The sequence below is a fragment of the Lepisosteus oculatus genome, unplaced genomic scaffold (genome assembly GCF_040954835.1).
Source record: "Lepisosteus oculatus isolate fLepOcu1 unplaced genomic scaffold, fLepOcu1.hap2 HAP2_SCAFFOLD_40, whole genome shotgun sequence".
Lineage (NCBI taxonomy): Eukaryota > Metazoa > Chordata > Actinopteri > Semionotiformes > Lepisosteidae > Lepisosteus > Lepisosteus oculatus.
In genome coordinates this window covers 1753853-1894245 of record NW_027167934.1, presented here as the reverse complement: position 1 = coordinate 1894245, position 140393 = coordinate 1753853, and the positions used below count along the sequence as shown (strand labels likewise).

The 140393-nt window shown below is 47.6% G+C and overlaps 36 non-coding genes and 2 pseudogenes across 36 annotated transcripts; 14 read left to right on the top strand and 24 right to left on the bottom strand.

Annotated features, from left to right (window-relative positions):
- Positions 1 to 5865: 5865 nt before the first annotated feature.
- Positions 5866 to 6007, bottom strand: LOC138228227 (U4 spliceosomal RNA). Its single transcript, XR_011185313.1, has one exon. It is a non-coding gene; the product is annotated as a U4 spliceosomal RNA (small nuclear RNA).
- A 1286-nt stretch (positions 6008 to 7293) lies between these two features.
- Positions 7294 to 7412, top strand: LOC138228391 (5S ribosomal RNA). Its single transcript, XR_011185471.1, has one exon. It is a non-coding gene; the product is annotated as a 5S ribosomal RNA (ribosomal RNA).
- Positions 7413 to 8047: 635 nt separating this feature from the next.
- LOC138228125 (U1 spliceosomal RNA) lies at positions 8048 to 8217 on the bottom strand. Its single transcript, XR_011185220.1, has one exon. It is a non-coding gene; the product is annotated as a U1 spliceosomal RNA (small nuclear RNA).
- Positions 8218 to 16308: 8091 nt separating this feature from the next.
- LOC138228192 (U4 spliceosomal RNA) lies at positions 16309 to 16450 on the top strand. Its single transcript, XR_011185278.1, has one exon. It is a non-coding gene; the product is annotated as a U4 spliceosomal RNA (small nuclear RNA).
- Positions 16451 to 36935: 20485 nt separating this feature from the next.
- On the bottom strand, positions 36936 to 37009 carry trnai-aau (transfer RNA isoleucine (anticodon AAU)). Its single transcript has one exon. It is a non-coding gene; the product is annotated as a tRNA-Ile (tRNA).
- A 3152-nt stretch (positions 37010 to 40161) lies between these two features.
- Positions 40162 to 40243, top strand: trnas-cga (transfer RNA serine (anticodon CGA)). Its single transcript has one exon. It is a non-coding gene; the product is annotated as a tRNA-Ser (tRNA).
- Positions 40244 to 51366: 11123 nt separating this feature from the next.
- Positions 51367 to 51508, bottom strand: LOC138228203 (U4 spliceosomal RNA). Its single transcript, XR_011185289.1, has one exon. It is a non-coding gene; the product is annotated as a U4 spliceosomal RNA (small nuclear RNA).
- Positions 51509 to 55361: 3853 nt separating this feature from the next.
- LOC138228432 (U5 spliceosomal RNA) lies at positions 55362 to 55472 on the bottom strand (annotated as a pseudogene).
- Positions 55473 to 56758: 1286 nt separating this feature from the next.
- trnai-aau (transfer RNA isoleucine (anticodon AAU)) lies at positions 56759 to 56832 on the bottom strand. The gene has a single exon. It is a non-coding gene; the product is annotated as a tRNA-Ile (tRNA).
- Positions 56833 to 57803: 971 nt separating this feature from the next.
- Positions 57804 to 57967, bottom strand: LOC138228116 (U1 spliceosomal RNA). Its single transcript, XR_011185212.1, has one exon. It is a non-coding gene; the product is annotated as a U1 spliceosomal RNA (small nuclear RNA).
- A 1792-nt stretch (positions 57968 to 59759) lies between these two features.
- LOC138228145 (5S ribosomal RNA) lies at positions 59760 to 59878 on the top strand. Its single transcript, XR_011185235.1, has one exon. It is a non-coding gene; the product is annotated as a 5S ribosomal RNA (ribosomal RNA).
- A 636-nt stretch (positions 59879 to 60514) lies between these two features.
- Positions 60515 to 60684, bottom strand: LOC138228142 (U1 spliceosomal RNA). The gene has a single exon (XR_011185233.1). It is a non-coding gene; the product is annotated as a U1 spliceosomal RNA (small nuclear RNA).
- Positions 60685 to 67611: 6927 nt separating this feature from the next.
- On the top strand, positions 67612 to 67730 carry LOC138228134 (5S ribosomal RNA). The gene has a single exon (XR_011185228.1). It is a non-coding gene; the product is annotated as a 5S ribosomal RNA (ribosomal RNA).
- Positions 67731 to 68365: 635 nt separating this feature from the next.
- On the bottom strand, positions 68366 to 68537 carry LOC138228148 (U1 spliceosomal RNA). Its single transcript, XR_011185237.1, has one exon. It is a non-coding gene; the product is annotated as a U1 spliceosomal RNA (small nuclear RNA).
- Positions 68538 to 75477: 6940 nt separating this feature from the next.
- LOC138228324 (5S ribosomal RNA) lies at positions 75478 to 75596 on the top strand. Its single transcript, XR_011185404.1, has one exon. It is a non-coding gene; the product is annotated as a 5S ribosomal RNA (ribosomal RNA).
- A 636-nt stretch (positions 75597 to 76232) lies between these two features.
- On the bottom strand, positions 76233 to 76402 carry LOC138228126 (U1 spliceosomal RNA). The gene has a single exon (XR_011185221.1). It is a non-coding gene; the product is annotated as a U1 spliceosomal RNA (small nuclear RNA).
- A 6941-nt stretch (positions 76403 to 83343) lies between these two features.
- Positions 83344 to 83462, top strand: LOC138228123 (5S ribosomal RNA). The gene has a single exon (XR_011185219.1). It is a non-coding gene; the product is annotated as a 5S ribosomal RNA (ribosomal RNA).
- Positions 83463 to 84097: 635 nt separating this feature from the next.
- On the bottom strand, positions 84098 to 84262 carry LOC138228122 (U1 spliceosomal RNA). Its single transcript, XR_011185218.1, has one exon. It is a non-coding gene; the product is annotated as a U1 spliceosomal RNA (small nuclear RNA).
- A 1809-nt stretch (positions 84263 to 86071) lies between these two features.
- LOC138228290 (5S ribosomal RNA) lies at positions 86072 to 86190 on the top strand. Its single transcript, XR_011185372.1, has one exon. It is a non-coding gene; the product is annotated as a 5S ribosomal RNA (ribosomal RNA).
- A 772-nt stretch (positions 86191 to 86962) lies between these two features.
- On the top strand, positions 86963 to 87036 carry trnat-agu (transfer RNA threonine (anticodon AGU)). The gene has a single exon. It is a non-coding gene; the product is annotated as a tRNA-Thr (tRNA).
- Positions 87037 to 89968: 2932 nt separating this feature from the next.
- Positions 89969 to 90110, bottom strand: LOC138228284 (U4 spliceosomal RNA). Its single transcript, XR_011185370.1, has one exon. It is a non-coding gene; the product is annotated as a U4 spliceosomal RNA (small nuclear RNA).
- Positions 90111 to 91451: 1341 nt separating this feature from the next.
- Positions 91452 to 91593, bottom strand: LOC138228255 (U4 spliceosomal RNA). The gene has a single exon (XR_011185341.1). It is a non-coding gene; the product is annotated as a U4 spliceosomal RNA (small nuclear RNA).
- Positions 91594 to 91823: 230 nt separating this feature from the next.
- LOC138228353 (U5 spliceosomal RNA) lies at positions 91824 to 91940 on the bottom strand. Its single transcript, XR_011185433.1, has one exon. It is a non-coding gene; the product is annotated as a U5 spliceosomal RNA (small nuclear RNA).
- Positions 91941 to 94596: 2656 nt separating this feature from the next.
- On the bottom strand, positions 94597 to 94678 carry trnas-gcu (transfer RNA serine (anticodon GCU)). Its single transcript has one exon. It is a non-coding gene; the product is annotated as a tRNA-Ser (tRNA).
- Positions 94679 to 101477: 6799 nt separating this feature from the next.
- trnav-cac (transfer RNA valine (anticodon CAC)) lies at positions 101478 to 101550 on the bottom strand. The gene has a single exon. It is a non-coding gene; the product is annotated as a tRNA-Val (tRNA).
- Positions 101551 to 102001: 451 nt separating this feature from the next.
- On the bottom strand, positions 102002 to 102073 carry trnae-uuc (transfer RNA glutamic acid (anticodon UUC)). The gene has a single exon. It is a non-coding gene; the product is annotated as a tRNA-Glu (tRNA).
- A 201-nt stretch (positions 102074 to 102274) lies between these two features.
- trnah-gug (transfer RNA histidin (anticodon GUG)) lies at positions 102275 to 102346 on the top strand. Its single transcript has one exon. It is a non-coding gene; the product is annotated as a tRNA-His (tRNA).
- Positions 102347 to 104966: 2620 nt separating this feature from the next.
- Positions 104967 to 105130, top strand: LOC138228093 (U1 spliceosomal RNA). Its single transcript, XR_011185189.1, has one exon. It is a non-coding gene; the product is annotated as a U1 spliceosomal RNA (small nuclear RNA).
- Positions 105131 to 105766: 636 nt separating this feature from the next.
- LOC138228080 (5S ribosomal RNA) lies at positions 105767 to 105885 on the bottom strand (annotated as a pseudogene).
- Positions 105886 to 107191: 1306 nt separating this feature from the next.
- Positions 107192 to 107333, top strand: LOC138228183 (U4 spliceosomal RNA). Its single transcript, XR_011185269.1, has one exon. It is a non-coding gene; the product is annotated as a U4 spliceosomal RNA (small nuclear RNA).
- Positions 107334 to 112738: 5405 nt separating this feature from the next.
- On the bottom strand, positions 112739 to 112809 carry trnag-gcc (transfer RNA glycine (anticodon GCC)). Its single transcript has one exon. It is a non-coding gene; the product is annotated as a tRNA-Gly (tRNA).
- Positions 112810 to 117158: 4349 nt separating this feature from the next.
- Positions 117159 to 117300, bottom strand: LOC138228238 (U4 spliceosomal RNA). The gene has a single exon (XR_011185324.1). It is a non-coding gene; the product is annotated as a U4 spliceosomal RNA (small nuclear RNA).
- A 2245-nt stretch (positions 117301 to 119545) lies between these two features.
- trnag-ucc (transfer RNA glycine (anticodon UCC)) lies at positions 119546 to 119617 on the top strand. Its single transcript has one exon. It is a non-coding gene; the product is annotated as a tRNA-Gly (tRNA).
- Positions 119618 to 127058: 7441 nt separating this feature from the next.
- LOC138228201 (U4 spliceosomal RNA) lies at positions 127059 to 127200 on the bottom strand. The gene has a single exon (XR_011185287.1). It is a non-coding gene; the product is annotated as a U4 spliceosomal RNA (small nuclear RNA).
- Positions 127201 to 127430: 230 nt separating this feature from the next.
- LOC138228352 (U5 spliceosomal RNA) lies at positions 127431 to 127547 on the bottom strand. Its single transcript, XR_011185432.1, has one exon. It is a non-coding gene; the product is annotated as a U5 spliceosomal RNA (small nuclear RNA).
- A 6251-nt stretch (positions 127548 to 133798) lies between these two features.
- On the bottom strand, positions 133799 to 133872 carry trnan-auu (transfer RNA asparagine (anticodon AUU)). Its single transcript has one exon. It is a non-coding gene; the product is annotated as a tRNA-Asn (tRNA).
- A 1170-nt stretch (positions 133873 to 135042) lies between these two features.
- trnar-ucg (transfer RNA arginine (anticodon UCG)) lies at positions 135043 to 135115 on the top strand. Its single transcript has one exon. It is a non-coding gene; the product is annotated as a tRNA-Arg (tRNA).
- Positions 135116 to 136672: 1557 nt separating this feature from the next.
- On the bottom strand, positions 136673 to 136754 carry trnas-uga (transfer RNA serine (anticodon UGA)). Its single transcript has one exon. It is a non-coding gene; the product is annotated as a tRNA-Ser (tRNA).
- Between the last annotated feature and the right edge of the window lie 3639 nt (positions 136755 to 140393).

Genomic DNA, 140393 nt, shown 5'->3' with positions numbered 1-140393 from the left:
GCCTCGCGATCCAGGTAAGATTGTAGCAAGAACGCAGCGGCGGTGGGGCTTGCTGTAGTCGTGGCTGAGTGGTTAAGGCGATGGACTAGAAATCCATTGGGGTCTCCCCGCACAGCTTCCAATCCTGCCGACTACGTTGTCCGCCTTCAGTCGGTGTGTTTCGGCACAAGCAAAGAAGCGCGCCTCTTTGCTGTTCCTGGTGGTTTTAAAACGCCCAATCGCTTGTACCCGCTGCCTTGGAAATAAGTTCTTCAGCGTCCGCAAATGGCATTTTGCAGCTGGAAGCAGATGTCGACGCGTTTTGCACAGAGCACCAAAAAAGCGTCTTTTTTGAAGGCTCAGGCAGTGAGCATTGGTGGTTCAGTGGTAGAATTCTCACCTGCCACGCGGGAGGCTCGGGTTCGATTCCCGGCCAATGCAGTGGCTTTTGCAGCGAGCGGCTCCATCACTTGCATCCCCTTGCAACTCGCAACTGAAAACCCACTGAAGCTAAGCAGGTGTGAGCCAGGTCAGTACCTGGATGAGGATGAGCTACAGGGAAAAACAAAGCTTCCAGCTGGAAGCGGTGTTAATGGTGCCGGCGGGGGGGGGCGCTCACCCTGAGGTCTGTGCGGGTCCCAATGCCCCAATATAGTGACGGAGATGCTGTGTTGTAAAAGGGTGCTGTCTTTTGGATGAGATGTAAAACCGAGGTCACAGCGCTCTGTGGTCATTCAAAATGACCACCAAAACCTTTGACAAAAGCTCTTGGTAATTGATGGTCTTCAATAATGCTTCTCCTTTAGGTACATTTTAAATCAGCTGAAAAATGCTGTGAAATGGGGGGGCACTTCAGGCCAGTGTAGGATTTGGGTTACAAGAACCATGAAACTGCACGAGAAAGCCCGTACACTGAATTACACAGCTTTCTATTCAAAGGAGGACAAAATTCCCTGAGTTTGATTTTTTGCAACACAGAGAGGAGCACTGTCGTGAGGCTGGTTAGCTCAGTTGGTTAGAGTGTGGTGCTAATAACGCCAAGGTCGCGGGTTTGAGCCCCGTACGGGCCAGGTCTAGGTCCAGGTCCCTGTTTGTGAAACAGGCAAATGACTGTCTCAGGGGCCCATTCCTCATTCTCAAGACACATGTATGCAGTATGTACACCGTGCATTGAGCAATAGGGACTGAATACACCACAGGTAAGGTTAGAAGTCATTCTGAGGTGCCACATATGAGGGATACAGCTAGGCATCCAAAATGTAGGGTTTGAGACCCTTCAGGAGTACTGCATCCTTTGAGACAGACCTGTGCATGTTAAACAAATGATCATTTCTTTTGGCATTAGGGACTAAATATACTAAACATATGATGCTAAAATGTTATTTTCACATATATTAATGTAATAAATGATTGCTTATGCTTTATAAACAAATCTAATTAAAATAAAAGCTTAAGTTTTGTATTTATCTTGTACCATAGAACAAGATTTTCTTTGTATTTCAAGCCCACAAAGTGTCCAAATGACGCACTACATGATATAAGGAAGATTATCACATGCATATCGGTATTATCTTTCTTATGAAAATGCATTCCTTTCATTACCTTTTACTTTTTAAAATGAACTCAAATTGAGTATAATGTAATAATTTAAGTAGAATAGATTCTAATAATATAATGATCCAGTGTTTTGCACTACTTCACTGCTTCACTGCTCTATGCCATCTGGAAATAAATCCTCAGACTGCTTACTGCCCTGGGCATGTACCAATAAATTAAAGGAGCACATCTGTTTATCACTGCGTTGAAGCAGGAGACACACAGTCTCTGCAAACACATCCTAGATACAGTGTTCCAGCACCTTTGACCTCATCCAGAACGTATCATTTCTTGAAAGGGATTGCTGTCCGAATGCACATCTGAATCCCAAACAGAATCTCTAGTAAAATACGATCATTTGTGAAACAGGCAAATGACTGTCTCAGGGGCCCATTCCTCATTGTCAGACACATGTATGGAATGCTTTCACCGTGCATTGAGCAATAGGGATTAAAAACACCGCAGGTAAGGTTAGATGTCATGTTCTATGATCATTTCTTTCAGCATTAGGGACTAAATATACTAAACGTATGATGCTAAAATGTTATTTTCACATATATTAATGTAATAAATGATTGCTTATGCTTTATAAACAAATCTAATTAAAATAAAAGCTTACGTTTTGTATTTATCTTGTACCATAGAACATGATTTGCTTTGTATTTCAAGCCCACAAAGTGTCCAAATGTTCTATGATCATTTCTTTCAGCATTAGGGACTAAATATACCAAACGTATGATGCTAAAATCCTGAAAAAAGGATGTGCTCCATCTCGTCAGTAGATTGGATTCCAAAACTGATTTGGGTCAATATACATTACCTTTGAAATTAAAGTACAGTCTACTGTAGGGAACCATCAACTTAGAAAGCATTGGCCTTCCCTGGGGGTCAGGTAGGTGCAAAAGATAAACCTTTATCCTATCTTTATCTTAAGATAAGTGGCCAAGCAGTATTTTTCCAAGTTTCACCAAGCACATCATGTTGCCATAGTAGACAAAGTTCTATAAAATGTTAAATAACTTTTAAAAAAAGCATCTTGGTCTTACAGTACTGTACAAGGTGAATTAAACTGTCCCTGGTAATAAAAAGTAATTAGAAGCATCTCAGAAACTTTATCTCTAGAAACATTAGCTGTTTTATATCATGTAATTTAGTGTGATGTTGTCAGAATTCAAGGACATTATCACACACAGAAATTGGTTCAGTTAAATCTAAAAAACACAGCTAAACATGGGTTTAAATGTAACAGAAGTCTTACCTCTTGTCAAAAGATTTAATTCAAGAAGCGATGTAATAAATTATTGCTTATGCTTTATAAAGAAATCTAATTAAAATAAAAGCTTAAGTTTTGTATTTATCTTGTACCATAGAACATGATTTTCTTTGTATTTGAAGCCCACAAAGTGTCCAAATGATGCACTACATGATATAAGGAAGATTATCACATGCATATCGGTATTATCTTTCTTATGAAAATGCATTCCTTTCATTACCTTTAACTTTTTAAAATGAACTCAAATTGTGTATAATGTAATAATTTAAGTAGAATAGATTCAGGTAGGAAATATAGAGTCATGATGTTTATGGCTGACATCATTTCACATGGGTGAATTTTAAGCTAAGAAATAAAAACATTTACAATGAAGATACCATTGCTTAATTTTAAATGCCTTTAAAAAATAAATACCTCCTGAGAATAATTTGCCACTCCCAGATCCTTGGTAAGGTACTGTTTGAATCCAATCAGGAGAGGAGCATCCAGGGAGTGCTTTCTATAGAGTCCAGCTTGGGCCACTCTCTTCCGGCCTGCTGATACTTTTTAACTACTCAGGGCCTGTAAGGATATAAAACACCGGTTTAAACATTTTATACCTATAAGACAAATTAGAATTTTAGTAAAAAATTGATACATCTGAAAAATAAAAAGTCTTACTGCTGATAGAGTTCTTCAGAGCTCACATCTTCCCCTTCCTTATCCGCTTCTGTTTCAGTTTCTAGAGCAGCCTCTGGCATCTCTTCCTCCTGGACAGCGGCCTCTTGCTCAGGGCCGCTGGAATGCAGGTAGATTCTTTTCAACATGCTTTTACATAATATGTTGTAACAATGATTTCAAAAAGAAACTACAGAAGCCTTACAGATTAAAAATATCTCACCTTGCCAATGTGTCTTCAGGCTTCCCATGTACAAAAAGGCCCAAGGACTCTAGCAGTCTTACAACCACTATCCTGTTTGCCTCACCAGACACGATCTCTATTCTGTGGTAATCCACGATGACCCCGTTCTTCAGGTGATTCATCATGTCCTCCCTCGCCTGTTGAGAGGCCATCCTGATCTTTTCTGCCGTGGCGTGCTTCATACACGCCCTCTTCAAGTGAGCAGGAAGCTGATCAAGAGTATTCAGGCACATCTTGCACACCAGGGGAATCCTCGCGGGTTTCCTTTGAAAATAAATAATACCATCTGTGTATAGAAACAAGCTAAGACTGATTTCTTAAATTATCCTTAATTTTCTCTCTCATAGTTTGAGCATAATGATTTTATTGCATTTATATAAGAATTGCTCATTGCTCCTAAATAAATAATGGTTTCATAAAAAAGTGAACACTTACTTGGTCTCAGTCACAGACTTTCCAATAGAAGCCATTGTGGAGTTCAGCAACTGCAGGTCCTAGAAGTGGGGAAGGAATTTTAAAAGAGAAATTGAATTACAATACAGAAGGAATGGCTGAGGGATCACTGAAATATATATATACAAATTCCAAAGACTGAGTCCATATAGAAACAACTACCTTTCATTTTCAGTATAAGAAAAAAAAACATTATCTTCCAAAGCATCATAAAATTGTCCCTTCTTCCAGACTCTACTTCTCTCTTGTAGTAGTATAGCAGACCTTTCCAGGTGAGCAGATCACAGAGTCTGAAATGATCTTCCTCCATCAAGCAAAGTACCTGAACATGACTCTGTCTTCATAAAAGCGCTCCTGTAATAAAGAAATTAAATCCGAAATCAAGAGGGCAGTTGCCTACTGAAATACAAGAAGTCATCAATTTTAACCTAGCAACACATTAAAGGCTGCATCTATACAAGTACGATTCTAGAAATGCTCACCAGATTACGTTTTAAGAAGGAACTGCGCCTCAGGTTTCGCCGAGATCTTAACTCGGATGGCAGGATTCAGAGTCCGGAGTGTGGACTGATGGCGCACGGAGGGTCCATATACTGTGGATCCCTCAGTGATCTTCCGCGTATTCAAACCGCTAGCGTGTGACTCCCCTGTCCCCGTGACCTCATTGCTCTGCTCTCTCCTCTGTGCAGCTGAGCCCGACTCACGGTAAAATGGAAAAAAATATGCCCTCGACGTGAGATTTATTCTGGAGCGAGCCAGTGTTGCGCATAGCTGCCTTCAAAGCAGTTAACCCAGGTTCGATTCCCGGCCAACGCAGTTGCGAATGTTTTCAAATGCTGTCATGAGCCTTGGATTGTGACTAGCAAAGCGAAGCCTTTTGAAAGAGCTAAAGCACTGCAAAACGGAATTGAAGGAGAACCTTACAGGGGATTCTGAGCAGTGTCTGCATACATGCAGTCAGATAAAGGTGCCGAAAGCTTGAGCTACTCTCAATGTCATGCTGCCCTTCCCCGGAGTAAATCTGTTACATTGAAAGAATGCTTCTGGCAGGTTCAAAAAGGGACCCTTGTTAATTGGAGAAATCAATGATTTCGAATGAATTCTGTATGCGTTAAAAGACAGCTATACACAGAAAACACGCAGGACACTGCTCATGATGTTTCCCGAGCCGAAACACAGTGCGTTTTTCCAAGCCATTTGACAAAGCCCACCCACTGAAAACTGCAGCAGATCGTGTAAAGACGTTCAACTTTGTAACTACTGCACGCACAGGAAGCAGAATAAATTCCTCTTTTCAAACTGTCAAAGGTTTGCTTTGCGAACGCTGCAGGACATCGCACAATCTCTTTTGAATGGGGACAAACGATTTCTTATGGGGCGCAGTAAGTACAGACGTTTAAAATGCTCCACTCATGCCGACGATGCAGCATGAAGAAGCGCAACCTAACGTTTGACAGACAAAAGCCAGGCGCCGCTACGAGCAATATGAAACCAAACTGACAGCACACGGCGTTTCGCGCTGACACAAAAGTAATCTCGACAGACGCCGTTCTCTGCATAAAGCTGAAAGAGCTAAAGAGCGTTTCTGTTGAGACGTAACAAGCTCGTTTCTTTCTACCATGATATCACCGTGACCAAATCTGTCTTTAAACACCTTGCTCAGTCTCTGACGAGACTGTCAAAAATTGCTCTCGCCGATTGTATTGCAAACCGGCGGAAGTGGGGTATTGGGAAAAGTTTTCAACTAGCAATAATCGCGCCTCGGCTAAACCTCACAGGCTACGATACTGCCACTGCGCAAAGCTGACGGTTGCCAGGCAACCGCGGGGATCCTATGGAAATCGTTATCGATCGTCTCATGGCATGTCGTTGCTATAACGCTTCATATTTGTCGTCTTCTTCTTCTTCTAGCTTGAGGTTTTGAAGAATTTCATGACAGACAAGGGCTCCGTTGGGAACAAAGGGCGTTGTGAGAAAACCGTTGCTTATTTTCAGCAGCAGAAATACAACCCTTTAAATACAAGATGACAGAACAATGACGAAGGGCATGCCGGGAGGAACTCATGCACTACAGAGGAAAGGGGGCGGGCACGTACAGTTCACATTCAAGCCACAAGTACTCTTCTTGGATGTTGCACAAACAAATCCTAACGTCTTGAAAGCATTGCAGCATGTTTGTGTCCCACTTCCCGTGGCTGCGGGACGACTGACACGAACGGACAAACACAATCTGTGGCGTTTAGCGTGACATAGTCTTGCAGGCATAGTGCTGTCTCACTGCAATATTATACCGCTGGAGGAAACAGTCCATCTGGCCATGAAACTCATTTGAACGTTTAGCTACAGCAACTAACAATATCATGATTTATTCAGGATGTGTGGAATCAGCACGTCCCGGAGACAGCTTCCGAAATCGTGAGCATTCTCTGGTGGTAGGGGCGTTCAAGATGGCGCTCAGGTGGGAGGTAAAGTTTAGTGGTTGGGGAGTTTTTTTGAGTTTTTCATGACCTGAATGTTAATTTTTGCTTTTTTTGACTACAGAAAAATAAGGACTTAACACTAGTTGTTTAAACTTCAGTTATAATTGAAAGAAAAAAAACCTTTTTAGGTTTAAAAAGTCCGATATGAGTAACACTGGGAAAAGAAAAGAGAGTGCTGGGTCTTCGAAGGAGAACTCTAAGATACCTCAATCGTATATGTATAGCACTACAAAAAAATCGATGGCAACTAAAGGGAAAAGTGAAGCAGCTGCAGGGGCAGCAAGAGGGCGGAGGCGCCGCGCGCCCGGCCGACGTGTTGGACCGGTGCGCTTTACGTGCTGAAATAAACACGCGACAGCCCCGAAATGTTTCCAGAGTGCTGTGCACTGAAGACTTGCCTGGTGCTCCTCCGTGCAGATTGTTTGTCCTCCTCCAGTGCGGGATGAGCCAACACAAGGGAGCGCATTCGCCAACATCCAGGCACGCAATGCGATTTGGAAAGCAGCTCCTTTCCAAAGAGTTGCACACGAACGATCCTTCAGTCCCGCTCGGGGGGCACGGAACCCCCGCCACACACAGCTTCAAGTAGCGAGTCAGGCGCCGGGGCTTTCGCTTATGGCCACACCACCCTGAACATGCCCGATCTCGTCTGATCTCGGAAGCTAAGCAGCGTCGGGCCTGGTTAGTACTTGGATGGGAGACTGCCTGGGAATACCAGGTGCTGTAAGCTTTTGCTCTCCCGGCCAGCAGGGGTCGCCGTTGGTGCCGTAGGCTTTGGGAGGAAAACCTGCAGGATGGAAAGGTGATCTATAGCCTCATCTCTAGAGATGTTTTGTTGCTGTGGCATGTGTGTGACCCATATTCAAAAAAAAAAACCCGTCTGTAAAACGAATATCGAAGCTGCCTCTAAATCTGCAAATGAAGATGAGTCGATAAACCACTCGTTTTTCGTATAACTAGACATATATTCATTTGTTACCGATTTCATTCATTGAGCACGGATACAATAGAGGTACAGCCATTCACTGTTTGACATGTCTGCACTGGTACAGAACCGAGCAATCAGAAAACGGGTGAAACTGTCTTTAGACTCAGCATACAGTACCGAGGCCCCCCATGACCAAATAAAGGCTAACCTCGATAATCAGCCTAAAGAACGCAGACTACAGCAAAACGACTGACTTTGAAAAGGGAATGAACGTCCGGAAGGAGTAGTGGAACTAGCTTGAGATGCTTCTCCGGACCCCTAACTAAAAGCCAGCGAGAACCAGCAGCGGCGTCCACTCCTGTCAACCGGGATCCTTCCGCAGCCACGCAGCTCGTGGTGTCCTAACCCTCCCGTATCTGATTTTGGACCAAGCACATCAGGGGAGAGCGCGAACGCAGTCCCCCACTACCAGAAATTATGCAGTCGAGATTCCCACATTTGGGGAATTCGCAGGGGTCAGCACAGCCGGAGTGCAATGGCCGAGCCTCGCCCTGGGCGAACCGATTTCGATTTTTAAGAACTTTATTTCCTTTTCACAAAAAAATACAGGAAATCACAAATCAGAAAGCTTTACATTAATATACATACTTAAAACAGTATATATGATCACATCTCATTACATTTTGACACGGTAACAGTTACATAGCAACAATTTTCTTTTTTTCTGGTGCAAATCACATTCTTTATTTAAACATGATAATGTTTTTCACAGTTTCTTGAGATACTGTCCAATGCCCTCTATTTCCCACAGATTTTCTGCTTCCTCCCTCCCTTCTCTCCACAGATCTCTGAGGTAATAGTTCTCTCGGGTGATGAACAGGGCCAGGCTACCTGCTGCCTTGACTGGGACCTCGATGCCTTTGAACAGCCCCATGTTCCTCACTCTCCACAGGGCGTCTTTCCCACTGTTCACCACGGCCCAGATCCTGTCAAACACGTCAGGAGGAAGTTTGACAGGAGAGATGCCGTATATGATGAAAGCAGCGGTCAGGGTAAATTGGGGCGAGAGAGCCTGCAACCAATCTTCAAACTGTGCCCAGAAGGCCTTAGCAAAAAAGCAGGACCACAGGAGATGGGTCACAGTCTCCTCCTCGCCGCAGCCCACCCTAACGCAGCGAGGGCTGGGGGTGAGGCCCCTACGGTACAAGAAAGTTCGTACCGGTAAGCACTGGTGGACGACACTCCAGGCTAAATCTCTGTGAATGTTGCACAGAAATTTAGAGGATGTGTGTTTCCACACCTTCCTTGTTTGGGCTGATGTTAAAATGCCCACAGGGGTCTGCCTATTGTTCTGGGGTGCTACGAAATCTTCCAGTTTTTGGACGCTGACATCTCGGAGGGGAATATGGCCAATTGGGTGAGATCTTAGAAAACTTTTAACTGTCCCATAAATTGCAGGGCATGTGTCAGAGAGTGGGACGTCCAGCTTGGGTCTGACACCCCACACTCTGAACACCTCCCTACCTACCCAGAGCCTGGAAAAATAAGTCCAGGTACGCGCTGCAGGTGCTGTTGCAAAGCCTCTCAGCACAGAGGCCAGGAAAATGCACAGCAGCTTCGTAGCAATATCTGGGACAGACTTCCCCCCTGAGGGTAGCGGCCTGTACATTATTTCCCTTCTGAGTCTTTCCTGCTTCCCACCCCATAGAAATTGAAACATCAATCTCCTCAGCACCGCCGCAACACGGTGTGGGATTGGGAAGGTAGAAGCCAGAAAATTCAAGACAGGCAAGAGCTCGGCTTTGATGACCAGCACCTTCCCTGTCATGGTGAGGTCTCGGTCCTTCCATTGCATCAGTTTTTTGTTTAAGATTGGCAATTTGTTCTGCCAATTTACTGTTCCCATCTCTTCTCCAAAATACACCCCCAGGACCTTAATTCTCTTCTCTTGCAGCCTGAGATCATGTCCTTCTTTTGGCTCCCTCCAGTTCTGATAAAAAATCTCACTCTTAGATGTGTTAATTTTTGCGGAGGAAGCCAAAGAGAACCGATCACAGCACTGCAGAGCTCTGCTAATTGAGGCATTGTCAGAGAGGAGCAGGGTGACGTCATCCATGTATAGAGACGTCTTTACCTCTCCTCCCCCACTTCCAGGCACTGGTATCCCATTAATGGCCTGATCCTGGCGCAAGGCACAGGCTAAGGGCTCCATAGCCAAAACGAATAACAAGGGGGATAATGGGCAGCCCTGCCTCACCCCTGAACAGACTTCAAAGGTGCGTGATCTATTGCCATTAACCATGACTCTGCTGTTGCTACCTGTGTACAGCAGGTTAATCCACTTTCTCATGATGGGGCCAAACTTCATTTGCTCAAGTACCGATGTTAAGTACTGCCGGTTTAGGCGGTCAAAGGCCTTTTCTAGGTCTACACCTAAAATGCACAGAGGGAGGGAGCGATCCTCAGAGTACAGACAGACATCCCTCAACAAGGCCAGGTTGTCGCTCATCAGGCGTCCTGCTATCCCACAAGTCTGTTCTTTCCCTACCAGTGAGGCCACTACATTTTGTAGGCGCAGGAAAAGGGCTTTGGACAGGATCTTAGTGTCCACGCCTAACAGGCTGAGGGGTCTCCAGTTCTTTATGTCATTTTTTGCTCCTTTCTTAAACAAGAGAGAGATAGTGCCTTCTCTTAAGGAGTCAGGCAGCAATTCTGTCTTGTAGCTTTCCTCGAATAGGAGCAGTAGCGGATCCTGAAGCAGATCCCAAAAGGTGCAATAAAATTCTTTAGGGAGCCCGTCAGCACCCGGAGTTTTCCCCTTCTGTAAGCTCTCCATAGCCTGTCTCAGCTCTTCTACTGTCAAATCCCTCTCAAGTACTTCCCTATCTTCTTCACTCAAAATGTTTTCTAGCTTTGAGGTAAAAAAATGAATATCTTCATCCTTTACCTCTGTAGAACTGTACAGTCTTGAGTAGAAGGCCTCGGTGCAGGAGAGGATAGCACTCGGCTCTGTTCTCTCTCGTCCCTCCTCATCAACTACACTTTCCATGACAGTCTTGGAGCCTACCACTTTCCTGAAAAAGAAGCGAGTACACTTCTCATTTTCTTCCAAGAACTGCACTCTGCTTCTTAACAGCACTCCTCGACTACTTTCTTCGGCTATGCTCCGGATGTCCTTTTTTAAAAGGGCGATATCCTCGAGCACATCGAAGCCACTGTGCAGCATCGTGTAGAGACGCTGCAGCTGCCTCTGTTTCCTGGCTAGCACTCCTCTCCGTCTGGCAGCAGCCTTCCTTCCCTCAGCCATGAAAAAGGCCTTTGTCCTCACCTTCACCTCCTCCCACCACTCTCCTACTGACCCGTACAGACACTGCAAGGACAGCCACTGTGATAGTTTCTCCTTGTAGCGGGATACTACCCCCTCGTTCTCTAGCAGCTTTGTGTTGAGTTTCCAGAGGCCTGGGCCAAAGACAGTCCCGCCCTGGAGTTCCACTCTACACCCTAAAGCCTGATGATCTGAGAAGAAGACAGGCTGAAGAGTGACCCCAACAACTTTCACTCTCTCTGAGACAAAGCAATAGTCAATTCTGGAGCTGCTATTCCTCCCTGACCATGTATATCCTGCTGTTGTGGGATATATACATCTATATGTGTCTGAGAGTTTAAAGTCTTGAACTAAGTTTTGCAGGGCCAGTGAGCTGGAATCCAATTTTATCGGCGAGCTAGACTGCCTGTCTGTGTGCTCTAAGATACAATTAAAATCCCCTCCCACTATCACGTCTGTGCTGCATAACAATAGGGGGGAGAGTGCCTTGAGTAGCTCCACCCTTCCTCCTACGTCAGTAGGGCAATACACATTGATTAGCCGCAGGTTAACGGTCCCCCATTCCACATCCACACACAGCAACCTGCCATCTATGACCCTCTGAATACTTTTCAATTTGAATGCCCATCCTTTGAAAAGAATGGCCACGCCAGAGGCTCTGTTGTTATTGTCCCCTGACCAAACAGAAGGCCCTTTATCCCACCTATCTTCAAAACTTTTATACCTCTCTTGATAGGCTAAAGCACACTCCTGCAACATCAACACATCTCCCTCTCTCTGCTGGAGGTAATCAAAGACAGACTGGCATTTAACTCTGTCATTGATACCTCTTGTGTTAAGAGAAATTATGTTAAGAGCCATATTACATAAGAAAGTGGAACCAGTCTTTACAAAACACATTTCTCTTCGGTCTCACCTGTTACCTTTTTCTTTTTCTTTTTCTTCTTACCAATTTCCTGCCAGCCATCCTCTGAATGAGCCTTCATCAGGGTGGCAGCAGTAAAAGCGTTCACAGAGTCCATTTCAAGGAAGGGGGTAGAGGGAGGGGTGGAGAGGTTCCAGCTGTCCCCATCGCCATGCTCTCCTTCCTCCTCGCTCGGGGAGAAAACAGAGTCATTTTTTCTTTTCCTCAAGTCCAGCTCCTGGGAGCACTGAGGGGAAAGGGGTGCAGCCGATGCACCAGTCTCCTCTTCCCCCTCACCCACCAGCTGCTGCAGATCCTCCGTGATGGACTGGATGGAGGAGAGGAGGGCATCTGTAGCACTTGCAGAGTCTGAGAAAAGCAGCTCCGCTGAATCCTGGGTATCCTCGCTGGACCCGCTCCACCGGGGGGCCCCACACTGGCCCTCGTTCTGAGGAGCAGGAGTGGGGGAGGGGTCCTCGCTGTTCTCGGGGGTTTTCAAACCCTCGTGCTTGTCTGGTGCAGTCTGCGGTTGTGGGGGCGTAGTGGATTTCTCTTCCACCAGCCCCGGAGCCACAGCAGGACTGATCCTGGCTGGAGGCTGAGAGTCTTTGTCCAACAAGGGTTCTTTGTTTGACTTGTTGTTTGCTTTGGATTTTCGGGCCGGTTTGGCTGAAACAAGCACTGCCTCATCCTTTCTCATTTTGAGTTTATTGGCGTAGGCGTGAGGGCAGTTCTTAAAAACGTGTCCTTCCGAGCCACATAAATTGCACTTTGGCAGCATTGAACAGTCAGAGGCTAAATGTCCCTGTTTGCCACAGGTCTTGCAGCATTTCACAGTGCAGGACGATGCCAGGTGTCCCACAGCACCACAGCGCCGACACACCTTTGGTTGTCCCACATAAAACACATAGCCATTGCAGGCGCCCAGCCGGATTGTAGAGGGCAGGTGCCTTAAGCCTCCATTTACGCTGTCCGGTAGCAAGCGAACCTCGAATTTCCTTGCTCCTGTTTTTATACCATCAACATCTCTAACCTCAGTTCCATGGTGGACGGTGCAGTACTGGTTAAGCCAGGTGTGAATGTCCTCCGTCTTTGCCAGTTCCGAGAACATAACAACATGCACCGTTTTCCTCTCTCTCTGTGTCAGAGGCTGCAAGTTGATCTTCTCAAGTGCAGGAACTTTGCCTCTTTTTGCCTCAAACACATCCACGCATTGTTCAAACAGAGGATAGGTAGCAAATACAACCTCAAATGCTTTCTGACCTGGGAGAGCGAAGATGAAATCCAAGTGCCGAGGTTCAAAGCCAAGTTCCTTCTGTAACACTTTTCTGCTGAACTGCATACGATCCATGAAGAGGTCATCCAAGAGCTCAAAACGTACAGCATTCTTACGGGATCCAAAGGTTGCCATTTCAAAAACCACAAATCGAACACTGCTTCCAACAAAAGAAAAACAATCCAACTACTCCACCTACAGGCTGATCAAGGTATCTCCCCTGCCAGGTAAGTATGAGTTAAACAGGCCCCTGCAAGCGGCCCGCACCCACAGCACAAATCGCGCAGCCTAGGCCACCTCCTCGCCCCGCACGCCACCGCCTCCTGCTGGGCCCACTCTTTCACACACTCACACGCCACACTAACACTCAAAAGTGTGGGCAAAACGAGAAAATGAGCGCGCCGTTTCCTACACATCTGCAGTCGCCGTTGCGGATTCGCAGCATGTCCCGGGATGCAATTCGGCCTCATTTGCATAACTCCAGACCGGCAGATCGCCACGCAAGCTCGCGACGTGCGCCTGCCACACACCGAACAAACCTTTTCAGCAATTTCCAAAAAACGGGCCTGCTCGCCTGCCCACAAGGCTCCGTCTCTTACCTGCTCTCCAGAGCCTGCTGCCTTCTGTGCTTTTCTCTCGGCACCGCTGCAGTGCACACAACTCCTGCAGCGGGAGGGGGGGAGAAAGTTCCCGCGCTCCGCCGCAGGGAAGGCTCGCTCCGTGCGCACACGTCCTTTCGATGCCAGTCCAACAAGTGCTCCGCATTAGCTGCGTCGGGGCTCCGGCGTGTCGCACCTCACCTCACCTCGCACTGCCCCCTCCTTGAATGTCTGCCGCTGGGCATGCCCCGCTCTCCTCCGCCTTATCTTATCGCGTGTGAGCACCGACAATGGCCACAATGCCGGGGAATGGCACCTGTAAAGTGTTAATTGGGGCAAAGGAACAGCCCGTCTCGTCTCGGGGGGGCCGGCTTCAGAGACAATACAGCAAACACAGCGGGGCGGGGGAAGAAGACGACACCACACATGCGGGTACATTCAGCTCCGGCGGGAACAAGACATTTGTCGGTCTTTTCAAGTGCCGAGAGCCGAGCAATCCTTCACTTGTATCGTTTCTCCCCGGTGACTAGATCTGGCCCTGCGACTCTCGACTGGGCTCACCCCCGGGGCAGCCCAGCAGGTGTAAGCCTGGCCGGCACCCGGATGGGAGATTCCACCCCGGAAAAGCTCCGGTTGCTGCTGCTCCTGCAAGAGGTGTGACAGGGACCAGTAGGGAGCGCTCACCCTGCGGGCTGTGTGGCTCTCTTACGCCCCAGCCTCCTGATGGCGACACTCTGCTGCACAAACAGGTGCCGTCCTTCGCGGGAGGCGTCAAACCGAGGTCCCGACCCTCCTTGGCCATTAGGAAACCCCAGGGCGTCTCTCAAAAAGAGACGCCGGGGGTGTCCCTCTGGTGTTAGTGCTCCCCTTTACCCATCAGTCGGGGTCTCCTCCTAATCCCCGTCTCACCTGTAACAATCAATGACGAGGCCCCCCTGTCCGTGAGATTTAGTACTCGCGCAAGAGACCGGGGGCAGAGCGCGAAAGCGGTCCCCCGCCCCCCACAAAGTGGGCGCTCCGGGTTCCCTCTCGGGGCCCTGCAACACAGCGGAAGGGCAGCGAGAAGGAGCCTCTTGCTCTGACGCCGCAAGGCCACAAGAGGGCGGAGGCGCCGCGCGCCCGGCCGACGTGTTGGACCGGTGCGCTTTACGTGCTGAAATAAACACGCGAAAGCCCCGAAATGTTTCCAGAGTGCTGTGCACTGGAGGTTTTTGTCTGGTGAAGACTTGCCTGGTGCTCCTCCGTGCAGATTGTTTGTCCTCCTCCAGTGCGGGACGAGCCAACACAAGGGAGCGCATTCGCCAACATCCAGGCACCTGACTCGCTACTTGAAGCTGTGTGTGGCGGGGGTTCCGTGCCCCCCGAGCGGGACTGAAGGATCGTTCGTGTGCAACTCTTTGGAAAGGAGCTGCTTTCCAAATCGCATTGCGTGCCTGGATGTTGGCGAATGCGCTCCCTTGTGTTGGCTCGTCCCGCACTGGAGGAGGACAAACAATCTGCACGGAGGAGCACCAGGCAAGTCTTCAGTGCACAGCACTCTGGAAACATTTCGGGGCTGTCGCGTGTTTATTTCAGCACGTAAAGCGCACCGGTCCAACACGTCGGCCGGGCGCGCGGCGCCTCCGCCCTCTTGCTGCCCCTGCAGCTGCTTCACTTTTCCCTTTAGTTGCCATCGATTTTTTTGTAGTGCTATACATATACGATTGAGGTATCTTAGAGTTCTCCTTCGAAGACCCAGCACTCTCTTTTCTTTTCCCAGTGTTACTCATATCGGACTTTTTAAACCTAAAAAAAAATCGTTTTTTTTTCTTTCAATTATAACTGAAGTTTAAACAACTAGTGTTAAGTCCTTATTTTTCTGTAGTCAAAAAAAGCAAAAATTAACATTCAGGTCATGAAAAACTCAAAAAAACTCCCCAACCACTAAACTTTACCTCCCACCTGAGCGCCATCTTGAACGCCCCTACCACCAGAGAATGCTCACGATTTCGGAAGCTGTCTCCGGGACGTGCTGATTCCACACATCCTGAATAAATCATGATATTGTTAGTTGCTGTAGCTAGACGTTCAAATGAGTTTCATGGCCAGATGGACTGTTTCCTCCAGCGGTATAATATTGCAGTGAGACAGCACTATGCCTGCAAGACTATGTCACGCTAAACGCCACAGATTGTGTTTGTCCGTTCGTGTCAGTCGTCCCGCAGCCACGGGAAGTGGGACACAAACATGCTGCAATGCTTTCAAGACGTTAGGATTTGTTTGTGCAACATCCAAGAAGAGTACTTGTGGCTTGAATGTGAACTGTACGTGCCCGCCCCCTTTCCTCTGTAGTGCATGAGTTCCTCCCGGCATACCCTTCGTCATTGTTCTGTCATCTTGTATTTAAAGGGTTGTATTTCTGCTGCTGAAAATAAGCAACGGTTTTCTCACAACGCCCTTTGTTCCCAACGGAGCCCTTGTCTGTCATGAAATTCTTCAAGACCTCAAGCTAGAAGAAGGAGAAGACGACAAATATGAAGCGTTACCGCAACGACATGCCATGAGACGATCGATAACGATTTCCATAGGATCCCCGCGGTTGCCTGGCAACCGTCAGCTTTGCGCAGTGGCAGTATCGTAGCCTGTGAGGATTAGCCGAGGCGCGATTATTGCTAGTTGAAAACTTTTCCCAATATCCCGCTTCCGCCGGTTTGCAATACAATCGGCGAAAGCAATTTTTGACAGTCTCGTCAGAGACTGAGCAAGGTGTTTAAAGACAGATTGGGTCATGATGACATCATGGTAGAAAGAAACGAGCTTGTTACGTCTCAACAGAAACGCTCTTTAGCTCTTTCAGCGTTATGCAGAGAACAGCGTCTGTCGAGATCACTTTTGAGTCAGCGCGAAACGCCGTGTGCTGTCAGTTTGATTTCATATTGCTCGTAGCGGCGCCCGGCTTTTTTCTGTCAAACGTTAGGTTGCGTTTCTTCATGCTGCATCGTCGGAGTGAGTGGAGCTTTTTAAACGTCTGTACTTACTGCGCCCCATAAGAAATCGTTTGTCCCCGTTCAAAAGAGATTGTGCGATGTCCTGCAGCGTTCGCAAAGCAAACCTTTGACAGTTTGAAAAGAGGAATTTATTCTGCTTCCTGTGCGTGCAGTAGTTACAAAGTTGAACGTCTTTACACGATCTGCTGCAGTTTTCAGTGGGTGGGCTTTGTCAAATGGCTTGGAAAAACGCACTGTGTTTCGGCTCGGGAAAAATCATGAGCAGTGTCCTGCATGTTTTCTGTGTATATCTGTCCTTTAACGCATACAGAATTCATTCAAAATCATTGATTTCTCCAATTAACAAGGGTCCCTTTTTGAACCTGCCAGAAGCATTCTTTCAATGTAACAGATTTACTCCGGGGAAAGGCAGCATGACATTGAGAGTAGCTCAAGCTTTCAGCACCCGTATCGGACTGCGTGTATGCAGACACCGCTCAGAATCCCCTGTAAGATTCTCCCTCAATTCCGTTTTGCAGTGCTTTAGCTCTTTCAAAAGGCTTCGCTTTGCTAGTCACAATCCAAGGCTCATGACAGCATTTGAAACCAATGGCCGGGAATCGAACCCGGGTCAACTGCTTGGAAGACAGCTATGCTCACCACTATACCACCAACGCACGCCCACAGGCACCCTGCAGGACACCACCAGAGAATGCTCACGATTTTGGAAGCTGTCTCCGGGACGTGCTGATTCCACACATCCTGAATAAATCATGATATTGTTAGTTGCTGTAGCTAGACGTTCAAATGAGTTTCATGGCCAGATGGACTGTTTCCTCTAGCGGTATAGTATTGCAGTGAGACAGCACTATGCCTGCAAGACTATGTCACGCTAAACGCCACAGATTGTGTTTGTCCGTTCGTGTCAGTCGTCCCGCAGCCACGGGAAGTGGGACACAAACATGCTGCAATGCTTTCAAGACGTTAGGATTTGTTTGTGCAACATCCAAGAAGAGTACTTGTGGCTTGAATGTGAACTGTACGTGCCCGCCCCCTTTCCTCTGTAGTGCATGAGTTCCTCCCGGCATGCCCTTCGTCATTGTTCTGTCATCTTGTATTTAAAGGGTTGTATTTCTGCTGCTGAAAATAAGCAACGGTTTTCTCACAACGCCCTTTGTTCCCGACGGAGCCCTTGTCTGTCATGAAATTCTTCAAAACCTCAAGCTAGAAGAAGAAGAAGAAGACGACAAATATGAAGCGTTTCCGCAACGACATGCCATGAGACAATCGATAACGATTTCCATAGGATCCCCGCGGTTGCCTGGCAACCGTCAGCTTTGCGCAGTGGCAGTATCGTAGTGTGAGCCTTTGTGAGCCTGTGAGGCTGGTATCGCTCTAGGTTGAGCCTAGGGGGTTAAGGCCAAGCAGCAGCTGAGCTGGGTGGGATCCGGCAGCAACGTTCTCTCTCTCTGCTCTCTCCTCTCCTCTCCCCTCCCCCTTTCTCTTGCTCTGCCTCCTTGGCCTCTTGGCTGGAAGTGGGTACACGTGGCCTGCCCGCGGTGCTTGCTTTCTTCCTCGAGACTCGGAAGCGCTATCCACTCCCTCTCTCTCTCGCTCTCTCTCTCTCCCTCTTTCTCCGCCTCCTTGGCCTCTTGGCTGGGAGTAGGTACACGTGGCCTGCCCGCGGTTCTTGCTTCCCACCTCGAGACTCAGAAGCACTAACCGCTCCCTCTCTCTCTCGCTCTCTCTGCCTCCTTGGCCTCTTGGCTGGGAGCAGGTACACGTGGCCTGCCCGCGGTGCTTGCTTTCTTCCTTGAGACCCGGAAGCACTTTCCGCTCTCCTCTCTCTCTCTCCTCCTGCGCCTCCACCTAGCTGGGCTTTGCCCACAAGGACAAAGGCCAGGGCTCCCTCGCTGCTCCTTTAGCTCTTTTTTGCTCTCTCTCTTTCCCTCCTTTTTTTTTCCCTCTTTCTCCCTCAGAGATGGCAGACAAGAGGACACTGATCCGGTTCCACTGGACAAAGAAGACAGAGCCGATGCCGACTGCAAAGGCCTTCTTTATGACCTTCCTGCGAGGGATCTTGCAGTTGGTGGCCGGAGATCTCTACTGCCTCCAGGACAACAACGCAGAGAGATACATGGAGGCCTACATGGCTACGGACGCATCGTACGAAAAGGCAACGAGACTGATCAGGGAGAAAGGTAAGCACCCTGGTTTCTCTGATTTCAGGCCGGAGCCTATGAGGAAGACGAATCAGAGGACCATTACGGTTTGCACATACAATCCCTACGTACCAGCGGAACGGGTAACAGCGTACCTAAGGAGGTATGTAACCGTGGTGGGAAAACCGACAGAGGTCAGGGACGAAGGCGTCTGGTACGGCAAACGCCAGTACCGAGTCCTCCTGAAAGAGGACCCAGAAGGCGTCGACGGCTTCCAGCACCCCCCGGCTCGCTTCAACATCGGAGCCGACAGGGGGTACCTCTACTACCCCAGGATGCCGGATTTTTGCAGCAAGTGCAGACAGTCCGGCCACAAGACAAACACATGCGACATCGTCAGATGTCACAACTGCAATGAGGACGGGCACCTGGCAAAAACCTGCCGGGCAGCCAAAAAGTGCGACGGATGCGGCGCCGAGGGACACCTCCTTCGCCAATGCAAGGTAAGCAAACCTTCGTTTGCGCAGGTGGTGGAAGCCGGCAGGCAGAAACCGGTCTCCAGACAAAGGGAGAGGGCTGAGAACAAAGAACCCGCACCTCCCCCGCTGAGAACCGAAACTGCCGAGGCCACACCCCCAGCCGCATCGGTGCCACAAGATGGCCGCCAGGAAGAGGGACAAGATGGCCGACCGGAGGAAGGGCCCTGCATAACTCCCAGCAAAAAGGGAAAGCGAAAGCGGGAGAAGAGACCCAGGGCGGATCCACCTTCGGAAGGACATAAAAAGAGAGTGGTAAGGGAAAACCGTTTCCTCGTCCTAGAGGAAACGGAACTTTCTTCCCTCGAGGCCCAGGAACAACCGGAGGAGGCGCTTCAGGAAATGGAAACCCTCCCCCCCGAGGCCCAGGAAACGGAACCCCCCTCCCCCGAGTCCCACGGACAAAAGGAGGAGGCAGCCCAGGAAGAGGTAACCCCCTCCCCCGAGGCCCAGGGACAACAGGAAGGGGCAGCACAGGAAGTCGGAACCCCCTCCCCCGAGGCCCAGGAACAACAGGTAGAGGCAGCCCAGGAATTGGAGCCCCCCTCCCCCGAGGCCCAGGAGAAATTGGAGGCCCCCGAAACTCCCGGAAAAAGGGAAGAAAGGAGCCTTCCCGAAGCGGTGGCGGAGAGTATCCTCGAGGACGACGAGGATTATTTCGAAGCCGCCCTGGAGCCCGGACTAATGGTAGGGCTGGACCTGTCCAGCATGTTTACTTTTCAGTCCCCAGCGAAACCTGGAGGGAGCCCAGCATATTCCCCCCAGGACCCGAATGAGAGGAGTTACATCTAGGCTAAACAGTGCCAAGATGTAGACTCCCAAGTTTCTACTGTAAGTACAGAGAGGAGGTTTAACTTTCACTAGTTTTAATCATGACTGTGAAACTAACCTTCCTAACAACCAACGTGAGAGGGCTGAGAGACCCGGTGAAAAGACGGGGAGTCTTTCATGATCTGGCCTCAAAGTCTTTCTCAGTTTGTTTCTTACAGGAGGTCCACCTGAAGGATGAAAGCGACAAGCTGACATTCACCAGGGAATGGACGAAGGGAGAATCATGCTGGAGCGTAGGAGGGGTCCACTCTTCCGGAGTGGGAATCCTCCTCCTCAAAAACTGGAGGCCGATCACGATGCTCTGCGTGGACGTAAAGATCCTGTCCAAGCTCCTGACCGGCAGACTGAGAACCGCCCTCCCCCACATCATCCACAGCGACCAGACGTGTGGGGTGGAGGGGCGATCCGTCAGCTGGAACTTCCAGCTGACCAGAGACGCCATCGCCTGGGCCGAGGACCGGAACGTGCCCATGATGGTGGTCAGCCTGGACCAGGAGAAAGCCTTCGACAGAGTGAACCACAGCTATCTGTTCAGGGTGCTGGAACGCTTCGGTTTCGGAGAGAGTTTCAGCCGCTGGATTCAGATTCTGTACTCTGACGTGGGCAGCAGAGTGAACGTGAACGGAAACCTGGGGGATTTCATTCCCCAGGAATCCGGAGTACGACAGGGCTGCCCCCTTTCACCCCTTCTCTATGTTCTCTTCACAGAGCCCTAAGCAGAGGTGGTGAGACGGGACCCCGTCATCGACGGCCTGGAGATACCGGGAGGCGCGGGGGAAACCCTGAAGATCTCCCAGTACGCCGACGACACAACGCTGTTCCTGAGGTCGGACAGGGGGTTGAGGAGGGCCCTGCAGGTCATGGAGCAGTACTCCAGAGCCTCGGGGTCGAAGCTCAACCACCGAAAGAGCAAACTGAAGTTCTTTGGGCCCTGGAAGCACAGGACGACGGCGCCGGAGGGTCTCGAGCTCTGCACGGAGCCCCTCAGAATACTTGGGGTTTCCTTCCAGAGCCGGGACAACGAGACCAACAACTGGACTGAGAGGATCGCCAAGATGAACACGAAGCTGGGTCTATGGAAAACGCGGTCGCTGTCCTACACGGGGAAAGTGATGGTGTTGAAAGCAGACGTCCTGCCGGCTTTGGTTTACCTGGAGGTGGTGTACCCGCTGCCGGCCAGACTCAGACGAGCGCTGCAAGGGATGATCTTCGGCTTCGTCTGGGGCGGCAGGTACGAGTGCATCACGAGGAACCGGATGTGTCAGCCGGTCGAGGAAGGGGGTCGAGATGTCCCACATTTCCCCCTGAAACTCGACTGCATCTTCTTCTGCAACCTCTGTCGGGCGCTGCGGGAGCCCATCGGCCACAAGTACCAGTACTTTGTCAGGCTGTGGCTCTCCATCCCGATGAGGCACTTGGTCCAGTGGTCAAACACTTGGCCCAAGGCAGAGAGGCGACCGGAGCTCTACACCCACGCTGTCAAGTGGAGCAGGAGGTACGAGGCCACGAGACAGCCAGAGCTCTGCACCAACCACAGAGCTCTGTACAAAGAGGTGAGGGGGCATCTGGTCGAAAGAACTGGACAACGAACTGAAGGACCTCAACTGGATGGCCGTACACAAGAGACTGGCTACCAGAGAGGTCCTCTACAGACACTCGATCTCCAGGAATCCGCATTGCCCCCGGGACACGTGTTTCGTCGAGGAGACTCAGGAGCACGTTTTCTGGAGCTGCCCCTTCTCCAAGGCGGTGTGGGGCAGAATGGACAACATAATGCAACTCCTGGAAACGAATGCGGTGCTCAGCTACCAGTACATTCTGCTGGGGCTGGCACCTACCGGACTGGACAGGGGGACGCAGTTCCTGATGTGGCTGCTGCTGTCCCTCACAAAGAAAGGCCTGTGGGACGCGAGGAACAATCTCATCCGGCACAACAACAAGTGGGGAGCGAGGGAGCTGGAAGAGAGGATCCTGGCGGACCTCAGGAGGAGGATGAAGCACGACGTTGCTAAATGGGGTTTCTCCACGGCAAAGGAGCGCTGGAAAGGCCTATGGACCCTGTACAGGGATTAATGGTTTACAGCAAGCGGTAGGGTTTGGAGGGACTCTCATAATAGCGCAAATCCGCCCACCCTTGCAAGGATTGATAACGGACAATCACCGCCGTTCCGCCGATGTTTTAATTTTGTGGAGTGTTATCGTGTGAGATGTTTCCTTTTGAGATGTGTTTTTTTTCGGAATAAAGTATATTTTATAAGAAAAAAAAAAAGATTGTACCATAAAGATTTCCATGGAGAGGACTATGGTTTCCTGCAGGACTATGCCGGTAGGAGGACCAGGTTCCACAACTTCAAGGGGCTGTGTCGAGGTGATCCACAGTACTGTCAGGACCAGCCGTGGCAGTTTTAGGATTCCCATTCTGGAACATAGATGAGGCACATGGTACAGTTCCACTATAATTTTGAATATATTTTCCTAGCATACTAACCACCGTTCGGTTTGCCCTTTCTGCCTGGCCCGAGGATTGAGGGTGGTAGGAGATATGCAACTGGATCTTGACCCCAAGCATATTCCACAGGGTTGCCATTACTGTAGCTGTGAAATGGGTTCCCCGATCCGAGTCCACGGTCAGGGGGAATCCCCATCGACTGAACACATGGTTCACCAACAGCACTGCAGTTGTCTCTGCCGTGTCGTTGGGTGCTGGGAGGCACTCAATCCATTTTGTGAATGCACACGTAACAGTGAGGAAATATTTGTTCCCTCTGGATGACCTCACCAGTGGCCCCACCCAATCCATTTGAAGATTGGACCAGGTGAATGTCATGCCCTTTTTCTGGAGTGGTGCACGGTGCAAGGGCCGTGATGGTTGGAACTGGCTACACGTCAGACACCCCTTTACATACGCGGCGATGTCTTGGCCCATGTGAGGCCAGAATGCCACCTGCTGGATAGTGTCGTATGTAGCCTTGATTCCCCGGTGACCCCCACAGGGTTCGTCATGAGCGTGTTGGATCATGACCCCCCGATGACAGTGGGGAACTACCCACTTTGGGACACCTTGTGCAACTGGTACACAAACCAACAACCCCTTTATAATTTTTAGGTTGTCTTTCACCTCTGCCAGCTCCTTCAGCTCCAGAGACTGGCTCAGCACCTGCTCCGAAAGAGGTTGACGCACTGGGTCAGCGATATGCTGATACATTTGCCCAATTGCTGGGTCCTGTTTCTGCATTTCCGCAAGATCGGTGTTAAAACCCTGTGACCCAAGCACTACAGATTGAGGGTCAGCTCCGACATCCTGTCTAGCCCTGCTTCGGGTGACCGTCTTGACCTCAGCCACGAATTCTGGGGGTAGCCATTCCTGCTGGAACTGCCAGGGTTCACCCTCTAAGGCGCCAGATTTGGCCAACCGGTCGGCCTCATCATTCCCGTCTTTGTCGGGTCCCTTCACCTGGAAGTGTCCCTTCACCTTCCTCCAGTAAACCATCATTCCAGCCTCGGTCGTGAGCTTGTCACTGGCCAGGAACAACTCTTTGTTCTTTACTTCCTTGCCCCGGGCATTTTTCATGCCGTTACCCTTCCAATACGGAACGTGAGACACGAAGCTATGTCGGGCGTAGTTCGAGTCACTACAGATGACAAACTGTTTAAGGCCATGTGTCAGGGCCTGCTGGAGGGTGATCAGCACCCCAGCTACTTCCGCATACTGACTAGTCTTTGGTCCTAGCTTATAGCGGGTCGGCCCACAGGGAGTATTGTCTTGCCAGACTACTCCTACCCCTGCTAGCACCTGCTGTTCGTGGCGAAAAGAGCAACCGTCAACATAGGCCATGGGTAAGCCCTGGCCCACGTTTTCATCGTAGTACCAATGATTGTTCGGTAGCTCAGCAGCGGGAATTGTTTCTGGAGCTTCCATGTCAGTGTCACAGCCATGACACACTTGGCCCAAAGCCAGGCCCTGTCCCAGGTACATTTTCTTGCTCTGTGCATAACGTACCTCTATCTCATAGCCTTGTAGGGGCATCATTCATGCCACAATCCTGCTATTTGACACCCTGCCCGCTTTCAGTCTCTGGCTATACAGGAATGTCACAGGTTGGTGGCAAGTTTCGATGATGATCTTTTGTCCCCCAACATAACTACGGAAGTGTTCTACCGACCAGACCGTAGACAACAGGGCCTTCTCGCAGTCCAAGAACTTTTGCTCCACTGGGCTCAGGGCTCGACTGGCATATGCCACCACCCTTCGCTCTTGGTTATATTCCTGACTCAGAGCAGCCCCAAGGCAGTGCTCTGAGAACCCTGCTTCAAGGTAGAAGACCTTATTTTTGTCAGGGTAGGCCAAGCTCGGCGCACTACCGAGTCTGCGCTTCAGCTCCATCACAGCCTGTTCTGGGGAAGGCCCCCACTCAAAGGGCACGTCTTTCTGCAACAGCTTGTGGAGGGGCCTTGCTATTTCAGCGTAATCCTCAATGAACTGCTGGGAATAATTACATACTCCCAGAAAGCTGCGCAGTTCAGACAGGTTAGTGGGCGACTTCATATTCTGGATAGCTTGGACTCTGCTGGACTGTGGCTGTATGCCTTGGGCTCCAACCAACAGTCCCACGTACTCCACTTGGGTCCTACACCACTGTCCCTTAGCCAGGGACAGTTTGGCCCCTGCACAGGAGAGCTGGGTCAACACATGCCTGATCTCGGCCATGTGTTCTTCCCAGGTCTGACTCCGCATCAGAATATTGTCCACATAGACCAGGTTGCCCCTGGCGGCTGCATCACTCATGGCTTTGTGCAGAAATATGTTGAACTCCGATGGGGAGTTGGAATACCCAAAGGGGCATCGATTCCAGGTGAACTGCCTGTTTCCAAAGGAAAAGGCCAGTTTGTACTGGTCTGTTGGTTCTACCTTAAGGGTCCAGAACGCATTGGCCACATCCACTGTGGTGAAATATTTCGCTGTTGTCACCTTGGCTAACTCTTGATCTAGGTAGATCATTGGCCATCGTGACAAAGGAACCTGTTTATTCAGCTGCCGGTAGTCAATGGTCAGACGCCATTTACCACTGGGTGTCAGCACCGGCCACAGTGGGGAGTTATAAGTGGAGTTACACTCCCTTATGATCTGACGCTCTAGTAGAGCATCCAACGTCTGCTTTATGGACTCGTATGCCGTGAGGGGAATGCGATACTGCCCGACATAGGTTGGGCGGGCACCAGGGGCCGTGGGAATGCGCACTGTGTTCAAATCCGTCACCCCGCAGTCATAGGCGTCCCGTGCAAACACTTCCCGGAAATCCTGGAAATTCTGACGCAGCTGCTGACGCTGGCTTTCCATTTCCAGGGCATCTGCCTTACCAACCTGTTCCTGTACCTGCTCTAGGAACCCCGCTTTTGACGGCATGGCGGTATCCTGGGTCGCACTCTCGGCTGAGTGGTCCATCGGAACACCTGCGTGTACTGTGTACACAACCATCTCATCCTTATCGCTAAGGTCCACCCTGCACACCTCCTGGTTGCAGAATCCCTCTATTGGCATAATTGCAATCATCCGCCGAGGGTAGGTGTAGTACACCTGCTCGGTTCCCCCCTCCCTGGCCAAGGGACCAGGGAGCTGCCCCAGTACTGGGATGGCCAGTTCGAAATCATAGAAACCATTGTCAATTACCAGTCCCATGTCAGTGCGAGCAGGGATTTTGACATCTTGTTTTGCTATGTTCTGCACCAACAGGCAGGTGGCTCGGCCATTCCGTTCCAGTCTGGGGGGTACAACAGACTGCTAGGTTCAGTCTGATAAACTGAGCTGATGGTTGGAAGAAAACCATCTCAGCGTCCATTCTCTGTCCCTTCTTTAGGCGTACCGGAAACCCTGCTGTTGACGCAGGAACGATCAGGTCCGATTCGTTTACTACCTGGTAGGCCTGAGGAATCGTCTGACCTGACCGAATGTTCTCGGGGTCGCCGCTTAGAGAGTGGGCATCTGGGTCCACCCGTGTCCACAGCACACTGTTTACTGTGTCCAGCTGGGCGCCCAGTCGAACCAATAGGTCTGCACCAATACAGACCGAATGGGTCAGCTGAGGTGCTACCTGGAAGTAGTGAGCAAACTTCCTTTTTCCGATGGAGATGGAAGCTACACAGCTTCCTTTGCTTCAAATGGACCTATGAGGTGGGGGTGCCCACCACAGAACCTGTGACTGTGTCACCAGGGTCACCTGACAGCTTCGCGACAGGTCCTCGAACAGACCTTCACTGATTATGGACTTCTCAGAGCTGAGGCTAAGAATTACATCATCAACCTGCACTTCTGCCACCTGGACCCCCTCCCACCACCATGGGGTGGTAGTCCTGGTCCCCCTGAGGTACCAGGGTGCACAGAAAGGACTCCTATTCATTACCGGACAGGGAGATCCACTCTTCTTCAGGGATGAAAAGGGGGTGTGCTTTACCTGGCGGGTCAAGCAGCTGCTCGGAGCACTGCTCCTGTAGTTGGGAGACCGTGGGAGTGCTGGCCTGGGCAGGACTTCCCTGTAGTTTTGGAAAGCAAGAAGAGACATTTATTCTCGTCCAGAGGAACCAGGAGGAACCTCCAACTCAGCTATAGTGTTCAGTGGGCACTGTGTGATCACAGCATAACCACTGAATCCCCCTTTTTGCTGTGCAACAGGCTTAGGGTTTTTGACCTGAACCCACAATTTTCCACGCTGGCAGTCCACCAGAGGCTCCAGCCTGTCAAGCAGGTCTTGGCCAATGAGTAGTGGCTCTGTTTTAAACCTAGAGATGTAAACAGGATGCACCACATTCATTGGCCCGAACCTAAGTGCCACCCACACTCGGTGTGTGATCCTGGCATGATCCTGGGTATAGCTGGAAATATCTATCTTACACGGTTCTACCTTAAGTCTGATGCCTTTTCCTTTCGCTACTCGTTTGAGCTCGCTGAGTAGATCGGCTGACATCAAACTAATTTCAGCCCCAGTGTCAATCAGTGCTTCTCTATCTAAGACGTTTTCAAGAGAAACCTTGATATCAATACGCCTTGCTTTGCCTTTCTGGCTGAGATTCCCTAAGAATTGTTGGAAGCCTGCCTTTTCTTTGACTTCAGGGGCGGGGTCAGCGCCCAACTCAGAGTCACAGCCTTCTTCCAGGCAGGAACCCTCCCACCCAATCAGATAGACTGAGGGAGGGGCTTGGGACGGATCCCCGCCTCCTCCAGTGGTCCCCCTAAGCTCATTCACACTTCCGGCATTCGGTGCGGAAGGTTTACCCTGTCCTGATCTCTCAGGCAGGGCTTGTTCAAGCCTGGCCAGGCGGGCTGCAGTCGACTCCCTTCGTCCAGTCTTATGATAGGCTCTGCCTGAGCCCTTGCCTTCCCCGTAGCGCTCACGGCGGCTCTGACGCTTAGTGCGGTCCTGCCTGCCTATTTTGCGCCGGGCTTAGCGAGCTCAGGAACCTCAGCTGCCTCGAGCTGAGGCGAGTTGTCAACCCTGCTGGCTTTAGTGGCGAACACGGCCGTTTTAGCAGGTTTTCGCTCTGAGAAAGCAGAGACTTCAGCTCCCCAGGCTTTTTGAGCCAACCTTCTAATGTCAGCCATTTTCATCACTTTTGCATCAGTGTGCATCACAATCATTTTCCTGACTGAGGGATGCAGATTAGCAATGAATAAACCTTTGAAATTCACGTTCTCTTCGCAACCCTCTTCATTCCGCCCTGCAAAATAAGTGCGCCTAAGCCTCTGATAATAGTCGCGAGGGGCTTCAGCTTTTTCGTGCTTAATATGGTGCACAGCGGCCACGGCAGCTATGGGATCGATAAAAGCCGAAAATTCTCCTATCATTGCCTGACACAGCTCCTCAAAGCTATTACAGACCTCCGGTCCTTGTCTAGACATCCACTCGTGGACCGCTCGGCTGGTAGTTTTCCTTACTTACATAGCCTTTTCCTGTTCGGACGCTTCGGGCATAAACTGCAAAGTATATCTCAGCTCATCGATGTAGGTCTCCACATTATTCCCTGACACTGACGGGTCAAACCTTTCTACATCTTTGGCTAACTGCCTCAGGGAGTGGAGGTTAATTTTTACGGTTTCTCCGCGGGCAGGGAGACGGCCGTGATCAGGAGCAGGGGGTCTATGCCTGAATTGACTCGCCCTTGCGTTTCGCGCAGGACTCGGCGATCTCCCCCATGCCGATCCGACCACAGACCCTGGCCGGGAGAAACCTCCTCCCGGCGCGCTGGGTGAGCACTCCGGGCTGCTAGGTGGGCTGGCATGCAAGTGGGATCTAGTCTATTTTGCTTCCAGTACGGCAGCATCTGACTCCTTTTGCCTTTCCTGGCTGAGCTCATTTAAACTCTCAATTTCTTTTTCTTTTTCTTTCAAGCTCGCTTCCAGGTCTCTCCTAGCTACCTCAGCCGCAGTTTCTCTAGCAGACAAGTCATCTAATTTACCTAAAACTTCCCTGAGTCAGTCTTCACTTTCCTCATTTTTCACTCTCTTTTCTCTGATTATATCCAACAACTCAACTCGCTCCGCCTTATATCTTTCTAGCGTTCCCTGAAGCTTTTGAAACTTTGTCAGCTCGGACAAAGACAGTTCCAGCTGTTTAGCTAGATTTAAGGTGAAACTCGATAGGACCAGAACTGCGTTCACAGACCCTCCTATGTTAAGCTGGTTCGCTACCTTAGCTACTAAATCTACTTGCAGCTTCTCAATATCATCAAAGTTCAACTTTTCGATACCACTCCAGTAACCAGGATTGTCGTCGCTAGAAATAGTACTTATAAGCGACTCCACTTCAGACATTTTAGCAGCCATTGTCATTACGTCAGAGAAACTTTAAGAGTATTACTTTTTTTTTTCTTTTTCCAAAATACAGTATGGAATCTAGACACCCGAGCAGATGGATTTCCAATCAGCACACGTTACACTAAACGCTAGAAAACAGGGGGATTTCTTTACGCAGTTATCAGCACACCCGGTATTCGCGTATAGAAGCCGCGGTGCTGTGCTGAACTTGAACTCACAGCAACATCAGTTATTCTGTGCGACTGATTCTCATTTCATTCTAAACTCGCCCACCCAGGGACGCCATTAAATGTAATGGTTTGATGGGTTTACTGAGACAATTATTAATTGTAGCAGTAATCACGAGGTTGTTCGTTGGGGCTTTTAGAAAATCAATCGTCAGAACAACTAACAACGCACACACAGGGGTTCAATACACTAGATACATTTATTAATATAAATTGTGCACTAAACATATACTAGTCTGCCTGGATACGAGTGGCAGACCTTACTGTGAGGGTTATCAATATACAAGCTATATAATCCCAAAGAGATGAAAACACAAAGAGATACACAACAGAGAATATATGTCAATATATATCGTTCGGTTACCAAATCGCTAATCAGTGTTATTACCCACTGTTACTCTAAACTCGGAAGTAAATACATTACTCATGAATTAAATTGATAATAACTTGTGTTGAGGTACAATTGAATTCTCGAGACGGAATGTAGAACATGGGGTATACTTATCCACTGTGTATGGATTTGGAATTTCCCGGCACGAACACCAAACCAGCTGACAGGCTCTGTTGCAGCCTCTGTTCCAGCGGTTGTCCAATGGGCGTTGTCCCGGCGTCCTCTGGCTACCGGCCAACCAGTCAAGGTGCAGCTCGAAGTAGGACGGGCGGAGGAATCTGACTGCGGCGCGCAGGGCAGTCGTTGCTCCGAGGGGATCTACCAGCAGTCCGGCTGGCTGGTAGAAAGTCTCTATGCACAGAGTGTGACCGCGAGTCCTCACAAGTCACTCTTGTGCCTGGGAAGAAGCTGGTTCGTTCCCGGTCCAGCACTGCTTCTGAATAAGCTATTCAGGTTGTCGACGAGGGTCCAACTGTAGGGTCCAACTGTCCAACACAAACACAATCTGTGGCGTTTAGCGTGACATAGTCTTGCAGGCATCGTGCTGTCTCACTGCAATACTATACCGCTGGAGGAAACAGTCCATCTGGCCATGAAACTCATTTGAACGTCTAGCTACAGCAACTAACAATATCATGATTTATTCAGGATGTGTGGAATCAGCACGTCCCGGAGACAGCTTCCGAAATCGTGAGCATTCTCTGGTGGTGTCCTGCAGGGTGCCTGTGGGCGTGTGTTGGTGGTATAGTGGTGAGCATAGCTGTCTTCCAAGCAGTTGACCCGGGTTCGATTCCCGGCCATTGGTTTCAAATGCTGTCATGAGCCTTGGATTGTGACTAGCAAAGCGAAGCCTTTTGAAAGAGCTAAAGCACTGCAAAACGGAATTGAAGGAGAATCTTACAGGGGATTCTGAGCGGTGTCTGCATACACGCAGTCCGATACGGGTGCTGAAAGCTTGAGCTGCTCTCAATGTCATGCTGCCTTTCCCCGGAGTAAATCTGTTACATTGAAAGAATGCTTCTCGCAGGTTCAAAAAGGGACCCTTGTTAATTAGAGAAATCAATGATTTCGAATGAATTCTGTATGCGTTAAAGGACAGCTATACACAGAAAACATGCAGGACACTGCTCATGATTTTTCCCGAGCCGAAACACAGTGCGTTTTTCCAAGCCATTTGACAAAGCCCACCCACTGAAAACTGCAGCAGATCGTGTAAAGACGTCCAACTTTGTAACTACTGCACGCACAGGAAGCAGAATAAATTCCTCTTTTCAAACTGTCAAAGGTTTGTTTTGGGAACGCCGCAGGACATCGCACAATCTCTTTTGAAGAGGGACAAACGATTTCTTATGGGGCGCAGTAAGTACTGTTACTGTCACTGCTCGATACCGACGTTGGCCTACTATACCATGTTCAGCCACCGCTAGAAAATGTACGGTTCTAGCACTGGAGCAAACAACAGGAGGGCCAACGTCGAACAGGCACACGTGTCAGACATGGAGAGCGATGAGAAAGGGATTCGAACCAATGCCTGCTGAGCACAATGGATTAGCAGTCCGTCGCCTTAACCACTCAGCCACCTTGTCGACGAAACTGGGCTGTCCGGACATGGGTTGGCGCGCTCCAGATTATCTTTTTCTTTTTTTTCCCTCGTACTCGAGGGTCATTTTCCTGTTCCACATGCGATTTCAACATTTTCCTTGGGAGATGTCAAGCCAGCAAGCCACTGCTGTGGTTCAGTGGCCAGTGTGGAGTTCAGTGGCCCTGTTGTACACAGAAAGTACATTGAGCTCCTTGGACATGAAAAGTTCCAGATAAAAGCCATTTGTCATCCTTTCTCTTGGTGTCGATGTTGCTATTGTATGTAAAGGTGGCAACTTGCTCAGCGAGCAGGCGGAGCACACACCGAATGCAGATGTGTCTGAGTGTTGTGTCCAAGTGGCTGCAAAAGGACAGTGCTCCTGGGGTGCCGTGGCTTAGTTGGTTAAAATGCCTGTCTAGTAAACAGGAGATCCTGGCTTTGAATCCCGGTGGTGCCTTCTTTGTTCTGTCTTCTCAAACAGAACTGGTCCTTACGGACAACCGCCTACGGCTAGACTTGCAAGTATTCATTTCCTGTCTTTAACGCGACTTGTTTTTCTTAAAATGGATGCAACTTGCAAAACATGAAATACAAACCTTGCTAATCAGCGCTAGCGGCTGTCAAAAAAAAAGAAGTCAGCAATGTTTTTTTTTCTTTAACCTTAACCCTGCTAACGGAGAAGAGTTAAACGACCGAGTCTATGCAGCTTAAACGGTGCGCAAGTCGGGTTCTTAGCTGAAAGGGTGGTAAATCACGCTCACCCCAGTCCTTAATCTTTTAAAGAGGATACAAAATTGAACCTAGTCGCCACATCACATGCATCCTGTTCAACGATAAAAAGGTAACATCTATCCTCGCTCCAGAGTAAATCTCACGTTGAGGGCATCTTTTTTTTCACTTTACCGTGAATCGGGCTCGACTGCACAGAGGAGAGAGCAGAGCAATGAGGTCACGGGACAGGGGAGTCACACGCTGGCGGTTTGAATACGCGGAAGATCACTGAGGGATCCACAGTATGTGGACCCTCCGTGCGCCATCAGTCCGCACTCCGGACTCTGAATCCTGCCATCCGAGTTAAGATCTCGGCGGAACCTGAGGCGCAGTTACTTCTTAAAACGTAATCTGGTGAGCATTTCTAGAATCGCACTTGAATAGATGCAGCCTTTAATGTTTTGCTAGGTTAAAATTGATGACTTCTTGTATTTCAGTAGGCAACTGCCCTCTTGATTTTGGATTTAATTTCTTTATTACAGGGGCGCTTTTATGAAGACAGAGTCATGTTCAGGTACTTTGCTTGATGGAGGAAGCTCATTTCGGACTCTGTGATCTGCTCACCTGGAAAGGTCTGCTATACTACTACAAGAGAGAAGTAGAGTCTGGAAGAAGGGACAATTTTATGATGCTTTGGAAGATAATGTTTTTTTTTCTTATACTGAAAATGAAAAGTAGTTGTTTCTTTATGGACTCAGTCTTTGGAATTTGTATATTTATATATTTCAGTGAACCCTCAGCCATTCCTTCTGTATTGTAATTCAATTTCTCTTTTAAAATTCCTTCCCCAATTCTAGGACCTGCAGTTGATGAACTCCACAATGGCTTCTATTTGAAAGTCTGTGACTGAGACCAAGTAAGTGTTCAATTTTTTATGAAACCATTATTTATTTTGGAGCAATGAGCAATTCTTATATAAATGCAATAAAATCATTATGCTCAAACTATGAGAGAGAATTTTAAGGATAATTTTATAAATCAGTCTTAGCTTGTTTCTATACACAGATGGTATTATTTATTTTCAAAGGAAACCCGCGAGGATTCCCCTGGTGTGCAAGATGTGCCTGAATACTTTTGATCAGCTTCCTGCTCAGTTGAAGAGGGCGTGTTTGAAGCACGCCACGGCAGAAGAGATCAGGATGGCCTCTCAACAGGAGAGGGAGGACATGATGAATCACCTGAAGAACGGGGTCATCGTGGATTACCACAGAATAGAGATCAAAGGACACTTTGTGGGCTTGAAATACAAAGAAAATCATGTTCTATGGTACAAGATAAATACAAAACTTAAGCTTTTATTTTAATGAGATTTATTTATAAAGCATAAGCAATCATTTATTACATTAATATATGTGAAAATAACATTTTAGCATCATACGTTTAGTATATTTAGTTCCTAATGCTGAAAGAAATGATCATAGAACATGACATCTAACCTTACCTGCGGTGTTTTTAATCCCTATTGCTCAATGCACGGTGAAAGCATTGCATACATATGTCTGACAATGAGGACAATGGGCCCCTGAGACAGTCATTTACCTGTTTCACAAATGATCGTATTTTACTAGAGATTCTGTTTGTGATTCAGATGTGCATTCGGACAGCAATCCCTTTCAAGAAATGATACGTTCTGGATGAGGTCAAAGGTGCTGGAACATTGTATTTAGGATGTGTTTGCAGAGACTGTGTGTCTCCTGCTTCAACGCAGTGATAAATAGATGTGCTCCTGTAATTCATTGGTACATGCCCAGGGCAGTAAGCAGTCTGAGGATTTATATCCAGATGGCATAGAGCAGTGAAGCAGTGAAGTAGTGCAACACACTGGATCATTATATTATTAGAATCTATTCTACTTACATTATTACATTATACACAATTTGAGTTCATTTTAAAAAGTAAAAGGTAATGAAAGGAATGCATTATCATAAGAAAGATAATACCGATATGCATGTGATAATCATCCTTATATCATGTAGTGCGTCATTTGGACATTTTGTGGGATTGAAATACAAAGAAAATCATGTTCTATGGTACAAGATAAATACAAAACTTAAGCTTTAATTTAAATTAAATTTGTTTATAAAGCATAAGCAATCATTTATTACATTAATATATGTGAAAATAACATTTTAGCATCATATTATTACATACAAGTCTCTAGCTTCAACACAGTGATATATATATATATATGCTCAGTGATTTATTGGTACATGCCCGGGTCAATAATCAGAATGAGGATTTATTTCCAGACGGGCTACAGGTAGTGTTGTGAAATACTTCAACACACTGGATCGCAGATTTAGACCCCCTGCACTCTTACTCCTTAAAAACCAAAGAAATGAAGATATGTAGCAATCACATTGCAACAGGGCTGACAGTGACTTAATGCTTATACTAGTGGACTTCTGGTACCTTTAGGGTACGGTGTTCCCTGAAGGGCTCTCAAACCCCGCATTTCAGATGCCTAGCTGTTTCGCTGATGTGTTGCACCTCAGAATCACTTTTAAACCTTACCTCTGGTATCTTTAATCCCTATTGCTCAACGCATGGTGAAAGTATTGCATAAATGTGTCTGAAAATGAGCAATGGGCACCTGAGAGACTCATTTGCCTGTTTCACAAATGATCATATTTGACTAGAGATTCTGTTTGGGATTCAGTTGTGCATTCTGACAGCAATCGCTTTCAAAAAACGATACATTCTGGATGAGGTCAAGGTGCAGGAACACTGTATTTAGGATGTGTTTGCACTTATTCTGTGTCTCTAGCTTCAACACAGCGATATATGTATATGCTCACTGATTTTTTGGTACATGCCCAGGGCAATAATCATTATGAGGATTTATTTCCTGATGTGCTAGGGGTAGTGTTGTGAAATACTTCAACACACTGGATCGCAGGTTTAAACCGCCTGCACTCTTACTCCTTAAAAACCAACAAATGCAGATATGTAGCAATCATATTGTAGCTGACACTCATTTGCCTGTTTCACAAATGATCATATTTTACTAGAGATTCTGTTTGGGATCCGGATGTGCATTCTGACAGCAATCTCCTTATCGCGGCTTTGCCCTTCTTGCCTCTTTGGACAATATCTCCATCTTGTGGTCGTTATTGGTAATGTCTAGACAACATCTCCATCTTGTGGTCGTTGTTGGTAATATCTTCTTATGCCCTTTTTTATTTTAATTCTCTATTAGTTGATTCTAGAATCTCTACAATGGAGATGAAAACATCAGTTTTATAGCAGACAATATGACATTATTTATAGTCCAATTAGAAACTTATTACCCTGTTTTTAACATAATAACAAATTAAAATTGATTAAAACTAAGTTTGGAACACCAGGGAACATAACAAATGATTTTTAGGAAAACCATGAGGTTCTCTGTGTCCAATGCCTGCAAGGGGAGAAAGCTAGAATCCTTTGATTTTTTCAAAATTTGAAAATAAACATCATATAACAACAGCTTTCATTCCTAGGAGTGAAAAATAACCATTTTTGAAGACATAGTAGTTTCTAAAACACTACAATAAAGTTAAAAACATCAGTTTTATATTACATTATTTTTAGTGAAATTAGTCATTTTTTGCACTATTTTTAATAAAATATCTAATTAAAAGTGATTAAAATTAAGTTTGGAACAACAAGGAACACAAAAAAAAAAGATTTTTAGGAAAACCATGAGGTCCTCTGTGCCCGATGCCTGCAAGGGGAGAAAGCTAGAATCCTAAAAAAAAGTTATCAATTCTAGAGCCTAAGAGGAAAACAAGACAAATGTATATCTCCAAATAATTTTATGTGCTTCAGAAGAGCCCAGGAAAGTTTTTTGCATACATGAAACCACGCCCGTTTGCACATAAGCAGACATGGTTGCACACACGACTGCATGAAAGCACACGTGCATGCGAAGTCATCCTGTTGAGCATTTGAAAAGCCGCACCACGCCGCACTTGAAATAGCTCTTACATTAGTGGTAGACGCAGGAATCACCTTTTTATTTACGCTCTTACCAACGCGATGGAAAGCAAAACAAAGCAAAGCAGAGCAAAACAAAACGAACAAACGAAAACCCTCACGTCCCGCACTTGCATATAACGCCGTTACGTGCCCAAGCGGTATTGTACGTCATCCTAGCACTGCACCCCGGGGCGTACGGTATATGGGAACGAGCACACGCCACGAATCGTCTCGAATCACTCCCTACAGCTGTAAGGCGCCTTGAAGCGTGCACCCCCAACATTCTTCTTTGCGCATCTGTGAAAGGTAAACTCTTGAGCAAACTCTGAACCAGCTCTAAGGAAACTAATCTGATTAGACGTTACTTTGACTCATCTTTTTACTCTCAGTGCTGGATTGCTCAAACTCCAGCTAGGGTTAGGTTTAACATTCCCACGCTACTTAGACACTTTGTTTACGCTCAGTGCTGGATTTTGGGAACTTCAGGACGAGTGGGAATTTTCTCCTATCTGTCAATTCTGTTTTGTTTTGGAGACTCTTGGCTGCCTATATTGTACAGTGCAGCGTGAAGGAAACATTTTCCAAAACTGTGTCAGCTCAAAAGTTGTAAGAAAACCTCTCCAGCTGCTTTACCTCTCTTCATTTTTGTCATTTAATGTGACAATCGATGTATAACTGGAGCCTCACATATGCAAATGGTGAGGCTCCAGTTCGACACCACTTTACAGTATATGACAAAAGCATGGCAGACTGTGCCGGACCAGCTGGTAACTTCCGCTTATTTTGACCATATTAAACATTGGAAATCTTCCCACTTGCATTTGTGACACTTGATTTTGGCTCCACCTAAGACACTCTTAAATCTTCAAACACTTTTCTCTTCTCCCGCAACACTCTTGTCTGTCGGCACTGTGTGGCAGCGTTGCAGGACAACCCATCTCACCACGGAAAGGAACCTAACAGCTTTGGTAAGAGAGGAGAAAAGGACATGGCCCGTACGGGGCTCGAACCCACGACCTTGGCGTTATTAGCACCACGCTCTAACCAACTGAGCTAACCGGCCTCAGGACAGTGCCCCTCTCTGTGCTGCAAAAAATCGAACTCAGGGAATTTCTTTTGTCCTCCTTTGAATAGAAAGCCGTGTAATTCAGTGTACGGGCTTTCTCATGCAGTTTCATGGTTTCACAGCAATATTCAGCTGATTTTAAATGTACCTAAAGGAGAAACATTATTGAAGACCATCAATTACCAAGAGCTTTTGTCAAAGGTTTTGGTGGTCATTTTTAATGACCACAGAGCACTATGACCTCGGTTTTACATCTCATCCAAAAGACAGTGCCCTTTTACAACACAGCTTCTCCGTCACTATATTGGGAGATTGGGACCCGCACAGACCTCAGGGTGAGCGCCTCCCCGCTGGCCCTATTAACACCACTTCCAGCTGGAAGCTTTGTTTTTCCCTGTAGCTCACCCTCATCCAGGTACTGACCTGGCTCACACCTGCTTAGCTTCAGTGGGTTTTCAGTTGCGAGTTGCAAAAGTTGGGATGCAAGTGATGGAGCCGTTCGCTGCAAAAGCCACTGCATTGGCCAGGAATCGAAACCAAGCCTCCTGCGTGGCAGGCGAGAGTTCTAACAATGAACCACCAATGCTCAATGCCTGTACCTTCAAAAAAGACGCTTTTTTGGTGCTGTGTGCAAAAAGCGTCGACATCTACTTCCAGCTGCAAAATGCCATCCGCGGACGCTGTGAATTTATTTATTTAGACACCGCTCAGAATCCCCTGTAAGATTCTCCTTCAATTCCGTTTTGCAGTGCTTTAGCTCTTTCAAAAGGCTTCGCTTTGCTAGTCACAATCCAAGGCTTGTGACAGCATTTGAAAACACTTGCCACTGCGTTGGCCGGGAATCGAACCCGGGTCAATTGCTTGGAAGGTAGCTATGCTCACCACTATACCACCAACACATGCCTGGGGGAGCCCTCCAGGACACCACCAGAGAATGCTCACGATTTCAGAAGCTGTCTCCGGGACGTGCTGATTCCACACATCCTGAATAAATCATGTTATTGTTAGTTGCTGTAGCTAGACGTTCAAATGAGTTTCATGGCCAGATGGACTGTTTCCTCAAGTGGTATAGTATTGCAGTAAGACAGCACGATGCCTGCAAGACTATGTCACGCTAAACGCCCGGGATTGTGTTTGTCCGTTCGTGTCAGTTGTCCTGCAGCCACGGGAAGTGGGACACAAACATGCTGCAATGCTTTCAAGACATTAGGATTTGTTTGTGCAACATCCGAGAAGAGTACTTGTGGCTTGAATGTGACTGAGCAAGGTGTTTAAAGACAGAGACTGAAAACTGTTAAAGGATGAGTCAAAGTAACGTCTAATCGGATTAGTTTCCTTAGAGCTGGTTCAGAGTTTGCTCAAGAGTTTACCTTTCACAGATGCGCAAAGAAGAATGTTGGGGGTGCACGCTTCAAGGCGCCTTACAGCTGTAGGGAGTGATTTCAGACGATTCGTGGCGTGTGCTCATTCCCATATACCGTACACCCCGGGGTGCAGTGCTAGGATGACGTACAATACCGCTTGGGCACGTAACGGCGTTATATGCAAGTGCGGGACGTGAGGGTTTTGCGTTTGTTCGTTTTGTTTTGCTCTGCTTTGCTTTGTTTTGCTTTCCATCGCGTTGGTAAGAGCGTAAATAAAAAGGCGATTCCTGTGTCGACCACTAATGTAAGAGCTATTTCAAGTGCGCCGTGGTGCGGCTTTTCAAATGCTTAACAGGATGATTTTGCATGCACGCGTGCTTTCATGCAGTCGTGTGTGCAACCATGTCTGCTTACGTGCAAACGGGCGTGGTTTCATGTATGCAAAAAACTTTCCTGGGCTCTTCTGAAGCACATAAAATTATTTGGAGATATACATTTCTCTTATTTCCCTCTTAGGCTCTAGAATTGATAACTTTTTTTTCATTTTTGGCATTTTTCATCATTTTCCAGAAAGTGGTTGCAAGCCCGATATCATGCGAAGAAACTTCAGGATTCGGGGATCAGTCAATGGATTTTCTTCAAAGTTGGATTTTTGCACTCTGTGGACACAGAGATGTTGTTCTATAATGTTTTTTTTTTTTCAAATTTAAAAATATCATTTTTTCATGGAGCTTTGAATGGGATGGATTCACCCTCCTTTAGCTAGGACAGAGCTCCAGGAGCCTGGGTAGGATTCTAGCTTTCTCCCCTTGCAGGCACCTGGCACAGAAGACAATATTTTTTTCCTTAAAATCTTTTTTTTTGTGTTCCTTGTTGTTCCAAACTTAATTTTAATCACTTTTAATTAGAGATTTTATTAAAAATAGTGCAATAAATGACTAATTTCACAAAAATTAATGTAATATAAAACGGATGTTTTCAACTTTATTGTAGTGTTTTAGAAACTAATATGTCTTCAAAAATGGTTGTTTTTCACTCCTATGAATGAAAACTGTTGTTATATGATGTTTTTTTTTTCAAATTTTAAATGATCATTTTTTCATGGAGCTTTGAAGGGGATGGATTCACCCTCCTTTAGCCAGGACAGAGCTCCAGGAGCCTGGGTAGGATTCTAGCTTTCTCCCCTTGCAGGCACCTGGCACAGAAGACATCATTTTTTTCCTCTTGCTCAGGGCCGCTGGAATGCAGGTAGATTCTTTTCAACATGCTTTTACATAATATGTTGTAACAATGATTTCAACAAGAAACTACAGAAGCCTTACAGATTAAAAATATCTCACCTTGTGCTCATTTCCCTCTATTCCCCGTGTTGCAGTGGTGGGATGACGTAAATTACTGCTTCGACACGTAACGGCATTATAATCAAGTGCAAGAGCTGAGGGCTTTAGTTTTGTTTCGTTTTCCATGGCGTTCGTAAGCGCGCAAATCAAAGGCAATTCCTGCGTCTAACACGAATGTAAATGCTTTTGAAAGTGCATTGTGGTGCATTTGTGGTTTGTTGATGTTTTTTCTGTCTGCCAAAGTTGCATTTTGACATCTGGACGGGGAGACTTTATCATTTGAACGTGAAGCCAGCCTTAAACCCTCTGAGGCGTGTCTGTCTGCCGGCACGTATTTTGTGAAAGGTATTTTTTTTTTAACGGAGAGCGACTTTGAAAACGTTTCCGCAGCCACCTCGCACTCCGTGTTAGATTATAGGAGGAATGCGGCAGCGGTGAGCTCGCTGTAGTCGTGGCCGAGTGGTTAAGGCGATGGACTCGAAATCCATTGGGGACTCCCCGCGCAGGTTCGAATCCTGCCGACTACGGCGTCTGCCGCACGTCGCTTTGTGCCTGTGCTGAAAAGGTGTAGTGCCGCTTCTCCTTTCCTCGTGCTATAAAAACGCTAAATCGCTTGTCCCCGCTGCCATGGAAATCAATTCTTCAGGTAACCACACACTTTGTGTTCGCACCTCTGGTGCTCTACTTATGCCTTTGAAAACCTAATGAATAAAGCTGAAAGAATCGACACAATATGTAGGTGCTCGTAAAGCACGCAGTAAAGAACTGTTAACAGCAAGGGTTTCAGTGGGTTAACTGAGGAGAAGGCGTGATCGCTAATTGTTGACTTTGTATTTGGTGTTAGAAACACTCTTACTGTGCATGACGTGCAACAAATGTAGCCACAGAAATTGCATCACGCTTTCATGTATGCTATTGCAGACACCAACGTTGCCTAGATAGAAAACCGAAATAGCCGTGGGTTTGCTTGCTGGTCTGAAGGATCTCTCTTCGAATCTCTATCATTTGTCAATGGAAGTAAAAGGCGCTGCAATCTCATACGTTCAGAATCAAACTCGCAGCTGTTGTTCGACTTTATTTCTTGACTAATTACAACTGAGTGTTGCATGAGCAGTTACGTAAACTTGTCTGGTATATTTGAACACAGATGCCGTTCTTCAATTAAAACTAACAGTACATTGTCAGGGACATTCAGTTCTATAAAAACAAGAGACAGACAAGAGAATATTTCTACCTTTCATGTGGAGTACGTGTTGACTTACTGATCGGAATAATTGAAAAGTTCGGGTCATAGCCGATGCAGTGCGTGCTAATAAGAACAACAGCAACGCTGAGCTCTCAGCACCGTACTGAGCCCAGGTGTTTTTCTAAAGCTGTCAGGTGCAGTTCATTTACAGTACGCCCCGTGTCTCAACGGTAGGACGGAGTCAAATACTGCCTCGACACGCAACAGCATTATAATAAACCGCAGGACTTGAGGGCTGTTCTCTTTGAATGTTCCAAGGCATTCGTAAGAGCGTAGGTCAAGGGCCATTCGTGCATCTCCTGTAACTCGAGTAAAAATGCTATTCAAAGTGCAGTGACTGAAATCGTCGTCCACATGTCTCCGTTGTTGATTTATTTCTGTCTAAGAAAGTTCTATTTTCATGTCCGAACGGGGAGACTTTATCATTCCAACTTGAAGCCACCCTTAAGTACTCTGAGGTGTGTGTCTGCTTACACGTATGGCGTAAAAGGTTTCTTAAACGGAGAGCGAACTTGAAAAAAGTTGCCGCCGCCGCCGCCTCGCACTCCCTGTTCGATTGTAGCAAGAAGCCAACAGCTGGCGTATTTACTGTAATCGTGGCCGAGTGGTTAAGGCAACAAATTTGAAATCTGTTTGGGTCTCCCTGCGCAGGTTCAAATTCTGCCGACTACGGTGCTCTCGTGCGTGCATGAAAAAGGACGAGCGCTGTTTTGTTTTCGCTGGGACCTTTAACACTCTAAATCGCCTAGACCCACTGCCTTGGAAATCGATTCTTCAGCACCCACGAGTGACGCTTTGCAGCTGGACGCAGATAACGATGCTTTTCTGCAACGAGCTTTCCAGCTGAATTTTCTCGGCAGCTCCATACTGAACCTGTTCTCCATTGCAACATAGCGGAGGCTCGTCACGTCTATAGCAAGGCTGTGTAGGACCGCATACGCCACAGTGACTTGTACACAGACCACATGAAAGGCAAGCAAAATACACTTTTAAAATTCCAAAGACTCACAAGGTCAGAGGAACAGCGATGACCTGAACAGATCTGTTACAGAAGTCTAGGTTGACCTTTTTAGAGCTGTAATTGCATTTTTGTTTAATAGAAGATCACATCTACTCGCATGTACCAGCACCTTACAGTTTATTGATGTTAATTCTATTTAAGTAATAAGATTGCTAACGATGTTTGACTTTAGCCGGTGTTTTTTAGAACAAATTGCTTACTCTTCTGTAAGGAATACGCAGTACGTGCCTTTATCAGTCATTGCTCACCATACCTGTAACTTTCTTATCTAACTCACTTCCTCAAATGGTGAAGGTCCACAAACATAAATGAAAAAAAGCCTTGTTGTAGATGAGGTGCACAAAAAAGCAGCCCCTGATAGTGTATAACACATTTGTACTATTGCAGAGACACATGTAACATATATATATATTGTATATATATATGAAACAGAAATAGAAACAGAAACAGGAATCGCTTACTCACCTGGAGAATCTCTGTAGGAATATCTAGCATTTATCAATGGAAATAAAAGCTGCTTTAATACAGTGCATGTTCAAACTCAAACCCTCAGCTGCTGTTCTTGTTTGTTTTGGGACAAATTGCAACTGAGCATCGCATGAGCCGTTACGTACCCTTATCTGTTAGGGAATTTCAAGGGAGGAGTTAGGTCAGAATGGGTAGGCTGCAAAACAACAAGTAAAGATTTATTCCAAGATGAAACGTTGTGGCGATTTTCTTATCTTTTCAGCATGGACTAAACTTTTACGTGTTCCTTATATGCTATATATGTATATATTAGCACCAATGTCGTTCTTAAAAACTAACATGAAATTGTCAGGGACATTCAGCTATATACAAAGACGAGACAGACAAAGTAATAATTCTGTATTAACGTGGCCTACATATTGACGCAATGATCGAACTAACTGACATGTTCTGATTCAGATCTCCTGCAGTTCATGCCAATTAGAACAATAGCAATGCTGAGTCCTCCCCACCCTACTGAGCACAAATTCAGCTGCTCTCCAGTTCTGTTCTGCATGTTTTTTCATTGCAATTGAGCTCGGAGCTGGAGATGATCTCCATACAGTTCTGTGTTAACTAGCCCGCACTTGCGTGCTAATTTACGGGTTGTGGCAAATGCTTTTCTATAGTTCATATACATGACGGCAACCTGTTACCGAGGAACCTGAGAGGTTTAAAAGCCTCACGAGCCAGGCAGGACTCAGACCTACAATCTTCTGATCCAAAGTCAGGCGCGTTATCCATTACGCCACTGGCCCATAGAACATGCGCTTGCACTCCACCACAGAGAGCTCTACACTGCTACTAGTAGTACACTTCCCCATCTAAATTTTCACAGCAAGAAACTTGTGTTTCCTACTATTTTTATCAGGTTTAAAATGTCATCTCCTTAAAACAAAAAAAGTGTTGATGTGTCGTGCTGAAATTCCGATTGATTTTGAATTCAAAGAAAAAAGGTTTTCTTCCAAAACACCATGAAATTGTCACATCTTGCAGACAATAGGTGTATTCCATGTTGAAAAGAGAAGAAAGAAAACCATGGAGCCTTTTACAGGTGTGAGGCTTCTTCAGGTGTGAGAAGACCTCACAGCTGAAACGCTGTGTTTCCGTTCTTCTCTTTTCAGCATGCAATAAACCTATTACTTGTTCCTTTGCAGCCGAGGCATGCTGACGTAGCTACCCAGCTGAACATCTTGCAGACTCTACAGTACTTCTCTCCTGTAGAAGTAAAGCAGGGCTTGCTGGGTGAGCTTTTGCTCCGGTAAATTAGGTCACGTGTCATGTTAAATCACTTCTTCTAAACACAACATTTGCTGGTGCTAGCTTTCCCCATGAAAAGAGACATTTCCCTTACAGTACATGACATATCGTTTTTATTCTATCAATATAGAAATTAAACAAAAGAAAAAATGGTGTCGCCAAAGAATGCACAGCTCTGTCGCCTTGGGGAGGTGTCAAGGGCATTGAGCTCCTTGGACATGAAAAGTGCCCGATAAATGCCATTTCTCATCATTTCTCTTGGCGTCAGTTCTGCTATTAAATGGGAAAGAGGCAACGGGCTCAGAGATTATGTTAAGTGCACACCGAGCGCAGATGTGTCCAAGTGTCTGTAAAAGTGCGGTGCTCCCTAGTGGCTTAAAGTGCCTGCCTAGTAAGCAGGCGATCCTGGGTCTGAATACCAGCTGTGCCTCTCTCCGTGTCTTGTTGTGCCAAATGTATCATTTCAGACAAACATGTACAGCTTTGTTCAGTTTAATGCAAGAATTCATTTCCTTTCTGGAATAACTTGTTTTTGAAGAAATCCATACATTTTGTGAAAGATGAAATCCATTTCTTGGTTGTCAGTGAAAAATTATTGCTGGCTACGAGAAGCGCAAACGATTGTTTTCTTTGACCATAAACCTGCAAATGTAGGGAGCACAAAAGACCGTCAGACTCTGTGGTGCAATCGGTTAGTGCATTTGGCTGTTAACTGAACAGTTGGTGGTTCAAGCCCCTCCAGTATGCGTGTCTCAGTTTTTCCAATGTAAACATCATCACCATCGCTAAAGAAGATGGCGCAGAAGGCTCCACAGCCGAAACGTTGTGCTTCTTTTCTTCTCTTTTCAGCATGGAGTAAACCTTTGCTTTATCCTTTGCAGCCTAAGCATGCTGACGCAGCTACCTTTCTCTTAACGCGCCTCAATCATTATTCACCAAAACGATCAGCAGAATAAGTCGCCTTTGTGGTGATGTCACTCCTCTGCTTCACAAATGTCCTTAGTGACGGGCCATTTCTTTCTGCCATTTTTCCGGAGCGGTTATTGATTGCTCCATCATTTCCCTCTTACTTTCCATCACTAGATTGAAAAAAAAAACAGAAACAGGCTGACAGGACGACAATCAAATTGCAAAAACTCATCAAAGCACTCGATAGAGTATTTGAATCCACAAGTAGCTACGAGCAACTTTGTCCTGGCTTGCATGAAAGTCGGAAAATGTCAAAAAGAAAAAGATGGTGGCTTTTTCATATTCGTTCTTTTATTTTTAGTTCGTTGCTTCTTCTGTCCATTGTCCTCCTGCCTGGCTCTTGACCTGTTTGAACGCACACAGTAGACTTTCATGCAGGGGATTTGTCCTGAGCCTCTGTGAAAGACCCACCCACCCCCATAAATAACTGCTCTAGAAACACATGAATGCAAAACTAAACCACAGCTTAAAGAGGAGCTTGTCATGACCGCCAGGCAGTTAAGACCAACTCTTAAGCGATCTAATCAGCACCAGCAGTGGGTGATTATTAACAAACGCCGCCGCACGAGTTAACCCACCTGCACACACTCCACCGTGCGGTACGCAGTGCTATTTTTACCATCTTTACCTGCTTCCCGCTGGTATTGAGTCTACTCCTTGAGAGCTCTACCTGGCGTTTTTTCCATTACCTCGTTTATTCTGGATATTGGACTCCCCTTCTGCCTTTTTGACTTTGGACCTTGCCTCTCACCTCGGACTGTTTGCCACCAGTGTTCTCCCTGGATTACGACTTACCTTACGCCTCTTGACAACGAAACAAAGCAAAGCAGAGCAAAACAAAACGAACAAACGAAAACCCTCACGTCCCGCACTTGCATATAACGCCGTTACGTGCCCAAGCGGTATTGTACGTCATCCTAGCACTGCACCCCGGGGCGTATGGTATATGGGAACGAGCACACGCCACGAATCGTCTCGAATCACTCCCTACAGCTGTAAGGCACCTTGAAGCGTGCGCCCCCAACATTCTTCTTTGCGCATCTGTGAAAGGTAAACTCTTGAGCAAACTCTGAACCAGCTCTAAGGAAACTAATCCGATTAGACGTTACTTTGACTCATCCTTTAAGGGACCCTTGTTAATTGGAGAATCCAATGATTTCGAATGAATTCTGTATGCGTTAAAAGACAGCTATACACAGAAAACATGCAGGACACTTCTCATGATGTTTCCCGAGCCGAAACACAGTGCGTTTTTCCAAGCCATCTGACAAAGCCCGCCCACTGAAAACTGCAGCAGATCGTGTAAAGACGTTCAACTTTGTAACTACTGCACGCACGCACAGGAAGCAGAATAAATTCCTCTTTTCAAACTGTCAAAGGTTTGCTTTGCGAACACTGCAGGACATCGCACAATCGCTTTTGAACGGGGACAAACGATTTCTTATGGGGCGCAGTAAGTACAGACGTTTAAAAAGCTCCACTCATGCCGACGATGCAGCATGAAGAAGCGCAACCTAACGTTTGCATTCCTAGCAAATTCCTTTCATTTTTTTATAAATAAAGACAGTCTTGTTTAACAAATAACACACACAACATTTTACATTGTCAATTCAGTTCAAATCAATGTATTTCTATATAGCGCCTTTCACAACAAGGGCTTCCCAAGGTTCTTAACAATGCAAGTTGTTAAGAGCCTTGTGTCTAATATGCCGCCTCGGTAACGTGCTGTCTCTTTGAGGCAAATGTTTAAATCCTCTGAGTTAAGTGCTGAAGTTATAGTAGTCCTATCAGTATTGTTGCCTCCGATCAACAGATCCTCAGTTTTCTCAGAGTTGAGTAACAAAAAGTTTTCACACATCCAAGTATTTCCTTCATTAATGCATTTAACTAAAGTGATAATAGAAGAGTTGTCGTTTGGTGTAAACAAAATGTTTATTTGAGTGTCATCAGCATATGAATGAAAGTTCATATTATTTTTTCGGATTATCCTACCTAGCAGCAGCATGTAGAGAGAGAGAGCAATATTGGTCCCAGCACTGATCCCTCTGGTACCCCAAATTGAACTGGTGACATTGATGAAGCAGTACAATTATTAGATATTTGAACATAATGAAAACGATGAGTTAAATGTGAAGTAAACCACTTAAGGACGGTTCCAAATAAGCCAACCTCAAACTCAAGCCTGTGTAACAAAACAGAGAGGTCAACCGTGTCAAAGGCAGCTCTAAGATCTAGAAGCACAAGCACTGTTGCATTCCCCGCATCAGTAGCTAAGAGAATATCATTTACGACTCTTGTTAATGCAGTTTCAGAAAGCAGACTGAAATTTCTCAAGTATATTATTTGAATCCAGATACGATTGACGTTGGGCAACAACTATTCTCTCAAGACTTTTAGATTGAAATGGGACCTTTGAGAAAGGCCTGTAGTTGTTAAGAACTTGTGGATCCAAATTTGACTTCTTAAGGAGCGGTCTAACAACCGCTACCTTAAATTGATCAGGTACAACGCCTGACGCAAGCGATGCATTCATCATACTAATTATAGGTCCTGCCAGTCCTTCGAGGGAATCTTTGACTAGCTGAGTGGGGATGGGATCTAGCGAACAGGTGGTTGACTTTGTCTTACGTTTGTGTCCATGAGTCCACCATAAGAAGAAATCTGAACAGGAGTGTTGATCATGCGAGGTCACCACGGAGGAAACCACTGCTCTCCCCCCCAAAAAAACCACCACTGCCCCTCTCAAGTTTGCTAAAGACCACATGGATGTTCCACAGCAACTCCTGGAACAATGTTCTGTGGACAGACGTGACAAAAGTTGAACTTGTTGGTAAATGTGCACAGCGTTATGTTTGGAGATAACAAAACACTGCATACCAACTCCAAAACCTCATCCCACCTGGGAAGCATGGCAGAGGCTGTACGGGTTGCAATCATCGAGGAACCGATGAATTCCAAGATGTATCAGGAAATTCTACAGCAGAATGTCAGGGTGTCTGCCTGTGATCTAAAACTCGAAAGACGCTGGGTCATGCAGCATGACAAAAACAAAGGAGTACATCAACAACAGAGTGGCTGAAACAGAAGAAATTCCGTATTTTGGGATGGCCAAGTAAGAGTCCTGACCCCAATCCCATTGAAGTGCTGTGGCATGATCTGAAGCAGGCCGTTCAGCGCAAGACATCCCAAAAATATACATGAACTGAAACAGTTTTGCATAGAGGAATAGGCCAAAATACCTCCTAACCGCTGCTCAGGTCTGAACAGCCGCTACAGAAAGTGGGGGTTGAGGTTTTTGTCATAAAGGAGGTTCCACTAGCTCCTTAATATAAGGGTTCACGTACTTTTTCCATCAATGACCTTGATTGTTTAAACCATTTGGTCAATAAAGAAACAGCAATGTCAAATGTTGGGCGTGTGTTGTTTGTTAAATCAGACTCTCTTTATTAATTATTATGACTTAGATAAAGATAAGATCACATGTTAGGAGCCATTCATGCAGAAATCCACATCATTCCGAAGGGCTGTTTACACATTTTTTTCTCCCAACTGTATGTGAGAGAAAAGCAGAGACGCTCACTGAGTAAGGTGGGGTTGTAGCTTTGCAAATCACAAGGACATTTGTACACTCAAAATGGGACAGGAGCACCCCAGATGGGACTCGAACCCACAATCCCTGGCTTAGGAGGCCAGTGTCTTAGCCATTAGGCCACTGGGTGGGGTCAATCATGCTGATGAAGAGCCAGTTTAGTTTTTCTTTGCTTTTTCAAAGGGATCCCCAAAATTAGGGAAGTTAGGCAGCAGAAGGTTTACTGTGACCTGAGAAGGACCGGCATCCAATCACGGTGATACACACACGCACGCTCTCACTCATCTGAGCTACACAGCTACCAAGATGGTCTCAAGTGTGCCGAGCTGGTACGGAACATATTGAACTGATCGACAGCGAATTGTCTCTCAAACAGGCTTTTCACCTCTGAGCTCCCTGACTGACAGTGATCAGCTACAGATGCAGCCATTCAAAGTGAGCGGTACAGACACGTACCGCAGGTAAGATGACACGGGGTACCGCGGTGCGTGATTGGTTGACCGACAGGGGCACTCGTGGTCCGTTGGTCTGTCGTAGAAAGACTTACTGTAAACGTCTTTACTGTGCCCGTTGTAGATATTGAATTTTACCACTGAAGGAAAATCTTAGTAGCTGAGCATAAAAAGAATAGGAGCATACTGTAACGCGTGTGAAGGCCATAAACGATATTCATTTTGGAACATAAACATACAGTATATAGCTGGTCTTGGTACTTTAAAGAAAAAAATACACACCAGTATTCCATTTCTCTCTAAACATTGTAAGCTTCGAAGTCTTTAACTAACGTGATACCGGAGTCAACAAGCATACTTTTAGAATTTGATTAAAAGGGAATATAATATGGAATCGCGTATCTAAAGAATTTAATAACGGTATGATTATATCCGTGTACTGCGACAGGGCTGTGTAGGGCTGTTTCGCCTGCCTGTTCATGCGAGCTGTCTTGTAGCTGACTGGTCTAGGTGCGTGACTACCAACTGGCAGGTTGTGTGTTTGAATCCAGCTGGTGTTGGACTTTTTAACAAACATTTCTTCGAAAAAATAGGTAAGCGATATTATGGACAATCAATTGACATTTATATTTCAAAATATCGCAACATGATCGATATTTGCGATATTTTGAACATATCTTCCCTTCTGACAGCGGTTCCTGCTTCTAGTGTGTGTGTGCAACAGAGTAAATTTTTATAGAGAAATGGAGGCTGGACAGTATGCGTTACAATATAAACATTTAAATTGATTAAATCGTGTTGTGATTTAAATCGCAAACGCGTGTTTAATTATGTTTTTTAATCATAATCAGGCTAATGCATTTCTACATTTTCTGTATGAACCAGCTTAGAGGTTCATACAGAAAGACAGCTTGTGTTTAAATTGAGTGTAAGGTAATTTATGCTTCTAAAGTCATGGTCAGCATTTATTATTGTACTGTGCTGTAAACTTTTTCTGTGCCTAGTCACATTATTTTATAGCGTTTTTATTGTGTTATTAAATCCGGTGGCGCTGTGTGTTAGTTTCCTGACTCCCATTATTTAAACTGCGACACTGATCATTCATCTCTAAATAAACTTTATTTTATATAGCGTTTTAAGCGAATAGGTAATTAGATTGCTCATAAACCTAATCGCTTTTTCTACATAAACACAGCGTGATTGCTCTCTGAAAATGCTTTTCCTTAAAGCGATTCTATTGAGGGAGTAGCCCAGCTACCACTTAACACTGTACTTCCTACTTTGAATACCTGTGAGACCGGTTTAATTCGTCACAGCCAGCACTCCGGGAGTTCATATTGCTTGACTAATTTTAAAAACTAAGTTATAAATGCAAACGCTTCCTCGGTGCGCTGCTCTGGTACGCCGGGTCTTACACAGTGCCTGTCGGCAGTAAGCGTTACAATATACATACCCAAAACTGCTTGTACCCATCTGTCATGCAAATAAAACACCTTGAATTGAATTGAATTGAGGGAGAGAGGGGGGTAGTGGGACAGATATACTGTAGACAGACTCAAGGCAAATAAGATACTTATGGGTACGCAGGCATTCACGACAGCAACATACGAAACGTTTGCACGTACTGTATAGTTAAGTTATTACTTGGTTTTCAAAGTGCAACGAAATACAATATTGTTGTTGCTGCTGTTCTGGTTGTTTTTATCCCATAAAGCGTTTTGAGAAGCCACCTTTAAAGGCGATATATACTGTAAAACCGCTGATTCTGCACAGTGTACGAAGTAAATTATTTTCGCAGTAATTAATTTACACGTGTATAATAAATATAGTAAATATAATAAATTAATTACTGCGAAAATAATTTACTTCGTACACTGTGCAGAGTGCCGTATACTCCTAGTTGCAGCACACACGATACATACAGTAAAAAGCCTCAGGCACTGTGTTAGATGTGTTTTCGACGTTATATATGCGTTTATTCATGTCGTCGATTTTACGGTTGCAATTCGACGTTGATTATACGTCGAGGCGACGTATATATACGTATAGCCGTATTATCGCCGTAAATATACGTATATTCGACGAATCAATGCCCACTGGGATGTTTCCCGAGCCGAAACAGTGCGTTTTTCCAAGCCGTTTGACAAAGCCCGCCCACTGAAAACTGCAGCAGATCGTGTAAAGGCGTTCAACTTTGTAACTACTGCACGCACAGGAAGCAGAATAAATTCCTCTTTTCAAACTGTCAAAGGTTTGCTTTGCGAACGCTGCAGGACATCGCACAATCTCTTTTGAACGGGGACAAACGATTTCTTATGGGGCGCAGTAAGTACAGACGTTTAAAAAGCTCCACTCATGCCGACGATGCAGCATGAAGAAGCGCAACCTAACGTTTGACAGACAAAAGCCGGGCGCCGCTACGAGCAATATGAAATCAAACTGACAGCACACGGCGTTTCGCGCTGACTCAAAAGTGATCTCGACAGACGCTGTTCTCTGCATAACGCTGAAAGAGCTAAAGAGCGTTTCTGTGGAGACGTAACAAGCTCGTTTCTTTCTACCATGATGTCACCATGACAAAATCTGTCTTTAAACACCTTGCTCAGTCTCTGACGAGACTGTCAAAAATTGCTTTCGCCGATTGTATTGCAAACCGGTGGAAGCGGGGTATTGGGAAAAGTTTTCAACTAGCAATAATCGCGCCTCGGCTAAACCTCACAGGCTACGATACTGCCACTGCGCAAAGCTGACGGTTGCCAGGCAACCGCGGGGATCCTATGGAAATCGTTATCAATCGTCTCATGGCATGTCATTGCTGTAACGCTTCATATTTGTCGTCTTCTTCTTCTAGCTTGAGGTTTTGAAGAATTTCATGACAGACAAGGGCTCCGTCGGGAACAAAGGGCGTTGTGAGAAAACCATTGCTTATTTTCAGCAGCAGAAATACAACCCTTTAAATACAAGATGACGGAACAATGACGAAGGGCATGCCGGGAGGAACTCATGCACTCATGCTGTAGCATGAGTGGCCGCTTGCAGGGGCCTGTTTAACTCATACTTACCTGGCAGGGGAGATACCTTGATCAGCCTGTAGGTGGAGTAGTTGGATTGTTTTTCTTTTGTTGGAAGAAGTGTTCGATTTGCGGTTTTTGAAATGGCAACCTTTGGATCCCGTAAGAATGCTGTACGTTTTGAGCTCTTGGATGACCTCTTCATGGATCGTATGCAGTTCAGCAGAAAAGTGTTACAGAAGGAACTTGGCTTTGAACCTCGGCACTTGGATTTCATCTTCGCTCTCCCAGGTCAGAAAGCATTTGAGGTTGTATTTGCTACCTATCCTCTGTTTGAACAATGCGTGGATGTGTTTGAGGCAAAAAGAGGCAAAGTTCCTGCACTTGAGAAGATCAACTTGCAGCCTCTGACACAGAGAGAGAGGAAAACGGTGCACGTTGTTATGTTCTCGGAACTGGCAAAGACGGAGGACATTCACACCTGGCTTAACCAGTACTGCACCGTCCACCATGGAACTGAGGTTAGAGATGTTGATGGTATAAAAACAGGAGCAAGGAAATTCGAGGTTCGCTTGCTACCGGACAGCGTAAATGGAGGCTTAAGGCACCTGCCCTCTACAATCCGGCTGGGCGCCTGCAATGGCTATGTGTTTTATGTGGGACAACCAAAGGTGTGTCGGCGCTGTGGTGCTGTGGGACACCTGGCATCGTCCTGCACTGTGAAATGCTGCAAGACCTGTGGCAAACAGGGACATTTAGCCTCTGACTGTTCAATGCTGCCAAAGTGCAATTTATGTGGCTCGGAAGGACACGTTTTTAAGAACTGCCCTCACGCCTACGCCAATAAACTCAAAATGAGAAAGGATGAGGCAGTGCTTGTTTCAGCCAAACCGGCCCGAAAATCCAAAGCAAACAACAAGTCAAACAAAGAACCCTTGTTGGACAAAGACTCTCAGCCTCCAGCCAGGATCAGTCCTGCTGTGGCTCCGGGGCTGGTGGAAGAGAAATCCACTACGCCCCCACAACCGCAGACTGCACCAGACAAGCACGAGGGTTTGAAAACCCCCGAGAACAGCGAGGACCCCTCCCCCACTCCTGCTCCTCAGAACGAGGGCCAGTGTGGGGCCCCCCGGTGGAGCGGGTCCAGCGAGGATACCCAGGATTCAGCGGAGCTGCTTTTCTCAGACTCTGCAAGTGCTACAGATGCCCTCCTCTCCTCCATCCAGTCCATCACGGAGGATCTGCAGCAGCTGGTGGGTGAGGGGGAAGAGGAGACTGGTGCATCGGCTGCACCCCTTTCCCCTCAGTGCTCCCAGGAGCTGGACTTGAGGAAAAGAAAAAATGACTCTGTTTTCTCCCCGAGCGAGGAGGAAGGAGAGCATGGCGATGGGGACAGCTGGAACCTCTCCACCCCTCCCTCTACCCCCTTCCTTGAAATGGACTCTGTGAACGCTTTTACTGCTGCCACCCTGATGAAGGCTCATTCAGAGGATGACTGGCAGGAAATTGGTAAGAAGAAAAAGAAAAAGAAAAAGGTAACAGGTGAGACCGAAGAGAAATGTGTTTTGTAAAGACTGGTTCCACTTTCTTATGTAATATGGCTCTTAACATAATTTCTCTTAACACAAGAGGTATCAATGACAGAGTTAAATGCCAGTCTGTCTTTGATTACCTCCAGCAGAGAGAGGGAGATGTGTTGATGTTGCAGGAGTGTGCTTTAGCCTATCAAGAGAGGTATAAAAGTTTTGAAGATAGGTGGGATAAAGGGCCTTCTGTTTGGTCAGGGGACAATAACAACAGAGCCTCTGGCGTGGCCATTCTTTTCAAAGGATGGGCATTCAAATTGAAAAGTATTCAGAGGGTCATAGATGGCAGGTTGCTGTGTGTGGATGTGGAATGGGGGACCGTTAACCTGCGGCTAATCAATGTGTATTGCCCTACTGACGTAGGAGGAAGGGTGGAGCTACTCAAGGCACTCTCCCCCCTATTGTTATGCAGCACAGACGTGATAGTGGGAGGGGATTTTAATTGTATCTTAGAGCACACAGACAGGCAGTCTAGCTCGCCGATAAAATTGGATTCCAGCTCACTGGCCCTGCAAAACTTAGTTCAAGACTTTAAACTCTCAGACACATATAGATGTATATATCCCACAACAGCAGGATATACATGGTCAGGGAGGAATAGCAGCTCCAGAATTGACTATTGCTTTGTCTCAGAGAGAGTGAAAGTTGTTGGGGTCACTCTTCAGCCTGTCTTCTTCTCAGATCATCAGGCTTTAGGGTGTAGAGTGGAACTCCAGGGCGGGACTGTCTTTGGCCCAGGCCTCTGGAAACTCAACACAAAGCTGCTAGAGAACGAGGGGGTAGTATCCCGCTACAAGGAGAAACTATCACAGTGGCTGTCCTTGCAGTGTCTGTACGGGTCAGTAGGAGAGTGGTGGGAGGAGGTGAAGGTGAGGACAAAGGCCTTTTTCATGGCTGAGGGAAGGAAGGCTGCTGCCAGACGGAGAGGAGTGCTAGCCAGGAAACAGAGGCAGCTGCAGCGTCTCTACACGATGCTGCACAGTGGCTTCGATGTGCTCGAGGATATCGCCCTTTTAAAAAAGGACATCCGGAGCATAGCCGAAGAAAGTAGTCGAGGAGTGCTGTTAAGAAGCAGAGTGCAGTTCTTGGAAGAAAATGAGAAGTGTACTCGCTTCTTTTTCAGGAAAGTGGTAGGCTCCAAGACTGTCATGGAAAGTGTAGTTGATGAGGAGGGACGAGAGAGAACAGAGCCGAGTGCTATCCTCTCCTGCACCGAGGCCTTCTACTCAAGACTGTACAGCTCTACAGCATGAGTGGCATGAGTACCAGCATGAGTGGCCTCTACAGCATGAGGGCAGCAAGAGGGCGGAGGCGCCGCGCGCCCGGCCGACGTGTTGGACCGGTGCGCTTTACGTGCTGAAATAAACACGCGACAGCCCCGAAATGTTTCCAGAGTGCTGTGCACTGAAGACTTGCCTGGTGCTCCTCCGTGCAGATTGTTTGTCCTCCTCCAGTGCGGGACGAGCCAACACAAGGGAGCGCATTCGCCAACATCCAGGCACGCAATGCGATTTGGAAAGCAGCTCCTTTCCAAAGAGTTGCACACGAACGATCCTTCAGTCCCGCTCGGGGGGCACGGAGCCCCCGCCACACACAGCTTCAAGTAGCGAGTCAGGCGCCGGGGCTTTTGCTTACGGCCTCACCACCCTGAACACGCCTGATCTCGGAAGCTAAGCAGGGTCAGGCCTGGTTAGTACTTGGATGGGAGACCAGTGGGGTCCGTTCAGCTCTGGGCTCATTGCCTGCAGCTCTCGGCTTGCGGGCCTGTCCAATCCGTGTGATAACTTGGAAAACACCTGGCCACACTGTGCCAGAAATGGCGCACTCTGGGAAGCCGCTATGCAAAGCGAGGTCCGAAGATCCCCTGCGGCCGGACACTTCCCGCCCCCAAAAGAAGAGAGCGCCAATCAGACAGGTGGAGACCGAGGACTCGCAGAGCAGGCGACCATAATAAGAGCGATTGTGAGCAGTTTTGTTTTCTCTCCTTGACCAGCCCCGCTGCAACCACCCGAAGGCAGGGAAGCACAAAAATTACATGGAACTCATTCATGCTCCTCTCCACGGAAATCTTTAGTAAAAGGCGAAAGATTCTAATAATATAAAGATCCAGTGTGTTGCACTGGCCTGGTCAGCCTGGCCTGGGGGATGGTGCACATAGCACTTTCAGTCCCTGAGGTGTTAATGGCGGAGGTGTTGGAGAGTGGTACCTGTGTGGGATGGGTGGGTGAGTAGCTGTCGGGGGTTGTAGCTTTTCCTTTGCAGCTTGTCCTATACCTTCCTCCTGTAGGCGTCCTTGCTCTCTCTTAACTTCTGTTTTAGCTCCCATCATGTATATGCATTCCTTTCATTACCTTTTAATTTTTAAAATGAACTCAAGTTGTGTATAATGTAATAATTTAAGTAGAATAGATTCTAATAATATAATGATCCAGTGTGTTGCACTACTTCACTGCTTCACTGCTCTATGCCGTCTAGAAATAAATCCTCAGACTGCTTACTGCCCTGGGCATGTACCGATAAATTACAGGAGCACATCTATATATCACTGCGTTGAAGCAGGGGACACACAATCACATCCTAAATACAGTGTTCCAGCACCATTGACCTCATCCAGAACGTATCATTTCCTGAAAGGGATTGCTGTCCGAATGCACATCTGAATCCCAAACAGAATCTCTAGTAAAATATTATCATTTGTGAAACAGGTAAATGACTGTCTCAGGGGCCCATTCTTCATTCTCAAGACACATGTATGCAGTACGTACACCATGCATTGAGCAATAGGGATTAAAGACACCACAGGTAAGGTTAGAAGTCATTCTGACTGTATTCTAAAATATTGGACTCATATTCTTATGATGGCAGACATGATGCTGCGTTTAAAACCGGGGTTAATGGACATTATATGACTGTCAATTCTGTTTTGTTTTGGAGACTATTGGCTGCCTATGTGGTACAGTGCAGCGTGAAGGAAACATTTTCCAAAACTGTGTCAGCTCAAAAGTTGTAAGAAAACCTCTCCAGCTGCTTTAACTCTCTTCATTTTTGTCATTTAATGTGACACTCGATGTTTAACTGGAGCCTCACATATGCAAACGGTTTTGCTCCAGTTCGACACCCAGTTCGACACCACTTTACAGTATCTGACAAAAGCATGGCAGACTGTGCCGGACCAGCAGATAACTTCCGCTTATTTTTACCATATTAAACATTGGAAATCCAACCACTTGCATTTGTGACACTTGATTTTGGCTCCACCTAAAACACTCTTAAGTCTTCAAACACTTTTCTCTTCTCCCGCAACACTCTTGTCTGTCGGCACTATGTGGGAGCGTTGCATGACAACCCCTCTCACCACGGAAAGGAACCTAACAGCTTTGGTAAGAGAGGAGTAAAGGACCTGGCCCGTACGGGGCTCGAACCCATGACCTTGGCGTTATTAGCACCACGCTCTAACCAACTGAGCTAACCGGCCTCATGACAGTGCTCCTCTCTGTGCTGTAAAAAATCGAACTCAGGGAATTTCTTTTGTCCTCCTTTGAATAGAAAGCCGTGTAATTCAGTGTACGGGCTTTCTCGTGCAGTTTCATGGTTCTTGTAACCCAAATCCTACACTGGCCTGAAGTGCCCCCCCATTTCACAGCATTTTTCAGCTGATTTAAAATGTACCTAAAGGAGAAGCATTATTGAAGACCATCAATTACCAAGAGCTTTTGTCAAAGGTTTTGGTGGTCATTTTGAATGACCACAGAGCGCTGTGACCTCGGTTTTACATCTCATCCAAAAGACAGCGCCCTTTTACAACACAGCATCTCCGTCACTATACTGGGGCATTGGGACCCGCACAGACCTCAGGGTGAGCGCCCCCCCGCCGGCACCATTAACACCACTTCCAGCTGGAAGCTTTGTTTTTCCCTGTAGCTCACCCTCATCCGGGTACTGACCTGGCTCACACCTGCTTAGCTTCAGTGGGTTTTCAGTTGCGAGTTGCAAGGGGATGCAAGTGATGGAGCCGCTCGCTGCAAAAGCCACTGCATTGGCCAGGAATCGAACCCGAGCCTCCCGCGTGGCAGGCGAGAATTCTACCACTGAACCACCAATGCTCAGTGCCTGAGCCTTCAAAAAAGACGCTTTTTTGGTGCTCTGTGCAAAAAGCGTCGACATCTGCTTCCAGCTGCAAAATGCCATCCGCGGACGCTGAAGAATTTATTTATTTAGACACCGCTCAGAATCCCCTGTAAGATTCTCCCTCAGTTCCGTTGTGCAGTGCTTTACCTCTTTCAAAAGGCTTCACTTTCCTAGTCACATTCCAAGGCTTATCGAACCCGGGCTCTTTCCTCCAGCGGTATAGTATTGCAGTGAGACCGTGTTGAACCGGGATCCTTCCGCAGCAACGCAGCTCGTGGTGTCCTAACCCTCCCGTATCTGATTTTGGACCAAGCACATCAGGGGAGAGCGCGAACGCAGTCCCCCACTACCAGAAATTATGCAGTCGAGATTCCCACATTTGGGGAATTCGCAGGGGTCAGCACAGCCGGAGTGCAATGGCCGAGCCTCGCCCTGGTTGAATCTCCTTCTTGATCAAGATATCTCCCCTGCCAGGTAAGTATGAGTTGTACAGGCCCCTGCAAGCGGCCCGCACCCACAGCACAAATCGCGCAGCCTAGGCCACCTCCTCGCCCCGCACGCCACCGCCTCCTGCTGGGCCCACTCTTTCGCACACTCACATGCCACACTAACACTCAAAAGTGTGGGCAAAACGAGAAAACGAGCGCGCCGTTTCCTACACATCTGCAGTCGCCGTTGTGCATTCGCAGCATGTCCCGGGATGCAATTCGGCCTCATTTGCATAACTCCAGACCGGCAGATCGCCACGCAAGCTCGCGACGTGCGCCTGCCACACACCGAACAAACCTTTTCAGCAATTTCCAAAAAACGGGCCTGCTCGCCTGCCCACAAGGCTCCGTCTCTTACCTGCTCTCCAGAGCCTGCTGCCTTCTGTGCTTTTCTCTCGGCACCGCTGCAGCGCACACAACTCCTGCAGCGGGAGGGGGGGAGAAAGTTCCCGCACTCCGCCGCAGGGAAGGCTCGCTCCGTGCGCACACGTCCTTTCGATGCCAGTCCAACAAGTGCTCCGCATTAGCTGCGTCGGGGCCTCACCTCACCTCGCACTGCCCCCTCCTTGAATGTCTGCCGCTGGGCATGCCCCGCTCTCCTCCGCCTTATCTTATCGCGTGTGAGCACCGACAATGGCCACAATGCCGGGGAATGGCACCTGTAAAGTGTTAATTGGGGCACAGGAACAGCCCGTCTCGTCTCGGGGGGGCCGGCTTCAGAGACAATACAGCAAACACAGCGGGGCGGGGGAAGAAGACGACACCACACATGCGGGTACATTCAGCTCCGGCGGGAACGAGACATTTGTCGGTCTTTTCAAGTGCCGAGAGCCGAGCAATCCTTCACTTGTATCGTTTCTCCCCGGTGAGTAGATCTGGCCCTGCGACTCTCGACTGGGCTCACCCCCGGGGCAGCCCAGCAGGTGTGAGCCTGGCCGGCACCCGGATGGGAGATTCCACCCCGGAAAAGCTCCGGTTGCTGCTGCTCCTGCAAGAGGTGTGACTGGGACCAGTAGGGAGCGCTCACCCTGCGGGCTGTGTGGCTCTCTTACGCCCCAGCCTCCTGATGGTGACACTCTGCTGCACAAACAGGCGCCGTCCTTCGGGGGAGGCGTCAAACCGAGGTCCCGACCCTCCTTGGCCATTAGGAAACCCCAGGGCGTCTCTCAAAAAGAGACGCCGGGGGTGTCCCTCTGGTGTTAGTGCTCCCCTTTACCCATCAGTCGGGGTCTCCTCCTAATCCCCGTCTCACCTGTAACAATCAATGACGAGGCCCCCCTGTCCGTGAGATTTAGTACTCGCGCAAGAGACCGGGGGCAGAGCGCGAACGCGGTCCCCCGCCCCCCACAAAGTGCGCGCTCCGGGTTCCCTCTCGGGGCCCTGCAACACAGCGGAAGGGCAGCGAGAAGGAGCCTCTTGCTCTGATGCCGCAAGGCCACAAGAGGGCGGAGGCGCCGCGCGCCCGGCCGACGTGTTGGACCGGTGCGCTTTACGTGCTGAATTAAACACGCGAAAGCCCCGAAATGTTTCCAGAGTGCTGTGCACTGGAGGTTTTTGTCTGGTGAAGACTTGCCTGGTGCTCCTCCGTGCAGATTGTTTGTCCTCCTCCAGTGCGGGACGAGTCAACACAAGGGAGCGCATTCGCCAACATCCAGGCACGCAATGCGATTTGGAAAGCAGCTCCTTTCCAAAGAGTGGCACACGAACGATCCTTCAGTCCCGCTCGGGGGGCACGGAACCCCCGCCACACACAGCTTCAAGTAGCGAGTCAGGCGCCGGGGCTTTCGCTTACGGCCACACCACCCTGAACACGCCCGATCTCGTCTGATCTCGGAAGCTAAGCAGCGTCGGGCCTGGTTAGTACTTGGATGGGAGACTGCCTGGGAATACCAGGTGCTGTAAGCTTTTGCTCTCCCGGCCAGCAGGGGTCGCCGTTGGTGCCGTAGGCTTTGGGAGGAAAACCTGCAGGATGGAAAGGTGATCTATAGCCTCATCTCTAGAGATGTTTTGTTGCTGTGGCATGTGTGTGACCCATATTCAAAAAAAAAAACCCGTCTGTAAAACGAATATCGAAGCTGCCTCTAAATCTGCAAATGAAGATGAGTCGATAAACCACTCGTTTTTCGTATAACTAGACATATATTCATTTGTTACCGATTTCATTCATTGAGCACGGATACAATAGAGGTACAGCCATTCACTGTTTGACATGTCTGCACTGGTACAGAACCGAGCAATCAGAAAACGGGTGAAACTGTCTTTAGACTCAGCATACAGTACCGAGGCCCCCCATGACCAAATAAAGGCTAACCTCGATAATCAGCCTAAAGAACGCAGACTACAGCAAAACGACTGACTTTGAAAAGGGAATGAACGTCCGGAAGGAGTAGTGGAACTAGCTTGAGATGCTTCTCCGGACCCCTAACTAAAAGCCAGCGAGAACCAGCAGCGGCGTCCACTCCTGTCGAACCGGGATCCTTCCGCAGCCACGCAGCTCGTGGTGTCCTAACCCTCCCGTATCTGATTTTGGACCAAGCACATCAGGAGAGAGCGCGAACGCAGTCCCCCACTACCAGAAATTATGCAGTCGAGATTCCCACATTTGGGGAATTCGCAGGGGTCAGCACAGCCGGAGTGCAATGGCCGAGCCTCGCCCTGGGTGAACCGATTTCGATTTTTAAGAACTTTATTTTCTTTTCACAAAAAAATACAGGAAATCACAAATCAGAAAGCTTTACATTAATATACATACTTAAAACAGTATATATGATCACATCTCATTACATTTTGACACGGTAACAGTTACATAGCAACAATTTTCTTTTTTTCTGGTGCAAATCACATTCTTTATTTAAACATGATAATGTTTTTCACAGTTTCTTGAGATACTGTCCAATGCCCTCTATTTCCCACAGATTTTCTGCTTCCTCCCTCCCTTCTCTCCACAGATCTCTGAGGTAATAGTTCTCTCGGGTGATGAACAGGGCCAGGCTACCTGCTGCCTTGACTGGGACCTCGATGCCTTTGAACAGCCCCATGTTCCTCACTCTCCACAGGGCGTCTTTCCCACTGTTCACCACGGCCCAGATCCTGTCAAACACGTCAGGGGGAAGTTTGACAGGAGAGATGCCGTATATGATGAAAGCAGCGGTCAGGGTAAATTGGGGCGAGAGAGCCTGCAACCAATCTTCAAACTGTGCCCAGAAGGCCTTAGCAAAAAAGCAGGACCACAGGAGATGGGTCACAGTCTCCTCCTCGCCGCAGCCCACCCTAACGCAGCGAGGGCTGGGGGTGAGGCCCCTACGGTACAAGAAAGTTCGTACCGGTAAGCACTGGTGGACGACACTCCAGGCTAAATCTCTGTGAATGTTGCACAGAAATTTAGAGGATGTGTGTTTCCACACCTTCCTTGTTTGGGCTGATGTTAAAATGCCCACAGGGGTCTGCCTATTGTTCTGGGGTGCTACGAAATCTTCCAGTTTTTGGACGCTGACATCTCGGAGGGGAATATGGCCAATTGGGTGAGATCTTAGAAAACTTTTAACTGTCCCATAAATTGCAGGGCATGTGTCAGAGAGTGGGACGTCCAGCTTGGGTCTGACACCCCACACTCTGAACACCTCCCTACCTACCCAGAGCCTGGAAAAATAAGTCCAGGTACGCGCTGCAGGTGCTGTTGCAAAGCCTCTCAGCACAGAGGCCAGGAAAATGCACAGCAGCTTCGTAGCAATATCTGGGACAGACTTCCCCCCTGAGGGTAGCGGCCTGTACATTATTTCCCTTCTGAGTCTTTCCTGCTTCCCACCCCATAGAAATTGAAACATCAATCTCCTCAGCACCGCCGCAACACGGTGTGGGATTGGGAAGGTAGAAGCCAGAAAATTCAAGACAGGCAAGAGCTCGGCTTTGATGACCAGCACCTTCCCTGTCATGGTGAGGTCTCGGTCCTTCCATTGCATCAGTTTTTTGTTTAAGATTGGCAATTTGTTCTGCCAATTTACTGTTCCCATCTCTTCTCCAAAATACACCCCCAGGACCTTAATTCTCTTCTCTTGCAGCCTGAGATCATGTCCTTCTTTTGGCTCCCTCCAGTTCTGATAAAAAATCTCACTCTTAGATGTGTTAATTTTTGCGGAGGAAGCCAAAGAGAACCGATCACAGCACTGCAGAGCTCTGCTAATTGAGGCATTGTCAGAGAGGAGCAGGGTGACGTCATCCATGTATAGAGATGTCTTTACCTCTCCTCCCCCACTTCCAGGCACTGGTATCCCATTAATGGCCTGATCCTGGCGCAAGGCACAGGCTAAGGGCTCCATAGCCAAAACGAATAACAAGGGGGATAATGGGCAGCCCTGCCTCACCCCTGAACAGACTTCAAAGGTGCGTGATCTATTGCCATTAACCATGACTCTGCTGTTGCTACCTGTGTACAGCAGGTTAATCCACTTTCTCATGATGGGGCCAAACTTCATGTGCTCAAGTACCGATGTTAAGTACTGCCGGTTTAGGCGGTCAAAGGCCTTTTCTAGGTCTACACCTAAAATGCACAGAGGGAGGGAGCGATCCTCAGAGTACAGACAGACATCCCTCAACAAGGCCAGGTTGTCGCTCATCAGGCGTCCTGCTATCCCACAAGTCTGTTCTTTCCCTACCAGTGAGGCCACTACATTTTGTAGGCGCAGGAAAAGGGCTTTGGACAGGATCTTAGTGTCCACGCCTAACAGGCTGAGGGGTCTCCAGTTCTTTATGTCATTTTTTGCTCCTTTCTTAAACAAGAGAGAGATAGTGCCTTCTCTTAAGGAGTCAGGCAGCAATTCTGTCTTGTAGCTTTCCTCGAATAGGAGCAGTAGCGGATCCTGAAGCAGATCCCAAAAGGTGCAATAAAATTCTTTAGGGAGCCCGTCAGCACCCGGAGTTTTCCCCTTCTGTAAGCTCTCCATAGCCTGTCTCAGCTCTTCTACTGTCAAATCCCTCTCAAGTACTTCCCTATCTTCTTCACTCAAAATGTTTTCTAGCTTTGAGGTAAAAAAATGAATATCTTCATCCTTTACCTCTGTAGAGCTGTACAGTCTTGAGTAGAAGGCCTCGGTGCAGGAGAGGATAGCACTCGGCTCTGTTCTCTCTCGTCCCTCCTCATCAACTACACTTTCCATGACAGTCTTGGAGCCTACCACTTTCCTGAAAAAGAAGCGAGTACACTTCTCATTTTCTTCCAAGAACTGCACTCTGCTTCTTAACAGCACTCCTCGACTACTTTCTTCGGCTATGCTCCGGATGTCCTTTTTTAAAAGGGCGATATCCTCGAGCACATCGAAGCCACTGTGCAGCATCGTGTAGAGACGCTGCAGCTGCCTCTGTTTCCTGGCTAGCACTCCTCTCCGTCTGGCAGCAGCCTTCCTTCCCTCAGCCATGAAAAAGGCCTTTGTCCTCACCTTCACCTCCTCCCACCACTCTCCTACTGACCCGTACAGACACTGCAAGGACAGCCACTGTGATAGTTTCTCCTTGTAGCGGGATACTACCCCCTCGTTCTCTAGCAGCTTTGTGTTGAGTTTCCAGAGGCCTGGGCCAAAGACAGTCCCGCCCTGGAGTTCCACTCTACACCCTAAAGCCTGATGATCTGAGAAGAAGACAGGCTGAAGAGTGACCCCAACAACTTTCACTCTCTCTGAGACAAAGCAATAGTCAATTCTGGAGCTGCTATTCCTCCCTGACCATGTATATCCTGCTGTTGTGGGATATATACATCTATATGTGTCTGAGAGTTTAAAGTCTTGAACTAAGTTTTGCAGGGCCAGTGAGCTGGAATCCAATTTTATCGGCGAGCTAGACTGCCTGTCTGTGTGCTCTAAGATACAATTAAAATCCCCTCCCACTATCACGTCTGTGCTGCATAACAATAGGGGGGAGAGTGCCTTGAGTAGCTCCACCCTTCCTCCTACGTCAGTAGGGCAATACACATTGATTAGCCGCAGGTTAACGGTCCCCCATTCCACATCCACACACAGCAACCTGCCATCTATGACCCTCTGAATACTTTTCAATTTGAATGCCCATCCTTTGAAAAGAATGGCCACGCCAGAGGCTCTGTTGTTATTGTCCCCTGACCAAACAGAAGGCCCTTTATCCCACCTATCTTCAAAACTTTTATACCTCTCTTGATAGGCTAAAGCACACTCCTGCAACATCAACACATCTCCCTCTCTCTGCTGGAGGTAATCAAAGACAGACTGGCATTTAACTCTGTCATTGATACCTCTTGTGTTAAGAGAAATTATGTTAAGAGCCATATTACATAAGAAAGTGGAACCAGTCTTTACAAAACACATTTCTCTTCGGTCTCACCTGTTACCTTTTTCTTTTTCTTTTTCTTCTTACCAATTTCCTGCCAGCCATCCTCTGAATGAGCCTTCATCAGGGTGGCAGCAGTAAAAGCGTTCACAGAGTCCATTTCAAGGAAGGGGGTAGAGGGAGGGGTGGAGAGGTTCCAGCTGTCCCCATCGCCATGCTCTCCTTCCTCCTCGCTCGGGGAGAAAACAGAGTCATTTTTTCTTTTCCTCAAGTCCAGCTCCTGGGAGCACTGAGGGGAAAGGGGTGCAGCCGATGCACCAGTCTCCTCTTCCCCCTCACCCACCAGCTGCTGCAGATCCTCCGTGATGGACTGGATGGAGGAGAGGAGGGCATCTGTAGCACTTGCAGAGTCTGAGAAAAGCAGCTCCGCTGAATCCTGGGTATCCTCGCTGGACCCGCTCCACCGGGGGGCCCCACACTGGCCCTCGTTCTGAGGAGCAGGAGTGGGGGAGGGGTCCTCGCTGTTCTCGGGGGTTTTCAAACCCTCGTGCTTGTCTGGTGCAGTCTGCGGTTGTGGGGGCGTAGTGGATTTCTCTTCCACCGGCCCCGGAGCCACAGCAGGACTGATCCTGGCTGGAGGCTGAGAGTCTTTGTCCAACAAGGGTTCTTTGTTTGACTTGTTGTTTGCTTTGGATTTTCGGGCCGGTTTGGCTGAAACAAGCACTGCCTCATCCTTTCTCATTTTGAGTTTATTGGCGTAGGCGTGAGGGCAGTTCTTAAAAACGTGTCCTTCCGAGCCACATAAATTGCACTTTGGCAGCATTGAACAGTCAGAGGCTAAATGTCCCTGTTTGCCACAGGTCTTGCAGCATTTCACAGTGCAGGACGATGCCAGGTGTCCCACAGCACCACAGCGCCGACACACCTTTGGTTGTCCCACATAAAACACATAGCCATTGCAGGCGCCCAGCCGGATTGTAGAGGGCAGGTGCCTTAAGCCTCCATTTACGCTGTCCGGTAGCAAGCGAACCTCGAATTTCCTTGCTCCTGTTTTTATACCATCAACATCTCTAACCTCAGTTCCATGGTGGACGGTGCAGTACTGGTTAAGCCAGGTGTGAATGTCCTCCGTCTTTGCCAGTTCCGAGAACATAACAACATGCACCGTTTTCCTCTCTCTCTGTGTCAGAGGCTGCAAGTTGATCTTCTCAAGTGCAGGAACTTTGCCTCTTTTTGCCTCAAACACATCCACGCATTGTTCAAACAGAGGATAGGTAGCAAATACAACCTCAAATGCTTTCTGACCTGGGAGAGCGAAGATGAAATCCAAGTGCCGAGGTTCAAAGCCAAGTTCCTTCTGTAACACTTTTCTGCTGAACTGCATACGATCCATGAAGAGGTCATCCAAGAGCTCAAAACGTACAGCATTCTTACGGGATCCAAAGGTTGCCATTTCAAAAACCACAAATCAAACACTGCTTCCAACAAAAGAAAAACAATCCAACTACTCCACCTACAGGCTGATCAAGGTATCTCCCCTGCCAGGTAAGTATGAGTTAAACAGGCCCCTGCAAGCGGCCCGCACCCACAGCACAAATCGCGCAGCCTAGGCCACCTCCTCGCCCCGCACGCCACCGCCTCCTGCTGGGCCCACTCTTTCACACACTCACATGCCACACTAACACTCAAAAGTGTGGGCAAAACGAGAAAACGAGCGCGCCGTTTCCTACACATCTGCAGTCGCCGTTGCGCATTCGCAGCATGTCCCGGGATGCAATTCGGCCTCATTTGCATAACTCCAGACCGGCAGATCGCCACACAAGCTCGCGACGTGCGCCTGCCACACACCGAACAAACCTTTTCAGCAATTTCCAAAAAACGGGCCTGCTCGCCTGCCCACAAGGCTCCGTCTCTTACCTGCTCTCCAGAGCCTGCTGCCTTCTGTGCTTTTCTCTCGGCACCGCTGCAGCGCACACAACTCCTGCAGCGGGAGGGGGGGAGAAAGTTCCCGCGCTCCGCCGCAGGGAAGGCTCGCTCCGTACGCACACGTCCTTTCGATGCCAGTCCAACAAGTGCTCCGCATTAGCTGCGTCGGGGCTCCGGCGTGTCGCACCTCACCTCACCTCGCACTGCCCCCTCCTTGAATGTCTGCCGCTGGGCATGCCCCGCTCTCCTCCGCCTTATCTTATCGCGTGTGAGCACCGACAATGGCCACAATGCCGGGGAATGGCACCTGTAAAGTGTTAATTGGGGCACAGGAACAGCCCGTCTCGTCTCGGGGGGGCCGGCTTCAGAGACAATACAGCAAACACAGCGGGGCGGGGGAAGAAGACGACACCACACATGCGGGTACATTCAGCTCCGGTGGGAACGAGACATTTGTCGGTCTTTTCAAGTGCCGAGAGCCGAGCAATCCTTCACTTGTATCGTTTCTCTCCGGTGACTAGATCTGGCCCTGCGACTCTCGACTGGGCTCACCCCCGGGGCAGCCCAGCAGGTGTGAGCCTGGCCGGCACCCGGATGGGAGATTCCACCCCGGAAAAGCTCCGGTTGCTGCTGCTCCTGCAAGAGGTGTGACTGGGACCAGTAGGGAGCGCTCACCCTGCGGGCTGTGTGGCTCTCTTACGCCCCAGCCTCCTGATGGCGACACTCTGCTGCACAAACAGGCGCCGTCCTTCGGGGGAGGCGTCAAACCGAGGTCCCGACCCTCCTTGGCCATTAGGAAACCCCAGGGCGTCTCTCAAAAAGAGACGCCGGGGGTGTCCCTCTGGTGTTAGTGCTCCCCTTTACCCATCAGTCGGGGTCTCCTCCTAATCCCCGTCTCACCTGTAACAATCAATGACGAGGCCCCCCTGTCCGTGAGATTTAGTACTCGCGCAAGAGACCGGGGGCAGAGCGCGAACGCGGTCCCCCGCCCCCCACAAAGTGCGCGCTCCGGGTCCTGCAACACAGCGGAAGGGCAGCGAGAAGGAGCCTCTTGCTCTGACGCCGCAAGGCCACAAGAGGGCGGAGGCGCCGCGCGCCCGGCCGACGTGTTGGACCGGTGCGCTTTACGTGCTGAAATAAACACGCGAAAGCCCCGAAATGTTTCCAGAGTGCTGTGCACTGGAGGTTTTTGTCTGGTGAAGACTTGCCTGGTGCTCCTCCGTGCAGATTGTTTGTCCTCCTCCAGTGCGGGACGAGCCAACACAAGGGAGCGCCTTCGCCAACATCCAGGCACGCAATGCGATTTGGAAAGCAGCTCCTTTCCAAAGAGTTGCACACGAACGATCCTTCAGTCCCGCTCGGGGGGCACGGAAGCCCCGCCACACACAGCTTCAAGTAGCGAGTCAGGCGCCGGGGCTTTCGCTTACGGCCACACCACCCTGAACACGCCCGATCTCGTCTGATCTCGGAAGCTAAGCAGCGTCGGGCCTGGTTAGTACTTGGATGGGAGACTGCCTGGGAATACCAGGTGCTGTAAGCTTTTGCTCTCCCGGCCAGCAGGGGTCGCCGTTGGTGCCGTAGGCTTTGGGAGGAAAACCTGCAGGATGGAAAGGTGATCTATAGCCTCATCTCTAGAGATGTTTTGTTGCTGTGGCATGTGTGTGACCCATATTCAAAAAAAAAACCCGTCTGTAAAACGAATATCGAAGCTGCCTCTAAATCTGCAAATGAAGATGAGTCGATAAACCACTCGTTTTTCGTATAACTAGACATATATTCATTTGTTACCGATTTCATTCATTGAGCACGGATACAATAGAGGTACAGCCATTCACTGTTTGACATGTCTGCACTGGTACAGAACCGAGCAATCAGAAAACGGGTGAAACTGTCTTTAGACTCAGCATACAGTACCGAGGCCCCCCATGACCAAATAAAGGCTAACCTCGATAATCAGCCTAAAGAACGCAGACTACAGCAAAACGACTGACTTTGAAAAGGGAATGAACGTCCGGAAGGAGTAGTGGAACTAGCTTGAGATGCTTCTCCGGACCCCTAACTAAAAGCCAGCGAGAACCAGCAGCGGCGTCCACTCCTGTCGAACCGGGATCCTTCCGCAGCCACGCAGCTCGTGGTGTCCTAACCCTCCCGTATCTGATTTTGGACCAAGCACATCAGGGGAGAGCGCGAACGCAGTCCCCCACTACCAGAAATTATGCAGTCGAGATTCCCACATTTGGGGAATTCGCAGGGGTCAGCACAGCTGGAGTGCAATGGCCGAGCCTCGCCCTGGGTGAACCGATTTTTCGATTTTTAAGAACTTTATTTTCTTTTCACAAAAAAATACAGGAAATCACAAATCAGAAAGCTTTACATTAATATACATACTTAAAACAGTATATATGATCACATCTCATTACATTTTGACACGGTAACAGTTACATAGCAACAATTTTCTTTTTTTCTGGTGCAAATCACATTCTTTACTTAAACATGATAATGTTTTTCACAGTTTCTTGAGATATTGACCTATGCTCTCTATTTCCCACAGATTTTCTGCTTCCTCCCTCCCTTCTCTCCACAGATCTCTGAGGTAATAGTTCTCTCGGGTGATGAACAGGGCCAGGCTACCTGCTGCCTTGACTGGGACCTCGATGCCTTTGAACAGCCCCATGTTCCTCACTCTCCACAGGGCGTCTTTCCCACTGTTCACCACGGCCCAGATCCTGTCAAACACGTCAGGGGGAAGTTTGACAGGAGAGATGCCGTATATGATGAAAGCAGCGGTCAGGGTAAATTGGGGCGAGAGAGCCTGCAACCAATCTTCAAACTGTGCCCAGAAGGCCTTAGCAAAAAAGCAGGACCACAGGAGATGGGTCACAGTCTCCTCCTCGCCGCAGCCCACCCTAACGCAGCGAGGGCTGGGGGTGAGGCCCCTACGGTACAAGAAAGTTCGTACCGGTAAGCACTGGTGGACGACACTCCAGGCTAAATCTCTGTGAATGTTGCACAGAAATTTAGAGGATGTGTGTTTCCACACCTTCCTTGTTTGGGCTAATGTTAAAATGCCCACAGGGGTCTGCCTATTGTTCTGGGGTGCTACGAAATCTTCCAGTTTTTGGACGCTGACATCTCGGAGGGGAATATGGCCAATTGGGTGAGATCTTAGAAAACTTTTAACTGTCCCATAAATTGCAGGGCATGTGTCAGAGAGTGGGACGTCCAGCTTGGGTCTGACACCCCACACTCTGAACACCTCCCTACCTACCCAGAGCCTGGAAAAATAAGTCCAGGTACGCCCTGCAGGTGCTGTTGCAAAGCCTCTCAGCACAGAGGCCAGGAAAATGCACAGCAGCTTCGTAGCAATATCTGGGACAGACTTCCCCCCTGAGGGTAGCGGCCTGTACATTATTTCCCTTCTGAGTCTTTCCTGCTTCCCACCCCATAGAAATTGAAACATCAATCTCCTCAGCACCGCCGCAACACGGTGTGGGATTGGGAAGGTAGAAGCCAGAAAATTCAAGACAGGCAAGAGCTCGGCTTTGATGACCAGCACCTTCCCTGTCATGGTGAGGTCTCGGTCCTTCCATTGCATCAGTTTTTTGTTTAAGATTGGCAATTTGTTCTGCCAATTTACTGTTCCCATCTCTTCTCCAAAATACACCCCCAGGACCTTAATTCTCTTCTCTTGCAGCCTGAGATCATGTCCTTCTTTTGGCTCCCTCCAGTTCTGATAAAAAATCTCACTCTTAGATGTGTTAATTTTTGCGGAGGAAGCCAAAGAGAACCGATCACAGCACTGCAGAGCTCTGCTAATTGAGGCATTGTCAGAGAGGAGCAGGGTGACGTCATCCATGTATAGAGATGTCTTTACCTCTCCTCCCCCACTTCCAGGCACTGGTATCCCATTAATGGCCTGATCCTGGCGCAAGGCACAGGCTAAGGGCTCCATAGCCAAAACGAATAACAAGGGGGATAATGGGCAGCCCTGCCTCACCCCTGAACAGACTTCAAAGGTGCGTGATCTATTGCCATTAACCATGACTCTGCTGTTGCTACCTGTGTACAGCAGGTTAATCCACTTTCTCATGATGGGGCCAAACTTCATGTGCTCAAGTACCGATGTTAAGTACTGCCGGTTTAGGCGGTCAAAGGCCTTTTCTAGGTCTACACCTAAAATGCACAGAGGGAGGGAGCGATCCTCAGAGTACAGACAGACATCCCTCAACAAGGCCAGGTTGTCGCTCATCAGGCGTCCTGCTATCCCACAAGTCTGTTCTTTCCCTACCAGTGAGGCCACTACATTTTGTAGGCGCAGTAAAAGGGCTTTGGACAGGATCTTAGTGTCCACGCCTAACAGGCTGAGGGGTCTCCAGTTCTTTATGTCATTTTTTGCTCCTTTCTTAAACAAGAGAGAGATAGTGCCTTCTCTTAAGGAGTCAGGCAGCAATTCTGTCTTGTAGCTTTCCTCGAATAGGAGCAGTAGCGGATCCTGAAGCAGATCCCAAAAGGTGCAATAAAATTCTTTAGGGAGCCCGTCAGCACCCGGAGTTTTCCCCTTCTGTAAGCTCTCCATAGCCTGTCTCAGCTCTTCTACTGTCAAATCCCTCTCAAGTACTTCCCTATCTTCTTCACTCAAAATGTTTTCTAGCTTTGAGGTAAAAAAATGAATATCTTCATCCTTTACCTCTGTAGAGCTGTACAGTCTTGAGTAGAAGGCCTCGGTGCAGGAGAGGATAGCACTCGGCTCTGTTCTCTCTCGTCCCTCCTCATCAACTACACTTTCCATGACAGTCTTGGAGCCTACCACTTTCCTGAAAAAGAAGCGAGTACACTTCTCATTTTCTTCCAAGAACTGCACTCTGCTTCTTAACAGCACTCCTCGACTACTTTCTTCGGCTATGCTCCGGATGTCCTTTTTTAAAAGGGCGATATCCTCGAGCACATCGAAGCCACTGTGCAGCATCGTGTAGAGACGCTGCAGCTGCCTCTGTTTCCTGGCTAGCACTCCTCTCCGTCTGGCAGCAGCCTTCCTTCCCTCAGCCATGAAAAAGGCCTTTGTCCTCACCTTCACCTCCTCCCACCACTCTCCTACTGACCCGTACAGACACTGCAAGGACAGCCACTGTGATAGTTTCTCCTTGTAGCGGGATACTACCCCCTCGTTCTCTAGCAGCTTTGTGTTGAGTTTCCAGAGGCCTGGGCCAAAGACAGTCCCGCCCTGGAGTTCCACTCTACACCCTAAAGCCTGATGATCTGAGAAGAAGACAGGCTGAAGAGTGACCCCAACAACTTTCACTCTCTCTGAGACAAAGCAATAGTCAATTCTGGAGCTGCTATTCCTCCCTGACCATGTATATCCTGCTGTTGTGGGATATATACATCTATATGTGTCTGAGAGTTTAAAGTCTTGAACTAAGTTTTGCAGGGCCAGTGAGCTGGAATCCAATTTTATCGGCGAGCTAGACTGCCTGTCTGTGTGCTCTAAGATACAATTAAAATCCCCTCCCACTATCACGTCTGTGCTGCATAACAATAGGGGGGAGAGTGCCTTGAGTAGCTCCACCCTTCCTCCTACGTCAGTAGGGCAATACACATTGATTAGCCGCAGGTTAACGGTCCCCCATTCCACATCCACACACAGCAACCTGCCATCTATGACCCTCTGAATACTTTTCAATTTGAATGCCCATCCTTTGAAAAGAATGGCCACGCCAGAGGCTCTGTTGTTATTGTCCCCTGACCAAACAGAAGGCCCTTTATCCCACCTATCTTCAAAACTTTTATACCTCTCTTGATAGGCTAAAGCACACTCCTGCAACATCAACACATCTCCCTCTCTCTGCTGGAGGTAATCAAAGACAGACTGGCATTTAACTCTGTCATTGATACCTCTTGTGTTAAGAGAAATTATGTTAAGAGCCATATTACATAAGAAAGTGGAACCAGTCTTTACAAAACACATTTCTCTTCGGTCTCACCTGTTACCTTTTTCTTTTTCTTTTTCTTCTTACCAATTTCCTGCCAGCCATCCTCTGAATGAGCCTTCATCAGGGTGGCAGCAGTAAAAGCGTTCACAGAGTCCATTTCAAGGAAGGGGGTAGAGGGAGGGGTGGAGAGGTTCCAGCTGTCCCCATCGCCATGCTCTCCTTCCTCCTCGCTCGGGGAGAAAACAGAGTCATTTTTCCTTTTCCTCAAGTCCAGCTCCTGGGAGCACTGAGGGGAAAGGGGTGCAGCCGATGCACCAGTCTCCTCTTCCCCCTCACCCACCAGCTGCTGCAGATCCTCCGTGATGGACTGGATGGAGGAGAGGAGGGCATCTGTAGCACTTGCAGAGTCTGAGAAAAGCAGCTCCGCTGAATCCTGGGTATCGTCGCTGGACCCGCTCCACCGGGGGGCCCCACACTGGCCCTCGTTCTGAGGAGCAGGAGTGGGGGAGGGGTCCTCGCTGTTCTCGGGGGTTTTCAAACCCTCGTGCTTGTCTGGTGCAGTCTGCGGTTGTGGGGGCGTAGTGGATTTCTCTTCCACCAGCCCCGGAGCCACAGCAGGACTGATCCTGGCTGGAGGCTGAGAGTCTTTGTCCAACAAGGGTTCTTTGTTTGACTTGTTGTTTGCTTTGGATTTTCGGGCCGGTTTGGCTGAAACAAGCACTGCCTCATCCTTTCTCATTTTGAGTTTATTGGCGTAGGCGTGAGGGCAGTTCTTAAAAACGTGTCCTTCCGAGCCACATAAATTGCACTTTGGCAGCATTGAACAGTCAGAGGCTAAATGTCCCTGTTTGCCACAGGTCTTGCAGCATTTCACAGTGCAGGACGATGCCAGGTGTCCCACAGCACCACAGCGCCGACACACCTTTGGTTGTCCCACATAAAACACATAGCCATTGCAGGCGCCCAGCCGGATTGTAGAGGGCAGGTGCCTTAAGCCTCCATTTACGCTGTCCGGTAGCAAGCGAACCTCGAATTTCCTTGCTCCTGTTTTTATACCATCAACATCTCTAACCTCAGTTCCATGGTGGACGGTGCAGTACTGGTTAAGCCAGGTGTGAATGTCCTCCGTCTTTGCCAGTTCCGAGAACATAACAACATGCACCGTTTTCCTCTCTCTCTGTGTCAGAGGCTGCAAGTTGATCTTCTCAAGTGCAGGAACTTTGCCTCTTTTTGCCTCAAACACATCCACGCATTGTTCAAACAGAGGATAGGTAGCAAATACAACCTCAAATGCTTTCTGACCTGGGAGAGCGAAGATGAAATCCAAGTGCCGAGGTTCAAAGCCAAGTTCCTTCTGTAACACTTTTCTGCTGAACTGCATACGATCCATGAAGAGGTCATCCAAGAGCTCAAAACGTACAGCATTCTTACGGGATCCAAAGGTTGCCATTTCAAAAACCACAAATCGAACACTGCTTCCAACAAAAGAAAAACAATCCAACTACTCCACCTACAGGCTGATCAAGGTATCTCCCCTGCCAGGTAAGTATGAGTTAAACAGGCCCCTGCAAGCGGCCCGCACCCACAGCACAAATAGCGCAGCCTAGGCCACCTCCTCGCCCCGCACGCCACCGCCTCCTGCTGGGCCCACTCTTTCACACACTCACACGCCACACTAACACTCAAAAGTGTGGGCAAAACGAGAAAATGAGCGCGCCGTTTCCTACACATCTGCAGTCGCCGTTGCGCATTCGCAGCATGTCCCGGGATGCAATTCGGCCTCATTTGCATAACTCCAGACCGGCAGATCGCCACGCAAGCTCGCGACGTGCGCCTGCCACACACCGAAGAAACCTTTTCAGCAATTTCCAAAAAACGGGCCTGCTCGCCTGCCCACAAGGCTCCGTCTCTTACCTGCTCTCCAGAGCCTGCTGCCTTCTGTGCTTTTCTCTCGGCACCGCTGCAGTGCACACAACTCCTGCAGCGGGAGGGGGGGAGAATGTTCCCGCGCTCCGCCGCAGGGAAGGCTCGCTCCGTGCGCACACGTCCTTTCGATGCCAGTCCAACAAGTGCTCCGCATTAGCTGAGTCGGGGCTCCGGCGTGTCGCACCTCACCTCACCTCGCACTGCCCCCTCCTTGAATGTCTGCCGCTGGGCATGCCCCGCTCTCCTCCGCCTTATCTTATCGCGTGTGAGCACCGACAATGGCCACAATGCCGGGGAATGGCACCTGTAAAGTGTTAATTGGGGCACAGGAACAGCCCATCTCGTCTCGGGGGGGCCGGCTTCAGAGACAATACAGCAAACACAGCAGGGCGGGGGAAGAAGACGACACCACACATGCGGGTACATTCAGCTCCGGCGGGAACGAGACATTTGTCGGTCTTTTCAAGTGCCGAGAGCCGAGCAATCCTTCACTTGTATCGTTTCTCCCCGGTGACTAGATCTGGCCCTGCGACTCTCGACTGGGCTCACCCCCGGGGCAGCCCAGCAGGTGTGAGCCTGGCCGGCACCCGGATGGGAGATTCCACCCCGGAAAAGCTCCGGTTGCTGCTGCTCCTGCAAGAGGTGTGACTGGGACCAGTAGGGAGCGCTCACCCTGCGGGCTGTGTGGCTCTCTTACGCCCCAGCCTCCTGATGGCGACACTCTGCTGCACAAACAGGCGCCGTCCTTCGGGGGAGGCGTCAAACCGAGGTCCCGACCCTCCTTGGCCATTAGGAAACCCCAGGGCGTCTCTCAAAAAGAGACGCCGGGGGTGTCCCTCTGGTGTTAGTGCTCCCCTTTACCCATCAGTCGGGGTCTCCTCCTAATCCCCGTCTCACCTGTAACAATCAATGACGAGGCCCCCCTGTCCGTGAGATTTAGTACTCGCGCAAGAGACCGGGGGCAGAGCGCGAACGCGGTCCCCCGCCCCCCACAAAGTGCGCGCTCCGGGTTCCCTCTCGGGGCCCTGCAACACAGCGGAAGGGCAGCGAGAAGGAGCCTCTTGCTCTGACGCCGCAAGGCCACAAGAGGGCGGAGGCGCCGCGCGCCCGGCCGACGTGTTGGACCGGTGCGCTTTACGTGCTGAAATAAACACGCGAAAGCCCCGAAATGTTTCCAGAGTGCTGTGCACTGGAGGTTTTTGTCTGGTGAAGACTTGCCTGGTGCTCCTCCGTGCAGATTGTTTGTCCTCCTCCAGTGCGGGACGAGCCAACACAAGGGAGCGCATTCGCCAACATCCAGGCACGCAATGCGATTTGGAAAGCAGCTCCTTTCCAAAGAGTGGCACACGAACGATCCTTCAGTCCCGCTCGGGGAGCACGGAACCCCCGCCACACACAGCTTCAAGTAGCGAGTCAGGCGCCGGGACTTTCGCTTTCGGCCACACCACCCTGAACACGCCCGATCTCGTCTGATCTCGGAAGCTAAGCAGCGTCGGGCCTGGTTAGTACTTGGATGGGAGACTGCCTGGGAATACCAGGTGCTGTAAGCTTTTGCTCTCCCGGCCAGCAGGGGTCGCCGTTGGTGCCGTAGGCTTTGGGAGGAAAACCTGCAGGATGGAAAGGTGATCTATAGCCTCATCTCTAGAGATGTTTTGTTGCTGTGGCATGTGTGTGACCCATATTCAAAAAAAAAAACCCGTCTGTAAAACGAATATCGAAGCTGCCTCTAAATCTGCAAATGAAGATGAGTCGATAAACCACTCATTTTTCGTATAACTAGACATATATTCATTTGTTACCGATTTCATTCATTGAGCACGGATACAATAGAGGTACAGCCATTCACTGTTTGACATGTCTGCACTGGTACAGAACCGAGCAATCAGAAAACGGGTGAAACTGTCTTTAGACTCAGCATACAGTACCGAGGCCCCCCATGACCAAATAAAGGCTAACCTCGATAATCAGCCTAAAGAACGCAGACTACAGCAAAACGACTGACTTTGAAAAGGGAATGAACGTCCGGAAGGAGTAGTGGAACTAGCTTGAGATGCTTCTCCGGACCCCTAACTAAAAGCCAGCGAGAACCAGCAGCGGCGTCCACTCCTGTCGAACCGGGATCCTTCCGCAGCCATGCAGCTCGTGGTGTCCTAACCTTCCTGTATCTGATTTTGGACCAAGCACATCAGGGGAAAGCGCGAACGCAGTCCCCCACTACCAGAAATTATGCAGTCGAGATTCCCACATTTGGGGAATTCGCAGGGGTCAGCACAGCCGGAGTGCAATGGCCGAGCCTCGCCCTGGGTGAACCGATTTCGATTTTTAAGAACTTTATTTTCTTTTCACAAAAAAATACAGGAAATCACAAATCAGAAAGCTTTACATTAATATACATACTTAAAACAGTATATATGATCACATCTCATTACATTTTGACACGGAACCAGTTACATAGCAACAATTTCTTTTTTTCTGGTGCAAATCACATTCTTTACTTAAACATGATAATGTTTTTCACAGTTTCTTGAGATACTGTCCAATGCCCTCTATTTCCCACAGATTTTCTGCTTCCTCCCTCCCTTCTCTCCACAGATCTCTGAGGTAATAGTTCTCTCGGGTGATGAACAGGGCCAGGCTACCTGCTGCCTTGACTGGGACCTCGATGCCTTTGAACAGCCCCATGTTCCTAACTCTCCACAGGGCGTCTTTCCCACTGTTCACCACGGCCCAGATCCTGTCAAACACGTCAGGAGGAAGCTTGACAGGAGAGATGCCGTATATGATGAAAGCAGCGGTCAGGGTAAATTGGGGCGAGAGAGCCTGCAACCAATCTTCAAACTGTGCCCAGAAGGCCTTAGCAAAAAAGCAGGACCACAGGAGGTGGGTCACAGTCTCCTCCTCGCCGCAGCCCACCCTAACGCAGCGAGGGCTGGGGGTGAGGCCCCTACGGTACAAGAAAGTTCGTACCGGTAAGCACTGGTGGACGACACTCCAGGCTAAATCTCTGTGAATGTTGCACAGAAATTTAGAGGATGTGTGTTTCCACACCTTCCTTGTTTGGGCTGATGTTAAAATGCCCACAGGGGTCTGCCTATTGTTCTGGGGTGCTACGAAATCTTCCAGTTTTTGGACGCTGACATCTCGGAGGGGAATATGGCCAATTGGGTGAGATCTTAGAAAACTTTTAACTGTCCCATAAATTGCAGGGCATGTGTCAGAGAGTGGGACGTCCAGCTTGGGTCTGACACCCCACACTCTGAACACCTCCCTACCTACCCAGAGCCTGGAAAAATAAGTCCAGGTACGCGCTGCAGGTGCTGTTGCAAAGCCTCTCAGCACAGAGGCCAGGAAAATGCACAGCAGCTTCGTAGCAATATCTGGGACAGACTTCCCCCCTGAGGGTAGCGGCCTGTACATTATTTCCCTTCTGAGTCTTTCCTGCTTCCCACCCCATAGAAATTGAAACATCAATCTCCTCAGCACCGCCGCAACACGGTGTGGGATTGGGAAGGTAGAAGCCAGAAAATTCAAGACAGGCAAGAGCTCGGCTTTGATGACCAGCACCTTCCCTGTCATGGTGAGGTCTCGGTCCTTCCATTGCATCAGTTTTTTGTTTAAGATTGGCAATTTGTTCTGCCAATTTACTGTTCCCATCTCTTCTCCAAAATACACCCCCAGGACCTTAATTCTCTTCTCTTGCAGCCTGAGATCATGTCCTTCTTTTGGCTCCCTCCAGTTCTGATAAAAAATCTCACTCTTAGATGTGTTAATTTTTGCGGAGGAAGCCAAAGAGAACCGATCACAGCACTGCAGAGCTCTGCTAATTGAGGCATTGTCAGAGAGGAGCAGGGTGACGTCATCCATGTATAGAGATGTCTTTACCTCTCCTCCCCCACTTCCAGGCACTGGTATCCCATTAATGGCCTGATCCTGGCGCAAGGCACAGGCTAAGGGCTCCATAGCCAAAACGAATAACAAGGGGGATAATGGGCAGCCCTGCCTCACCCCTGAACAGACTTCAAAGGTGCGTGATCTATTGCCATTAACCATGACTCTGCTGTTGCTACCTGTGTACAGCAGGTTAATCCACTTTCTCATGATGGGGCCAAACTTCATGTGCTCAAGTACCGATGTTAAGTACTGCCGGTTTAGGCGGTCAAAGGCCTTTTCTAGGTCTACACCTAAAATGCACAGAGGGAGGGAGCGATCCTCAGAGTACAGACAGACATCCCTCAACAAGGCCAGGTTGTCGCTCATCAGGCGTCCTGCTATCCCACAAGTCTGTTCTTTCCCTACCAGTGAGGCCACTACATTTTGTAGGCGCAGGAAAAGGGCTTTGGACAGGATCTTAGTGTCTACGCCTAACAGGCTGAGGGGTCTCCAGTTCTTTATGTCATTTTTTGCTCCTTTCTTAAACAAGAGAGAGATAGTGCCTTCTCTTAAGGAGTCAGGCAGCAATTCTGTCTTGTAGCTTTCCTCGAATAGGAGCAGTAGCGGATCCTGAAGCAGATCCCAAAAGGTGCAATAAAATTCTTTAGGGAGCCCGTCAGCACCCGGAGTTTTCCCCTTCTGTAAGCTCTCCATAGCCTGTCTCAGCTCTTCTACTGTCAAATCCCTCTCAAGTACTTCCCTATCTTCTTCACTCAAAATGTTTTCTAGCTTTGAGGTAAAAAAATGAATATCTTCATCCTTTACCTCTGTAGAGCTGTACAGTCTTGAGTAGAAGGCCTCGGTGCAGGAGAGGATAGCACTCGGCTCTGTTCTCTCTCGTCCCTCCTCATCAACTACACTTTCCATGACAGTCTTGGAGCCTACCACTTTCCTGAAAAAGAAGCGAGTACACTTCTCATTTTCTTCCAAGAACTGCACTCTGCTTCTTAACAGCACTCCTCGACTACTTTCTTCGGCTATGCTCCGGATGTCCTTTTTTAAAAGGGCGATATCCTCGAGCACATCGAAGCCACTGTGCAGCATCGTGTAGAGACGCTGCAGCTGCCTCTGTTTCCTGGCTAGCACTCCTCTCCGTCTGGCAGCAGCCTTCCTTCCCTCAGCCATGAAAAAGGCCTTTGTCCTCACCTTCACCTCCTCCCACCACTCTCCTACTGACCCGTACAGACACTGCAAGGACAGCCACTGTGATAGTTTCTCCTTGTAGCGGGATACTACCCCCTCGTTCTCTAGCAGCTTTGTGTTGAGTTTCCAGAGGCCTGGGCCAAAGACAGTCCCGCCCTGGAGTTCCACTCTACACCCTAAAGCCTGATGATCTGAGAAGAAGACAGGCTGAAGAGTGACCCCAACAACTTTCACTCTCTCTGAGACAAAGCAATAGTCAATTCTGGAGCTGCTATTCCTCCCTGACCATGTATATCCTGCTGTTGTGGGATATATACATCTATATGTGTCTGAGAGTTTAAAGTCTTGAACTAAGTTTTGCAGGGCCAGTGAGCTGGAATCCAATTTTATCGGCGAGCTAGACTGCCTGTCTGTGTGCTCTAAGATACAATTAAAATCCCCTCCCACTATCACGTCTGTGCTGCATAACAATAGGGGGGAGAGTGCCTTGAGTAGCTCCACCCTTCCTCCTACGTCAGTAGGGCAATACACATTGATTAGCCGCAGGTTAACGGTCCCCCATTCCACATCCACACACAGCAACCTGCCATCTATGACCCTCTGAATACTTTTCAATTTGAATGCCCATCCTTTGAAAAGAATGGCCACGCCAGAGGCTCTGTTGTTATTGTCCCCTGACCAAACAGAAGGCCCTTTATCCCACCTATCTTCAAAACTTTTATACCTCTCTTGATAGGCTAAAGCACACTCCTGCAACATCAACACATCTCCCTCTCTCTGCTGGAGGTAATCAAAGACAGACTGGCATTTAACTCTGTCATTGATACCTCTTGTGTTAAGAGAAATTATGTTAAGAGCCATATTACATAAGAAAGTGGAACCAGTCTTTACAAAACACATTTCTCTTCGGTCTCACCTGTTACCTTTTTCTTTTTCTTTTTCTTCTTACCAATTTCCTGCCAGCCATCCTCTGAATGAGCCTTCATCAGGGTGGCAGCAGTAAAAGCGTTCACAGAGTCCATTTCAAGGAAGGGGGTAGAGGGAGGGGTGGAGAGGTTCCAGCTGTCCCCATCGCCATGCTCTCCTTCCTCCTCGCTCGGGGAGAAAACAGAGTCATTTTTTCTTTTCCTCAAGTCCAGCTCCTGGGAGCACTGAGGGGAAAGGGGTGCAGCCGATGCACCAGTCTCCTCTTCCCCCTCACCCACCAGCTGCTGCAGATCCTCCGTGATGGACTGGATGGAGGAGAGGAGGGCATCTGTAGCACTTGCAGAGTCTGAGAAAAGCAGCTCCGCTGAATCCTGGGTATCCTCGCTGGACCCGCTCCACCGGAGGGCCCCACACTGGCCCTCGTTCTGAGGAGCAGGAGTGGGGGAGGGGTCCTCGCTGTTCTCGGGGGTTTTCAAACCCTCGTGCTTGTCTGGTGCAGTCTGCGGTTGTGGGGGCGTAGTGGATTTCTCTTCCACCAGCCCCGGAGCCACAGCAGGACTGATCCTGGCTGGAGGCTGAGAGTCTTTGTCCAACAAGGGTTCTTTGTTTGACTTGTTGTTTGCTTTGGATTTTCGGGCCGGTTTGGCTGAAACAAGCACTGCCTCATCCTTTCTCATTTTGAGTTTATTGGCGTAGGCGTGAGGGCAGTTCTTAAAAACGTGTCCTTCCGAGCCACATAAATTGCACTTTGGCAGCATTGAACAGTCAGAGGCTAAATGTCCCTGTTTGCCACAGGTCTTGCAGCATTTCACAGTGCAGGACGATGCCAGGTGTCCCACAGCACCACAGCGCCGACACACCTTTGGTTGTCCCACATAAAACACATAGCCATTGCAGGCGCCCAGCCGGATTGTAGAGGGCAGGTGCCTTAAGCCTCCATTTACGCTGTCCGGTAGCAAGCGAACCTCGAATTTCCTTGCTCCTGTTTTTATACCATCAACATCTCTAACCTCAGTTCCATGGTGGACGGTGCAGTACTGGTTAAGCCAGGTGTGAATGTCCTCCGTCTTTGCCAGTTCCGAGAACATAACAACATGCACCGTTTTCCTCTCTCTCTGTGTCAGAGGCTGCAAGTTGATCTTCTCAAGTGCAGGAACTTTGCCTCTTTTTGCCTCAAACACATCCACGCATTGTTCAAACAGAGGATAGGTAGCAAATACAACCTCAAATGCTTTCTGACCTGGGAGAGCGAAGATGAAATCCAAGTGCCGAGGTTCAAAGCCAAGTTCCTTCTGTAACACTTTTCTGCTGAACTGCATACGATCCATGAAGAGGTCATCCAAGAGCTCAAAACGTACAGCATTCTTACGGGATCCAAAGGTTGCCATTTCAAAAACCGCAAATCGAACACTGCTTCCAACAAAAGAAAAACAATCCAACTACTCCACCTACAGGCTGATCAAGGTATCTCCCCTGCCAGGTAAGTATGAGTTAAACAGGCCCCTGCAAGCGGCCCGCACCCACAGCACAAATAGCGCAGCCTAGGCCACCTCCTCGCCCCGCACGCCACCGCCTCCTGCTGGGCCCACTCTTTCACACACTCACACGCCACACTAACACTCAAAAGTGTGGGCAAAACGAGAAAACGAGCGCGCCGTTTCCTACACATCTGCAGTCGCCGTTGCGCATTCGCAGCATGTCCCGGGATGCAATTCGGCCTCATTTGCATAACTCCAGACCGGCAGATCGCCACGCAAGCTCGCGACGTGCGCCTGCCACACACCGAACAAACCTTTTCAGCAATTTCCAAAAAACGGGCCTGCTCGCCTGCCCACAAGGCTCCGTCTCTTACCTGCTCTCCAGAGCCTGCTGCCTTCTGTGCTTTTCTCTTGGCACCGCTGCAGTGCACACAACTCCTGCAGCGGGAGGGGGGGAGAAAGTTCCCGCGCTCCGCCGCAGGGAAGGCTCGCTCCGTGCGCACACGTCCTTTCGATGCCAGTCCAACAAGTGCTCCGCATTAGCTGCGTCGGGGCTCCGGCGTGTCGCACCTCACCTCACCTCGCACTGCCCCCTCCTTGAATGTCTACCCCTGGGCATGCCCCGCTCTCCTCCGCCTTCTCTTACCGCGTGTGAGCACCGACAATGGCCACAATGCCGGGGAATGGCACCTGTAAAGTGTTAATTGGGGCACAGGAACAGCCCGTCTCGTCTCGGGGGGGCCGGCTTCAGAGACAATACAGCAAACACAGCGGGGCGGGGGAAGAAGACGACACCACACATGCGGGTACATTCAGCTCCGGCGGGAACGAGACATTTGTCGGTCTTTTCAAGTGCCGAGAGCCGAGCAATCCTTCACTTGTATCGTTTCTCCCCGGTGACTAGATCTGGCCCTGCGACTCTCGACTGGGCTCACCCCCGGGGCAGCCCAGCAGGTGTGAGCCTGGCCGGCACCCGGATGGGAGAGTCCACCCCGGAAAAGCTCCGGTTGCTGCTGCTCCTGCAAGAGGTGTGACTGGGACCAGTAGGGAGCGCTCACCCTGCGGGCTGTGTGGCTCTCTTACGCCCCAGCCTCCTGATGGCGACACTCTGCTGCACAAACAGGCGCCGTCCTTCGGGGGAGGCGTCAAACCGAGGTCCCGACCCTCCTTGGCCATTAGGAAACCCCAGGGCGTCTCTCAAAAAGAGACGCCGGGGGTGTCCCTCTGGTGTTAGTGCTCCCCTTTACCCATCAGTCGGGGTCTCCTCCTAATCCCCGTCTCACCTGTAACAATCAATGACGAGGCCCCCCTGTCCATGAGATTTAGTACTCGCGCAAGAGACCGGGGGCAGAGCGCGAACGCGGTCCCCCGCCCCCCACAAAGTGCGCGCTCCGGGTTCCCTCTCGGGGCCCTGCAACACAGCGGAAGGGCAGCGAGAAGGAGCCTCTTGCTCTGACGCCGCAAGGCCACAAGAGGGCGGAGGCGCCGCGCGCCCGGCCGACGTGTTGGACCGGTGCGCTTTTTAAGTGCTGAAATAAACACGCGAAAGCCCCGAAATGTTTCCAGAGTGCTGTGCACTGGATGTTTTTGTCTGGTGAAGATTTGCCTGGTGCTCCTCCGTGCAGATTGTTTGTCCTCCTCCAGTGCGGGACGAGCCAACACAAGGGAGCGCATTCGCCAACATCCAGGCACGCAATGCGATTTGGAAAGCAGCTCCTTTCCAAAGAGTTGCACACGAACGATCCTTCAGTCCCGCTCGGGGGGCACGGAACCCCCGCCACACACAGCTTCAAGTAGCGAGTCAGGCGCCGAGGCGTTCGCTTACGGCCACACCACCCTGAACACGCCCGATCTCGTCTGATCTCGGAAGCTAAGCAGCGTCGGGCCTGGTTAGTACTTGGATGGGAGACTGCCTGGGAATACCAGGTGCTGTAAGCTCTTGCTCTCCCGGCCAGCAGGGGTCGCCGTTGGTGCCGTAGGCTTTGGGAGGAAAACCTGCAGGATGGAAAGGTGATCTATAGCCTCATCTCTAGAGATGTTTTGTTGCTGTGGCATGTGTGTGACCCATATTAAAAAAAAAACCCCGTCTGTAAAACGAATATCGAAGCTGCCTCTAAATCTGCAAATGAAGATGAGTCGATAAACCACTCGTTTTTCGTATAACTAGACATATATTCGTTTGTTACCTTTTTCATTCATTGAGCACGGATACAATAGAGGTACAGCCATTCACTGTTTGACATGTCTGCACTGGTACAGAACCGAGCAATCAGAAAACGGGTGAAACTGTCTTTAGACTCAGCATATAGTACCGAGGCCCCCCATGACCAAATAAAGGCTAACCTCGATAATCAGCCTAAAGAACGCAGACTACAGCAAAACGACTGACTTTGAAAAGGGAATGAACGTCCGGAAAGAGTAGTGGAACTAGCTTGAGATGCTTCTCCGGACCCCTAACTAAAAGCCAGCGAGAACCAGCAGCGGCGTCCACTCCTGTCGAACCGGGATCCTTCCGCAGCCACGCAGCTCGTGGTGTCCTAACCCTCCCGTATCTGATTTTGGACCAAGCACATCAGGGGAGAGCGCGAACGCAGTCCCCCACTACCAGAAATTATGCAGTCAAGATTCCCACATTTGGGGAATTTGCAGGGGTCAGCACAGCCGGAGTACAATGGCCGAGCCTTTGACCTGGGTGAACCTCCTTCTTGATCAAGGTATCTCCCCTGCCAGGTAAGTATGAGTTAAACAGGCCCCTGCAAGCGGCCCGCACCCACAGCACAAATCGCGCATCCTAGGCCACCTCCTCGCCCCGCATGCCACCGCCTCCTGCTGGGCCCACTCTTTCACACACTCACACGCCACACTAACACTCAAAAGTGTGGGCAAAACGAGAAAACGAGCGCGCCGTTTCCTACACATCTGCAGTCGCCGTTGCGCATTCGCAGCATATCCCGGGATGCAATTCGGCCTCATTTGCATAACTCCAGACCGGCAGATCGCCACGCAAGCTCGCGACGTGCGCCTGCCACACACCGAACAAACCTTTTCAGCAATTTCCAAAAAACGGGCCTGCTCGCCTGCCCACAAGGCTCCGTCTCTTACCTGCTCTCCAGAGCCTGCTGCCTTCTGTGCTTTTCTCTTGGCACCGCTGCAGTGCACAGAACTCCTGCAGCGGGAGGGGGGGAGAAAGTTCCCGCGCTCCGCCACAGGGAAGGCTCGCTCCGTGCGCACACGTCCTTTCGATGCCAGTCCAACAAGTGCTCCGCATTAGCTGCGTCGGGGCTCCGGCGTGTCGCACCTCACCTCACCTCGCACTGCCCCCTCCTTGAATGTCTGCCCCTGGGCATGCCCCGCTCTCCTCCGCCTTATCTTACCGCGTGTGAGCACCGACAATGGCCACAATGCCGGGGAATGGCACCTGTAAAGTGTTAATTGGGGCACAGGAACAGCCCGTCTCGTCTCGGGGGGGCCGGCTTCAGAGACAATACAGCAAACACAGCGGGGCGGGGGAAGAAGACGACACCACACATGCGGGTACATTCAGCTCCGGCGGGAACGAGACATTTGTCGGTCTTTTCAAGTGCCGAGAGCCGAGCAATCCTTCACTTGTATCGTTTCTCCCCGGTGACTAGATCTGGCCCTGCGACTCTCGACTGGGCTCACCCCCGGGGCAGCCCAGCAGGTGTGAGCCTGGCCGGCACCCGGATGGGAGATTCCACCCCGGAAAAGCTCCGGTTGCTGCTGCTCCTGCAAGAGGTGTGACTGGGACCAGTAGGGAGCGCTCACCCTGCGGGCTGTGTGGCTCTCTTACGCCCCAGCCTCCTGATGGCGACACTCTGCTGCACAAACAGGCGCCGTCCTTCGGGGGAGGCGTCAAACCGAGGTCCCGACCCTCCTTGGCCATTAGGAAACCCCAGGGCGTCTCTCAAAAAGAGACGCCGGGGGTGTCCCTCTGGTGTTAGTGCTCCCCTTTACCCATCAGTTGGGGTCTCCTCCTAATCCCCGTCTCACCTGTAACAATCAATGACGAGGCCCCCCTGTCCGTGAGATTTAGTACTCGCGCAAGAGACCGGGGGCAGAGCGCGAACGCGGTCCCCCGCCCCCCACAAAGTGCGCGCTCCGGGTTCCCTCTCGGGGCCCTGCAACACAGCGGAAGGGCAGCGAGAAGGAGCCTCTTGCTCTGACGCCGCAAGGCCACAAGAGGGCGGAGGCGCCGCGCGCCCGGCCGACGTGTTGGACCGGTGCGCTTTTTAAGTGCTGAAATAAACACGCGAAAGCCCCGAAATGTTTCCAGAGTGCTGTGCACTGGAGGTTTTTGTCTGGTGAAGACTTGCCTGGCGCTCCTCCGTGCAGATTGTTTGTCCTCCTCCAGTGCGGGACGAGCCAACACAAGGGAGCGCATTCGCCAACATCCAGGCACGCAATGCGATTTGGAAAGCAGCTCCTTTCCAAAGAGTTGCACACGAACGATCCTTCAGTCCCGCTCGGGGGGCACGGAACCCCCGCCACACACAGCTTCAAGTAACGAGTCAGGCGCTGGGGCTTTTGCTTACGGCCACACCACCCTGAACACGCCTGATCTCGTCTGATCTCGGAAGCTAAGCAGCGTCGGGCCTGGTTAGTACTTGGATGGGAGACTGCCTGGGAATACCAGGTGCTGTAAGCTTTTGCTCTCCCGGCCAGCAGGGGTCGCCGTTGGTGCCGTAGGCTTTGGGAGGAAAACCTGCAGGATGGAAAGGTGATCTATAGCCTCATCTCTAGAGATGTTTTGTTGCTGTGGCATGTGTGTGACCCATATTCAAAAAAAAAAACCCGTCTGTAAAACGAATATCGAAGCTGCCTCTAAATCTGCAAATGAAGATGAGTCGATAAACCACTCGTTTTTCGTATAACTAGACATATATTCATTTGTTACCGATTTCATTCATTGAGCACGGATACAATAGAGGTACAACCATTCACTGTTTGACATGTCTGCACTGGTACAGAACCGAGCAATCAGAAAACGGGTGAAACTGTCTTTAGACTCAGCATACAGTAACCACTCGGCCACCTCGTCTAGGAAACTGGGCTGTCCTGACATGGGTTGGCGCACTCCAGTTGATCTTTTTCTTTTTTTTCCCTCATACTCGAGGGTCATTTTCCTGTTCCACATGCGATTTCAACATTTTCCTTGGGAGATGTCAAGCCAGCAAGCCACTGCTGTGGTTCAGTGGCCAGTGTGGAGTTCAGTGGCCCTGTTGTACACAGAAAGCACATTGAGCTCCTTGGACATGAAAAGTTCCAGATAAAAGCCATTTGTCATCCTTTCTCTTGGTGTCGATGTTGCTATTGTATGTAAAGGTGGCAACTTGCTGAGCGAGCAGGCGGAGCACACACCGAATGCAGATGTGTCTGAGTGGTGTGTCCAAGTGGCTGCAAAAGGACAGCACTCCCGGGGCGCCGTGGCTTAGTTGGTTAAAGCGCCTGTCTAGTAAACAGAAAATCCTGGGTCCGAATCCCAGCGGTGCCTTTTTTTGTTCTGTGTTCTCGAACAGAACTGGTCATTATAGACAACCGCATACGTCTAGACTTAATTAAATGCAAGTATTCATTTCCTGTCTTGAACGACTTGTTTTTCTTAAAATGGATGCAACTTGCAAAACATGAAATACAAACCTCGCTAATCAGCGCTCGCGGCTGGCAAAAAAAAAAGAAGTCAGCAATGTTTTTTTCTTTAACCTTAAGCCTGCTAATGGAGAAGAACCTAGTCGCCACATCACATACATCCGTTTCAACGATAAGAATGTAACAACTATCCTCACTCCAGAGTAAATCTCACGTTGAGGGCATATTTTTTTCCACTTTACCATGAGTCGGGCTCAGCTGCACAGAGGCGAGAGCAGAGCAATGAGGTCAGGGGGATAGGGGAGTCACACGCTGGCGGTTTGAACACGCGGAAGATCACTGAGGGATCCACAGTATGTGGACCCTCCGTGCGCCATCATTCCACACTCCAGACTCTGAATCCTGCCATCCGAGTTAAGATCTCGGCGGAACCTGAGGCGCAGTTCTTTCTTAAAACGTAATCTGGTGAGCATTTCTAGAATCGTAATTGTATAGATGCAGCCTTTAATATGTTGCTAGGTTAAAATTTATGACTTCTTGAACTTCAGTAGGCAACTGCCCTCTTGATTTCGGATTTAATTTCTTTATTACAGGGGAGCTTTTATGATGACAGAGTCAAGTTCAGGTACTTTGCTTGATGGAGGAAGCTCATTTCGGACTCTGTGATCTTCTCACCTGGAAAGGTCTGCTGTACTACTACAAGAGAGAAGTAGAGTCTGGAGGAAGGGACAATTTTATGATGCTTTGGAAGGTAATGTTTTTTTTTTCTTTGAAATCGAAATGAATCAGAATATCAGTGCAAAAGACAAACTCTTGGTTTGGTTTAAAGAGATATGGTTTTAAAACAGACAAAATGTAGAAAACAGGTGTTTCTCACTTTTGGAAAAGAATGGACCGGGGGTAATATTTTACTAGTTGCAGTGCTAAGCTCACTGGGTTACAGCCCTGCAGTGTCACACGAGGGCCAGTGGTGCAATGGATAATGTGTCTGACTATGGATTAGGAGTTTGGAGGTTCGACTCCTGCCTGGCGCTGGTTGTTTTTAAACACATCAGCCTACTCCCTAAGTAGTCTGTGCTACTTACTGCATTGTAATCGTACCCAGTAAGAGATTTCCTTCATGTAAATGAACTGCACCTGACAGCTTTAGAAAAACACCTGGGCTCAGTACGGTGCTGAGAGCTCAAGTTGTGTATAATGTAATAATTTAAGTAGAATAGATTCTAATAATATAATGATCCAGTGTGTTGCACTACTTCACTGCTTCACTGCTCTATGCCGTCTGGAAATAAATCCTCAGACAACTTACTGCCCTGGGCATGTACCAATAAATTACAGGAGCACATCTATATATCACTGCGTTGAAGCAGGAGACACAATCACTGCAAATACATCCTAAATACAGTGTTCCAGCACCTTTGACCTCATCCAGAACGTATCATTTCTTGAAAGGAATTTCTGTCCGAATGCACATCTGAATCCCAAACAGAATCTCTAGTAAAATACGATCATTTGTGAAACAGGTAAATGTCTCAGGGGCCCATTCCTCATTCTCAAGACACATGTATGCAGTACGTACATCATGCATTGAGCAATAGGGATTAAAGACACCACAGGTAAGGTTAGAAGACATTCTGACTATATTCTAAAATATTGGACTCATATTCTTATGATGGCAGACATGATGCTGTGTTTAAAACCGGGGTTAATGGACATTATATGACTGTCAATTCTGTTTTGTTTTGGAGACTCTTGGCTGCCTATGTGGTACAGTGCAGCGTGAAGAAAACATTTTCCAAAACTGTGTCAGCTCAAAAGTTGTAAGAAAATCTTTCCAGCTGCTTTAACTCTCTTCATTTTTGTCATTTAATTGTCTGTCGGCACTATGTAGCAGCGTTGCATGACAACCCATCTCACCACGGAAAGGAACCTAACAGCTTTTGTAAGAGAGGAGAAAAGGACCTGGCCCGTATGGGACTCGAACCCACAACCTTGGTGTTATTAGCTCTAACCAACTGAGCTAACCAGCCTCACGACAGCAATCCTCTCTGTGCTGCAAAAAATCGAACTCAGGGAATTTCTTTTGCCCTCCTTTGAATTGAAAGCCGTGTAATTCAGTGTACGGGCTTTCTCGTGCAGTTTTATAGTTCTTGTAACCCAAATCCTACACTGGCGTGAAGTGACCCCCCATTTCACAGCATTTTTCAGCTGATTTAAAATGTACCTAAAGGAGAAGCATTATTGAAGACCATCAATTACCAAGAGCTTTTGTCAAAGGTTTTGGTGGTCATTTTTAATGACCACAGAGCGCTGTGACCTCAGTTTTACATCTCATCCAAGAGACAGCGCCCTTTTACAACACAGCGTCTCCGTCACTATGCTGGGGCATTGGGACCCGCACAGACCTCAGGGTGAGCGCCCCCCCGCCGGCACCATTAACACCGCTTCCAGCTGGAAACTTTGTTTTTCCCTGTAGCTCACCCTCATCCGGGTACTGACCTGGCTCACCTGCTTAGCTTCAGTGGGTTTTCAGTTGCGAGTTGCAAGGGGATGCAAGTGATGGAGCCGCTCGCTGCAAAAGCCACTGCTTTGGCTGGGAATCGAACCAGAGCCTCCCGCGTTAGAAGCGAGAATTCTACCACTGAACCAACAATGCTCAGTGCCCAGGTCTTCAAAAAAGACGCTTTTTTGGTACTCTGTTAAAAAAGCGTCGACATTACCTCTTTCAAAAGGCTTCACTTTCCTAGTCACATTCCAAGGCTCATTGAACCCGGGCTGTTTCCTCCAGCGGTATAGTATTGCAGTTAGACAGCACGATGCCTGCAAGACTATGTCACGCACTGACGAGACTGTCAAAAATTGCTTTCGACGATTGTATTGCAAACCGGCGGAAGCGGGGTATTGGGAAAAGATTTCAACTAGCAATAATTGCGCCTCGGCTAAACCTCACAGGCTACGATACTGCCACTGCGCAAAGCTGACGGTTGCCAGGCAACCGCGGGGATCCTATGGAAATCGTTATCGATCGTCTCATGGCATGTCGTTGCAGTAACGCTTCATATTTGTCGTCTTCTTCTTCTTCTAGCTTGAGGTTTTGAAGAATTTCATGACAGACAAGGGCTCCGTCGGGAACAAAGGGCGTTGTGAGAAAACCGTTGCTTATTTTCAGCAGCAGAAATACAACCCTTTAAATACAAGATGACAGAACAATGACGAAGGGCATGCCGGGAGGAACTCATGCACTACAGAGGAAAGGGGGCGGGCACGTACAGTTCACATTCAAGCCACAAGTACTCTTCTCGGATGTTGCATAAACAAATCCTAACGTCCTGAAAGCATTGCAGCATGTTTGTGTCCCACTTCCCGTGGCTGCAGGACGACTGACACGAACGGACAAACACAATTTGTGGCGTTTAGCGTGACATAGTCTTGCAGGCATCGTGCTGTCTCACTGCAATACTATACCGCTGGAGGAAACAGCCCGGGTTCGATGAGCCTTGGAATGTGACTAGGAAAGTGAAGCCTTTTGAAAGAGGTAAAGCACTGCACAACGGAAGTGAGGGAGAATCTTACAGGGGATTCTGAGCGGTGTCTGCATACACGCAGTCCGATACGGGCGCTGAAAGCTTGAGCTACTCTCAATGTCATGCTGCCTTTCCTCGGAGTAAATCTGTTACATTGAAAGAATGCTTCTCGCAGGTTCAAAAAGGGAGGTTCCATTGTTAATTGGAGAAATCAATGATTTCGAATGAATTCTGTGTGCGTTAAAAGACAGCTATACACAGAAAACATGCAGGACACTGCTCATGATGTTTCCCGAGCCGAAACACAGTGCGTTTTTCCAAGCCATCTGACAAAGCCCGCCCACTGAAAACTGCAGCAGATCGTGTAAAGACGTTCAACTTTGTAACTACTGCACGCACAGGAAGCAGAATAAATTCCTCTTTTCAAACTGTCAAAGGTTTGCTTTGCGAACGCTGCAGGACATCGCACAATCTCTTTTGAACGGGGACAAACGATTTCTTATGGGGCGCAGTAAGACAAGTACAGACAATTAAAAAGCTCCACTCATGCCGACGATGCAGCATGAAGAAGCGCAACCTAACGTTTGACAGACAAAAGCCGGGCGCCCTACGAGCAATATGAAATCAAACTGACAGCACACGGCGTTTCGCGCTGACTCAAAAGTGATCTCGACAGACGCTGTTCTCTGCATAACTCTGAAAGAGCTAAAGAGCGTTTCTGTTGAGACGTAAGAAGCTTGTTTCTTTCTACCATGATGTTACCATGACAAAATCTGTCTTTAAACACCTTGCTCAGTCTCTGACGAGACTGTCGAAAATTGTTTTCGCCGATTGTATTGCAAACCGGCGGAAGCGGGGTATTGGGAAAAGTTTTCAACTAGCAATAATCGCGCCTCGGCTATACCTCACAGGCTACGATACTGCCACTGCGCAAAGCTGACGGTTGCCAGGCAACCGCGGGGATCCTATGGAAATCGTTGTCAATCGTCTCATGGCATGTCGTTGCTGTAACGCTTCATATTTGCGGCCGGACACTTCCCGCCTCCCAAAGAAAAGAGCGCCAATCAGACAGGCGGAGACCGAGGACTCGCAGAGCAAACGGCCACAGTCGCCGTAATAAGAGCGATTGTGAGCGGTTTTGTTTTCTCTCTTTGACCAGCCCAGCTGCGCCCCACCCGAAGGCAGGGAAGCACAAAAATTGTATGGAACTCATTCATGCTCCTCTCCATGGAAATCTTTAGTAAAAGGCAAAAGATTTGTACGAGATGAAGAGAAACCAGAGTGCGTGGCTGGACAGCTGCAGGAGCCCAGGCCGCCTTCAAGGCCTCTGCCCTGCCGGTCGTGGTTGGTAATGCACCTGGCCTTACAAACGAGCCAGTGGGGCCCGTTCAGCTCCGGGCTCATCGCCTGCGGCTCTCGGCTTACCTGGCAGGGGAGATACCTTGATCAGCCTGTAGTTGGAGTAGTTGGATTGTTTTCTTGTTTTGTGGAAGCAGTGTTTGTTTTGCAGTTTGAGATGGCAACCTTTGGATCCCGCAAGAATGCTGTACGTTTTGAGCTTTTGGGTGACCTCTTCATGGATCGTATGCAGTTCAGCAGAAAAGTGTTACAGAAGGAACTTGGCTTTGAACCTCGGCACTTGGATTTCATCTTCGCTCTCCCAGGTCAGAAAGCATTTGAGGTTGTTTTTGCTACCTATTCTCTGTTTGAACAATTTGTGGATGTGTTTGAGGCAAAAAGAGGGAAAGTTCCTGCCCTTGAGAAGATCATCTTGCAGCCTCTGACACGGATAGAGAGGAAAACGGTGCATGTTGTTATGTTCTCGGAACTGGCAAAGACGGAGGACATTCACACCTGGCTTAAGCAGTACTGCACCATCCACCATGGAACTGAGGTTAGAGATGTTGACGGTATAAAAACAGGAGCAAGGAAATTCGAGGTTTGCTTGCTACCGGACAATGTAAATGGAGGCTTAAGGCACCTGCCCTCTACAATCCGGCTGGGTGCCTGCAATGGCTATGTTTTTTATGTGGGACAACCAAAGGTGTGTCGGCGCTGTGGTGCTGTGGGACACCTGGCATCGTCCTGCACTGTGAAATGCTGCAAGACCTGTGGCAAACAGGGACATTTAGCCTCTGACTGTTCAATGCTGCCAAAGTGCAATTTATGTGGCTCGGAAGGACACGTTTTTAAGAACTGCCCTCACGCCTACGCCAATTAACTCAAAATGAGAAAGGATGAGGCAGTGCTTGTTTCAGCCAAACCGGCCCGAAAAGCCAAAGCAAACAACAAGTCAAACAAAGAACCCTTGTTGGACAAAGAGTCTCAGCCTCCAGCCAGGATCAGTCCTGCTGTGGCTCTGGGCCCGGTGGAAGAGAAATCCACTACGCCCCCACAACCGCAGACTGCACCAGACAAGCACGAGGGTTTGAAAACCCCCGAGAACAGCGAGGACCCCTCCCCCATTCCTGCTCCTCAGAACGAGGGCCAGTGTGGGGCCCCCCGGTGGAGCGGGTCCAGCGAGGATACCCAGGATTCAGCGGAGCTGCTTTTCTCAGACTCTGCAAGTGCTACAGATGCCCTCCTCTCCTCCATCCAGTCCATCACGGAGGATCTGCAGCAGCTGGTGGGTGAGGGGGAAGAGGAGACTGGTGCATCGGCTGCACCCCTTTCCCCTCAGTGCTCCCAGGAGCTGGACTTGAGGAAAAGGAAAAATGACTCTGTTTTCTCCCCGAGCGAGGAGGAAGGAGAGCATGGCGATGGGGACAGCTGGAACCCCTCCACCCCTCCCTCTACCCCCTTCCTTGAAATGGACTCCGTGAATGCTTTTACTGCTGCCACCCTGATGAAGGCTCATTCAGAGGATGGCTGGCAGGAAATTGGTAAGAAGAAAAAGAAAAAGAAGAAGGTAACAGGTGAGACCGAAGAGAAATGTGTTTTGTAAAGACTGGTTCCACTTTCTTATGTAATATGGCTCTAAACATAATTTCTCTTAACACCAGAGGTATCAATGACAGAGTTAAATGCCAGTCTGTCTTTGATTACCTCCAGCAGAGAGAGAGAGATGTGTTGATGTTGCAGAAGTGTGCTATAGCCTATCAAGAAAGGTATAAAAGCTTTGAAGATAGGTGGGATAAAGGGCCTTCTGTTTGGTCAGGGGACAATAACAACAGAGCCTCTGGCGTGGCCATTCTTTTCAAAGGATGGGCTTTCAAATTGAAAAGTATTCAGAGGGTCATAGATGGCAGGTTGCTGTGTGTGGATGTGGAATGGGGGACCGTTAACCTGCGGCTAATCAATGTGTATTGTCCTACTGACGTGGGAGGAAGGGTGGAGCTACTCAAGGCACTCTCCCCCCTATTGTTATGTAGCACAGAAGTGATAGTGGGAGGGGATTTTAATTGTATCTTAGAGCACACAGACAGGCAGTCTAGCTCTCCGATAAAATTGGATTCCAGCTCACTGGCCCTGCAAAACTTAGTTCAAGACTTTAAACTCTCAGACACATATAGATGTATATATCCCACAACAGCAGGATATACATGGTCAGGGAGGAATAGCAGCTCCAGAATTGACTATTGCTTTGTCTCAGAGAGAGTGAAAGTTGTTGGGGTCACTCTTCAGCCTGTCTTCTTCTCAGTCCAGAGTGCGGACTGATGGCGCACGGAGGGTCCACATACTGTGGATCCCTCAGTATATCCCTAAACACCTAGCGCAGTCTCACGAGAGACTGTCAAAAATCGCTTTCTCCGTTTGTGCTGCAAGTAAGTGAAAACGCGGTCTCAACCCAGAGCCACTTGGCAGCAGCGGCACGTAAATACTGTTACTGCCACTGGTCGATACCAACGTTAGCCTACTATACCATGTTCAGCCACCGCTAGAAAATGTAAGGCTCTAGTACTGGAGCAAACAAAAGGAGGGCCAACGTCAAACGTAGAGAGCGACGAGAATGGGATTTGAACCCATGCGTGCAGAGCACAATGGATTAGCAGTCCATCGCCTTAACCACTCGGCCACCTCGTCGATGAAACTGGGCTGTCCAGACATGGGTTGGCGCGCTCCAAATGATCTTTTTCTTTTTTTTCCCTCGTACTCGAGGGTCCTTTTCCTGTTCCACATGCGATTTCAACATTTTCCTTGGGAGATGTCAAGCCAGCAAGCCACTGCTGTGCTTCAGTGGCCAGTGTGGAGTTCAGTGGCCCTGTTGTACACAGAAAGCACATTGAGCTCCTTGGACATGAAAAGTTCCAGATAAAAGCCATTTGTCATCCTTTCTCTTGGTGTCGATGTTGCTATTGTATGTAAAGGTGGCAACTTGCTCAGCGAGCAGGCGGAGCACACACCGAATGCAGATGTGTCTGAGTGGTGTGTCCAAATGGCTGCAAAAGGACACCCCTCCCGGGGCGCCGTGGCTTAGTTGGCTAAAGCGCTTGTCTCTTAAACAGGAGATCCTGAGTCCGAATCCCAGTGGTGCCTTCTTTGTTCTGTCTTCTCGAACAGAACTGGTCCTTACAGACAACCGCCTACAGCTAGACTTAATTAAATGCAAGTATTCATTTCCTGTCTTTAACACGACTTGTTTTTCTTAAAATGGATGCAACTTGCAAAACATGAAATACAAACATTGCTAATCAGCGCTAGCGGCTGGCAAAAAAAAAGAAGTCAGCAATGTTAGACGACCGAGTCTATGCAGCCTAAACGGTGCTCATGTCGGGTTCTTAGCTGAAAGGGTGGTAAATCACGCTCACCCCAGTCCTTAATCTTTTAAAAGGATACAAAATTGAACCTAGTCGCCACATCACATACATCCTGTTCAACGATAAAAAGGTGACATCTATCCTCGATCCAGAGTAAATCCCACGTTGAGGGCATATTTTTTTCCACTTTACCATGAGTCGGGCTCAGCTGCACAGAGGCGAGAGCAGAGCAATGAGGTCACGGGGACAGGGGAGTCACACGCTGGCGGTTTAAACACGCGGAAGAAAACTGAGGGATCCACAGTATATGGACCCTCCGTGCGCCATCAGTCCACACTCCAGACTCTGAATCCTGCCATCCGAGTTAAGATCTTGGCGGAACCTGAGGCGCAGTTCCTTCTTAAAACGTAATCTGGTGAGCATTTCTAGAATCGTACTTGTATAGATGCAGCCTTTAATGTGTTGCTAGGTTAAAATTGATGACTTCTTGAACTTCAGTAGGCAACTGCCCTCTTGATTTCGGATTTAATTTCTTTATTACAGGGGCGCTTTTATGATGACAGAGTCATGTTCAGGTACTTTGCTTGATGGAGGAAGCTCATTTCGGACTCTGTGATCTGCTCACCTGGAAAGGTCTGCTGTACTACTACAAGAGAGAAGTAGAGTCTGGAAGAATCGACAATTTTATGATGCTTTGGAAGATAATGTTTTTTTTTTCTTTGAAATCGAAATGAATCAGAATATCAGTGCAAAAGACAAAGTCTTGGTTTGGTTTAAAGAGATATGGTTTTAAAACAGACAAAATGTAGAAAACAGGTGTTTCTCACTTTTGGAAAAAAATGGACCGGGGGTAATATTTTACTAGTTGCAGTGCTGATCTCACTGGGTTACAGTCCTGCAGTGTCACACCAGGGCCAGTGGCGCAATGGATAACACGTCTGACTACGGATCAGAAGATTGCAGGTTTGACGCCTGCCTGGCTCGGGTCGTTTTTAAACGCATCGGGCAACTCCCTACGTAGTCTGTGCTACTTACTGCATTGTAATCGTACCCAGTAAGAGATTTCCTTCATGTAAATGAACTGCACCTGACAGCTTTAGAAAAACACCTGGGCTCAGTACGGTGCTGAGAGCTCAGCGTTGCTGTTCTAATTAGCACGCACTGCATCGGTTATGAGCCCGAACCTTTCAATTATTCCGATCAGTAAGTCAACACGTAGTCCACATGAACGGTAGAAATATTCTCGTCTGTCTCTTGTTTGTATAGAACTGAATGTCCCTGACAATGTACTGTTAGTTTTAATTGAAGAACGGCATTTGTGTTCAAATATACCAGACAAGTTTATGTAACTGCTCATGCGACACTCAGTTGTAATTAGTCAAGAAATAAAGTCGAACAACAGCTGCGGGTTTGATTCTGAACGTATCAGATTGCAGCGCCTTTTACTTCCATTGACAAATGATAGAGATTCGAAGAGAGATCCTTCAGACCAGCAAGGAAACCCACGGCTATTTCGGTTTTCTATCTAGGGAACGTTGGTGTTTGCAATAGCATACATGAAAGCGTGATGCAATTTCTGTGGCTACATTTGTTGCACGTCATGCACAGTAAGAGTGTTTCTAACACCAAATAAAAAGTCAACAATTAGCGATCACACCTTCTCCTCAGTTAACCCACTGAAACCCTTGCTGTTAACAGTTCTTTACTGCGTGCTTTACCAGCACCTACATATCGTGTCGGTTCTTTCAGCTTTATTCATTAGGTTTTCAAAGGCATAAGCAGAGCACCAGAGGTGCGAAGGAAAAGTGTGTGGTTATCTGAAGAATTGATGTCCATGGCAGCAGGTCCAAGCGATTTCGCGTTGTTATAGTACCAGGAAAGGAGAAGCGGCACTTCGCCTCTGCCGCGCAGGCACAAGGCGACATGCGGCAGACGCCGGAGTCGGCAGGTTTCGAACCTGCGCGGGGAGTCCCCAACGCATTTCGAGCCCATCGCCTTAACCACTCGACCACGACAAAAGCGAGCCCGCCACCGCCGTATTCCTCCTATAATCAAACACGGACTGCGAGGTGGCTGCGGATACCTTTTTAAAGTTGCTCTCCGTTAAAAAAAAATACATTTCACAAGATACGTGCCGGCAGACAGACACACCTCAGAGGGTTTAAGGCTGGCTTCACGTTCAAATGATAAAGTCCCCCCGTCCGGATGTCAAAATGCAACTTTGGCAGACAGAACAAACATCAACAAACCACAAATGTGGACAAGGATTTTACAAGCTGCACCACACTGCACTTTCAAAAGCATTTACGTTCGTGTTAGACGCAGGACTTGCCTTTGATTTGCGCGCTTACGAACGCCATGGAAAACGAAACAAAACTAAAACCCTCAGCTCCTGCACGTGATTATAATGGCGTTACGTGTCGAAGCAGTAATTTACGTCATCCTACCACTGCAACACGGGGAATAGAGAGAAATGAGCACACGCTACGATTCGTCTCAATCACTCCCTAGAGTCGTAAGGCGCATTGAAGGGTGCACCCCCATCATTAATCGTTGCGCCTCTGTGAAAGGAAAGCTCTTGGGCAGTCTTTGAAACAGCTCGGATGAAACACTTGATTGCTTCCATGTGCATCTGGAGCCCACCCAGTGGGCAAAAGACGTATAATAAACGTCTATTAAACGCATACCTTATACGTCTAAATGTGGTCTACAATTCGTCTAGAATGAAATTCTAATATACGTCTAAAGTTATACGTCAATTATACGTCTATGTTTAGACGTTCATTATACATAAATGGTTGGAGTTCTATTATACGGATAAATTTAGAGGACTATTATACATATATGGTTGGAGTTCCGGATAACTTTAGAGGTCTATTATACGGATAACTTTAGAGGACTATTATACGTATATGGTTAGAGGTCTATTATACGTATAACTTTAGAGGTCTATTATACGTATATGGTTAGAGGTCTATTATACGTATAACTTTAGAGGTCTATTATACGTATATGGTTAGAGGTCTGTTATACGTATATGGTTAGAGGTCTATTATACGTATAACTTTAGAGGTCTATTATACGTATATGGTTAGAGGTCTGTTATACATATATGGTTAGAGGTCTATTATACGCATAACTTTAGAGGTCTATTATACGTATATGGTTAGAGGTCTGTTATACGTATATGGTTAGAGGTCTATTATACGGATAACTTTAGAGGTCTATTATACGTATATGGTTAGAGGTCTATTATACGTATATGGGTAGAGGTCTATTATACATCAAAGATAGATTTTATAGGTGTAGAAACAAGTAAACCAAGCCAATGATTAGATTTAGAAATGTATTCTGAAAATACACATTCACACCTGAAACATATGTATTTCAAATTATACATTGTATACAATCAATCAACAATCAACATATGGGCAATAATCATAAAAAACACAACTAGTCTTAAACTTCAGCTACAAATTCTGGTAACATGGCAATATACAGTATAGTAATGACAAACACAAAACTAATTACATTAACACACTAACTCAAAACCACATTTTGATTCAAATATACATTTTAAAATGTACAACTTCTATATTTCCAAGAAAAAAAAATATTACAATGGAAGTTAAGATGATTTTTGTCCACTATTTGCAAACCCTGTCTAATTGTCCTAACAGTTAGAACCAAAAACCTATTATTTTCAGTGTCCAGATCTCCTGGCCCCCTGTCTTTCATATGCATTCTTCAAGTAACACATTGCATGCTCCTTTATTTCTTTTTCTGTTGATGTAGGGTGGGACTTCAGCACCGCAGCTAGGAGAAAATTATATAATATTACTTCCCAAATAAATGATGATGAATATCTTCTTTAGTATAATCTAAAAAGTGAACGGTTTACTAAGCTCAAAACTGAAATAAATGTATAAAATTTGGCTTGCATCATAGCAGTTGAGCAATAAAGTCTGTCCTAATTAAAGAGTACCCAAAGTTTGAAAGTACAACATAGAATAAGAATAGAGAAACGGCAAAACGATTTTGTGTCATCTTCCCCATTCACACTATTTTATGTGCCATTTTTTGCTTATTCACGTACTATTTTAATCAAAATAATATTAAGAAAGATCTGTATGTATTCAGATAGTATTATTATTGTTCATACTTACTCGTCAAAAGAGGATTGCTGAGATATTTGCGGATATACTTCTACGTTTGAAAAACGTGTCCAAAATTGTGACCAACGAATACTAGCAATGCATTGTGGTATATAACCGGAAAATATGCTGGGTTCGATATTTTCTCAACGTATGCGTTTATTAATGTTGTCGATATTATGGTTGAAATATAACATTGATAATACATCGCGGCTATGTGCCCCCTGCTATGAGCTGATGTGCAATTTTAACGCATGTAGTTAGTAAGGATCGGTCACTGTTGTATGGTATTATATATAATGACATTATGGAATAGGATGGGGACAGGCCTGGCATCACGGGGGGAGGGGGGAATGTTGCCCCTTCAGTTTTGGGCAAAAAGATTTACCTAACTTAATTTGCGCCCTAAAAAAATAGTTGTACTTTGTCAATGGTCAGACAACACTAAATGACACGAACAGTCACTCAGTCTGTTTGATGGGCAGGAGGGCTATCCGTCCAGGAACTGCACATATCAGTGTCGTTATTGAGTGTCAACATTACGATCCTGTTTGCTCAGGTGGACCGATTCCTTGCAGTAGTTTATCATTATACTTAAAATCGTTATATAACTAGGACTAGTTATAGCAGTCTGTGCTTTCTGTTGGTTTTACAACATTTTTTCTTAACGATTCAGAACGTCCATGTAGCTGCAAAAATGAACGCTTATGGTACTTTTCGCTCCAGGCAATACTCTCCAGTGAGAGTGACGAAAAATGTGAAACTGAACTTCATCGCAAATACCAGATTGCTAGTCGATATCTTCTATCATAAAGCACTAATTAATGGCATAGCTGCGAGATTTCATTTGGGTAGCTGCACCGTACAGCTCCGTTTCAACCGAAATATCACCCCCGCTCAGAATTTCAGACGCCCCCCTACAGATTTTTCCCCGGGCACCGCGCACTGATGGGGGACGGGGTTTCCAGGAAATGGTATCAACTTTTCTCAAGAAAATAAAAATAGAAACTCTATAGGCACTCAAACATTTTACTGTTTTTTTTTCAGGCAGGTGGCAAGACCCCTCCGCAAAACCCTTGTATGCCAAGCTGTGGGCATTGATTCGTCGAATATACGTATATTCACGGCGAAAATACGGCTATACGTATATATACGTCGCCTCGACGTATAATCAACGTCGAATTGCAACCGTAAAATCGACGACATTAATAAATGCATATATAACGTCGAAAACACATCTAACACTAGGAGTATACGGGATTCTGCACAGTGTACGAAGTAAATTATTTTCGCAGTAATTAATTTACACGTGTATAATAAATATAGTAAATATAATTAATTACTGCGAAAATAATTTACTTCGTACACTGTGCAGAGTGCTGTATACTCCTAGTGTTAGATGTGTTTTCGACGTTATATATGCGTTTATTTATGTTTATTTCACAGTGTCGTGCACCTTTTCATTGCTCTCGCTTTCAGAGCCTCCGCACGGCACACGACTCGACATCAGGAAGCACATTGAAGTGAAAGCAGGGAGCGCTGCGACATGCACTGTGCAGATCCTGCCACACTAAGAGGTATATAAGCGTCAAAGGCAAGTCATTCCGAGTTGGTCGTTTGTGTTTTCCGTTCAGACGCGAAATGCTGAAATGATCTCTTGGCTCCTCGGTTGTCATTTCTGCTCCGTAAAGGAATCACAGCACGAGTCGGCTTCCAGCACGGTGGGTCGGGATACAATGCCGGGGGTCGGAGAGCGATGTCTTCCTCGTTAGTACAGGACCTGTCACCTGTCCCCACCTGTCACGCGGGAGACCGGGGTACATCAGGACGCGCATTGAAGTGAAAGCAGGATGCGCTGCGACATGCACTGTGCAGATCCCGCCACACTAAGAGGTGAGTGGGTCTGTTCGATCACAGCACTAGGCGAATCCCCAATCCCCTTTTGTGCGTGACGACAGAAGAAGTCTGGTCTGTTTCCGCCCGGTTTCGATCCGGGGATCTTTCGCGTGTGAGGCGAACGTGATAACCACTACACTACGGAAACTGTGGTCAGATGTGCCCAGCGGCCCAGCGCTGAGCTTCGCCAATGCGATTCAGCTGCTTCCAGTGCCTTCATTGGGGTGCGCTGATGGACCGTGCTCTCTCTCCAGAGACCAGCACGCCTGTCATGGATGGAGCAGGAAAGACGGCGCCACATTCTACAGCCCTCTCCACGCAATCGACGAAATCGGGCTACTGAAGTGGAGAAAATCGCCTCTCCAGAAAGTGCAAATATCATCTTGGAGAGTATAAATCCTATTGCCGAAGGTCAGCCCTGTCTACCAGAGTGACCCTCCCACCTCCTGCAGCGATGGTCAGCTCGTCTCACACGCGAGAAGTTTCGGCTGGAAACAAGCGCCCCCTCTTTTCGCACGTTTTGCACGTTGAGTAGTTTTAATGCGGCTCCTTCGTACACAGTGCTGATCTTTTGGAAAGCAGGAGGCAAAAGTGACACGTTCCCATACCGGGAGTCGAACCCGGGCCGCCTGGGTGAAAACCAGGAATCCTAACCGCTAGACCATATGGGAGTGCACAACCCTGCTGTTCCGGGCATCATGCAAGCAAACTACATAAATATGAGAAAACACGCAAGAGAGTTGTCACTCAGAGTGTCGAAGGGTCGATGTATACTGGGGCTCAGTTGAAATGCAACGTCAGGACTTTCCCGAATTATGTCACACGAAGAGAGCACAGCCTTTTCCGCCCTGCCACGTGTGTATCGGTAACTCGCCGTGATCGTATAGTGGTCAGTACTTTGCGTTGTGGCCGCAACAACCCCGGTTCGAATCCGGGTCACGGCAGAATAGGGGCGTCTGCTTTTACTACTTGCACGAATGAAGGCAAAAAAAAGCCAATTGATGTGAACGAACGGCGCTTTACAGAGGAGTACTGCCTGACTGGATCGTTGATGAACGACAGAGACCACTCCGACCTCTTCTCGGGTTTCTTCAATGACTTACTAAGGATCTTCTTCACATTCGCCCATGCATGGGAAGCCAGTTACACCAAAGCAAACGCAGGAAAGTGCATTTCATGCAGAGACCAGGAGGGACCTGTTTACACCAAGAGTGGTCGGAGTATGGAACAATGCGCCAAGCCCTGTTTCTGGAGTCGATTCTTGATTAGATCTTGGGCTCACTAAGAAGCCCCCGCTGGATGCTAATCTTTCTGTTGTTCTCGCAGGTGTTGCGCTGCTTTTGAGCCGACAGAGCTCGTCTTGGTCTGTCGGCACAGCCCAATTGCAAATGATCGGCTCCAGGTACAGAAAAAACATGTGTTTGGTACAAGAGTGCATGAAGGCACCGGAAATACATTGGGAACAAATGACTGGTGGTTCAAGACCTCTGTGAAGTGCAGGAGCGTGCAAGAAGAAGCTGTTTGCACCCAGTCTCGAACCAGGGACCTTTCGCGTGTTAGGCGAACGTGATAGCCGCTACACTACGGAAACCTGTAGGGACTGTTGCTGGTGTCTCGCTTGCGTTTCGGGCTGAGAAAGGGACGCGTCACTTTAGGCAGAGGGCGCTGGAGAGAGAAACAAAGGGCGCGATGAAACAAAATGCCGAAACCCGGGATCGAGCCAGGGACCTTTAGAACATACTCTCACGCATCGTTAGAATATGTGCGTTTGATCATCAATTGCGTAACAACCACATTCGTTCGACTTGAGCAATGAAGCTCATAGTTTTCAAATCTTGAAAGCTGTCATTGAGCACATCATAGTGTGCAGTACGCCCCGTAACTTGCGTACTTCAACAGAAAGAAGAGCAGACAGCTCCATAAATATGCGAGGCGCAGAGAGTGCAAGGCGAGCCGCACACGTTTCGGTGGCTGAGAGAGGGCAGTTTTTGCTTCTGCATTTCCCAAGTAAGGACGCATGACAACAAGCGATCGCGGTGCTCATTTACGACATAGTGGTGATGAGTTTTCAGTACGTGTTCTTTTGAACGAGCAATGAGGTTGCTGCCTTGGACAGCTGACTGCACGCTCTCATTGTGCCACGTGATGAGTATTCACCAGGCTCGTTCAGTCATTAGTCCGGAGCGCGCACTTTGTGGGGGGCGGGGGACCGCATTCGCGCTCTGCCCCCGGTCTCTTGCGCGAGTACTAAATCTCACGGACAGGGGGGCCTCGTCATTGATTGTTACAGGTGAGACGGGGATTAGGAGGAGACCCCGACTGATGGGTAAAGGGGAGCACTAACACCAGAGGGACACCCCCGGCGTCTCTTTTTGAGAGACGCCCTGGGGTTTCCTAATGGCCAAGGAGGGTCGGGACCTCGGTTTGACGCCTCCCCCGAAGGACGGCGCCTTTTTGTGCAGCAGAGTGTCGCCATCAGGAGGCTGGGGCGTAAGAGAGCCACACAGCCCGCAGGGTGAGCGCTCCCTACTGGTCCCAGTCACACCTCTTGCAGGAGCAGCAGCAACCGGAGCTTTTCCGGGGTGGAATCTCCCATCCGGGTGCTGGCCAGGCTCACACCTGCTGGGCTGCCCCGGGGGTGAGCCCAGTCGAGAGTCGCAGGGCCAGATCTAGTCACCGGGGAGAAACGATACAAGTGAAGGATTGCTCGGCTCTCGGTACTTGAAAAGACCGACAAATGTCTCGTTCCCGCCGGAGCTGAATGTACCCGCATGTGTGGTGTCGTCTTCTTTCCCCGCCCCGCTGTGTTTGCTGTATTGTCTCTGAAGCCGGCCCCCCCGAGACGAGACGGGCTGTTCCTGTGCCCCAATTAACACTTTACAGGTGCCATTCCCCGGCATTGTGGCCATTGTCGGTGCTCACACGCGATAAGATAAGGCGGAGGAGAGCGGGGCATGCCCAGCGGCAGACATTCAAGGAGGGGGCAGTGCGAGGTGAGGTGAGGTGCGACACGCCGGAGCCCCGACGCAGCTAATGCGGAGCACTTGTTGGACTGGCATCGAAAGGACGTGTGCGCACGGAGCGAGCCTTCCCTGCGGCGGAGTGCGGGAAATTTCTCCCCCCCTCCCGCTGCAGGAGTTGTGTGCACTGCAGCGGTGCCGAGAGAAAAGCACAGAAGGCAGCAGGCTCTGGAGAGCAGGTAAGAGACGGAGCCTTGTGGGCAGGCGAGCAGGCCCGTTTTTTTGGAAATTGCTGAAAAGGTTTGTTCGGTGTGTGGCAGGCGCACGTCGCGAGCTTGCGTGGCGATCTGCTGGTCTGGAGTTATGCAAATGAGGCCGAATTGCATCCCGGGACATGCTGCGAATGCGCAACGGCGACTGCAGATGTGTAGGAAACGGCGCGCTCGTTTTCTCGTTTTGCCCACACTTTTGAGTGTTAGTGTGGCGTGTGAGTGTGTGAAAGAGTGGGCCCAGCAGGAGGCGGTGGCGTGCGGGGCGAGGAGGTGGCCTAGGCTGCGCGATTTGTGCTGTGGGTGCGGGCCGCTTGCAGGGGCCTGTTTAACTCATACTTACCTGGCAGGGGAGATACCTTGATCAAGAAGGAGGTTCACCCAGGGCGAGGCTCGGCCATTGCACTCCGGCTGTGCTGACCCCTGCGAATTCCCCAAATGTGGGAATCTCGACTGCATAATTTCTGGTAGTGGGGGACTGCGTTCGCGCTCTCCCCTGATGTGCTTGGTCCAAAATCAGATACAGGAGGGTTAGGACACCACGAGCTGCGTGGCTGCGGAAGGATCCCGGTTCGACAGGAGTGGACGCCGCTGCTGGTTCTCGCTGGCTTTTAGTTAGGGGTCCGGAGAAGCATCTCAAGCTAGTTCCACTACTCCTTCCGGACGTTCATTCCCTTTTCAAAGTCGGTTGTTTTGCTGTAGTCTGCGTTCTTTAGGCTGATTATCGAGGTTAGCCTTTATTTGGTCATGGGGGGCCTCGGTACTGTATGCTGAGTCTAAAGACAGTTTCACCCGTTTTCTGATTGCTCGGTTCTGTACCAGTGCAGACATGTCAAACAGTGAATGGCTGTACCTCTATTGTATCCGTGCTCAATGAATGAAATCGGTAACAAATGAATAAATGTCTAGTTATACGAAAAACGAGTGGTTTATCGACTCATCTTCATTTGCAGATTTAGAGGCAGCTTCGATATTCGTTTTACAGACGGGTTTTTTTTTTTGAATATGGGTCACACACATGCCACAGCAACAAAACATCTCTAGAGATGAGGCTATAGATCACCTTTCCATCCTGCAGGTTTTCCTCCCAAAGCCTACGGCACCAACGGCGACCCCTGCTGGCCGGGAGAGCAAAAGCTTACAGCACCTGGTATTCCCAGGCAGTCTCCCATCCAAGTACTAACCAGGCCTTACGCTGCTTAGCTTCCAAGATCAGACGAGATCAGGCGTGTTCAGGGTGGTGTGGCCGTAAGCAAAAGCCCTGGCGCCTGACTCGCTACTTGAAGCTATGTGTGGCGGGGGTTCCGTGCCCCCCGAGCGGGACTGAAGGATCGTTCGTGTGCAACTCTTTGGAAAGGAGCTGCTTTCCAAATCGCATTGCGTGCCTGGATGTTGGCGAATGCGCTCCCTTGTGTTGGCTCGTCCCGCACTGGAGGAGGACAAACAATCTGCACGGAGGAGCACCAGGCAAGTCTTCACCAGACAAAAACCTCCAGTGCACAGCACTCTGGAAACATTTCGGGGCTTTCGCGTGTTTATTTCAGCACGTAAAGCGCACCGGTCCAACACGTCGGCCGGGCGCGCGGCGCCTCCGCCCTGTTGCTGCCCCTGCAGCTGCTTCACTTTTCCCTTTAGTTGCCATCGATTTTTTTGTAGTGCTATACATATACGATTGAGGTATCTTAGAGTTCTCCTTCGAAGACCCAGCACTCTCTTTTCTTTTCCCAGTGTTACTCATATCGGACTTTTTAAACCTAAAAAAAAATCGTTTTTTCTTTCAATTATAACTGAAGTTTAAACAACTAGTGTTAAGTCCTTATTTTTCTGTAGTCAAAAAAAGCAAAAATTAACATTCAGGTCATGAAAACCCCCAAAAACCTCCCCAACCACTAAACTTTACCTCCCACCTGAGCGCCATCTTGAACGCCCCTACCACCAGAGAATGCTCACGATTTCGGAAGCTGTCTCCGGGACGTGCTGATTCCACACATCCTGAATAAATCATGATATTGTTAGTTGCTGTAGCTAGACGTTCAAATGAGTTTCATGGCCAGATGGACTGTTTCCTCCAGCGGTATAATATTGCAGTGAGACAGCACGATGCCTGCAAGACTATGTCACGCTAAACGCCACAGATTGTGTTTGTCCGTTCGTGTCAGTCGTCCCGCAGCCACGGGAAGTGGGACACAAACATGCTGCAATGCTTTCAAGACGTTAGGATTTGTTTGTGCAACATCCAAGAAGAGTACTTGTGGCTTGAATGTGAACTGTACGTGCCCGCCCCCTTTCCTCTGTAGTGCATGAGTTCCTCCCGGCATGCCCTTCGTCATTGTTCTGTCATCTTGTATTTAAAGGGTTGTATCTCTGCTGCTGAAAATAAGCAACGGTTTTCTCACAACGCCCTTTGTTCCCAACGGAGCCCTTGTCTGTCATGAAATTCTTCAAAACCTCAAGCTAGAAGAAGAAGAAGACGACAAATATGAAGCGTTATAGCAACGACATGCCATGAGACGATCGATAACGATTTCCATAGGATCCCCGCGGTTGCCTGGCAACCGTCAGCTTTGCGCAGTGGCAGTATCGTAGCCTGTGAGGTTTAGCCGAGGCGCGATTATTGCTAGTTGAAAACTTTTCCCAATACCCCGCTTCCGCCGGTTTGCAATACAATCGGCGAAAGCAATTTTTGACAGTCTCGTCAGAGACTGAGCAAGGTGTTTAAAGACAGATTTGGTCACGGTGATATCATGGTAGAAAGAAACGAGCTTGTTACGTGTCAACAGAAACGCTCTTTAGCTCTTTCAGCTTTATGCAGAGAACAGCGTCTGTCGAGATTACTTTTGTGTCAGCGCGAAACGCCGTGTGCTGTCAGTATGATTTCATATTGCTCATAGCGGCGCCTGACTTTTGTCTGTCAAACGTTAGGTTGCGCTTCTTCATGCTGCATCGTCGACATGAGTGGAGCATTTTAAACGTCTGTACTTACTGCGCCCCATAAGAAATCGTTTGTCCCCATTCAAAAGAGATTGTGCGATGTCCTGCAGCGTTCGCAAAGCAAACCTTTGACAGTTTGAAAAGAGGAATTTATTCTGCTTCCTGTGCGTGCAGTAGTTACAAAGATGAACGTCTTTACACGATGTGCTGCAGTTTTCAGTGGGCGGGCTTTGTCAGATGGCTTTGAAAAACGCACTGAGACATCATGAGCAGTGTCCTGCATGTTTTCTGTGTATAGCTGTCTTTTAACGCATACAGAATTCATTCGAAATCATTGATTTCTCCAATTAACAAGGGTCCCTTTTTGAACCTGCCAGAAGCATTCTTTCAATGTAACAGATTTACTCCGGGGAAGGGCAGCATGACATTGAGAGTAGCTCAAGCTTTCAGCACCTTTATCTGACTGCATGTATGCAGACACTGCTCAGAATCCCCTGTAAGATTCTCCTTCAATTCCGTTTTGCAGTGCTTTAGCTCTTTCAAAAGGCTTCGCTTTGCTAGTCACAATCCAAGGCTCATGACAGCATTTGAAAACATTCGCAACTGCGTTGGCCGGGAATCGAACCTGGGTTAACTGCTTTGAAGGCAGCTATGCGCAACACTGGCTCGCTCCAGAATAAATCTCGCGTCGAGGGCATATTTTTTTCCATTTTACCGTGAGTCGGGCTCAGCTGCACAGAGGAGAGAGCAGAGCAATGAGGTTACGGGGATAGGGGAGTCACACGCTGGCGGTTTGAATACGCGGAAGATCACTGAGGGATCCACAGTATATGGACCCTCCGTGCGCCATCAGTCCGCACTCCGGACTCTGAATCCTGCCATCCGAGTTAAGATCTCGGCGGAACCTGAGGCGCAGTTCCTTCTTAAAACGTAATCTGGTGAGCATTTCTAGAATCGTACTTGTATAGATGCAGCCTTTAATGTGTTGCTAGGTTAAAATTGATGACTTCTTGTATTTCAGTAGGCAACTGCCCTCTTGATTTCGGATTTAATTTCTTTATTACAGGGGCGCTTTTATGATGACAGAGTCATGTTCAGGTACTTTGCTTGATGGAGGAAGCTCATTTCGGACTCTGTGATCTGCTCACCTGGAAAGGTCTGCTATACTACTACAAGAGAGAAGTAGAGTCTGGAAGAAGGGACAATTTTATGATGCTTTGGAAGATAATGTTTTTTTTTTCTTATACTGAAAATGAAAGGTAGTTGTTTCTATATGGACTCAGTCTTTGGAATTTGTATATTTATATATTTCAGTGAACCCTCAGCCATTCCTTCTGTATTGTAATTCAATTTCTCTTTTAAAATTCTTTCCCCACTTCTAGGACCTGCAGTTGCTGAACTCCACAATGGCTTCTATTGGAAAGTCTGTGACTGAGACCAAGTAAGTGTTCACTTTTTTATGAAACCATTATTTATTTATTGCATTTTATATAAATGCAATAAAATCATTATGCTCAAACTATGAGAGAGAAAATTAAGGATAATTTAAGAAATCAGTCTTGTTTCTATACACAGATGGTATTATTTATTTTCAAAGGAAACCCGCGCGGATTCCCCTGGTGTGCAAGATGTACCTGAATACTCTTGATCAGCTTCCTGCTCACTTGAAGAGGGCGTGTATGAAGCACGCCACGGCAGAAAAGATCAGGATGGCCTCTCAACAGGCGAGGGAGGACATGATGAATCACCTGAAGAACGGGGTCATCGTGGATTACCACAGAATAGAGATCGTGTCTGGTGAGGCAAACAGGATAGTGGTTGTAAGACTGCTAGAGTCCTTGGGCCTTTTTGTACATGGGAAGCCTGAAGACACATTGGCAAGGTGAGATATTTTTAATCTGTAAGGCTTCTGTAGTTTCTTTTTGAAATCATTGTTACAACATATTATGTAAAAGCATGTTGAAAAGAATCTACCTGCATTCCAGCGGCCCTGAGCAAGAGGCCGCTGTCCAGGAGGAAGAGATGCCAGAGGCTGCTCTAGAAACTGAAACAGAAGCGGATAAGGAAGGGGAAGATGTGAGCTCTGAAGAACTCTATCAGCAGTAAGACTTTTTTATTTTTCAGATGTATCTATTTTTTACTAAAATTCTAATTTGTCTTATAGGTATAAAATGTTTAAACCGGTGTTTTATATCCTTACAGGCCCTGAGTAGTTAAAAAGTATCAGCAGGCCGGAAGAGAGTGGCCCAAGCTGGACTCTATAGAAAGCACTCCCTGGATGCTCCTCTCCTGATTGGATTCAAACAGTACCTTATCAAGGATCTGGGAGTGGCAAATTATTCTCAGGAGGTATTTATTTTTTAAAGGCATTTAAAATTAAGCAATGGTATCTTCATTGTAAATGTTTTTATTTCTTAGCTTAAAATTCACCCATGTGAAATGATGTCAGCCATAAACATCATGACTCTATATTTCCTACCTGAATCTATTCTACTTAAATTATTACATTATACACAATTTGAGTTCATTTTAAAAAGTAAAAGGTAATGAAAGGAATGCATTTTCATAAGAAAGATAATACCGACATGCATGTGATAATCTTCCTTATATCATGTAGTGCATCATTTGGACACTTTGTGGGCTTCAAATACAAAGAAAATCATGTTCTATGGTACAAGATAAATACAAAACTTAAGCTTCTTTATAAAGCATAAGCAATCATTTATTACATCGCTTCTTGAATTAAATCTTTTGACAAGAGGTGAGACTTCTGTTACATTTAAACCCATGTTTAGCTGTGTTTTTTAGATTTAACTGAACCAATTTCTGTGTGTGATAATGTCCTTGAATTCTGACAACATCACACTAAATTACATGATATAAAACAGCTAATGTTTCTAGAGATAAAGTTTCTGAGATGCTTCTAATTACTTTTTATTACCAGGGACAGTTTAATTCACCTTGTACAGTACTGTAAGACCAAGATACTTTTTTTAAAAGTTATTTAACATTTTATAGAACTTTGTCTACTATGGCAACATGATGTGCTTGGTGAAACTTGGAAAAATACTGCTTGGCCACTTATCTTAAGATAAAGATAGGATAAAGGTTTATCTTTTGCACCTACCTGACCCCCAGGGAAGGCCAATGCTTTCTAAGTTGATGGTTCCCTACAGTAGACTGTACTTTAATTTCAAAGGTAATGTATATTGACCCAAATCAGTTTTGGAATCCAATCTACTGACGAGATGGAGCACATCCTTTTTTCAGGATTTTAGCATCATACGTTTGGTATATTTAGTCCCTAATGATGAAAGAAATGATCATAGAACATTTGGACACTTTGTGGGCTTGAAATACAAAGCAAATCATGTTCTATGGTACAAGATAAATACAAAACTTAAGCTTTTATTTTAATTAGATTTGTTTATAAAGCATAAGCAATCATTTATTACATTAATATATGTGAAAATAACATTTTAGCATCATACGTTTAGTATATTTAGTCCCTAATGCTGAAAGAAATGATCATAGAACATGACATCTAACCTTACCTGCGGTGTTTTTAATCCCTATTGCTCAATGCACGGTGAAAGCATTCCATACATGTGTCTGACAATGAGGAATGGGCCCCTGAGACAGTCATTTGCCTGTTTCACAAATGATCGTATTTTACTAGAGATTCTGTTTGGGATTCAGATGTGCATTCGGACAGCAATCCCTTTCAAGAAATGATACGTTCTGGATGAGGTCAAAGGTGCTGGAACACTGTATCTAGGATGTGTTTGCAGAGACTGTGTGTCTCCTGCTTCAACGCAGTGATAAACAGATGTGCTCCTTTAATTTATTGGTACATGCCCAGGGCAGTAAGCAGTCTGAGGATTTATTTCCAGATGGCATAGAGCAGTGAAGCAGTGAAGTAGTGCAAAACACTGGATCATTATATTATTAGAATCTATTCTACTTAAATTATTACATTATACTCAATTTGAGTTCATTTTAAAAAGTAAAAGGTAATGAAAGGAATGCATTTTCATAAGAAAGATAATACCGATATGCATGTGATAATCTTCCTTATATCATGTAGTGCGTCATTTGGACACTTTGTGGGCTTGAAATACAAAGAAAATCATGTTCTATGGTACAAGATAAATACAAAACTTAAGCTTTTATTTGAATTAGATTTGTTTCTAAAGCATAAGCAATCATTTATTACATTAATATATGTGAAAATAACATTTTAGCATCATATGTTTAGTATATTTAGTCCCTAATGCCGAAAGAAATGATCATTTGTTTAACATGCACGGGTCTGTCTCAAAGGATGCAGTACTCCTGAAGGGTCTCAAACCCTACATTTCGGATGCCTAGCTGTATCCCTCACATGTGGCACCTCAGAATGACTTCTAACCTTACCTGTGGTGTACTCAGTCCCTATTGCTCAATGCACGGTGTACATAGTGCATACATGTGTCTTGAGAATGAGGAATGGGCCCCTGAGACAGTCATTTGCCTGTTTCACAAACAGGGACCTGGACCTAGACCTGGCCCGTACAGGGCTCAAACCCGCGACCTTGGCGTTATTAGCACCACGCTCTAACCAACTGAGCTAACCGGCCTCACGACAGTGCTCCTCTCTGTGCTGCAAAAAATCAAACTCAGGGAATTTCTTTTGTCCTCCTTTGAATAGAAAGCCGTGTAATTCAGTGTACGGGCTTTCTCGTGCAGTTTCATGGTTCTTGTAACCCAAATCCTACACTGGCCTGAAGTGCCCCCCCATTTCACAGCATTTTTCAGCTGATTTAAAATGTACCTAAAGGAGAAGCATTATTGAAGACCATCAATTACCAAGAGCTTTTGTCAAAGGTTTTGGTGGTCATTTTGAATGACCACAGAGCGCTGTGACCTCGGTTTTACATCTCATCCAAAAGACAGCGCCCTTTTACAACACAGCATCTCCGTCACTATACTGGGGCATTGGGACCCGCACAGACCTCAGGGTGAGCGCCCCCCCGCCGGCACCATTAACACCGCTTCCAGCTGGAAGCTTTGTTTTTCCCTGTAGCTCATCCTCATCCAGGTACTGACCTGGCTCACACCTGCTTAGCTTCAGTGGGTTTTCAGTTGCGAGTTGCAAGGGGATGCAAGTGATGGAGCCGCTCGCTGCAAAAGCCACTGCATTGGCCGGGAATCGAACCCGAGCCTCCCGCGTGGCAGGCGAGAATTCTACCACTGAACCACCAATGCTCAGTGCCTGGGCCTTCAAAAAAGACGCTTTTTTGGTGCTCTGTGCAAAACGCGTCGACATATGCTTCCAGCTGCAAAATGCCATTTGCGGACGCTGAAGAACTTATTTCCAAGGCAGCGGGTACAAGCGATTGGGCGTTTTAAAACCACCAGGAACAGCAAAGAGGCGCGCTTCTTTGCTTGTGCCGAAACACACCGACTGAAGGCGGACAACGTAGTCGGCAGGATTGGAACCTGTGCGGGGAGACCCCAATGGATTTCTAGTCCATCGCCTTAACCACTCAGCCACGACTACAGCAAGCCCCACCGCAGCTGCGTTCTTGCTACAATCTTACCTGGATCGCGAGGCGCCGGCGGAAGCCTATTTCAAAGTCGTTCTCCGTTTCAAAAAAACATTTCCAAAATACAAGCCTTGCAGACAGACACGCCTCAGAGGACTTAAGGGTGGCTTCATGTCGGAATGATAAAGTCTCCCCGTCCGGACATGAAAATGCCACTTTGTTACACACAAAAAAAGAATCAACAACAGAGAAATGCCCACAAGCATTTGAAAAGCCGCACCACGTCGCACTTGAAATAGCTCTTACATTAGTGGTAGATGCAGGAATCGCCTTTTTATTTACGCTCTTACCAACGCGATGGAAAGCAAAACAAAGCAAAGCAGAGCAAAACAAAACAAACAAACGAAAACCCTCACGTCCTGCACTTGCATATAACGCCGTTACGTGCCCAAGCGGTATTGTACGTCATCCTAGCACTGCATCCCGGGTCGTACGATATATGGGAACGAGCACACGCCATGAATCGTCTCGAATCACTCCCTACAGCTGTAAGGCGCCTTGAAGCGTGCACCCCCAACATTCTTCTTTGCGCATCTGTGAAAGGTAAACTCTTGAGCAAACTCTGAACCAGCTCTAAGGAAACTAATCCGATTAGACGTTACTTTGACTCATCCTTTAAGGGACCCTTGTTAATTGGAGAAATCAATGATTTCGAATGAATTCTGTATGCGTTAAAAGACAGCTATACACAGAAAACATGCAGGACACTGCTCATGATGTTTCCCGAGCCGAAACACAGTGCGTTTTTCCAAGCCATTTGACAAAGCCCGCCCACTGAAAACTGCAGCAGATCGTGTAAAGGCGTTCAACTTTGTAACTACTGCACGCACAGGAAGCAGAATAAATTCCTCTTTTCAAACTGTCAAAGGTTTGCTGCAGGACATCGCACAATCTCTTTTGAACGGGGACAAACGATTTCTTATGGGGCGCAGTAAGTACAGACGTTTATAAAGCTCCACTCATGCCGACGATGCAGCATGAAGAAGCGCAACCTAACGTTTGACAGACAAAAGCCGGGCGCCGCTACGAGCAATATGAAATCAAACTGACAGCACACGGCGTTTCGCGCTGACTCAAAAGTGATCTCGACAGACGATGTTCTCTGCATAACGCTGAAAGAGCTAAAGAGCGTTTCTGTTGAGACGTAACCCATTGGGCAAAAGACGTATAATATACGTCTATTAAACGCATATCTTAGACGTCTAAATGTGGTCTACAATTCGTCTAGAATGAAATTCTAATATACGTCTAAAGTTAAACGTCAATTATACGTCTATATTTAGACGTTCATTATACATAAATGGTTGGAGTTCTATTATACGGATAAATTTAGAGGACTATTATACATATATGGTTGGAGTTCCGGATAACTTTAGAGGTCTATTATACGTATATGGTTAGAGGTCTATTATACGGATAACATTAGAGGTCTATTATACGTATATGGGTAGAGGTCTATTATACATCAAAGATAGATTTTATAGGTGTAGAAACAAGTAAAACAAGCCAATGATTAGGTTTAGAAATGTATTCTGAAAATACACATTCACACCTGAAACATATGTATTTCAAATTATACATTGTATACAATCAATCAACAATCAACATATGGGCAATAATCATAAAAACACAACTAGTCTTAAACTTCAGCTACAAATTCTGGTAACATGGCAATATACAGTATAGTAATGACAAACAGAAAACTAATTACATTAACACACTAACTCAAAACCACATTTTGATTCAAATATACATTTTAAAATGTACAACTTCTATATTTCCAAGAAAAAAATATTACATAAAATATAAAATATTACAATGGAAGTTAAGACGATTTTTGTCCACTATTTGCAAACCCTGTCTAATTGTCCTAACAGTTAGAACCAAAAACCTATTATTTTCAGAGTCCAGATCTCTTGGCCCCCTGCCTTGCATATGCATTCTTCAAGTAACACATTGCATGCTCCTTTATTTCTTTTTCTGTTGATGTAGGGTGGGACTTCAGCACCGCAGCTAGGAGAAAATTATATAATATTACTTCCCAAATAAATAATGATTAATATCTTCTTTAGTATAATCTAAAAAATGAACGGTTTACTAAGCTCAAAGCTGAAATAAATGTATAAAATTTGGCTTGCATCATAGCAGTTGAGCAATAAAGTCTGTCCTAATTAAAGAGTACCCAAAGTTTGAAAGTACAACATAGAATAAGAATAAGAGAAACGGCAAAACGATTTTGTGTCATCTTCCCCATTCACACTATTTTATGTGCCATTTTTTTTGCTTATTCACATACTATTTTAATCAAAATAATATTAAGAAAGATCTGTATGTATTCAGATAGTATTATTATTGTTCATACTTACTCGTCAAAAGAGGATTGCTGAGATATTTTCGGATATACTTCTACGTTTGAAAAACGTGTCCAAAATGGTGACCAACGAATACTAGCAATGCATTGTGGTATATAACCGGAAAATATGATGGGTTCGATATTTTCTCAACGTATGCGTTTATTAATGTTGTCGATATTATGGTTGAAATTTAACATTGATAATACATCGCTGCTATGAGCTGATGTGCAATTTTAACGCATGCAAATATTAAGGATCGGTCACTGTTGTATGGTATTATATATAATGACATTATGGAATAGGATGGGGACAGGCCTGGCATCACAGGGGGAGGGGGGAATGTCGCCCCTTCAGTTTTGGGCAAAAAGATTTACCTAACTTAATTTGCACCCTAAAAAAATAGTTGTACTTTGTCAATGGTCAGACAACACTAAATGACACGAACAGTCACTCAGTCTGTTTGATGGGCAGGAGGGCTATCCGTCCAGGAACTGCACATATTATTGAGTGTCAACATTACGATCCTGTTTGCTCAGGTGGACCGATTCCTTGCAGTAGTTTATCATTATACTTAAAATCGTTATATAACTAGGACTAGTTATAGCAGTCTGTGCTTTCTGTTGGTTTTACAACATTTTTTTCTTAACGATTCAGAACGTCCATGTAGCTGCAAAAATGAACGCTTATGGTACTTTTCGCTCCAGGCAATACAAACCTTGAGAGTGACGAAAAATGTGAAACTGAACTTCATCGCAAATACCAGATTGCTAGTCGTTATCTTCTATCATGAAGCACTAATCAATGGCATAGCTGCGAGATTTCATTTGGGTAGCTGCACCGTACAGCTCCGTTTCAACCGAAATATCACTCCCCCCTCAGAATTTCAGACGCCCCCCTACAGATTTTTCCTCGGGCACCGCGCACTGATGGGGGACTTTTGTCAAGAAAATAGAAACTCTATAGGCACTCAAACATTTTACTGTTTTTTTTCAGGCAGGTGGCAAGACCCCCTCAGCAAAACCCTTGTATGCCAAGCTGTGGGCATTGATTCGTCGAATATACGTATATTTACGGCGAAATTACGGCTATACGTATATATACGTCGCCTCGACGTATAATCAACGTCGAATTGCAACCGTAAAATCGACGACATGAATAAACGCATATATAACGTCGAAAAAACATCTAACACAGTGCCTGAGGCTTTTTACTGTATGTATCGTGTGTGCCGCAACTAGGAGTATACGGCACTCTGCACAGTGTACGAAGTAAATTATTTTCGCAGTAATTAATTTATTATATTTACTATATTTATTATACACGTGTAAATTAATTGCTGCGAAAATAATTTACTTCGTACACTGTGCAGAGTGCCGTATACTCCTAGTTGCGGCACACACGATACATACAGTAAAAAGCCTCAGGCACTGTGTTAGATGTGTTTTCGACGTTATATATGCGTTTGTTAATGTCGTCAATTTTACGGTTGCAATTCGACGTTGATTATACTTCGAGGCGACGTATATATACGTATAGCCGTAATTTCACCGTAAATATACGTATATTCGACGAATCAATGCCCACTGGGAACAAGCTCGCTTCTTTCTACCATGATGTCACCATGACCAAATCTGTCTTTAAACACCTTGCTCAGTCTCTGACGAGACTGTCAAAAATTGCTTTCGCCGATTGTATTGCAAACCGGCGGAAGCGGGGTATTGGGAAAAGTTTTCAACTAGCAATAATCCCGCCTCGGCTAAACCTCACAGGCTACGATACTGCCACTGCGCAAAGCTGACGGTTGCCAGGCAACCGCGGGGATCCTATGGAAATCGTTATCAATCGTCTCATGGCATGTCGTTGCTGTAACGCTTCATATTTGTCGTCTTCTTCTAGCTTGAGGTTTTGAAGAATTTCATGACAGACAAGGGCTCCGTTGGGAACAAAGAAACCCGTTGATTCTTTTCAGCAGCAGAAATACAACCCTTTAAATACAAGATGACAGAACAATGACGAAGGGCATGCCGGGAGGAACTCATGCACTACAGAGGAAAGGGGGCGGGCACGTACAGTTCACATTCAAGCCACAAGTACTCTTCTCGGATGTTGCACAAACAAATCCTAACGTCTTGAAAGCATTGCGGCATGTTTGTGTCCCACTTCCCGTGGCTGCAGGATGACTGACATGAACGGACAAACACAATCTGTGGCGTTTAGCGTGACATAGTCTTGCAGGCATCGTGCTGTCTCACTGCAATACTATACCGCTGGAGGAAACAGTCCATCTGGCCATGAAACTCATTTGAACGTCTAGCTACAGCAACTAACAATATCATGATTTATTCAGGATGTGTGGAATCAGCACGTCCCGGAGACAGCTTCCGAAATCGTGAGCATTCTCTGGTGGTAGGGGCGTTCAAGATGGCGCTCAGGTGGGAGGTAAAGTTTAGTGGTTGAGGATTTTTTTTGAGTTTTTCATGACCTGAATGTTAATTTTTGCTTTTTTTGACTACAGAAAAATAAGGACTTAACACTACTTGTTTAAACTTCAGTTATAATTGAAAGAAAAAAAAACGATTTTTTTTAGGTTTAAGAATTTCGATATGAGTAACACTGGGAAAACAAAAGAGAGTGCTGGGTCTTCGAAGGAGAAGTCTAAGAAACCTCAATCGTATATGTATAGCACTACAAGAAAATTGATGGCAACTAAAGGGAAAAGTGAAGCAGCTGGAGGGGACGTGGAAAGAGTGCTGGAGATGCGCTCGTACGCGAGCGTTCGCAGCCCAAGTGAGACTCAGCTGCCAGAGGAAGAGCCGGAGTCCCTGCCCAGCACACCTGTGAAAACCCCGGCAGCCAAGAGAGGAAGGGGCGACCTGACGCTGGAGGAGCTCCAGACCAACATCTTCAACATGATGGCACAGAGCATGGGTGAGCTGAAGGAAATGATTTGATCTAATACAGTCGAAATCGAAAGTCTTAAAAAGTCCATGGACTGTGTGTTTAAAGAGGTTGAAGACTTAAAGAGTGAAGTAAAAGTTCTTAAACAAGTAAATACCAAACAAGAAAAGCATATTAAAGAACTTGAATTGAAAGTGAACGATGTAGATAGATACCGTCGATGATGGAATTTAAAATTATTTGGAGTTAAAGAGGAACGTGATAAGGACCTTGTTGCAACAGTGAAGGGTATCTGTAAAAGGACCCTGCCGGACCAGGAGGACGTAATATCGGCCATTGACTTTGTTCACAGGCTCGGGAGAGCGAACATGTCTGGGCAAGTGCGCCCCAGATCGATTATAATACAGTTCACCAAGAGGACGGCGAGGGACATGCTGTGGCGAGCGGCGAGGGGGAATGAGTATTTGAATGGGAACAAACTGAGGTTTGCAGAGGACCTGTCTGCCGCGGACAGGAGCACCAGGAACCAGCTGTGGCCCCAGGTTGAAGCTGCCAGAAGAGAGGGGAGGAGAGCCTACTTTGTGGGAGCGAGGGCCTTTGTGGACGGGAAGGAGATTTGCTCCCAGTGACTGCTCAGTTAATGATTATGTTTGGTTATATTTGTTATACCAGTATATACTAGTGTTTCTTTAGTGTTAGTTTGGAATGGTGTAGTTAAGTGTTAAGGACTGTTATAGTTCTGGTTCTTTGAAAAACTCAATAGTTTAGACAGTCTTAGAGTTAGTTATTTGCTTTTGTGTATGTCTTTTTCATGAATGCCAGAGGTACTCGAAATGTTGTTAAAAGAAAAACTGTGTGCTGAGTTTTATTTTTTACAGGAAACGCATGCATGTTGAAACTAAAGTTTATAAATAATTGAGAAATATTAAAGCAAGGAAAATATGATACGTGTAAAATATACAATTTGATCACATAATTACTTAATTACCTCTGGTAGTTAAATGCTTTTTTCTGCTGCGTTTTTTTTCTCTTGTACATGACTCTGATCCTCTTGTTGTATTTGTATTTGTAAATTCTATGTTTAATAAAAAAAAAATTAAAAAAGCATTCTCTGGTGGTGTCCTGCAGGCTTCCTGTGGGTGTGCGTTGGTGGTATAGTGGTGAGCATAGCTACCTTCCAAGCAGTTGACCCGGGTTCGATTCCCGGCCAACGCAGTGGCGAATGTTTTCAAATGCTGTCATGAGCCTTGGACTGTGACTAGCAAAGCGAAGCCTTTTGAAAGAGCTAAAGCACTGAAAAACGGAATTGAGGGAGAATCTTACAGGGGATTCTGAGCGGTGTCTGCATACACGCAGTCCGATACGGGTGCTGAAAGCTTGAGCTACTCTTAATGTCATGCTGGCTTTCCCCGGAGTAAATCTGTTACATTGAAAGAATGCTTCTCGCAGGTTCAAAAAGGGACCCTTGTTAATTGGAGAAATCAATGATTTCGAATGAATTCTGTATGCGTTAAAAGACAGCTTTACACAGAAAACATGCAGGACACTGCTTATGATGTTTCCCGAGCCGAAACACAGTGCGTTTTTTCAAGCCATCTGACAAAGCCCGCCCACTGAAAACTGCAGCAGATCGTGTAAAGACGTTCAACTTTGTAACTACTGCACGCACAGGAAGCAGAATAAATTCCTCTTTTCAAACTGTCAAAGGTTTGCTTTACGAACGCCGCAGGACATCGCACAATCTCTTTTGAACAGGGACAAACGATTTCTTATGGGGCGCAGTAAGTACTGTTACTGTCACTGCTCGATACCGACGTTGGCCTACTATACCATGTTCAGCCACTGCTAGAAAATGTACGGCTCTAGCACCGGAGCAAACAACAGGAGGGCCGATGTCGAACAGGCACACATGTCAGACATGGAGAGCGATGAGAATGGGATTCGAACCCATGCCTGCAGAGCACAATGGATTAGCAGTCCATCACCTTAACCACTCAGCCACCTTGTCGACGAAACTGGGCTGTCCGGACATGGGTTGGCGCGCTCCAGATGATCTTTTTCTTTTTTTCCCCATGTACTCGAGGGTCATTTTCCTGTTCCACATGTGATTTCAACATTTTCCTTAGGAGATGTCAAGCCAGCAAGCCACTGCTGTGGTTCAGTGGCCAGTGTGGAGTTCAGTGGCCCTGTTGTACACAGAAAGCACATTGAGCTCCTTGGACATGAAAAGTTCCAGATAAAAGCCATTTGTCATCCTTTCTCTTGGTGTCGATGTTGCTATTGTATGTAAAGGTGGCAACTTGCTCAGCGAGCAGGCGGAGCACACACCGAATGCAGATGTGTCTGAGTGGTGTGTCCAAGTGGCTGCAAAAGGACAACACTCCTGGGGCGCCGTGGCTTAGTTGGTTAAAGCGCCTGTCTAGTAAACAGGAGATCCCCGCCTATGGCTAGACTTAATTAAATGCAAGTATTCATTTCCTGTCTTTAACGCGACTTGTTTTTCTTAAAATGGATGCAACTTGCAAAACATGAAATACAAGCCTTGCTAATCAGCGCTAGCGGCTGGCAAAAAAAAGGAGTCAGCTATTTTTTTTTCTTTAACCTTAACCCTGCTAACGGAGAAGAGTTAAACGACCGAGTCTATGCAGCTTAAACGGTGCGCAAGTCGGGTTCTTAGCTGAAAGGGTGGTAAATCACGCTCACCCCAGTCCTTAATCTTTTAAAGAGGATACAAAATTGAACGTAGTCGCCACATCACATACATCCTGTTAAATGATAAAAAGGTAACATCTATCCTCGCTCCAGAGTAAATCTCACGTTGAGGGCATCTTTTTTTTCACTTTACCGTGAGTCGGGCTCGGCTGCACAGAGGAAAGAGCAGAGCAATGAGGTCACAGGGACAGGGGAGTCACACGCTGGCGGTTTGAATACGCGGAAGATCACTGAGGGATCCACAGTATGTGGACCCTCCTTCGCCATCAGTCCACACTCCGGACTCTGAATCCTGCCATCCGAGTTAAGATCTCGGCGGAACCTGAGGCGCAGTTCCTTCTTAAAACGTAATCTGGTGAGCATTTCTAGAATCGCACTTGTATAGATGCAGCCTTTAATGTGTTGCTAGGTTAAAATTGATGACTTCTTGTATTTCAGTAGGCAACTGCCCTCTTGATTTTGGATTTAATTTCTTTATTACAGGGGCGCTTTTATGAAGCCAAGGGACCAGGGAGCTGCCCCAGTACTGGGATGGCCAGTTCGAAATCATAGAAACTATTGTCAATTCCAGTCCCATGTCAGTGCGAGCAGGGATTTTGACATCTTGTTTTGCTATGTTCTGCACCAACAGGCAGGTGGCTCGGCCATTCCGTTCCAGTCTGGGGGTACAACAGACTGCTAGGTTCAGTCTGATAAACTGAGCTGATGGTTGGAAGAAAACCATCTCAGCGTCCATTCTCTGTCCCTTCTTTAGGACAAGGCGTACCGGAAACCCTGCTGTTGACGCAGGAACGATCAGGTCCGATTCGTTTACTACCTGGCAGGCCTGAGGAATCGTCTGACCTGACCGAATGTTCTCGGGGTCACCGCTTAGAGAGTGGGCATCTGGGTCCACCCGTTTCCACAGCACACTGTTTACTGTGTCCAGCTGGGCGCCCAGTCGAACCAATAGGTCTGCACCAATGCAGACCGAATGGGTCAGCTGAGGTGCTACCTGGAAGTAGTGAGCAAACTTCCTTTTTCCGATGGAGATGGAAGCTACACAGCTTCCTTTGCTCCAAATGGACCTATGAGGTGGGGGTGCCCACCACAGAACCTGTGACTGCGTCACCAGGGTCACCTGACAGCTTCGCGACAGGTCCTCGAACAGACCTTCACTGATTATGGACTTCTCAGAGCTGAGGCTAAGAATTACATCATCAACCTGCACTTCTGCCACCTGGACCCCCTCCCACCACCATGGGGTGGTAGTCCTGGACCCCCTGAGGTACCAGGGTGCACAGAAAGGACTCCCATTCATTACCGGACAGGGAGATCCACTCTTCTTCAGGGATGAAAAGGGGGTGTGCTTTACCTGGCGGGTCAAGCAGCTGCTCGGAGCACTGCTCCTGTAGTTGGGAGACCGTGGGAGTGCTGGCCTGGGCAGGACTTCCCTGTAGTTTTGGAAAGCAAGAAGAGACATTTATTCTCGTCCAGAGGAACCAGGAGGAACCTCCAACTCAGCTATAGTGTTCAGTGGGCACTGTGTGATCACAGCATAACCACTGAATCCCCCTTTTTGCTGTGCAACAGGCTTAGGGTTTTTGACCTGAGCCCACAATTTTCCACGCTGGCAGTCCACCAGAGGCTCCAGCCTGTCAAGCAGGTCTTGGCCAATGAGTAGTGGCTCTGTTTTTAACCTAGAGATGTAAACAGGATGCACCACGTTCATTGGCCCGAACCTAAGTGCCACCCACACTCGGTGTGTGATCCTGGCATGATCCTGGGTATAGCTGGAAATATCTATTTTACACGGTTCTACCTTAAGTCTGATGCCTTTTCCTTTCGCTACTCGTTTGAGCTCGCTGAGTAGATCGGCTGACATCAAACTAATTTCAGCCCCAGTGTCAATCAGTGCTTCTCTATCTAAGACGTTTTCAAGAGAAACCTTGATATAAATACGCCTTGCTTTGCCTTTCTGGCTGAGATTCCCTAAGAATTGTTGGAAGCCTGCCTTTTCTTTGACTTCAGGGGCGGGGTCAGCGCCCAACTCAGAGTCACAGCCTTCTTCCAGGCAGGAACCCTCCCACCCAATCAGATAGACTGAGGGAGGGGCTTGGGACGGATCCCCGCCTCCTCCAGTGAGAAGGGGCGTGGTCCCCCTAAGCTCATTCACACTTCTGGCATTCGGTGCGGAAGGTTTACCCTGTCCTGATCTCTCAGGCAGGGCTTGTTCAAGCCTGGCCAGGCGGGCTGCAGTCGACTCCCTTCGTCCAGTCTTATGATAGACTCTGCCTGAGCCCTTGCCTTCCCCGTAGCGCTCACGGCGGCTCTGACGCTTAGTGCGGTCCTGCCTGCCTATTTTGCGCCGGGGCTTAGCGAGCTCAGGAACCTCAGCTGCCTCGAGCTGAGGCGAGTCGTCAACCCTGCTGGCTTTAGTGGCGAACACGGCCGTTTTAGCAGGTTTTCGCTCTGAGGAAGCAGAGACTTCAGCTCCCCAGGCTTTTTGAGCCAACCTTCTAATGTCAGCCATTTTCATCGCTTTTGCATCAGTGTGCATCACAATCATTTTCCTGACTGAGGGATGCAGATTAGCAATGAATAAACCTTTGAAATTCACGTTCTCTTCGCAACCCTCTTCATTCCGCCCTGCAAAATAAGTGCGCCTAAGCCTCTGATAATAGTCGCGAGGGGCTTCAGCTTTTTCGTGCTTAATATGGTGCACAGCAGCCACGGCAGCTATGGGATCGATAAAAGCCGAAAATTCTCCGATCATTGCCTGACACAGCTCCTCAAAGCTATTACAGACCTCCGGTCCTTGTCTAGACATCCACTCGTGGACCGCTCGGCTGGTAGTTTTCCTTACTTACATAGCCTTTTCCTGTTCGGACGCTTCGGGCATAAACTGCAAAGTATATCTCAGCTCATCGATGTAGGTCTCCACATTATTCCCTGACACTGACGGGTCAAACCTTTCTACATCTTTGGCTAACTGCCTCAGGGAGTGGAGGTTAATTTTTACGGTTTCTCCGCGGGCAGGGAGACGGCCGTGATCAGGAGCAGGGGGTCTATGCCTGAATTGACTCGCCCTTGCGTTTCGCGCAGGACTCAGCGATCTCCCCCATGCCGATCCGACCACAGACCCTGGCCGGGAGAAACCTCCTCCCGGCGCGCTGGGTGAGCGCTCCGGGCTGCTAGGTGGGCTGGCATGCAAGTGGGATCTAGTCTATTTTGCTTCCAGTACGGCAGCATCTGACTCCTTTTGCCTTTCCTGGCTGAGCTCATTTAAACTCACAATTTCTTTTTCTTTTTCTTTCGAGCTCGCTTCCAGGTCTCTCCTAGCTACCTCAGCCGCAGTTTCTCTAGCAGACAAGTCATCTAATTTACCTAAAACTTCCCTGAGTCAGTCTTCACTTTCCTCATTTTTCACTCTCTTTTCTCTGATTATATCCAACAACTCGACTCGCTCCGCCTTATATCTTTCTAGCGTTCCCTGAAGCTTTTGAAACTTTGTCAGCTCGGACAAAGACAGTTCCAGCTGTTTAGCTAGATTTAAGGTGAAACTCGATAGGACCAGAACTGCGTTCACAGACACTCCTGTGTTAAGCTGGTTCGCTACCTTAGCTACTAAATCTACTTGCAGCTTCTCAATATCATCAAAGTTCAACTTTTCGATACCACTCCAGTAACCAGGATTGTCGTCGCTAGAAATAGTACTTATAAGCGACTCCACTTCAGACATTTTAGCAGCCATTGTCATTACGTCAGAGAAACTTTAAGAGTATTACTTTTTTTTTTCTTTTTCCAAAATACAGTATGGAATCTAGACACCCGAGCAGATGGATTTCCAATCAGCACACGTTACACTAAACGCTAGAAAACAGGGGGATTTCTTTACGCAGTTATCAGCACACCCGGTATTCGCGTATAGAAGCCGCGGATTCTCATTTCATTCTAAACTCGCCCACCCAGGGACGCCATTAAATGTAATGGTTTGATGGGTTTACTGAGACAATTATTAATTGTAGCAGTAATCACAAGGTTGTTTGTTGGGGCTTTTAGAAAATCAATCGTCAGAACAACTAACAACGCACACACAGAGGTTCAATACACTAGATACATTTATTAATATAAATTGTGCACCAAACATATACTAGTCTGCCTGGATACGAGTGGCAGACCTTACTGTGAGGGTTATCAATATACAAGGTATATAATCCCGAAGAGATGCAAACACAAAGAGATACACAACAGAGAATATATGTCAATATAAATCGTTCGGTTACCAAATCGCTAATCAGTGTTATTACCCACTGTTACTCTAAACTCGGAAGTAAATACATTACTCATGAATTAAATTGATAACAACTTGTGTTGAGGTACAATTAAATTCTCGAGACGCAATGTAGAACATGGGGTTTACTTATCCACTGTGTATGGATTTGGAATTTCCCGGCATGAACACCAAACCAGCTGACAGGCTCTGTTGCAGCCTCTGTTCCAGCGGTTGTCCAATGGGTGTTGTCCCGGCGTCCTCTGGCTACCGGCCAACCAGTCAAGGTGCAGCTCGGAGTAGGACGGGCGGAGGAATCTGACTGCGGCGCGCAGGGCAGTCGTTGCTCCGAGGGGATCTACCAGCAGTCCGGCTGGCTGATAGAAAGTCTCTATGCACAGAGTGTGACCGCGAGTCCTCACAAGTCACTCTTGTGCCTGGGAAGAAGCTGGTTCGTTCCCGGTCCAGCACTGCTTCTGAATAAGCTATTCAGGTTGTCGACAAGGGTCCAACTGTAGGGTCCAACTGTCCAACACAAACACAATCTGTGGCGTTTAGCGTGACATAGTCTTGCAGGCATCGTGCTGTCTCACTGCAATACTATACCGCTGGAGGAAACAGTCCATCTGGCCATGAAACTCATTTGAACGTCTAGCTACAGCAACTAACAATATCATGATTTATTCAGGATGTGTGGAATCAGCACGTCCCGGAGACAGCTTCCGAAATTGTGAGCATTCTCTGGTGGTGTCCTGCAGGGCGCCTGTGGGCGTGCGTTGGTGGTATAGTGGTGAGCATAGCTACCTTCCAAGCAGTTGACCCGCGTTCGATTCCCAGCCAACGCAGTGGCGATTGGTTTCAAATGCTGTCATGAGCCTTGGATTGTGACTAGCAAAGCGAAGCCTTTTGAAAGAGCTAAAGCACTGCAAAACGGAATTGAAGGAGAATCTTACAGGGGATTCTGAGCAGTGTCTGCATACACGCAGTCCGATACGGGTGCTGAAAGCTTGAGCTACTCTCAATATCATGCTGCCTTTCCCCGGAGTAAATCTGTTACATTGAAAGAATGCTTCTGGCAGGTTCAAAAAGGGCCCCTTGTTAATTGGAGAAATCAATGATTTCGAATGAATTCTGTATGCGTTAAAAGACAGCTATACACAGAAAACATGCAGGACACTGCTCATGATGTTTCCCGAGCCGAAACACAGTACGTTTTTCCAAGCCATCTGACAAAGCCCGCCCACTGAAAACTGCAGCAGATCGTGTAAAGACGTTCAACTTTGTAACTACTGCACGCACAGGAAGCAGAATAAATTCCTCTTTTCAAACTGTCAAATGTTTGCTTTGCGAACGCTGCAGGACATCGCACAATCTCTTTTGAATGGGGACAAACGATTTCTTATGGGGCGCAGTAAATACAGACGTTTAAAAAGCTCCACTCATGCCGACAATGCAGCATGAAGAAGCGCAACCTAACATTTGACAGACAAAAGCCGGGCGCCGCTACGAGCAATATGAAATCAAACTGACAGCACACGGCGTTTCGCGCTGACTCAAAAGTGATCTCGACAGACGCTGTTCTCTGCATAACGCTGAAAGAGCTAAAGAGCGTTTCTGTTGAGACGTAACAAGCTCGTTTCTTTCTACCATGATGTCACCATGACCAAATCTGTCTTTAAACACCTTGCTCAGTCTCTGACGAGACTGTCAAAAATTGCTTTCGCCGATTGTATTGCAAACCGGCGGAAGCGGGGTATTGGGAAAAGTTTTCAACTAGCAATAATCGCGCCTCAGCTAAACCTCACAGGCTACGATACTGCCACTGCGCAAAGCTGACGGTTGCCAGGCAACCGCGGGGATCTTATGGAAATCGTTATCAATCGTCTCATGGCATGTCGTTGCTGTAACGCTTCATATTTGCGGCCGGACACTTCCCGCCCCCCAAAGAAAAGAGCGCCAATCAGACAGGCGGAGACCGAGGACTCGCAGAGCAGACGGCCACAGTCGCCGTAATAAGAGCGATTGTGAGTGGTTTTGTTTTCTCTCTTTGACCAGCCCAGCTGTGCCCCACCCGAAGGCAGGGAAGCACAAAAATTGTATGGAACTCATTCATGCTCCTCTCCATGGAAATCTTTAGTAAAAGGCAAAAGATTTGTACGAGATGAAGAGAAACCAGAGTGCGTGGCTGGACAGCTGCAGGAGCCCAGGCTGCCTTCAAGGCCTCTGCCCTGCCGGTCGTGGTTGGCAATGCACCTGGCCTTACAAACGAGCCAGTGGGGCCCGTTCAGCTCCGGGCTCATCGCCTGCGGCTCTCGGCTTACCTGGCAGGGGAGATACCTTGATCAGCCTGTAGTTGGAGTAGTTGGATTGTTTTCTTGTTTTGTGGAAGCAGTGTTTGTTTTGCAGTTTGAGATGGCAACCTTTGGATCCCGCAAGAATGCTGTACGTTTTGAGCTTTTGGATGACCTCTTCATGGATCGTATGCAGTTCAGCAGAAAAGTGTTACAGAAGGAACTTGGCTTTGAACCTCGGCACTTGGATTTCATCTTCGCTCTCCCAGGTCAGAAAGCATTTGAGGTTGTTTTTGCTACCTATTCTCCGTTTGAACAATGTGTGGATGTGTTTGAGGCAAAAAGAGGGAAAGTTCCTGCCCTTGAGAAGATCAACTTGCAGCCTCTGACACAGAGAGAGAGGAAAACGGTGCATGTTGTTATGTTCTCGGAACTGGCAAAGACGGAGGACATTCACACCTGGCTTAAGCAGTACTGCACCGTCCACCATGGAACTGAGGTTAGAGATGTTGACGGTATAAAAACAGGAGCAAGGAAATTCGAGGTTCGCTTGCTACCGGACAATGTCAATGGAGGCTTAAGGCACCTGCCCTCTACAATCCAGCTGGGCGCCTGCAATGGCTATGTTTTTTATGTGGGACAACCAAAGGTGTGTCGGCGCTGTGGTGCTGTGGGACACCTGGCATCGTCCTGCACTGTGAAATGCTGCAAGACCTGTGGCAAACAGGGACATTTAGCCTCTGACTGTTCAATGCTGCCAAAGTGCAATTTATGTGGCTCGGAAGGACACGTTTTTAAGAACTGCCCTCACGCCTACGCCAATAAACTCAAAATGAGAAAGGATGAGGCAGTGCTTGTTTCAGCCAAACCGGCCCGAAAAGCCAAAGCAAACAACAAGTCAAACAAAGAACCCTTGTTGGACAAAGAGTCTCAGCCTCCAGCCAGGATCAGTCCTGCTGTGGCTCCGGGGCCGGTGGAAGAGAAATCCACTACGCCCCCACAACCGCAGACTGCACCAGACAAGCACGAGGGTTTGAAAACCCCCGAGAACAGCGAGGACCCCTCCCCCACTCCTGCTCCTCAGAACGAGGGCCAGTGTGGGGCCCCCAGGTGGAGCGGGTCCAGCGACGATACCCAGGATTCAGCGGAGCTGCTTTTCTCAGACTCTGCAAGTGCTACAGATGCCCTCCTCTCCTCCATCCAGTCCATCACGGAGGATCTGCAACAGCTGGTTGGTGAGGGGGAAGAGGAGACTGGTGCATCGGCTCCACCCCTTTCCCCTCAGTGCTCCCAGGAGCTGGACTTGAGGAAAAGGAAAAATGACTCTGTTTTCTCCCCGAGCGAGGAGGAAGGAGAGCATGGCGATGGGGACAGCTGGAACCCCTCCACCCCTCCTTCTACCCCCTTCCTTGAAATGGACTCCGTGAATGCTTTTACTGCTGCCACCCTGATGAAGGCTCATTCAGAGGATGGCTGGCAGGAAATTGGTAAGAAGAAAAAGAAAAAGAAGAAGGTAACTGGTGAGACCGAAGAGAAATGTGTTTTGTAAAGACTGGTTCCACTTTCTTATGTAATATGGCTCTAAACATAATTTCTCTTAACACCAGAGGTATCAATGACAGAGTTAAATGCCAGTGTGTCTTTGATTACCTCCAGCAGAGAGAGGGAGATGTGTTGATGTTGCAGGAGTGTGCTTTAGCCTATCAAGAGAGGTATAAAAGCTTTGAAGATAGGTGGGATAAAGGGCCTTCTGTTTGGTCAGGGGACAATAACAACAGAGCCTCTGGCGTGGCCATTCTTTTCAAAGGATGGGCTTTCAAATTGAAAAGTATTCAGAGGGTCATAGATGGCAGGTTGCTGTGTGTGAATGTGGAATGGGGCACCGTTAACCTGCGGCTAATCAATGTGTATTGTCCTACTGACGTGGGAGGAAGGGTGGAGCTACTCAAGGCACTCTCTCCCCTATTGTTAAGTAACACAGACGTGATAGTGGGAGGGGATTTTAATTGTATCTTAGAGCACACAGACAGGCAGTCTAGCTCTCCGATAAAATTGGATTCCAGCTCACTGGCCCTGCAAAACTTAGTTCAAGACTTTAAACTCTCAGACACATATAGATGTATATATCCCACAACAGCAGGATATACATGGTCAGGGAGGAATAGCAGCTCCAGAATTGACTATTGCTTTGTCTCAGAGAGAGTGAAAGCTGTTGGGGTCACTCTTCAGCCTGTCTTCTTCTCAGATCATCAGGCTTTAGGGTGTAGAGTGGAACTCCAGGGCGGGACTGTCTTTGGCCCAGGCCTCTGGAAACTCAACACAAAGCTGCTAGAGAACGAGGGGGTAGTATCCCGCTACAAGGAGAAACTATCACAGTGGCTGTCCTTGCAGTGTCTGTACGGGTCAGTAGGAGAGTGGTGGGAGGAGGTGAAGATGAGGACAAAGGCCTTTTTCATGGCTGAGGGAAGGAAGGCTGCTGCCAGACGGAGAGGAGTGCTAGCCAGGAAACAGAGGCAGCTGCAGCGTCTCTACACGATGCTGCACAGTGGCTTCGATGTGCTCGAGGATATCACCCTTTTAAAAAAGGATATCCGGAGCATAGCCGTTGAAAGTAGTCGAGGAGTGCTGTTAAGAAGCAGAGTGCAGTTCTTGGAAGAAAATAAGAAGTGTACTCGCTTCTTTTTCAGGAAAGTGGTAGGCTCCAAGTCTGTCATGGAAAGTGTAGTTGATGAGGAGGGACGAGAGAGAACAGAGCCGAGTGCTATCCTCTCCTGCACCGAGGCCTTCTACTCAAGACTGTGCAGCTCTACAGAGTTAAAGGATGAAGAAATTCATTTTTTTACCTCAAAGCTAGAAAACGTTTTGAGTGAAGAAGATAGGGAAGTACTTGAGAGGGATTTGACAGTAGAAGAGCTGAGACAGGCTATGGAGAGCTTACAGAAGGGGAAAACTCCGGGTGCTGACGGGCTCCCTAAAGAATTTTATTGCACCTTTTGGGATCTGCTTCAGGATCCGCTACAGCTCCTATTCGAGGAAAGCTATAAGACAGAATTGCTGCCTGACTCCTTAAGAGAAGGCACTATCTCTCTCTTGTTTAAGAAAGGAGCAAAGAATGACATAAAGAACTGGAGACCCCTCAGCCTGTTAGGCGTGGACACTAAGATCCTGTCCAAAGCCCTTTTCCTGCGCCTACAAAATGTAGTGGCCTCACTGGTAGGGAAAGAACAGACTTGTGGGATAGCAGGACGCCTGATGAGCGACAACCTGGCCTTGTTGAGGGATGTCTGTCTGTACTCTGAGGATCGCTCCCTCCCTCTGTGCATTTTAGGTGTAGACCTAGAAAAGGCCTTTGACCTCCTAAACCGGCAGTACTTTACATCGGTACTTGAGCACATGAAGTTTGGCCCCATCATGAGAAAGTGGATTAACCTGCTGTACACAGGTAGCAACAGCAGAGTCATGGTTAATGGCAATAGATCACGCCCCTTTGAAGTCTGTTCAGGGGTGAGGCAGGGCTGCCCATTATCCCCCTTGTTATTCGTTTTGGCTATGGAGCCCTTAGCCTGTGCCTTGCGCCAGGATCAGGCCATTAATGGGATACCAGTGCCTGGAAGTGGGGGAGGAGAGGTAAAGACATCTCTATACATGGATGACGTCACCCTACTCCTCTCTGACAATGCCTCAATTAGCAGAGCTCTGCAGTGCTGTGATCGGTTCTCTTTGGCTTCCTCTGCAAAAATTAACACATCTAAGAGTGAGATTTTTTATCAGAACTGGAGGGAGCCAAAAGAAGGACATGATCTCAGGCTGCAAGAGAAGATAATTAATTTACAGGTGCCATTCCCCGGCATTGTGGCCATTGTCGGTGCTCACACGCGATAAGATAAGGCGGAGGAGAGCGGGGCATGCCCAGCGCCAGACATTCAAGGAGGGGGCAGTGTGAGGTGAGGTGAGGTGAGGTGAGGTGCGACACGCCGGAGCCCCGACGCAGCTAATGCAGAGCAACTGTTGGACTGGCATCGAAAGGACGTGTGCGCACGGAGCGAGCCTTCCCTGCGGCGGAGCGCGGGAACTTTCTCCCACCTCCCGCTGCAGGAGTTGTGTGCGCTGCAGCGGTGCCGAGAGAAAAGCACAGAAGGCAGCAGGCTCTGGAGAGCAGGTAAGAGACGGAGCCTTGTGGGCAGGCGAGCAGGCCCGTTTTTTGGAAATTGCTGAAAAGGTTTGTTCGGTGTGTGGCAGGCGCACGTCGCGAGCTTGCGTGGCGATCTGCCGGTCTGGAGTTATGCAAATGAGGCCGAATTGCATCCCGGGACATGCTGCGAATGCGCAATGGCGACTGCAGATGTGTAGGAAACGGCGCGCTCGTTTTCTCGTTTTGCCCACACTTTTGAGTGTTAGTGTGGCGTGTGAGTGTGCGAAAGAGTGGGCCCAGCAGGAGGCGGTGGCGTGCGGGGCGAGGAGGTGGCCTAGGCTGCGCAATTTGTGCTGTGGGTGCGGGCCTCTTGCAACTTGGTTTATTTGGTTTATTTATGGTTCGCATAAATAAAACCGGAAAAGAGGAATTTATTCTGCTTCCTGTGCGTGCAGTAGTTACAAAGTTGAACGTCTTTACACGATCTGCTGCAGTTTTCAGTGGGCGGGCTTTGTCAGATGGCTTTTAAAAACACACTGTGTTTCGGCTCGGGAAACATCATGAGAAGTGTCCTGCATGTTTTCAGTGTATAGCTGTCTTTTAACGCATACAGAATTCATTCAAAATCATTGATTTCTCCAATTAACAAGGGTCCCTTAAAGGATGAGTCAAAGTAACGTCTAATCGGATTAGTTTCCTTTGAGCTGGTTCAGAGTTTGCTCAAGAGTTTACCTTTCACAGATGCGCAAAGAAGAATGTTGGGGGTGCATGCTTCAAGGCGCCTTACAGCTGTAGGGAGTGATTTGAGACGATTCGTGGCGTGTGCTCGTTCCCATATACCGTACGCCCCGGGGTGCAGTGCCAGGATGACGTACAATACTGCTTGGGCACGTAACGGCATTATATGCAAGTGCGGGACGTGAGGGTTTTCGTTTGTTCTTTTTGTTTTGCTCTGCTTTGCTTTGTTCCGTGGTCAAGAGGCGTAAGGTAAGTTGTAATCCAGGGAGTACACTGGTGGCAAACAGTCCAAGGTGAGAGGTGAGGTCCAAAGTCGAAAAGGCAGAAGGGGAGTCCAATATCCAGAATAAAAGAAGTAATGGAAAAAACGCCAGGTAGAGCTCTCAAGGAGTAGACTCAATACCAGCGGGAAGCAGGTAAAGATGGTAAAAATAGCACTGCGTACCGCACGGTGGAGTGTGTGCAGGTGGGTTAACTCGTGCGGCGGCGTTTGTTAATAATCACCCGCTGCTGGTGCTGATTAGATTGCTTAAGAGTTGGTCTTAACTGCCTGGCGGTCATGACAAGCTCCTCTTTAAGCTGTCGTTTAGTTTTGCATTCATGTGTTTCTAGAGCAGTTATTTATGGGGGTGGGTGGGTCTTTCACAGAGGCTCAGGACAAATCCCCTGCATGAAAGTCTACTGTGTGCGTTCAAACAGTCACAGGTCAAGAGCCAGGCAGGAGGACAATGGACAGAAGAAGCAACAAACTAAAAATAAAAGAACGAATATGAAAAAGCCACCATCTTTTTCTTTTTGACATTTTCCGACTTTCATGCAAGCCAGGACAAAGTTGCTCGTAGCTACTTGTGGATTCAAATACTCTATCGAGTGCTTTGATGAGTTTTTGCAATTTGATTGTCGTCCTGTCAGCCTGTTTCTGTTTTTTTTTTTCAATCTAGGGATGGAAAGTATGAGGGAAATGATGGAGCAATCAATAACCGCTCCGGAAAAATGGCAGAAAGAAATGGTCCGTCACTAAGGACATTTGTGAAGCAGAGGAGTGACATCACCACAAAGGCGACACATTCTGCTGATGGTTTTGGTGAATAATGATTGAGGCGCGTTAAGAGAAAGGTAGCTGTGTCAGCATGCGTAGGCTGCAAAGGATCAAGCAAAGGTTTGCTCCATGCTGAAAAGAGAAGAAAAGAAGCACAACGTTTCGACCTTGGAGCCTTCTGCGCCATTTTCTTTAGCGGTGATGATGTTTACATTGGAAAAACTGAGACATGCGTCCCTGGGTGGGCTTGAACCACCAACCTTCCGGTTAATAGCCGAATGCGCTAACCGATTGCACCACAGAGACTGACGGCCGCTTGAGCTCCCTACATTTGCAGGTTTATGGTCAAAGAAAACAATCACTTGCACTTCTTGCAGCCGGCAATCTTTTTCCACTGACAACCAAGAAATGGATTTCATCTTTCACAAGCTGTATGGATTTCTTCAAAAACAAGTTATTCCAGAAAGGAAATGAATTCTTGCATTAAACTGAACCAAGCTGTACATGTTTGTCTGAAATGAGACATTCGGCACAACAAGACACGGAGAGAGGCACCGCTGGTATTCAGACCCAGGATCGCCTGCTTACTAGGCAGGCACTTTAAGCCACTAGGGAACAGCGCCAGCAGAGCACCGCCCTTTTACAGACACTTGGACACATCTGTGTTCGGTGTGCACTTAACCTGCTCTCTGAGCCCGTTGCCTCCGTCCCATTTAATAGCAGAACTGACGCCAAGAGAAATGATGAGAAATGGCATTTATCGGGCACTTTTCATGTCCAAGGAGCTCAATGCCCTTGACACCTCCCATTCTTTGGCGACACCATTTTTTCTTTTAATTTCTATACTTATTGATAGAATAAAAACGATATGTCATGTACTGTAAGGGAAATGTCTCTTTTCATGGGGAAAGCTAGCACCAGCAAATGTTGTGTTTAGAAGAAGTGATTTAACATGACACGTGACCTAATTTACCGGAGCAAAAGCTCACCCAGCAAGCCCTGCTTTACTTCTACAGGAGAGAAGTACTGTAGAGTCTGCAAGATGTTCAGCTGGGTAGCTACGTCAGCATGCCTCGGCTGCAAAGGAACAAGTAATAGGTTTATTGCATGCTGAAAAGAGAAGAACGGAAACACAGTGTTTCGGCTGTGAGGTCTTCTCACACCTGAAGAAGCCTCACACCTGTAAAAGGCTCCATGGTTTTCTTTCTTCTCTTTTCAACATGGAATACACCTATTGTCTGCAAGATGTGACAATTTCATGGTGTTTTGGAAGAAAACCTTTTTTCTTTGAATTCAAAATCAATCGGAATTTCAGCACGACACATCAACACTTTTTCTTTTTTAAGGAGATGATATTTTAAACCTGATAAAAATAGTAGGAAACACAAGTTTCTTGCTGTGAAAATTTAGATGGGGAAGTGTACTACTAGTAGCAGTGTAGAGCTCTCTGTGGTGGAGTGCAAGCACATGTTCTATGGGCCAGTGGCGTAATGGATAATGCATCTGACTTCGGATCAGAAGATTGTAGGTTCGAATCCTGCTTGGCTCGTGTGGCTTTTAAACCTCTCAGGTTCCTCGGTAACAGGTTGCTGTCATGTATATGAACTATAGAAAAGCATTTGCCACAACCCGTAAATTAGCACGCAAGTGCGGGCTAGTTAACACAGAACTGTATGGAGATCATCTCCAGCTCCGAGCTCAATTGCAATGAAAAAACATGCAGAACAGAACTGGAGAGCAGCTGAATTTGTGCTCGGTAGGGTGGGGAGGACTCAGCATTGCTATTGTTCTAATTGGCATAAACTGCAGGGAATCTGAATCAGAACATGTCAGTTAGTTCGATCATTGCGTCAATATGTAGGCCACGTTAATATAGAATTATTAGTTTGTCTGTCTCGTCTTTGTATATAGCTGAATGTCCCTGACAATTTCATGTTAGTTTTTAAGAACGACATTGGTGCTAATATATACATATATAGCATATAAGGAACACGTAAAAGTTTAGTCCATGCTGAAAAGATAAGAAAACCGCCACAACGTTTCATCTTGGAATAAATCTTTACTTGTTGTTTTGCAGCCTACCCATTCTGACCTAACTCCTCCCTTGAAATTCCCTAACAGATAAGGGTACGTAACGGCTCATGCGATGCTCAGTTGCAATTTGTCCCAAAACAAACAAGAACAGCAGCTGAGGGTTTGAGTTTGAACATGCACTGTATTAAAGCAGCTTTTATTTCCATTGATAAATGCTAGATATTCCTACAGAGATTCTCCAGGTGTGTAAGCGATTCCTGTTTCTGTTTCTATTTCTGTTTCATATATATAAACAGTATATATATATATGTTACATGTGTCTCTGCAATAGTATAAATGTGTTATACACTATCAGGGGCTGCTTTTTTGTGCACCTCATCTACAACAAGGGATTTTTTTTCATTTATGTTTGTGGACCTTCACCATTTGAGGAAGTGAGTTAGATAAGAAAGTTACAGGTATGGTGAGCAATGACTGACAAAGGCACGTACTGCGTATTCCTTACAGAAGTGTAAGCAATTTGTTCTAAAAAACACCGGCTAAAGTCCAACATCGTTAGCAATCTTATTACTTAAACAGAATTAACATCAATAAACTGTAAGGTGCTGGTACATGCGAGTAGATTTGATCTTCTATTAAACAAAAATGCAATTACAGCTCTAAAAGGTCAACCTAGACTTCTGTAACAGATCAGTTCAGATCATCGCTGTTCCTCTGACCTTGTGAGTCTTTGGAATTTTAAAATTGTATTTTGCTTGCCTTTCATGTGGTCTGTGTACAAGTCACTGTGGCGTATGCGGTCCTACACAGCCTTGCTATAGATGTGACGAGCCTCCGCTATGTTGCAATGGAGAACAGGTTCAGTAGGGAGCTGCCGAGAAAATTCAGCTGGAAAGCTCGTTGCAGAAAAGCATCGGTATCTGTGTCCAGCTGCAAAGCGTCCTTCGTGGGTGCTGAAGAATCGATTTCACAGGCTGTGGGTCCAGGCGATTTAGAGTGTTAAAGGTCCCAGCGAAAACGAAACGGCGCTGGTCCTTTTACACGCACGCACGCAACCAAATGCAAAGGACGCCGTAGTCGGCAGGATTTGAACCTGCGCGGGGAGACCCCAACGGATTTCAAGTCCGTCACCTTAACCACTCGGCCACGACTACAGCGAGCGCCACGGCCGCTGCCTTCTTGCTACAATCGAACAGGGAGTGCGAGGCGGCGGCGGCGGCGGAGGCAACTTTTTTCAAGTTCGCTCTCCGTTTAAGAAACCTTTTACGCCATACGTGCAAGCACACACACACACACCTCAGAGGACTTAAGGATGGCTTCAAGTTGGAATGATAAAGTCTCCCCGTTCGGACATGAAAACAGAACGTTCTTAGACAGAAAGCAATCAACAACGGAGACATGTGGACGACGATTTTAGTCACTGCACTTTGAATAGCATTTTTACTCCAGTTACAGGAGATGCACCAATGGCCCTTGACCTACGCTCTTACCAATGCCTTGAACATTCAAACAAAACAGCCCTAAAGTCCTGCGGTTTAATATAACGCTGTTACGTGTCGAGGCAGTATTTGACTCCGTCCTACCGTTGAGACACGGGGCGTACAGATGCAGCTATTCAAAACAAGCGGGCGATACCACATTATTTTGCGGTGCGCTTTACGCAGTCTACCACGAGTTACCGTAAATTCTCCTATAAAACCGCAATTAAAATAATAGTATCCGGAACTTCTGCAAGGTGGAGCTAATAAAGCTCAACCTCTCATGTTTGAGCTGTCGCCATCAAAGTCTTTAACGAAGATATTACTAATAGTATTAATAATGAATGACCTTGGACAAGCTGTAAACTCAAAGTAGTGCCCTGGTCCACATTCTTTTTTTCATTGACCGTCTTTGTAAAAGTAACACCACAGCATTTCGCAATCACGCATTTGTTTCCAATCATGCAAAGTACAGTAATTTTTGAGAATCTCCGATTCACCATGCCTTTCACATGCTCATAAAAGAGATTGATTTAGGAACATAAACATATTACTGTATGCAAACTGTACTGTATACAGTATGTATATGTACATGTATATTTAATGTCTTTACTGTGCCCGTTTAAGCATTGAATATTTATATGGAATTTTACCACTGAAGGGAAATCTTAGTACCTGAGCATAAAAAGAATAGGAGCATACTGTAACACGTGTGAAGGCCATAAACGATATTAATTTTGGAACTTAAACATACAGTATATGGCTGGTCTCGGTACTTTAAAGAAAACATACACACCAGTATTCCATTTCTCCCTAAACATTTTAAGCATCGAAGTCTTTAACTAACGTGATACTGGAGTCAACAAGCTCCGGTACAAGAATTTGATTAAAAGGGAATATAATATGGAATCGCGTATTTAAAGAAATTAATAACGATATAATTATACTCATGTACCGCAACACAAGAATTGTTACATAATGTTTCGTAGGGCTTTTTCGACACTCTTTGTGTGACCTTGCTGGTGGTGCTGTGGGTTAGCTTCCTGACTCCTACATCACATGTTGTGTGTTTGAATCCTGCTGGAGCCGTTACTTTTTTTTTTTAATAAACATTTTTTTAAAAAAATACAATGTTTCCCTGGCTCAGAGATTAAATAAAACTTCACTCGCACCAAACAAATTTATATTTCTAATTATCATAACATGATCAAATTTAAGTCATTTTAATAACAATGAATAGTCACCTAGGCGTTACAATATAAACATTTATATTGATTTAAAACCCATAAATAAAGCTGATACTGTTTAGACTTTTAATTATTTAAAACTGTATTACAGCAGCACAATGCACAATGCAACGTAATTATAATAATAATAATAATAATAATCATAATAATAATAATCATAATAATAATTGCTTACATTTATATAGCGCTTTTCTGGACACTCCACTCAAAGTGCTTTACAGGCAATGGGGACTCCCCACCAATGTGCAGCATCCACACATAAATCGCTATCTTTGTCTTCCGTGTAATAATGTTCACCTCTCTGTCCAGCAATTTAACAATAGTAATAATAATGAACTTTATTGTATATGGCGCCTTAAAAGCTGGCTCCTCAAAGCGCTTTACAGGATAAAAACAATAACAACAATACTGTTAGGCTGGGCAAACGATTTTTTTTAAAGAAATACAAAATGAGATATAATGATGTGTTCCGGCTTAGACATTAATGAAGAGCATAACACGTGGGTGGCCAGCGGGAGTGCTGGCTGTGACGGATTAAACCGGTTTCACAGGTATTTTCACAGTAGAAGGGGACCAGATTTCCAGCGAAAGACACCTTCCCCCCTCAAAAACCAAGGAAGTACAGTACTTACTAGTTAAGAAAGCCAGGCTCCTCAACGAAATCGCTTTAACATGCTAATGCGATGGTGTTACAGTCCGGGCGTGGCAAGCTTCTAATGTCAACCCGACTATGGCGAATGGAACCCTTCTTTTATTGGAAGAAAATGAACATATTCTAGTCCTAAATGAATTAATAGCAAACATGGTTTACATAAAAGACATTTTTCCAAGAAAGTTTAGCCTTTGTCACTAATGAAACCACTAAATAAAGACATAAATAAAGAAATCCCCTGGAGCAACATTCACAGGTTAGACAGGAGGTTCAGCTGGACGCTGAGACTACTGCGCTGTGGACACACCTGATCCCAGATGCCGATTCCCTCTGCTGTGACCCAGGGAACCTGCAGTCAGGTAACATTATTTCTCACAACTACCAGGTAGTGAGTGAGATTGACCTGATTGTTCCTGCCTCAACGGCAGGGTTGCCAATACACCCAGTCCCCCAGAAGGGACAGGGAATGAAAGCCGAGCCGGTTTTCTTACAGCCACCAGCTCAGTTTGTCAGTCTGAGTCTGACCAACAGTGGTTCAGCACCAACCACTGGAGCTGGATGGGCAAGCCACCTGACTGTTAGTGCAGAACATGGAAAAGGGGGGTGTCAGAATCCCCGCCTGCACTGACATGGGCCTGGTGGGTGATGGTGAGTTCAAAGACAGTGAACTAGCTATCCCAGTGCTGGGGCAGCTCCCTGAACCCCTAGAGAGGGAAGGGGGGAGCGAGCAGGTGTCCTACACCCACGCCCAGCGAACGATTGTAAACATGCCGATAGAGGGATTCCTCAATCAGGAAGTGTGCAGGGTGGACCTGAACAGTGAGAATGGAGTAACAATCCCAGATCCCTCAGGTGCTCCAGATGACCACTAAGCCAAGGGTCAGGCATGCTCCACCGCTGCACCACCCCCTGCATGGTTCCTAGAGCACAGGCATGAACAAATCGAAAAAGCAGATGTCCTGGAAATGGAGGAGCAGCATCAGCAGCTGCGTCAGATCTCCTCAGATTTCCAGGATGTTGGTGCCCAAGATGCCACATGGCATACTGAGAAAGAGACCATGTACATGCTGCGCCAACTTAGAAAGGCAACAGTCACTCAGAAGGAGATGACTGGGATCAGCCACCCGAAAAGACTTTTGGGAGGACTGATTGCTGCCGCCACTGTTGTGTGTTTGCTATTTCTGATAGGTTTGCGTGCTACTGGCCCCAAGGAGGCCATAGTACAGCATGGTAACTTGACACTGTACGGTCTGGAACCAGACAACATAAGACCAAACTTGAGGTCGTGGATGCCTTCAGGTGCCACACTATTGAATTGGATAGAAATCCAAGAAACAGTAAGCCCTCAGGAGGTACAGGTAGTTAGTTTGCTTTAATGGAACAAACCTCCAAACCACCCTGGCAGGTGCCCAACAC